Source organism: Carcharodon carcharias, chromosome 9 (genome assembly GCF_017639515.1).
Source record: "Carcharodon carcharias isolate sCarCar2 chromosome 9, sCarCar2.pri, whole genome shotgun sequence".
NCBI classification, from domain to species: domain Eukaryota; kingdom Metazoa; phylum Chordata; class Chondrichthyes; order Lamniformes; family Lamnidae; genus Carcharodon; species Carcharodon carcharias.
In genome coordinates, this window is record NC_054475.1 from 14590674 (window position 1) to 14734852 (window position 144179).

General features: G+C 45.2%; 2 protein-coding genes and 7 non-coding genes across 17 annotated transcripts; 2 read left to right on the forward strand and 7 right to left on the reverse strand.

Moving 5' to 3' along the window:
• Window positions 1-827: 827 nt before the first annotated feature.
• On the forward strand, window positions 828-73310 carry LOC121281880 (putative helicase MOV-10). 5 transcript variants are annotated; one of them, XM_041194986.1, is made up of 22 exons: window positions 828-859; window positions 8306-8405; window positions 13477-13625; window positions 17260-17498; window positions 18024-18264; window positions 20909-21049; window positions 24321-24483; window positions 26531-26682; window positions 28280-28456; window positions 29185-29332; window positions 49550-49711; window positions 50662-50765; window positions 54239-54336; window positions 56998-57117; window positions 58303-58411; window positions 64104-64221; window positions 66006-66197; window positions 67354-67428; window positions 68752-68877; window positions 69386-69474; window positions 70677-70795; window positions 71764-73310. In XM_041194986.1, exons 1-22 carry the CDS (start codon window positions 843-845, stop codon window positions 71826-71828), a joined length of 2904 nt encoding a protein of 967 aa, XP_041050920.1. In that variant the 5' UTR covers window positions 828-842; the 3' UTR covers window positions 71829-73310. The 5 variants fall into 5 exon arrangements, with proteins under 5 accessions (XP_041050920.1, XP_041050918.1, XP_041050921.1 ...); XM_041194984.1 differs by lacking the exon at window positions 828-859 and adding an exon at window positions 1451-1748; XM_041194985.1 differs by lacking the exon at window positions 828-859 and adding an exon at window positions 1452-1748 and having other exon boundaries at window positions 71767-73310.
• Window positions 43397-43515, forward strand: LOC121282677. Its single transcript, XR_005944107.1, has one exon. It is a non-coding gene; the product is annotated as a 5S ribosomal RNA (ribosomal RNA).
• Window positions 73311-78408: 5098 nt separating the features above from the next.
• rhocb (ras homolog family member Cb) lies at window positions 78409-124349 on the reverse strand. Of its 5 annotated transcripts, none has more exons than XM_041194993.1 (6): window positions 124213-124322; window positions 114316-114419; window positions 94099-94256; window positions 93115-93235; window positions 92784-92914; window positions 78409-79653 (listed from the first exon to the last, which is right to left on the reverse strand). In XM_041194993.1, exons 3-6 carry the CDS (start codon window positions 94252-94254, stop codon window positions 79483-79485), a joined length of 579 nt encoding a protein of 192 aa, XP_041050927.1. In that variant the 5' UTR covers window positions 94255-94256; window positions 114316-114419; window positions 124213-124322; the 3' UTR covers window positions 78409-79482. The 5 variants fall into 5 exon arrangements, with proteins under 5 accessions (XP_041050927.1, XP_041050923.1, XP_041050925.1 ...); XM_041194989.1 differs by having other exon boundaries at window positions 94099-94272; XM_041194991.1 differs by lacking the exon at window positions 114316-114419 and having other exon boundaries at window positions 124213-124349.
• Window positions 124350-132594: 8245 nt separating this feature from the next.
• On the reverse strand, window positions 132595-132676 carry trnas-aga. The gene has a single exon. It is a non-coding gene; the product is annotated as a tRNA-Ser (tRNA).
• A 6328-nt stretch (window positions 132677-139004) lies between these two features.
• Window positions 139005-139077, reverse strand: trnaf-gaa. Its single transcript has one exon. It is a non-coding gene; the product is annotated as a tRNA-Phe (tRNA).
• Window positions 139078-139387: 310 nt separating this feature from the next.
• Window positions 139388-139460, reverse strand: trnaf-gaa. Its single transcript has one exon. It is a non-coding gene; the product is annotated as a tRNA-Phe (tRNA).
• A 2412-nt stretch (window positions 139461-141872) lies between these two features.
• Window positions 141873-141954, reverse strand: trnas-aga. Its single transcript has one exon. It is a non-coding gene; the product is annotated as a tRNA-Ser (tRNA).
• A 77-nt stretch (window positions 141955-142031) lies between these two features.
• Window positions 142032-142104, reverse strand: trnaf-gaa. Its single transcript has one exon. It is a non-coding gene; the product is annotated as a tRNA-Phe (tRNA).
• Window positions 142105-142121: 17 nt separating this feature from the next.
• Window positions 142122-142203, reverse strand: trnas-aga. The gene has a single exon. It is a non-coding gene; the product is annotated as a tRNA-Ser (tRNA).
• Between the last annotated feature and the right edge of the window lie 1976 nt (window positions 142204-144179).

Sequence of the window (144179 nt, forward strand, 5' to 3'; positions counted from 1 at the left end):
GGACCAAATGCTGGAAAGTGGGATTAGGTTGGGTGCACTAAACATTCTATGATTCTATGATACTCTATCTAAACCCCATATATTTTGGAATACCCTATGAAATCTCCCCTCAACCTTCTTTGCTCTAAGAAAAACAATCCCAGCTTCTTTATTTTTAACTGACCTCCATCAACTGAGGCAGTTCAGGAAATTCTACTGATGTCTTGGTCAACTTTCCTCCTACAATTTAACCTCATTATAGTTTGTGGGATTCGCCTGCATAAATGGCTGCCTTTATAGCTAAAATCACCGCACATCAGGGTAACATGTGAAGCATTTCACAATGTTTCTATGAGATGGGATAAGGTGTTATAGAAATTCAGAAAATACATAAGAATTTTAATGATGGGGCAAGAGGAAGAGGGGACAAGAATTGGAGTTATTGGTCACATGTGGTTACTACACATTTCGATTCTTTAATACTGCAGTTGTCATCCAAGACTTTAAGAATCAAAATATGACTTTGCCTAAATTTGGACCTTTATTAAAGCACTAAGTATTTAAAAGCTATGTCGTCCATAGCCCAGCAAACTGTGGCTCACAAAAGATATCCTAATGTTGTCATTGATGTAAACACTTTGAAAAGACTAAATTGGACTCTAATGGGTGCAGTTTTTGTAATTCTGGTTCCCTGGGAATGTAATGAGCATACTCTCAGTCCCAGCACCAGGCATGAGGTGAGTTCTCTATTGCTGGATTGGCTGAATCCCAGGTGTGTATCAGACCTCTTCACTCGTGTTGTCTTTAGGATGGGGACGGGGTGAGAAAGACAATTGTTGACTTGTACAATTTTCTTCGGTACAATGGCAGTTCAAGCAGGGTAATTTTATTGATGGGCTATTTTGCTATTGAGTATATTTTGTGCCTAGGAGCAGGGGGGTATTGAATTTTATCTAAAACTGAGAGCAAAATTCTGCTGACTTGGTGCATAATTTATTAAAATTGGACAAAACATTTCCGCAGATACTTTCACCCTGTGATTAGGGCTTGTCGCTAAAATAGAAACTTGAGTTTTCAAGTCACGCTTAGAAGTGGGACAACGTTGTAAATTTGCTGAACTCGGGTTTGCACGGTCTATCTCGGATTCGCATTGCAATGTATCTCGGGTTTGCACGGTCTATCTCGGATTCGCATTGCAATGTATCCGGGGTTGGCACGGTCTATCTCGGATTCGCATTGCAATGTATCCCGGGTTTGCACGGTCTATCTCGAATTCGCATTGCAACGTATCCCGGGTTTGCACGGTCTATCTCGGATTTGCATTGGAGTTTATCCCAGGTTATTTGCACCATGATCTGATATTTTAGGGCGAGTACTTTTTTTTAATTTCCCAAGTGTAACTGCGATGAGAGCAAGTTTCACTTTCGTTTCCTGTGTCTATTTAAATTTTTTTCAGAAACTCTTGAAACCAAACGAGTTGATTAACTTGTTTTCCCCCACCCCCTTCCTGTGAAACAGCAATTTTCACTAACACTTCAAGCCCGCCCCTTTCATTTTGTTATTTTCGGTTGAAGCCCGGTGTTGTTCATTTTCATTTGGTGCAGTAGTAGTTAAAAAAAAACCCAAATCGAAATGGCCAAGAAGCTTAGAATGAAAGAGAAGCGTGAAGTGGGACTGAAGTTTATAAATTTCCTGAAGGATGGGGAGCGGCTAGATGAAACCTGTAAGGAGACGCTTAAAAGAATTTACAATTACGAATTCAGGGGCAGGTAATATTTCTATTTATTCCGTATCAATTAGTCCCAGTTCCCATTGTGCGGTGTAATTGTTACTTTCCAGTGGCTGTGGTTCCAAAATGTTACGAAATGCTTTTGAGACATTCGTAGGGTTTCTTAATGTGATTGTACAAGTGATTCGCTCCCGGAGTGCCTTGACTGTTACATTTGAGTGAGTACCTTTGGGGCTCGGTGCTGGGTTGGAGAGTAGCATTATGAACTCTAGAAAGGTTCCAAGGAGCCAGTTTCAATTAATATTCCCCCCAAACAAGATGGGTCGGTGGAGCTTTATTGGGCGTTACTTGAGAGGTTTGTGCTGCGTTAGTATGGGGAGTTGAGCTATTTTTCTGGGCTGTTCTGTGGAGGATTGATGTAATTGGGTTGTTAATTGAGTCATAAATGTAACAATGAAAATGGCCGCCTTGTTCAAGCAAGGAGTGTAGAGAAGCCCTGTTGCCCATTCAGATTAATTCTCCCATAAATGTTCGCATTGCCTACCCCTCCACACCCCCTTTTTCCTCCCCCTACTGTAGGCAGCCCACTCCCACACTATCCTCTCTCTAATCTTCATTTAACTGTCCCCCTGCTAAACAATGTTCTCTGGATACAAAAATCAAAGGCAAATTCTTGCCCTTTACATGGAGCATGGACTTAGTGGGCTGAATGGCCTCCTTCTTGTGACGACCATATATAACCTGGATGGGTTTACGGGGAAGCTGGATAAATAGAAGGGCAGAAAGGAATAGAATGATCAGGTTCGGATGAAGAGGGGTGGGAGGAGGCTCATGTGGTGTGTAAACACCGGATGGAGCAGCTGGGCTGAATGGCCTACTTCTGTGCTGCAGAAATTAGGTAGGAGGGTGGAAATCTACTAGGGTTAACTCATCCAATAAACCCCACAGCTCGCCTCGCCTTTTCTCTATGATGTGTTAGTGGCAAAGATTCACTAATTATAACATCTGAGCAGAAAATTTGGTGAACCCCCTTTGTTTTATAACTGCTTGTGTTTTGGTTAGGAGGATATATTCAGGTTTTCCACCCATGGTGGTTGACAGGGCCCTCAACCGTGTCCGGCCCATCTCCCACGCATCAGCCCTCACACCTTCCCCTCCCTCCCAGAACCATGATAGGGTCCCCCTTGTCCTCACTTATCACCCCACCAGCTTCTGCATTCAAAGGATCATCCTCCGCCATTTCCACCAACTCCAGCATGATGCCACCACCAAACATCTTCCCTTCACCGCCTCTGGCGGCATTCCGTAGGGATCGTTCCCTCTGGGACATCCTGGTCTACTCCTCCGTCACCCCCTACACCTCAACCCCCTCCCACGGCACCTTCCCATGCTACTGCAGAAGGTGCAACACCTGCCCCTTCCTCCCCTTCTCACCGTTCAAGGGCCCAAACACACCTTTGAAGTGAAGCAACGCTTCACTTGCACCTCCCTCAATTTGGTCTACTGCATTTGCTGCTCCCAATGCGGTCTCCTCTACATTGGAGAGACCAGATGCAGACTGGGTGACCGCTTTGCAGAACACCTTCGGTCTGTCCGCAAGCATGACCCAAACCTCCCTGTCACTTGCCATTTCAACACTCCACCCTGCTCTCATGCCCACATGTCCGTCCTTGGCTTGCTGCAACGTTCCAGTGAAGCTCAACGCAAACTGGAGGAACAGCACCTCATCTTCCGATTAGGCACTTTACAGCCTTCCGGACTGAATATTGAGTTCAACAACTTCAGATCATGAACTTTCCCCTCCTTCCCCACCCCATTCCGATCTCCCTTTTTCCAATAATTTATATTTTTAAAATATATTTTTCTTTTCCCAGCTATTTCCATTATTTTTAAATGTATTTCCATCCATTATTTCATCTCCACCTTTTAGCTTATTTCCATCCCTTCCCCCCACCCCACCCCCACTAGGGCTATCTGTTACTTGCTTGTCCTGCTTTCTACCCTTAATGTCACCATTAGCACATTTCTTAGCTAATATCACCACCGTTAACACCCTTTTGTCCTTTTGTCTATGACATCTTTTGCAATCTCTCTTTTGCCTCCACCTATCACTAGCCCTCTACCCAGCTCCACCTGTCCCACCTCCCCTCAACCAGCTTATATTTCACCTCATTTCTACATTCCCTCAGCTCTGATGAAGAGTCAACCAGACTCGAAACGTTAGTTGTATTCCTCTCTGCAGATGCTGTCAGACTTGCTGAGTTTTCCCGGCTATTTTTATTTTTGTTTCAGTTATATTCTAATGTTTTGCTGAGCTGTTCTCACTTTTCACTAATGAGGCTTGCTCTGCGTTAATGAACATCTTCCCTTTGGAAGAGAGTAGGCAAATTGACACAGTTACATTTTTATTACATCATTACAGATGCAACCGGTCTGTGTTGATGATTAATGTCCATGTCAGCAAGCAGTCCAAATTCCATGTAACCTTTCGTTTCCTATCTCCCTTTTCTGTGCAGCCCATTAAATATTGATATGGTTACTGCTCCAGTCATTAATTCAGCAACAGCAGTTTACGCTGAAGGTGTGTCTAATTGCATTAAAGTGTTCCAAGTGGCCTCTGGAGCATTATAAAGCAAAACGTTCCTTAAATGCATGATGTGGTGTTAGGGCAGATAGCAAACTTGGTCAGTGAGGTAGGTTTTAAGGGGCATCTTAAAGGAGGTGAGAGAGATAGGGAGGGCATTCCAGAACTCCAGTCAAAGAAATGAAAGGTTTGAATTTCTATAGCACCCCTTGTGACCACAGAACATCCCAAAGCAAGTTACAGCCAACTAAGTACTTTTGAAGTGAGGTAATGTAAGAAAGGGGGCAGCCAATTAGCGCACAGCAAGCTCCCACAAATAGCAATGTGCCAATGACTAAATAACCTGTTTTGTCATTTTTTTTGATTTGTGGGATAAATATTGGTCAGGGCACCAGGGAGACCTCCCCTACTCTGCTTCAAAAAAGTGGCCGTAGAATCTTTGCCATTCATTTGAGAGGATAGACAGGGCCTCAGACATCTCATCAGCAATATAGCATTTCTGACCGTGCAGCACTGGAGCGCATTCCTCAGCATAGCTGCCTGTGTAGAAAGGGTTATCTCTATTAAACCTCTTACATTTAGACTTGTATCTTTGCCCCATACAGCATGCTAACTTAGCATAGAATTGGACCAAGCGTGCAAAGGCAACTAGGGATGGGCAATAAATGCTGGCCCAGCATCCCATGAATGAATAAAAAAAAAAAGCTCAGTACCAAAGTTAGGGTTCCCTTATGATTGAGCTGTGTCTTGGGTGATTGGATAAAAGCTCTGAAGAGTCATATGGACTCAAAACGTTAACTCGGTTTCTCTTTCCACTGATGCTGCCAGACCTGTTGAGTTTTTGCAGCATTTTCTGTTTTTATTTCCGGTGATTTGGAATTGGATCAGTATCTTGTTCCTGGCAAGTGACCCCTTGGGCTAGGTGAGTCCGAGCATGCCATGGGCCTGCTTGATAACTGATCAGTTAATTTGGCTCATTAAGGCCACAAAGGGATGGACCTCTCTCTCGGGGTTGGCCTTTGAACAGTGTCCAAATCAACTCCACTGTTTCATTTTGGGGGCACTATTTCTTGATCAAAATGGTTGGACAGGAGAATCATGACTGAGTTTCACACATGGAACCAATAAACCGAAAAGCTTCCATTGGAACAGGAGAAGGCCATTCAGCCCCTCTATCCTTTACCACCATTCAATCAGGCCATGGCTAAACTGCACCTCAGCTCCATCTTCCTGACTTTTGTTCCACGGCTGTCAATCCCCTTGCTCAACAAATTCCATAATGAGGAGGAACTGGAGATATTGGAGCAGAGCGATTAAGAGATTTTAATGGAGGCTTTTGAGAGTCAATTGAGTGTTTTTGTAGAGGAAGCAGGATTTTCGTTTTCATCCTGTTATTGATGAGGTGTCATCAATTTCCAAAAGCCACTGAATTGAGGGAGAAGGTTAGCAGAGATTTGTTCAGGTTGGGAATGGCTAGATGAGTCTCTGGTCCTTTCATCTCTGGTTACATCTCATTTGGAATAATCTGATGAGAATATAACCAAAGAAGTAGGTGGAGGAGTTGACCACATGGCCCATTGTGCCTGCTTTGCTTTTCGATAAGATCATAGCTGATCTCGGGCTTCAACTCCCCTTTCCTGCCTGCTCCCCATATCCCTTGATTACCTGAGACACCAAAAATATGTTTATTTCAGCCTTAAATATATTCCACAACCCTCCAGGGTAGAGAATTGCAAAGGCTCACAACCCTCTGTGAAGAAATTTCTCACCTCAGTCCTAAACGATCGACCCTTATCTTAGAACTATGTCCCCGTCATTTAGATCCCTGAGCAGGGCAAACGATCCCTCTGCCTACCCTAACAAGCCCCTTCAGATTCTTTTATGTTTCAATGAGATTGCCTTCCATTCTTCTAAACTCCAGAGAATATCGGCCCACTTTACTCAGCCTCTCATCATAGAACAACCCCCTCATTCCAGGGACCAAACTAGTGAACCTTCACTGTACCACCTCCAATGCAAGTATATCCTTCCTTTAAATATGGAGACCAAAACTGTACACAGTATTCCAGATGTGGCCTCAACAAAACCCTGTAAAATTGTAGAAAGACATTTATTCCTGTCCTTTAATCCCCTTGTAATGAAGGCCGACATTCAGTTTGCCTTCCTAATTGCTTGCTATCCTGACATGCTAACTTTCTGCATTCTTTGTACGTGCAAACTCGAGTGTCTCTGACCATCAACACTTACAAGTTTTTCACCTTTTAAGGAGTACTCTGCTTCTCTATGCTTATGACTAAAGTGAATAACCTCATATTTCCCTACATTACATGGCCTTGTTATCCACTCACTTAACGACTCACTTAACTTGTCTATATCTCTCTGCAGCCTCTTTGTGTCTTCCTCAAAGCTTGCGATTTCGTCCCCCCCACCCCCAGCTTTGTAAGGCTGTCAATCTCTGTCTTCCATTTTAGTTAGCCTCCAGCATCCATTGCCTTTTGGGAGGGACAGAAAGTCCCAGATTCTCACTACCCTTTGAGTCGGAGTGGGGGGTCCATGATGACAGGGTGGGAAGTGTTCTGCCCCAGGTAACCCTGAGGAACTAATCCTGGCTGGATGGGCACCAGCATTGTCTGCTAGTAAACTGGTTAAACTCCAGCAATTGCCCTGTTCACACTGGCGTCAATGGGCTGTGGCCCTACGAAAAGAGGAGTGTCCACTCTATCGAGCCAAGAGGTAGTCCCTGTGGATTTCTCAGTTGGAGAATCTGGTGCAAGGTGATGTGTTCCTGGCACATGTCTGACCTCTGGTTGACTGAGACTGAGGGCATGTGCTGCCTGTTCTCCATGATCAGCCTGTCTGAGGTGGCCTTCAATCTGTCACTGGGCAAGCTGCTTGGCAGAAGCACTGTTCTCTACCTGGTGATTCCGTGCAGCATCGTGGTTGGGTTGGGGAGGTGGGTAGACAGAGAAATTGATCTCTCTCCTTCCTTGTGATTCCTTGTCCCTGAGATACAACATCACATTGACTCCTTAAGGTGCTCCTGCTTTATAAAGGCTTGGGATGGGAGAGATGAGTGTCAATGAAGAATAAACTCTACTAACGTTGAATGAGGTGTTAAACTGAGGCTATATCTGCCCTCTCAGTTGAACAAAAAAGATCCCATGGCCACCATTTTGCAGAAGAGCAAAGGGTTCTCCCCAGTGTCCTGGTCAATATCTATTTCTCAGCCAGCGTCACTAAAACAGATATCTGGTCATTATTACATTGCTGTTTGTGGGAGCTTGCTGTGTGCAAATTGGCTGCTGTTCCCTCATTACAACAGTGACTATACTTCAAAAATACTTAATTGGCTGTAAAGTGCTTTGGAATGCCCTGAGTTTGTGAATGGCGCTATATAAATGCAAGTTCTTTTCACAAGGTAAGGAGTCTGTACTTTTGCATATACAGCCAGAATGTGGCTTTCAGACAAGCCGAAAATGTACACAAGGGGCCTGACTTACCAAAGATGTCAGAATCTATCTGATTGCCACCTAATGGGCAGGTGCCCCACCTGATGTGACATTGAGCCATACAGATCAGAGGGGTTTCAACCTCATACTCTGGTCAGTGGCAAATTATTCTGGATGAATTTTTGTGCAACGACAGAATGAGAGGCATGTCCCTAACAAAGGGAGAGAAAATCAGCAGTGCTCCTGCTGTTGGTGCACAGATCCATGTGTGGACATTGAGGACAGAATTGAGCTAGGCTGTACTGCCTGATCTTGGCTGTGCAGAAGTGGGCATTGGGGGGGAATGAGCAGGAGCCTCCGGAGCCCATGGAACTGTACCACAATTTTAAACTAACCCACCCATTGGAGAACTGACAATCGGGTGCACCTCTGGTTTTGAAGTCAGTGGAGAGGTTTTCATCCTGCTTTCCACTCAATTGCTTAAATGTCTTAGCCGGTGAGTTTAAATTGCCCCCTCCTTGCCTTTGTAACCAGTTTTGATTACTTTGTATCTTTTTCTTTCAGGGATGGCGTCACAAGTGTCAATTTCTCAAGTGTACTTTTTGCTCTAAGTAGAGTGGGGAAGGCTCGAGTAACTGGTGATGAGATCTTCTTTGATTCTCAGGTATTGTACTGCTAGTTTCACTCTGTCCCCTGTCCAGCTTTCAAAGCAGGGTCTCTAAGACCTCTCTAAGATGTCCACGAGTCCCCAGGAGTGATAGATTAATTTCCTCGACGTGGCTGTCACCAAACCTGGGGAGAAAAGTCATAGTGGGGGTGGTGTTATTCTCACCTCAGAGCACTTCTGTTTAGCCTGCTTTCGCATGCTCCGAGCAAACACAGTCGCGGGCCGGATAAACAGAACTGTCGAAAGATGAGAAAAACACGAAAACAAAAACAGAAATACCTTGAAAAAACTCAGCAGGTCTGGCAGCATCGGCGGAGAAGAGCAAAGTTGAAGTTTCGCCTCCTCATGACCCTTCAACAGAACTAAACAGAACTCTTCTCCGCCGATGCTGCCAGACCTGCTGAATTTTTCCAGGTATTTCTGTTTTTGTTTTGGATTTCCAGCATCCGCAGTTTTTTGTTTTTATCTTTGAGAAAAACACGCTTGTGTTTATCCTACCTCTTGCTATTTTTGTAATTGATAAGCAGTTGTTTGGCAGCCAGGAGTCATCTGATTGGGTAACAAAGAGTTTGCTCGCTTTCTAATTAGTCGTGGGGAGGGCACACTGATGGGATGGACAAGTCAGGGAACCATTGTGGGGCAGCGGGGGTGGGGCAATTGGAGGTGAGGGAACATGACATGAAACCTTCGGTAATGCTCCCAGCTCAGACAGCAACCCCACACCAAAGGCCTGCAGGATGATGCATTGTTGATGGGGTGCAGTCTAAAAAAAAAACATAAACACATCTCCCCTTCCACACTCTTGTCAGCCTGACTCTGAGCTCCCTGTCTCGAAAGCATTACTGTGTTTTTTAAATTCGTTCTCAGGATGTGGGCATCACTGGCAAGCCCTTCATTATTGCCTGTCACTGGTTTCCTCACGAAATGGACTATCTTGATCTAGTTTGCAACTGAGCTAATGCCTTCAGTGGGCAGAGCCAACTGCAGAGGTGAAGGACTGGTATCTCTCACAGGCAGGACTGGGTAAGGACAGTACCCCTCTGTTGAGAGTTTGAGTGAGAAGGTGTCGATGGAGGGAGGAAATCATCTGAAGTTAGCCCTCCAAACCTGTTTTGAGTGGTGCAGGGAAGTCCTGGGGACAGAGTCCTGACACTGAAGGGAATTGGGAGAAACTAGTTAAAACAGGAGTTTTTTTCCCACCCCATCCTCTCCAGATCTGGTTTAATTAAACTTAATCTGCAGCATGTTTGTGTGGGCTGAATCCTTTGGGGGAAATGCAAATCTGTTGTTGGAACCATTGCTACTCCCTGTTCAGTGTAACATGAAGGTCTAATTTATGTCTTGGTTCACTAAATAAATGAAAATGTTGAGATAAGGTATACTCTGAATCAAGGACACAGTTGTGTTCCCAGACAGCTTTCATTTTACTCTGGGTATAGATACTGTATTCCTGCACAGCGTCTCCAAGCATTAAAGAGTGAAAAATACATTTTCAAACACTGCTCCCTCCTTTCATCTCTAACACACATTACTACACAAAAAGATGTGATACATCTAAAGTATCCCAAGGTGCTTCCCAGGAATGTTAGCAAAAAAAGTTTTGCACTGACATGAGTATATTAGGACAGGTGACAGTTTTAGGGCCCCTTACAAGAGGAGAAAGAGTTTTAGGGAGCAAATTCCAGAACTTACGGCCTGAGCAACTGAAGGCACAGCCACCAGTGGTGGAGTTATTAAAATCGAGAATGCTCAAGAGACCAGAAATGGAGAAGCGCAGAGGTCTCTTGCGCATTGTATGGGCAGGAGGAGATTACAGAAAAAGAGATGGAAGGGGACGGAGTGGTGGGTGAGGGCATTGAGTGATATGAAAATAAGAATGAGGCCTCTAAAGTCAAGGTATTACTGGACAAGGAGTCGATGGAGGTGAACAAGCACAGGGGTGATGATGAGCACTTGTTGTGAGCTAGATTACAGCAGCAGAGTTCACAGCTCAGGTTAATTGTTGTCATCTCCCTCAGAAGATTGTTAGTTCCAAAGGCCTCTGTCAGTGAAGAGAATGTTATTCGTGTAAAACGTGGCCATCAGCACAAATATATCAGTCACTGAAACTACTCATCAAATTAGATTATTTATGGTGATTAAGGTCCTTGGAGTATTAATATCAAACATTTATGGGTTTATTTAGATATATTTTTCAAATTCACTCTCCGGTTATGGTGTTACTGATAAGGTCGTGAGCTGCCTTGTCAAAATGTTGTATTCAGTGTGACAAATATACCCCAACAATGCAATTAGTTATGAGATCTCGGTGATGATGAAGGGAACAGTGATGTGTGGCCAAGTCAAGGTGGAAAGGAAACTTGTAGGTGATTGATGCTCCCAAGCACCTGCTGCCCTTCTAGGTGGCAGAGGTCATGGGTTTGGAAGGTGCTGTCAAGAAAGCGCTGGCAACTTGCTGTAGTGCATCTTGAACATGGTACGCACTGCAGCCACTGGGCACTGGTAATGGAGTGACTGAATGTTTAAGGTAGCGTATGAGGTGACAGTTGAGTTCCCTGACTATTGTTTTGACAGCCAGCAGGCAAGTGGGGTGTATTCCATCACTGACTTGTGCCCTACAGGAGGTGGAGGTGCTTTTGGGAGCCAGGAGGTGAGCCACTCATTGCAGAGTATTCAGTACCTGACTTTCTTTAGTGGCTTCTCTAGCACTTATGTGGCTGGTTGAGCTCAGTCTGGCCATAGTGACACCCAGGGGATTTGATGATGCCGTTGAACTTCAAGGAGGGGATGTGGATAGATCCTTTCTCTTTGGTGATTGTTATTACCCGCCATTTGTGACAAGTAACATTCATGCCACACTTAGCAGCGCAAGGTTGAAAGTTGGCCAGGTCTAGTTGTGTTTCGTGCTGGCAATCACATCAGGTGATTTGGGGGTGAAACGCATTCCAGCCTGAGCAGTTGATCAGTCCCTTGCACTGAAATCTGTTACTTTTCACCTCCTCGCTAAGCTACTGTGTGCACCATCGGCTCCTTGTCCGGTCATCATTTCGATGTGGTTGGAATGAGTGACTCATTCGTCAGTTGTCCTCTTTTTCATGTTAGTGCAGTTAAATTGGGCGTCCCCCTCTTATCTTTACATTTCGAGGTCACCTGCCCAACTCCCCCACCTCACCCCGCCCAACTCCCCCATTACTTAATTCAATTTTAAGGAGGTTAATAACAAGATGTGCCTTGTGAGAATGTTCTCATGGTCCAAAGATTGATTAAAAACAAAACAGCTTGGATCTGCCTTTTCGTGCAGAATAATGTTTGAGACAAGGAAATGAATTCTCTTGCCTGCCTCTGTCTGTGTTTCCTGTGTTCATTTTCAGTTCTCAGTTTTCTGTAGTTTACCCTTTTCACACCTTAGTAATGGCACAGTCATTGTGTAAATCGTTACTCCCCCTGCATCAGTCTCTCCCGTACTCTGACTAAATAATGCAGCAGGCTAACAAATAAAATGTAAGCTCAAAAGATGCTGAATTGGATGAGCATTTAGATTTTGATAATCTTTTTAAACTGTTTGAATGTTGTGCTTTGAGTATTTAAACTATTCAATTATTCTTGTAGCTCAGTGTCAGCTGTTCCACTGTCATGAGGGTGTGCCAAATTTTTGAGTCTCCTCTATCCTCTCTGCCTCATCTTCATTTTCTCTCCTCTGCTGATTTGCTGAGATAATGTTCTATAGCAAGGTGTCCAGCTCCTCCTCCTCCTCCTCTCCCCCCCACCGCCCCCCCCAACCCTCCCAGGTGGGATTATCAAATGTGTGGCAGTTGAAGTCAGTGTTTTCCTCCAGTGTGGTCGCCCTTTCCAACAGGAATTGCGACGTGAGGAAGAAGAACAGGAGCCTGAGCAAACGTCCATCCTGCCCCGTTCCCCTTTGCCCAGCCTTCCCTCTCTCTAGTCCAAGGACACGGAGGCTCACAACAGCACAGAGTAGGGCTGGAGCCTGGAGCTCGCTATTCTCTGCAGCTCAGTGTCTTAAGGTGAAGCCAAGCATAAATGGAGTGTGTGGATGATGAGCTTCCGATCCCTCACTCCTTGCTGAGTGAGCCGATTTGGCCTAGGGATCTGGGCCTTCAGAATTGGCTGAAAAGCTCCTCTAACAAGGAAGGGAAAAATCCTTGAGGTTCCCAGTTCTTAATCCAATGACCTCTGCTGGAAAATGTACATCAGTATAGGCTGAAGACATGATCGAGTTGGTTGTGAGGTCCCCTTTTAGCCAAGTTTGAGTCAGACTGTTGTGGGTTTGTGTCCTACTGCAAAGGCTTGAGTCCAGCCGGACACTCCCAGTGCAGGACTGAGGGAGTGCTGCACTATCAGAAGTGCTGTCTTTTGGATGAGATGTAAAACTAAATCTATTCTATCGAATTATTTGACTATTTGTAACCCCTAGGCTTGGGTTGCCACATTGTAACCTGTATTCTTCCTGCCAAAGTAGTGTTGCTGCTTTGCTGGGATTTTTACACTGAATTTTGGAATATGTATCCTGTAGCTCAGGGAGGATGTAAATACTTTGGAGGAGGTTCAACACAAGTTTATCAGAATGATATCAGGGCTTAAAAGACTAAGTTACATAGACTTGGAATGTATTCCCTTGAGCATTCACCATTTTTATGCCCAGGTCAGCAACCAGTCTAACTCCCAGTGAAGGTGTAGAGTGTCAGTACCTTCTACCACAAGAACTAGGAGCAGGAGTAGGCTATTCGGCCCCTCAAGCCTTTGAATTTTGAAACTGTATCCCCTAATTCTAGATTCCCCCTACAAGGAGAAACGTCCTCTCAGCATCTAGCCAGTGCAGACACGATAGGCTGAATGGCCTCTCTGCACCATAACTATTCTATGGTATCTACCCTGTCATGTCCCCTCAGAATCTTATATGTTTTGATATGATCGCCACTCAATCTTCTAAACTCTAATGAGTATTGGTCCTATTTGCTCAACCTTTCCTCATAAGATAATCAGCTGCATAAAGATGCTCTGTGTGAAGAGGAACCACCTAACTTCCAGTGTCCTGTCTCTTTCCTAGCGGAGAAAAGTGGTGTATGCCAACCAGTATCCTAAACGATGGTTTGACCCTGCAGACAATCTGGGGACAACGTCGCCTCCGGCCCTTGTCCAGGAGCCTGGGAAGAAGGGCCGTGCCAAAGCCATTATCCAACAGCTGAAACGGAACAGGTAAAGTGTGGCCCCTTCCAAGCAGAGAAATCTCACTGAGGGCTGTGTTTCCCATCTGTCTTCTGAAGGTGCTGACTCCTGCTTGAGTTCAAATCTTCCCCACTTCTGGTGCCTCACCTCAAGGGGCTGTAATCCAGAGTGATTGTTGGTGAGCTGTTTAACCCTGGGGAGCATCCCGGATGAATCGACCCTGTCCCAACTTGACACAGAGAGTGCTCCCAGCAGGAGTCATTTGACAGTGATTGGGAAGAGGGGTGTCCGATTGATCTTCCTATTACTAAGCCGGGGCAAGAGAGCAGTTTTAGCACTTCTACATTATCCTTGGGTAACATTATCCGAGCAGGGACTGGGGCTGAAACCAAAGTCTTTGTGTGGTTCAGAGCGACTGCACCCACCAACCTTTAATTTCATTACATCATGGGATAAAAACAAGCCAGGGTCCGCCCAAGTTTGTCTTTTATTATCCTGTTAGTCACATGGAACAGCATTAATGGGGTTTGTTGACTAATCACAGAATCGTTACAGCACAGAGGAGGCCATTTGGCCCATTGCGCTTGCACGGGCCCTCCACATGAGCAATTCACCGAGTTTTCCCAATTTCTGCGCATCTCCCCATAACCCTGCACGTTCTTCATTTTCAGATCAGTCAAATCCCTTTTGAATGCCTTGATCGAGCCTCAGGCAGCGCATTCTAGACCTTAACCACTCGCTGCGTGAAAAAGTTTCTCCTCCTGTCTCCATTGCTTTTTTTGCCAATTACCATTAAATTTGTGCCCTCTTGTCCTTGATCCCTCCATGAGTGGGAATAGTTTCTCCTCATCTACTCTGTCCAGACCCCGCATAATTTTGAATACCTCACCTATGAGTCAGTGACAGAGCCAGACATGAGGTGAGGAAAACCCCCAGTGTGGGGGGAGCTTTAGGAACATAGATCCAAACCCACCCCTTGCTCCTGAGCATGTTACTACACGTAATGCCTCAAATTACTCACACAGGAGCCCAAAATCTTACTTTCTGAAAGATTTCTATCAGATTTGAATTTGAATGAATCAGTACTAACTGCTCCTGCCATCTCCCGAGGGAGCCCAATCCATCCATTCACCAATGTCAGTGCCTGGTGCACTGACCTCTACCTCATAGAGGTTGAGTGTTAACTTGCAGCACCCCCCCCATCAAGCCATTGTTTCACTGACCTCATCTCCTCTGGAGATCTTCCCTCCGCAGCTTCCAACCTCATAGTCGCCCAACCTCGGATGGCCCGCTTCTACCTCCTGCCCAAATCCACAAACACCGACTGTCCCGGCAGACTGATCGTGTCAGCCTGTTCCTGCCCCATGGAACTCATTTCTTGCTATCTTGACTCCATTCTCTCTCCCCTTGTCCAGTCTCATCCCCAATTCCTTTCATTCCCTACCTCATATCAACAATTTCCAGTTCCCTGGCCCTAACCACCTCCTCTTCACCATGGACGTCCAATCCCTCTACACCTCCATCCCCCACCGGGATGGTCTGAGGGCTCTCCGCTTCTTCCTCGAACAGAGGCCAGAACAATCCCCGTCCACCACCACTCTCCTCCGTCTGGCTGAACTTGTTCTCACACTGAACAATTTCTCCTTAAACTCGTCTCACTTCCTCCAAATAAAAGGTGTGGCTATGGGTACCCTCATGGGCCTCAGCGATGTCTGTCTCTTTATGGGGTATGTGGAACATTCCTTGTTCCAGTCCTACTCAGGCCCCCTCCTACAACTTTCTCTGGTACATCGATGACTGCTTCGGTGCCACTTCATGCTCTCTTCTGGATCTGGAAAAATTTATTAATTTTGCTTCCAATTTCCACCCCTCCATCATTTTCATGTGGTCCATCACTGACACTTCCCTTCCCTTCCTTGATCTCTCTGTCTCAATCTCTGGTGATAGACTGTCCACCAGTATTCATTATAAGCCTACCGACTCCCACAGCTACCTCAACTACAGCTCCTCACACCCCGCTTCCTGTAAGGACTCCATCCCATTCTCTCAGTTCCTTCGCCTCTGTCGCATCTGTTCTGATGATGCCACTTCCCAAAACAGTGCTTCTGACATGTCTTCCTTCTTCCTTAACCAAGGTTTTCCACCCATGGTGGTTGACAGGGCCCTCAACCGTGTCCGGCCCATCTCCCGCGCATCTGCCCTCACACCTTCCTTTCCCTCCCAGAACCATGATAGGGTCCCCCTTGTCCTCACTTATCACCCCACCAGCCTCCGCATTCAAAGGATCCATCCTCCGCCAACTCCAGCATGATGCCACCACCAAACACATCTTCCCTTCACCCCGCCTCTGGCGGCTTTCCGCGGGGATCGTTCGCTCCGGGACACCGTGGTCCACTCCTCCACCACCCCCTACACCTCAACCCCCTCCCACGGCACCTTCCCATGCAACCACAGAAGGTGCAACACCTGCCCCTTTACTTCCCCCCTCCTCAACGTCCAAGGCCCAAACACTCCTTTCAAGTGAAGCAACATTTCACTTGTACTTCCCTCAATTTAGTCTACTGCATTCGCTGCTCTTCTCTACATTGGAGAGACCAAACGTAGACTGGGTGACCCTTTGCGGAACACCTTCAGTCTGTCTGCAAGCATGACCCAGACCTCCCTGTTGCTTGCCATTTCAACACACCACCCTGCTCTTATGCCCACATGTCCGTCCTTGGCCTGCTGCAATGTTCCAGTGAAGCTCAACGCAACTGGAGGAACAGCACCTCATCTTCCAATTAGGCACTTTAAAACCTTCCAGACTGAATATTGAGTTCAACAATTTCAGATTACGAACTCTCTCTTCCATTCCCACCCCCTATCTGATCCCCCTTTTCCAATAATTTATAAATTTAAAAAAAACACTTTTTTCTTTTCCCACCCATTTTTAAATTTATTGCGATCTATTGTTTTATCTCTACCTTTTAGCCCATTTCGATCCCTTCCTCACCATCCCACCCCCACTAGGGCCATCTGCCACTAGCTTGTCTTGCTTTCTACCCTTAATGTCCCCATTAGTCCATTCCTGAGATAATATCACCACCATCAACATCCCTTTGTCATTTTTGTCTATGACATCTTTGGCAATCTCTTCTTTGCCTCCGCTTATCACTGGCCCCCTATCCAGCTCTACCTGTCCCACCTCTCTCTCTTTACTAGCTTATATTTCACCTTGTTTCTCTATTTCCTTAGTTCTGCTGAAGAGTCATATGGACTCGAAACGTCAACTGTATTCCTCTCCGCAGATGCTGTCAAACCTGCTGAGTTTTTCCAGGTATTTTTGTTTTTGTTCTATCCACTCACTGACTGACTGAAATATTGGTTCCACAGAGTAGTTTAAAATTTTCCCCATCACCAACAAATTTCAGTTCAGAGCATTGTTCTATATTTTCAATCCTGTTAAGGATCTGTGGCCTGTGCTGGTCTCCAACCGAATGGAACCTCTGAGGTTTCTGGTTGGGCTCATTGTCCCAATCGTTGGAGTAGACCCCTGGCTGTGATGTTAACTCTCGATTGATATGATGAGTCCAGCTCACAGTGGAGTGGGAGCCTGAGTCCAGATACTCTACATCATGAGGACATGTGGGTTGCTGTGGTAACTCATTGTGATTATGTCTTTCAGTCATCAGATGATCCAGAATAAAGGTGGTGTAAAGATATGGTCGGACTTCGATATTGATAACGGAAAGATCCGAGTTCCCCTCGCCCTCAACGATCAGAAACCAGTCCCCATCTACATCAAGAATGAAGGGGTGGAGGCGGTGACCTTTGTCCGATGTGAGATGCTTCGCAGGTTACATGTGTTCACCCTGAGGGATGAAAAGAATGTGACTAATTCCCAGCAACTAGTGCTGAGTGCAGGTGAGGTGCACGATTCCTTCTCCTGACCTGCTCCTGGTAGCTTCCTGAAAATTCACTCTCCGGGTGTCGGTGCTGCTGGCAAGGATGGCATTGACTGCCCTCCCTGGTTGCTCCTTGAAGGTGGTGGTGAGCCCCCCCCCCCCCCCCCCCCCCCCACCAACCCGTGGGGAGAGTCCAAAAACGAGGGGCCATAAATAAGAGTGAGACACTAATAAATCCAGTGAGAAATTTAGGAGAAACATCTTTACCCAGAGGGCGGCGAGAATGTGCAACTGACTGTCACAGGGATCAGTTGAGGTGAATAGCAGGGATACATTTATGGGGAATCTGGATAAACACCTGAGGGAGAGGATATGTTGATAGTGGCAAGGAGGACTGTGTTGAGTAGGTGTGGCAGCATGGATTAGTTGGGCTGAATGTGAGTGACTTGGCAGGCCACTTCAGAACACAGTTTGAGCCAACCAGCTTTAAGTAAGGGAAGATCCTGCTTTAGCCAGATCAGTAACGTGTTCTTTACTTGTGCAGGAGAAAGCTATCAGATTGAAATTATTTGCTCGATGGCAGACTCTGGTTATTTCCCGGTTACGCTCGTCTTTCAGTTCCAAGATGGCAGCTCCAGTCCTTTCCACATCATTCGCTTCTTCTCAGCGCGGGTAAACAACAGGTTGATTGAAGAGCTGATGCCGATTGCTCCCTACAAGCCGTACCAACTTTGCATTAAACGTCTGAAGGAAGAGATTGTGGAACAAGGGGTAAAGCCGGCTGGGTGAGCTCAAGCTTGTATTGCGCGGTCCGTCAAAACTTATGGCGATCTGAGACCTCTTCGTCCCCTTGATGCTGACTTCTGCAGGGTCACCTGTGGCACAGTGGGTAGCACTCTTGCCCCTGAGTCAGGAAGTTTTGGGTTCAAGGCCCCAGATTTGAGCATAAGAATCAAGGCTGACCCTCCTATGCAGTGCAGTGCTGAGGGATGAGGGTTAAACCGACTCCGTCTGCCCACTCAGCTGGATGTAAAAGATCCCATAGCACTATTTCAAAGAAGCACATGGGAGTTCTTCCTGGCCATTATATATCCCTCAGTCAACATCACTAAAGCCACATGGTTAGTTATTATGTTACTTTTGTGGGTGTGCAAGTTGGCTGCCATGCTTCCTATATTATAACGCTGACTACACGCCAAAAAGTATTTTACTGGCTGTAAAGTGCTTTAGGATGTGCTGCGTTTGTGAAAGGTGCTATATAAATACAAGTCTCTGTCTTGGACTGTCTTCACTTCACCATTGGCAGCTGTGCATACAGCCTCTTTGAAAATCCCTCTCTAAACCCCTCTGCTCCTCTCTCCTCCTTTAAAATGCTCATTAAAACCTAACTCTTTGACCGAATGTTTTGTCACCTGCCCTAACGTTGCTTTCTGTGGCTTGCTGTCAAATTATGTCTGATAAAACTCCTGTGAAATGCCTTTCAGATGCTTACTATGTTCAAGATGCTGTTTGAATGCAAATTGTTGTTGAATTGTTCAGTAGAACATCTATCATCTTGAGAATGCAATTGGGATAAAGCATTCAGTAAAATAAATCACCCGCCTGTCCTTGTTTATACATATGCACCCATATAAAATGTGTGTTTGTATGTGTGTGATATGTTTGTGCATATTATGTACATTTTTAATATATTAATTATAAATAAAAATGTAACCTCAGGATGTCCCAAAGAGTTCTGCAGCCAGTTAAGATGTTTTTGTGAAATATGGTCACTTTTGTTATGTTTGAAGGATTTAGATGTCAATTAAGTGGCACATTAAATTTAATACAGATGAATACAAAGTATTGTAAATGAGGAAGACATAAAAATGGAGATGTATATGGTTATAGAATTGGGATAGTAAATGAGGCTGGAGGCTTAGTAGATTTGGCTGCTTCAATATTGAGACACCGAGGAGAAGTAATTTTTTTAATATAAGAATCAAATGTTAGAATACATGAGCGGAACAGTGCAGTTGAATTCTGCTGAAGTTTACGCTGGTCAGACCTCACCTGAGGTATTCATCACAATTTAAAGGGGACGTATGTGCTTTTGGGGTAGTCAGCCCTGGAATTGAAAATTAATGCCCTGGATGTTCTAGTGAGTCACCCGTAGGAGAGCTCGCATGCACTTTTTATTCATCGTGAGATGTGGGCGTCGCTGGCTGGGCCAGCATTTATTGCCCATCCCTAATTGCCGGTTGAGAAGGTGGTGGTGAGCCGCCGCCTTGAACCGCTGCGGTCCCTGTGGTGTAGGTACACCCACTGTGCTGTTAGGGAAGGAGTTCCATTCTCGTCCTGGCAAGAAACAACAGTGCTGCTACACTCCCAACACGTAGCGTGGCCCTGGCTGAATGGCCGCAAGATGGATGCATTAGTTTTTGGGACTTGGTGGATTGTGGCATCATGGCTATCTTTATTGATTGACTGCTGGGCAGATTGGCACATGGGACCAATGCCAGGAAGTTGGTGCCAGACTGTGCTTGGAGACTGGAGCCCCTCTGTTTGGGGAGAAGCTCAGTCATTGAGTATGTTCAACACAGATCGATGGTTTTTCAGATATGAATGACTTCAAGGGATATGGGGATAGTGCAGGAAAATGTTGTTGAATTAGACAATCGGCCATGATTGAGTTGAATGGTGGAGTAGGCTCGAAAGGCTGAATGGTCTACTCCTCCTCCTATGTTCCTAAAAGTTCAACCAAAGGTGGCCTCCTTATTTGAGGAGGATGTGGAGAAGCATTGAGACTAATTCCAAGGGGACATGTTGTGAGGAAATACTGGAGAACCTCCAGTTCTACAGTGTTGAAGACCAAAGACGCTGGTGATGGGGGTGGGGGGGATGGCGCTCACTGAGGATTACAAAGGACAGATAAGATTGAGGAGTCATTGTTTCACCCAGAGGATGGTGGGGACCTGGAACTCACTCTCTTAAAGGATGGTAGAGACAGAAACCCTCCTCAGGTTTAAAAGACACTTGGATTTATACTTCATGTGCTGTAACCTATAGGGCTGTGGATGAGCTGTGAAGTGAGATTAGATTGGATTGCTCTTTATTGGTCGGCACAGGCAGAATGGCTGCCTTCTATGCTGTAAATTTTCCTGTGTTTCTGTAAGGGAGTGGTGAATGTTATTGTGTTGATGAGGTGATTGGAACAAAAGGGTGAGGATTTAAACTAGGGAGAAATTAATTTTGAACAGCCCTTCTTTGAAGGGAGACAAAGGTTTGGAGTGATTTGAGGTGAGAGGTCTAAATGCATTGTGAATGAGAGAAGAGTGAGTGCTTGGTCCTCCCCCACCTCCTGCATTGTGCAGTGTTGTTGCTTGATCTGTTGTCTCCAAGTTCTGGCTGTGCATTTACTGACCCTGTGTCTGCTTTAAATCTTTGCAGCTTTTCTGACTACAAGTTGGAAATGGACATCCCTCTGGGGAATTATAAGTATCCTCCAATATTGTTGAATGCTGTAAAGAGCGGATTGAAGGAGAGCCGCACTCTTAACCTCAATGTGAGCCAGGAGGTGCAAAGGATTAAGTAAGTGCTGCTTTCAGCTCCTAAATGGGGTGTGGATTGCGAGTTGAACCAGAGAATGAAGTGGGTGGTTTTTTTGCCTTCTTGTAAACAAAATAAAATGGTAATTTTGACTCTTTGAAGGCGCTGGCTCTCTCTGGGTGATGTTGGGGCTAGTCCTGGTGAGGGTGGGATGGGGGGTGAAGGAATCAAAAAAGGCTAAAAGGTGGAGATGAAACAATGGATGGAAATACATTTAAAAATAATGGAAGTAGGTGGGAAAAGATTTCTTTTCTTCAACACCTCTTTGTCCTTTTTGTCTGTGACATCTTTTGGTTATCTTCACCTATCACTGGCCCTCTATCCAGCTCTCCCTGTCCCACTCCCCCTTAAACCAGTTTATATTTCACCTTTCTTCTATTTTTACTTAGGTCTGTGATAGATTGGCAGGCTGGAGAGATTAAATAATGATAGGGATGATGGTGCAAGACAAAAGGGGGAGACAATGGGACAAGTAAAGGAACAAAAGATGTGTCTAGAGGAGATGCAAATAGAAACAGCTGACTCATCAATGGCTGCTGTCCTTTGAAATTGTTGAACTCCATGTTGAGTCTGGAAGGTTGTGAAATGCCTAATTGAAAAATGAAATGCTGTTCCTAGAGTTTACTTTGAGCTTCATTGGAACAGTGTAGGAGGCCGAGAGCAGAGAGATCAGAGTGGGAGCAGGGTGGGGAATTAAAATGATAGGTGACTGGAAGCTCAGAGTCACTTGTAGATTAATTTTCTTCTCTATGATTGGATTGGATTGGATGGGAAAAGTCAGGTTATTTGGTGACAGAGGTGTAGTGGTGGAGGAGTGGGGTGTGGATGTGGGGTCCTCAGCTGGGTGTGAATCTGTTCCACCCATTTTTTTTATCTTTCTCCCCCCCCCCCAACACACACACACACACACACACACACACAGTCTCCCGACTCTCTGAGTATAGAAGTTTCTCATGGATTCCCTATTAGAATAACTAGTGATTATTGTATATTTATGGGCCCTGATTTGGGACTCCTCCACAAGCAAAACATCTCTACTTTTGCCCTACCAAATCCCTTCATATTTTTGAGGTCACTGCTTATCCATTTCTTTTCTGAAGGAAAGAGCTCTAGCCTGTTCAGTCCTTCCTGTTAACTCTTCGGTACTGGTGTCAACCTTGTAAATCTTTTTTGGCAGTATCTCTATACCTTTTTTGTAATATAGTGAGTGGAATTGTGCAGAGTGCTCCCACGAATGGTTACAACGTGGATGTCTATTTCAGTACAACTCACTCTGTCTGGGTTGACTGGGAATCCTGGGTGTGAGTGGAGTCAATTGTTAATATCTCTATGTATCGCAGCAAAAAGAGATATGCTATCAAAGCTTTTCTTCATGCACTTATCAGGCTGGCTTGCAAGAATTTTCCAACAGTAATGGGGGGGGGGAGGGAAAGAGAACAACAATTTATACTGCATGAGAAGAGACTGCTGATTGGTTGGCAAGCGGACTCTGGTGAAGGCGCTGCCATGGAGAATGCAGCATGGAACAGTTAACTGCCCGGCTGTGTTTGCTGCCAACGCCAGCCATGCACAGTCGATTATGTTGCTCACGTCATAGCGAGCAACAGTGTCTGCAGTCTGCAGTGGCCAGGACCAAAAATGGTGCCGCTTAAATAATCTCAGCTGTTTTCTCCCCTGTTTCGGCAACAGTCGAAGCCACACACACACACACACACACACACACACACACTCACAGCCCCCCCGCCCCCGCCGCCTTTTTTAAAGATGTTTCAATTTTCAGTTCGGAACTTGAATTCATTACCTTTGTGAATAATAACTCCACCAATATCTTTTTAAGGACAAGAGCAGAAATTTTTAACCATATCCCTGGCATCAGTATTAAATGTACCGCACAAACATGTCCAATGCAACATGCTTTGTATAGACACATTAAACTGCTGTTTTTAGTGTCTTTTAATGCCAGCCTACACATTCTAATTCTGGGGACTATTAGATGTGTACACAAACCTAAATATGCTAACTAATTTGCATAACTGTAGCCCATGCAAGCTGCAACTGAATATCGGTACAGTACTGTGATGCTATTTTCCAAACTCGCCTATTAAAGTCGTCTAACACAATATTCATTGAGCTTTGGGGCAGAACGTTTCGGTTCAATGGCTACTCTGACAAAGACTCGACAACTGGAACTTGGTCTTCTCTTTTCTGACACTAACAGACTTACTGTGTGTTCTCAATATTTTGGCTTTATTTCAGATTTCTCATATTTGTAATTTTTCATACTTGAGTTAGCAGCAGACCAATAAGATGGTTGGGGGAAAAAAAAGTATTTTTGTTTTAGTCTTTTATTTTTAAACTAGGCATATCATTTCATTTAAGTGTAATTTAAGCACAAAATTTAACAGCAGGCTTGAAGTCCAGCCATGAAATAAGGGCTGTTTCACACACACTATTTTAATGGTTCTTGATCAGCCAAACAATCTTCAAAGTCCTCTGCATTATTATTGCTTGATTTGGGCTCTTGTGATCTCATGTAACTTCTGTGTAAGCAAGGTCTCCTGAAGGATGACTTTTAACCAGGGGAGATTGGGGCTCAGCCTATCTTCTCTGGCAGACTCAACAATATGATACATGAGTCAGAGATGTGCTCAGTATGCCAGGGCACACTAGGATTACTGAGTTTGGCTGGCTCAACATTGGAATTTGGGAAGATAATAGTCCTTGTCCCCCACTAATTAATAAATAGCTTTCTTGTTCTTCAGGCTAAACTTAAACTTCCAACCATATTCAATGCAAGCAGTGTGTCCGTACAGGTATAAAAGCTTTTCACATATGTGCAGGATTGTACTGGCAGGCTGGATGCAATGGAATGACGTCATTGGTGTTCTGTGCATGTGCAGACCGGCCATCTTGCATTGGCAGGAGTTACAGTGTAACTGTTTAGCTTTGTTCGAATTCAAACTGGGCAAGTTGACCTCGAGTAGTATAAATTGTTCCCCCATTACTGTTGGAAAATTCTTGCACATCTGTCCTGATGAGTGCAAGATGAAAAGCTTTGACAGCATGTCTCTTTTTGCAGCAGAACTCAAGTTCTGAACTACCAAACAGCTATTAATATCTCTTACTGATGATGTAGCTCGGTACAGAGCAGAGATCAGAGGAATCTCTGACACTTGCTCTTTTTGTGACTCTGTACCTCACTGTCTGCTGCACTCGTCTCGCTAAGGGCATTTTCATGGTTTTTTTTGTGCAGTTCGTTACTGGCCTCGAAGTTAGAGTTTGACAACTATGATGAGAGATTCCGTCTGCTGCTGCATCTTGAGGAGATTCAGATGGAAGTCGACATTACCAGGTACAACATGGATAAAGTTACCATGGTCAGAGATCAGCAGATGAAGGATCTTCTCGTTCTCCAGGTTAGTACTGATCTTTCAAAGGTTTTCAAAGTTGACGGAGATCTTGGGAGATAGGAACAGGCTTAGGCCATTCAGCCCCTTGACCCTTGGTCATTCCGTTACAAAGTATTTACAGTGCAGATATAGGCCATTTGGCCCAACTTGCCCATGCTGGTCCACATTTCTACTCCACATGAGCTTCCACGCACCCTTTCTTTACCTTAATCTATCCGCATATTCTTTTTTGTTCTTGCTTAGCCAGATTCCCATTAAATGCATCTATCATGACTGACCTGTATTTCTACACTATCAATTCAGCTTGGTTCCATAGCCATCAATGCCCTTGGCTAATGAAACACACTCGATCTCCATTTCAAAATTTTCAATTGACTTGAATTTTCCTGGGTGCGGGGGTGGGTGTGATGCAGGCAGAGGGAAGAGTTCCAGATGTCTACTGCCCTTGTGTGAAGAAGTGCTTCCTGACATCACCCCTGAATGGCTTGGTTCCAATTTTGAGGTGATGTCCCCTTATTCTGGTGTCCCTCACCAGAGGAAATAGTTTCTCTCTATCTACCCTCTCTACTACTGTCTACCGCGAGCTTATCTTCATTGGTCAGTATATGTGTTGGGATTTCTACGATGCTGTGCAAGATTGGCCTTGTTAGCAACCTTGTAAATAGGGCCCGAGCCATTTGCTCACCGTGCAAGCTTGATGCTGAAATAGGTGCATAAAAGCCATCCTGCGGGATAATGAATACCCTGATCAGATCATTTCATGCTGTATATCACACACATTCCTAAATGGGCATAAGGCCACCCCTTTCAGCCCCGAAAAGTGCCCTGGAAGGGTAAGGTGTCTCAAGAATTTGAGCAACAGGTGATGCTAGCTGTTTCATGCTGCTACTGTGCAGTAGCAATATGAGTGGTATTCATCACTCTCAGGATGCTGCCGTCAAGCCAAAAAGACGTTCTGGCTATCACACAACCGAGTAATGTGGTATATGAATTTCAGTGTCAGTGTGATGCTAGGGGGATGTAGGCCGTACATCCCAATGACTGGTGGATTGTATCAAACAGCATTTCCCAGCTGCTGTTTGCAAAGTACTGACCATACCTAACCAGCCTGTGCTTGCAAAACTCAAAACATAGTGTGCAACATTAGAGCCAGTCCTCGATTGGACACTATTTGCTAAACAATCCTGATTGTCTTAAGGATTACACTTGAGAGCCAATTTAAGATTGTCAGTCGGGCTCGTAGTGTGGCTCACTTATGCGTGCTAGAAGCTGCATATATTAATACACTGGGCCCTGTTCTTTGCAGACTGAATATGTGCACACGTTGTGCCTGTTTCAACTAAACAAAATAGGTGACAGCCATTCTCTGGTTCATTCCCCAGGGCAATGTCTTGACCAATCAGTGTCAAACTGCCTGGTGTAAATTTAAACAAGCTTGGCAGTTAGCAGTCGTTCATCAGTTAATTAGTTCATTCTCCATGACAACGCCTCCACTTGCAAACCAATCAGTGCTCTCATGAAGCATAAATTGTTGTTCCCTTTACATTTGTGTATTCTTGTGAATTGTCCTGATGAGTTCTAGACAAAAAGCTTTGACAACGTCTTTTTTCAGCAATACTTAATTAGATCATCCCTGAATATTCCATACTCAAGTGAATACAAGCCTAGTTTATGAAACCTGTCCTCATATTTTAATCCTAACCTCCTGTGATTGGTAGCGTCTACAAAAAAATACACATCAGGTGACTTCTGGCACTGAGCCGAGCAGTCACTATGGCTTTGAGCTTCACCAGCCAGGAGATAGACCAGTTACTGTGGTGGGCTGACCTGCACTGGCCAGGAGCTACACCGCTCAGTGTGGCACTGAGTCACAGCAGCCAGGAGCTAGGCAGCTCGGTGTGGGAACAAGTCCTAGTGGCCTAGAAGGTTGCAGGTTTAGACTTATTCCGTGTAGGTTGATTTCAGCCAATAGGACAAGCTCTAGAATTTGCTGGACTCTGGTTGGATTTGTGACCATGGGATCTTTCCGATTCCTCCCTCCTGACCTTGGCAGGTTCCTGGTGTTGCTGAGAACAGGCCGTCTGTGCTCCGAGGGGACCACTTGTTCGTGTCGAAGAGTGATGATCCGGGGGAACCAATCACACGTTACAAGGGCTATGTCCACGCAGTGGAGCTGGAGAAAGTGAAGCTGGGCTTTTCCAAAAAGTAAGTATTGAAAGATTTCCCCGACGAGTTGTGTCCAGGGATCCCTGTCACCCACATCTCTAGTGGGGGAAGGGTTAGTCGAGCAGCCACAAGCTGCAGACGACAGGACATAACTGCCTTCTGAAATGGCCTCGCATTCCTCTCAGTTCCAGGGCATTGGGGATGGGCAACAAATGCTGGCTTTGCTGGCAACATCCAGGTCCCATGAAAGAAAAAAATTTTTAAAACATGGGCCTGACCAGGCTAGTGACTTTGGCAGGTTCCCTTCCATCAAGGATGTCGGTGACCCGGTTGGGATTTCTGGCACCAGCTCTCACACACGATCAGATTAATCACGAAACTAGGGAGTGTAATTAATCCAAAGGAAGTGTGACAAAATATAGAAAGACATTAATAAACTTTCCGAATGGCTGTGTAAATGACAAGTTAATTTCAGTATGTTCAAGTGTTGAGCACATTTTGGCAAGAAGAGGAGGCCAGAAACATTTGGAAAACCAAGTTTCTAACTGGGGTAGAGGAACCAAGGGACCTGCAGGCACACTTACACAAATCCATATGAATGCAGTTTAATAAGATCATTTTTAAAAAAATCATATAAAGCACTGAGGTTAATTTTTAGAAGGATAAAACTGAAAAGCAGAGAAGCTATGTTAATCTTGTAATGAACCTTGGTTAGACCATACTTGGTGTAAATTTGTGAACTGCCCTGATCCCCATGTTATCAAAAGGATATAGAGGCACTGGAAAAAGTGTGCAGAAGATTTACTAGAATTTACTCAAACTGAGAGGTTATAACAATCGGGAAAGATTGAACAGGCTGGTCCTCTAGAGAGGAGACCTGAGAGAGAGGTCCTTAACAGTATGAAAGGATTTGAGGGGGTAGAGGTGGAGAAGATGTTTCCACTTGTGGGAGAGTCCATAAGTATCGGATAGTTGCTAATAAATCCAATAGTGATTTCAGGAGAAACTTACTGAAAAAATGGTGAGAATTTGGAACATGGAGTGGCTGAGATGAATAGCATAGATGCATTCAATGGGAAGCTGAATAAACGCATGAGGGAGAAAGTAATAGAGGGATGTGCTGGTAGGGTGAGAGGATAAACAGCACAGACCGGCTGGTCTGAATGACTTGTTTCTGAGCTGAAGGTAGGATGCACTTTGTGGTGTTTTCAATTTCATAATTTGCCATGTAGTGATTTGAACCGGGGATCTCGCACCTTAAACATTGAACCCATCAGCCAGAGTCATGGGTGATCCCACCTTATCCACTGATTCCCAATTGACAGGTTTCAAAGCAGTGCCTTGGCCGAGTTTTATTCTCCCGCATCCAGGATTTCTGAGCTGAAACTGTTTGTCTGAGATCATCAAACTCGACCAAGGTTGGAATGTCTGTACCCTGCTCGCTGGTTTGTGTTATTCCCACACTGACTGGCATCCTTAGTGACTGACTGCAGGTTGGGAACATGATTTAAAAAAAAAAAATGATATTTCACGAGGGAGCCCCTTCCCAGTTGAAGAAGGTGGGGAAAGTTGATAAAATAATAAGCTGACAGGACCTCAGAGTAACCCTGATAACTTAACGTTTTTATTCCTCCAGGCTGGTGGCTGCTTTTATAAATAAGCTGAAATTTAACGTCTCATTCACATTTAACCGAACACCGTTGCGGTTACAACACCGAGCTGCACAATTAGCGAAGGACACCAACCTGAAGGATATGCTCTTCCCCGTTTCTTCAGCCAAAAAATGCATTCACTCTTTTGAGAAAAACTTGACGTGAGTAAACCAAGCAAAATCCATCGGCTTTAACTTGGGAGGTTAGTGGGGGATGAGGTGGGCAAGGACAGCCTCGAGCTTTATTTCGGCTCATCGAGGCCTGGTTAGTGCTCGCTCATTTGGAAGTTGATGCCTCAAGTGAGAGGTTCTGACTTTCGGGAAAGATTGACCAGGCTGACGATCTCCTCTGGAAAAGAGGAGACTGAAGGGTGATCTGATAGAGGTCATTAAAATTATGGAAGGGTTTGGACTGGTAGATGTAGAGAAGATGTTTCCACTTGTGCAGGAGGCCAAAAAATAGGATCATCACGTGAAGATGGTCACTAATTAAATGCAGTGAGAAATTCGGGAGAAATTTCTTTACCCAGAGAATGGTGAGAATGAGAACTCTACTACAGAGTGGTTCGGGCGAATGGTATTTAAGGGGAAGTTAGATGAACATGAGAGAGAAAGGAACGGAAGGAGATGCTAGCTGGGTGGGAAGAGGCTGGTGTGAATTATAAACCATTCTATAAGTCAGTTGGGCTGAATGGCCTGTTTTTGTGTCTGAGAGAATTTGCCTTCCAGAATAGAACTATTTTTTAAATTAAACTTTTTTTTTTGCTAAAGGATTGAAGAATTGAGTGGAGACATTGCAGTTGAGTTTAGCTCCGTTAGGTATATGAATGTTGAACCTGATGGCCATTTATTTCTGCATGAATGTTCTGTTTTTAAATTTTTTTAAAAAGGTTTTACGATCGGTCCCTCGAGAACAATCCGGAACAGGCCACTGCTGTCAATTGCATTGTGTCTGGGCTCTCCAGACCTGCACCATACCTGGTTTTTGGCCCCCCAGGAACCGGGAAAACAGTCACTATCGTGGAAGCTATTAAACAGGTACCAAGTGTCATTTCCAAAACCTGACATGTTTCAGCTACTTAGAATTTTCTGCCTGGAAATCAAGGAAGGTGGGAAGTGAATGGTGGTGACTCTGAGACCACTGCACACCCCCCTATTGGCCTAGTCAAGTTTCACCCTGTTCTCTGTTTATCTCATTTTTATTTCCTTTCCCCACCTGCCCCCTCCCTTTCCCCAAAACATATCACCGATGGATCATGATCTGTCTAATTTTAAAAGTGACGTTCTAGCTTTGAGTAGTTATTGGGAAATGGCTGGACATCAGTCATCTTTTCCTCCAGCACTTCCTTTCTATCAATGATATTGTCGACACCTCAGCTGTCCAGATTTGATGCAAAAGATTAGCGTTCTAGGTTCAGGAACTATTCTTGCTGTGAGCAGGCTACACTAGACCTGATATTGTGCAACAAGATGGGATTAATTAGTGACCTCCTAGTGAATGTGCCTCTAGGTAGCAGCGATCATAATATGGTTGAATTTTACATTCAGTTTGAGGGAGAGAAGAGTGGATAAGGACAATTATGAGGGCATGACAGTAGAGCTAGCTAAAGTTAACTGTCCAATTAGGTTAGGGCATAGGTCAATAGAGATGCATTGGCAGACAATTAATGGGATATTTTAGAATAGATACATTCCAGTGAGGGAGAAAAAACTCCAAGGGAAGGACCCACCATCTGTGGTCAACGAGAAAAATTAAAGATTATATCAAATTTAAAGAAAAAGCATATAATTGTGCAAAGACAGGTGGCAGGCCAGAAGATTGGACAGAATATAAAAAACAGCAAAGAATGACTAAAAGATTAATAAAGAGGGAAAAATTAGAGTATGAGAGATAGCTAGCTAGATATATAAAAACAGGTAGTAAGAGTTGTTATTGATATCTTGAAGTAGTTAACAAAGTAAGCATTGGTCCCATAGAAAGTGAGTCTGGGGAATTAATAATGGAAAATCAGGAGATGGAAGATAATTGAATATGTATCTTGTATCGGTTTTCTCTATAGTGGGTACAAATATTATCCCAGAAGTAACTGTAAATCAGGAAATGGAAGGGAGGGAAGAACGCAGGGAAAATTACAACCACTAGGTAAGTGGTACTAAACTGAGCAAATTGTTGGAGCTGCAGGCTGACAAGTCCCTGGGACATGATGGACTTCATCCCAGGGCCTTAAAAGAAGTTGCTCATGAGATAGTTGATGCATTGGTTTTAATTTTCCAAAATTCCCTAGGCTCGGGGAAGGTTCCATTAGATTGGAAAATAGCAAATGTAACTCCTTATTCAAAAAGGGAGGGAGACAGAAAGCAGGAAACTACAGACCAGTTAGCTTAATATCTATCATAAGGAAAATGTTAGAAGCTATTATTAAAGATGTCATAGCAGGGCACTTAGATAAATGCAAGGTAATCGTGCAGAGTCAACATGGTTTTATGAAAATAAATCATGTTTAACCAATTTATTGGAGTTCTTTGAAGAAGTGACATGTGCTGTGGATAAAGGGGAACTGGTGGATGTACTGTACTTGCATTTCCAGAAGGCATTTGATAAGGCGCCATATCAAAGGTTATTCTAGAAAATAAAAACTCATGGTGTAATGGGTAATATATTGGCATGGGTAAGAGATTGGCTAGCTAACAGGAAATGGGGTAGCCATTAATAGGTCATTTTCTGTTTGGCAAGATGAGCGAGTGGCGTACCACAGTGCTGGGGCCTCAACTTGTTACAATTTATATAAATGACTTGGATGAAGGGACTTGAGTATGGTCGCTAAATTTGCTGATGGCACAAAGGAAAGAAAGTAAGTTGATTAGAGGGCATAAGGAGGCTACAAGGGATATTGGTAGGTTAATTGAGTGGGCAAGGATCTGGAAAACAGTATTATGTGGGGAAAATGTGAAATTGTCTATTTTGGCAGGAAAAATAAAAAAAAAAGCATATTATCTAAATGGTGAGAGATTGCAGAGCTCTGAAATTCAGAGGGACCTGGGTGTCCTAGTGCATGAATCACAAAAGGTTAGTATGCTGCTACAGCAAGTGATTAGGAAAGCTAATAGAATGTTATCATTTATTGCGAGAGGAATTGATTTCAAAAGTAGAGAGGTTATGCTCAAGTCGTACAGGTGAGACCACATCTGAAGTACTGTGTACAGTATTGGTCTCCTTATTTAAGGGAAGTTGTAAATGTGTTGGAAGCAGTTCAGAGAAGGTTTACTAGAGTAATAAATAACAATAACAAAAGCAGAAAATGCTGGAAAAACTCAGGAGGTCTGACAGCATCTGTGGAGAGAGAAACAGAGTTAATGTTTCGAGTCTGTATGACCCTTCAGAGCTCTGGAGGGTCATACAGACTCGAAACCTAAACTCTGTTTCTCTCTCCACAGATGCTGTCAGACCTCCTGAGTTTTTCCAGCATTTTCTGCTTTGATTTCAGATTTTCAGCATTGCAGTATTTTGCTTTTATTAGATTAATACCTGAAATGGGGTGGGTTCTCTTAGGAGGAAAGGGTGGACAGGCTAGGCTTGTATCTGTTGGAGTTTAGGAGAGTAAAAGGTGACTTGATTGAAACCCTTAAGATCCTGAGGGGTCTTGAGAAGGTGGATGTGGAGAGGATGTTTCCTCTTGTGGGGGAATCTAGAAATAGGGGTCACTGTTTAAAAATAATCGATTGCCTGTCCATATATAAATAATCACACTGCATGGCAATCACCTTGTTAAAGACAATTGCTAGCTAAACAGGTGATGGGCATTGATTATCCCATCTAAACAGAATAAAAAGGTACAGCTGGAGCACTTTGTGTGGAAGCTACTTGGAAGTCGTAGCACTGAGGAGTTGTCTTGAAAAAAAGACCAGCCTGGATTAATTCTTCCACTACAACCTCTTATTTTGAGCTTGGCCTAAATAGCCAAGTGGTTATGGTACTGGGCTTGTAACCCCAAGATCAAGAGTTCAAATCTCACAATGGCAAACTATGGAACAATGTGACTTCATCTGAAACAGATGGAAACAGGTTTGTACTCGAAAGAGTATCAAGAGTTCAAATCTCACAATGGCAAACTATGAAACAATGTAACTTCATCTGAATAGGAACAGATGGAAACGTGTTTGTACTCGAAAGAGTTACATCTTCTTAACGGCTTGGCCTAAATAGCCAAGTGGTTATGGTACTGGTCTTGTAACCCCCAGATCAAGAGTTCAAATCTCACAATGGCAAACTATGAAACAATGTAACTTCATCTGAAACAGATGGAAACATGTTTACTCAAAAAAGAGTATCAAGAGTTCAAATCTCACAGTGGCAAACTATGGAACAATGTGACTTCATCTGAAACAGATGGAAACAGGTTTGTACTCGAAAGAGTATCAAGAGTTCAAATCTCACAATGGCAAACTATGAAACAATGTAACTTCATCTGAATAGGAACAGATGGAAACGTGTTTGTACTCGAAAGAGTTACATCTTCTTAACGGCTTGGCCTAAATAGCCAAGTGGTTATGGTACTGGTCTTGTAACCCCAAGATCAAGAGTTCAAATCTCACAATGGTAAACTATGAAACAATGTAACTTCATCTGAAACAGATGGAAACAGGTTTACTCAAAAGAGTATCAAGAATTCTAATCTCACATTGGCGAACTATGAAACAATGTAACTTCATCTGAATAGGAACAGATGGAAACGTGTTTGTACTCGAAAGAGTTACATCTTCTTAACGGCTTGGCCTAAATAGCCAAGTGGTTATGGTACTGGGCTTGTAACCCCAAGATCAAGAGTTCAAATCTCACAATGGCAAACTATGAAACAATGTAACTTCATCTGAATAGGAACAGATGGAAACATGTTTGTACTCGAAAGAGTTACAACCTCTTATTGTGATTAACGTAGTAGCAGAGAATGAACTTTAAGCTTTGCTGATTGATTGCTGTATATGAAGATTTCCGTCTCAGTCCTCTGAGGGAAAAGAAATGTACTATTGCTGACAATTTAAGTTTACAGAATGGCGGAAGGATGGCGCAAAATCATAAGCTTTGACTATCCAGCAATTTTTTTCTGACTCTGAACCTTATCAGCAATGGAAGGCTGAAGTTGAAATGTGGACCGGGGTTACTTCCATACCCCGGAAGAAGCAAGGTATGGCTTTGGTGTTATCATTACCAGCCAAAAGTAAGATAAGGAGTAAAGTATTGTCAGATTGGAAAGTGGATGATTTGGATTGTGAAGAGGGATTGAACCTTCTGCTACAATTTTTGGATAAGTTTTACAAAAAGGATCAGTTATTGGACGTGTATGAAGCTTGGACCGTTGATAGGTTTAGGAAATCAGATGATCAGCCCATGGAAGAATATATCATGGATTTTGATAAATGGTACCAGAGATTTGAACTTGAAATTCCGGAATCAGCATTGGCATTTAAATTACTGGACCGTGCTTGCATTTCCCATGTTGATAGCCTTTTAGAACTATAAGGGGTTCAATTCCGGGGGAAAGAATCTCTTCTAGATCAAATGGCTGCTGCCCTAAAAAAAATTTCTGGGGAATAGTTGTTCCCTGCCACTTTCTTAGCAAATGTGAACAACTCTGCTGTAAAACAGAGTATAGAGGATTCAACGGTGACCGAATTTCACAGTCGACCAAATATTAGACGAAGATTCCAATACAAAGATGGGGTTAATGAAAAGAGGTCTGGAAATAGTCATAACCCTAGCCAATTTAAGAGTCGGGACAAAAATCGTGTCTGGGATGGTGACCATAGGTGTTTAATCACAAAAAATGCATGGGGAATGGTTAATTGGTGTTTTTGATGTGATTCCCAGTATCGTTGTGTGATGATCTGCCCACAGTGAAGGAATCGTGTTTTTGAAGTGACCCAGGAGACTGATTCATCTGAAACTGAAAATGATGACGGTGACTGCCGTGATGGAATTGTATCGAGTACTGAGTTTGAATCCGGTGATGAGTATCTTGATGGTAGAGTCTTTCAACTGTGCAGCTCTGGACAGTGGCACTCCTAGCACTTGCACGGTGTGCGACATGGACAGGCTAGACTGCTATCTGGAGTGTCTCAATGAGACAGACCAGCGGAAGGTCAAGGAATATGAACGCTCTACCTGCTTCAGGTTCAGAGATGACAATACATTAACGTCCTCCAAACGGGCAGTCCTCCCTTGTAAGATAGCAGGGGTCAATCTGTTTATCAGTACTGATGTGGTTTCTAGCGAGATACTGCTATTGTTAAGTCGATCTGTGATGAAGGAGACTCAGATGACTCTAGATATGAAGAATGATAGAGCAGTCGTGTTTGGGAAAAAATATGGATCTACATTTTACTTGGTCGAGCCATTCCTGCTTGCCACTAAGGAAGCTAGAGATTTCTCCTCATTAAGTTCATGAAGTTTTGTTGACTGCTGAGAATGAGAATTTGGTGGACAAAAAGATCATTTGGAAATTACATAAAGACAGGTTGCACATCCGGCACCACAGAAACTGAAGACTCTTCTTCGAGATGCGGGGGTGATTGATAAAGGATATGATGACCTTTATTGAGCAAATCACTGTTCAGTGTGAACTTTGCCTTAAATATCTTAAGACACCACTGCATCCTGTTGTGAGTTGCCACTAGCCAGGGAGTTTAACGATGCAGTGACAATGGACTTGAAAGTTTGGGACAAGGATTGGGGTATTTTTTTACTACACTTCATAGATATGGCAATCAGATTTAGCCTATCCACTGTGATGCATAGTAAAGCCAAAAGGACCGTTGTTGCTAAGGTCATGGAGGAATGGGTAGGAACAGGATTAGACAAACCAACAAATTACAAAGTCCCTCACAGATAATGGTGGGGAATTTGCCATTGAGGAATTTCGAGATATATGTGTGAAAATTTAAATATCGTAGTTATGCGCACTGCAGCTGAGAACCTGTTTAGTAATGGTCTTTGTAAAAGAAACCATATGGTAATAGATGACATATTACATAAAATATTGGCTGATGAACCAGATTGCAAAGGCGCTAGCATAGGCGGTGCACATGAAGAACTCTGCAAATGGTTGGGGGGGAGGTACAGTCACCCCAGCCCCCCAGCTTGTGTACGGAAGAAATCCGAAGTTACCTTCAGTGTTGTCAGATGCTATCCCCTGCTCTAGAAGGGACTAGCATTAGCTCCACCTTTTTCTGTTCATCTGAATGCTTTGCATGTGGGCTGAAAAGCGTTAATTAAGCTGAGGTTTCGGAGAAAATTTGGCGGACCCTACGGCACCACATAAGACCATCGGAAATGCAGTTTAGACAAGGGGACATGGTATATTATGAAAGGGAAGGCCAGAAAGAATGGAAAGAACCTGGCAAGGTAATAGGGAGTGATGGGAAGGTAGTAATTGTGCAACACGGCAATCAAACTGTTAGGGTACATTCTTCACGGTTAATTGGCAATGACTATACCTTTACAGGTTCTGAACAGGACATAGAACGTGAGGAAGCACCATGCACTTCACGTACACACACACTGGATAGTTATGAGGAGCAGACGATGGCAGATACAGGGTTGACTGACTATGAACAAAGTAACACCCAGGCACAGGACAATGCTATTCGTCCAAAAGGGCAACTACTCAAAGTAGGAACAAAATACATGCCAGAAGGGACCAGTGTGTGGAGGGATGCCAGCATTATGTGGAGAGCAGGAAAGGCCACTGGTTAATACAAACATTGGCTAAACGTGCAGGGTGAAGGACAGCAGACCAGATCTATCGATTGGCAAACCGAGGTAAAGATGTGGAAACTCAGGAAGTGTAGTATGAGTTCTGATAGTGGATCTGAAAGTGGTCGTGATCCTAGAAAAAAAAAGTCATGGACATGCAAACAGGGTTCTGCTTACATGGGACAAAGATCATATAGTAGCAATCCAGAAAGGGAGAGGAATGTGAGTAGAGTCCGTAGCTTAACAAGAACGATGACTAGATAGCAAGCTAAAGAATCTCAATAAGAGTAGAAGTTCTTAAGACAGAGATTCTAGTAGTTGCTAATAAATTGGAAAATAAGCTGATAAAGGAACCAAATGGAAAGAGTTAGAAAGTTGGAGGGAATTTGGGGTACATTCTGAAATACCTGAGAGGACAACCAGCTTTATCTCTCAGATGATTCTGTATAGAACAGATACTCCCAGATGGCACGTAAAAGGCTAAAGCGAGACTAGTAGCCTGAGGCTTCGAAGAGCTACTCTGAGATTAGGATGTCAGAGTGGACTCGCCTACTGCGGGGTAAGTGAGTTTGAAGATTTTTTTTTAGCTATTTTGGCATCCTATGCTGGGAGTGCAAATCAATTGATATAAAGGCTGTGTTTTTACAGCGGGGAGAAGTTTCATAAGGAAGTTCTTTTTGAAACCACCCAAAGAAGCCGGGGATATAGAAGGAAAGCTATGGAAGTTGAACAAGTGTGTTTATGGATTGAATGATGCATGAAGAGCTTGGTATTTTTACATGAGGTCTGTCCTGTTGAAAACAGGTTGCATTCAGTTAAAGGCAGATCCCACGGTGTTCTACTGGTGCCATAAGGAGAAACTAGCAGGAATCTTTATCATGTATGTTGATGATTTCCTGTGGGGAGAATGTGTAGAATCGAGGGTAACTGAGAAGATAAAGAAGGAATTCAAGGTCAGAATTCAGGCTTCAGGAGCCTTTAAATAGATAGGTTTAGACATTAACAGAGCAAGTTAGGAGTGACATTGAATCAATAATCTTATCTAGAAAATGTTAATCATATCCCAATAACTCTGATTAGATCCTCCTCCAGTGAAGGAAGAAATGGAACAGTTGAGAAGTCTGGGCAGTTGAACTGGTTGTGCGATCAAACCAGGCCTGATGCTCATGATGATGTGCTGGAGCTGAGTACCATGATGAAACATGCTACAGTTGAGGAAGTGCTGAGAGCAAATAAAACACGAGCAATATTAAATTCTGAGAGATGTGTGCTCAAGTTTCCAGCCTTAGGTGATCCAGAAGATGTGAGTTTGGTCATTTTTAGCGATGTTCCACATGCCAATCTTCCAGATAGGTACTCTAGCACAGCAGGATTTATCATATTCTTGGTGGGAAAGAATGATAAATGTTGCCCACTGACTTGGGAGGCCAAAAAAATAAAAAGGGTGGTGAAAAGCACCTTCGCTGCTGAAACACTGGCCTTAGTAGAAGTATTAGATACGGGGGTTTACTTACACAATATACTGACAGGTATATCATATATAATGGGCAATGCGAGAAAAGTTTACCCATGGAATGTTATGTGAATAACCGGTCTCTGTGGGATAACGTTCATTCCATGAAAAGTGTCACTGAAAAAAGGCTAAGAATAGACCTGGCCAGCATAAAAGAAATGTTAGAGAGAAGAGAGACCTCTAAGATATAATGGATTGACACAAGTCAACAACTTTCAGACTGTTTTACAAAAAAGTGCCTGCTCTAAGAAATTATTAAATGTATTGGAAGAGGGGTGTCTTCTGTTATAATGTTATAACAAAATGTTTTGTTTTATAATTGTTTACATATATATATAGGTAAAGGAAATAGGGGAACTAATGATGTGGAAATACATGACATTATTTCCTTCTGTTTGTTTCAAAAATATTCTTTAATGTTTTTCAAAGTTTTAATTTAGAAAAGAGGGGAATATGTCAATGTATAAATAATCACACTGAATGGAAGTCACCTTGTTAAAAATGACAATTACTAGTTAAGCAGGTGATGGGCATTAAGATAAAAGCAAAAAACTGCAGATGCTGGAAATCCAAAACAAAAATAAAAATACCTGGAAAAACTCAGCAGGTCTGGCAGTATCTGCGGAAGGGAACACAGTTAACGTTTCGAGTCCGAATGACTCTTCAACAGAACTAAGTAAAAATAGAAAAGAGGTGAAATATAAGCTGGTTTAAGGGAGGGGAGGGTAGAGCTGGATAGAGGGCCAGTGATAGGTGGAGATAGACAAAAGGACAAAGAGGTGTTGAAGGTGGTGATATTATCTAAGGAATGTGCTAATTAAGAGAAAGCAGGACAAGCAAGGTACAGATAGCCCTGGTGGGGGTGGGGTGGGGGGAATCAAAATAGACTAAAAGGTAGAGATAAAACAATGGATGGAAATGTATTTAAAAATAATGGAAATAGGTAGGAAAAGAAAAATCTATATAAATTATTGAAAAAAAAAGAGGGGGATTGGAAAGGGGGTGGGGATGGAGCAGAGAGTTCATGACCTAAAATTGTTGAACTCAATATTCAGTCCGGAAGGCTGTAAAGTGCCTAGTCGGAAGATGAGGTGCTGTTCCTCCAGTTTGCGTTGAGCTTCACTGGAGCAATGCAGCAGGCCAAGGACAGACATGTGGACATGAGAGCAAGGTGGAGTGTTGAAATGGCAAGCGACAGGGGGGTCTGGGTCATGCTTGTGGACAGGTGATGGGCATTGACTATCCCATATAAACAGAATAAAAAGATACAGCTGGAACTCTGTGCAGAACCTACTGGGAAGTCAGTAGCACTTGAAAATAAACCAGCTTGAACCAAAAGACCAGCCTGGATTAATTCTTCCACCACAACCTCTTATTATGATTGACATTGCCGATTTAAGACAGAGATGAGGAGAAATCTTTTCTGAGGGTTGAGAGCCTTTAGATAAAGGGAAATTTGGAGCTGAGGTTACAATCAAATCAGCCATAGTCTTATTGAATGTTTGCGTGAATATCTTTCGCTGTTAGTTCCTTTAATCATTAGGTTTTGAATTGGTTCATCAGCTGTCCTGAAAACAAGTCATGTGGCAATTTGTTATTCAGAGAAGCACTTTGTTAAAAAGGGATCTTCATGTGCCTACTTCTGGGGAAATAAAATTTCAACATGATTTCCATCAAGTGATCTTAATTCACCTTTGATCCTCTAAGCTGTTGTACTGTTGAACATCTTGCTGTTATTTTCTACATCAACATCATACCAGCTCTCTCTTCTTGCTCTGACCACTATTTTGACATTTTAAGAGTTCAGAACACCTTATCTAACAGAAATTCAGGAGACCCTTCAACCTCTTGAGCTGCCTGTGTCCTAAATCTCCCGTGTTTCACTAACCAGTTAGATCATGGCTGATATGTATCTTAACTCCACCTGCTTGCCTTCATTCCATAACATTTAATACCCTTAATGATCAAAAAATCTATCAATCTCCATTTTGAAATTATAAACTGAACCCCAACATCCACAGCATTTTTGTGGGAGAGAGTTCCAGGTTTGCCCTATACTGAAGAAGCGCTTCCTGCTATACCCCCTTATTCTGGACACCCACACAAAAGGAAATCATTTCTCACTATCTACCCTATTGAATCCCTTAATCTTATTTTCTCCCCTGCCCTCCCGCTTAATCACTAGAAACAAGTGAACCAACCTGTTTTCATAATTTAACTGTTTTTAGCCCCAGTAACTTTCTGGTGAACCTGTTCTACACCGCCTCCAGGGCCTGAGGTGCCCAGAGCTGGCCGAGAGTTACTGAAAATCATGATAACAGACACAATGGCAATCTCAGCCACGTCGACCCTCAAATCCTCCTTAACCAACTTCTGGGGCTAGTGCCAAAATTGGGAGAGCTGTCTCACAGACTGGTCAAGTACCAGCCTGACATTGTCACCCTTACGGAATCATACCTTACAGATAATGTCCCAGACATCACCATCCCTGGTTATGTCCTGTCCCACTGGCGGGACAGACCCAGCAGAGGTGGCAGCACAGTGGTATACAGTCGGGAGGGATTTGCCCTTGGGGTCCTCAACATCGACTCCGGACCCCATGAAGTCTCATGACATCAGGTCAAAAATGTGCAAGGAAACCCCCTTCTGATTACCATGTTTCACCCTCCCTCAGCTGATGAATCAGTGCTCCTCCATCTTGAACAACATTTGGAGGAAGCACTGAGGGTGACAAGGGTGTAGAACGTACTCTGTGGGGGGGACTTCAATGTCCATCACCAAAAGTGGCTCAGTAGCACCAATACTAACTGAGCTGGCCAAGTCCTAAAGGGCATAGCTGCTAGACTGGGTCTGCAGCAGGTGGTGAGGGAACCAACGAGGGGGAAAAACATACTTGACCTCATCCTCACCAACCTGCCTGCCACAGATGCAGCTGTCCATGACAGGATCAGTAGGAGTGACCACCGCACCTTCGTGTGTAGACAAAGTCCTACCTTCACATTGAGGATACCCTCTATTGTGCTGTGTGGCATTATCATCATGATAAATGGGATAAATTTCAAACAAATTTAACAACTCAGAACTAGGCATCCATGAGGCACTGTGGGCCAGTATCAGCAGCAGAATTGTACTCAAACACAATCTGTAACCTCATGGCCCAGCATATCCTCCACTCTACCATTACCATTAAGCCAGGGAAGCAACACTGAAGAGTGCAGGAGGATATGCCAGGAGCAGCACCAGGCATACCTAAAAATGAGGTGTCAACCTGGTGAAGCTACAACACAAGGATTACTTATGTGCCAATTAGCATAGGCAGCACGTGATAGACAGAGCTAAGTGATTCCACAACGCTCTGCAGTCCTGCCACATCCAATCTTGAATGACGGTGGACTATTAAACAACTCAATGGAGGAGGGGGCTCCACAAATATCCCCATCCTCAATGATGGAGGAGCCCAGCACATCAGTGCAAAAAATAAGGCTGAAGCATTTGCTACAATCCTCAGCCAGTCGAGTAGATGATCCATCTACTATAACTGCTGAGTGGATGACCCATCTCCAGCATCACAGATGCCAGTCTTCAGCCAATTCAATTCACTCCATGTGACATCAAGAAATGGCTGAAGGCACTGGATACTGCAAAGGCTATGGGCCCTGACAAGATTCCGGCAATTGTACTGAAGACTTGTGCTCCAGAACCTGCCGCGCCCCTAGCCAAGCTGTTCCAGTACAGCTACATCACTGGCATCCACCCGGCTATGTGGAAAATTGCCCAAGCATATCCTGTACACACAAAGCAGAACAAATCCAACCCGGCCAATTACAGTCCCATCAATCTACTTTCGATCATCAGTAAAGTAATGGAAGGGGTCATCAACAGTGCTATCAAATCGCACTTGCTTAGCAATAATCTGCTCTCTGATGCCCAGTTTGGGTTTCTGCCAGGGGCCACTCAGCTCCTGACCTCATTACAGCCTTGGTTTAAACATGGACAAAAGAGCTGAACTCCCAAGGTGAGGTGAGATTTACTGCCCTTGACATCCAAGGCCGCATTTGACCGAGTGTGGCATCAAGGAGCCCTAGCAAAACTGGAATCGATGGGAATCAGGGGGAATACTCTCTACTGGTTGGAGTCATACCTAGCACAAAGGAAGATGGTTGCGGTTGTTGAGGTCAGTCATCTCAGCTCCAGGACATCACTGCAGGAGTTCCTCAGGGTAGTGTCCTCAGCCCAAACATCTTCAGCTGCTTCATCAATGACCTTCTTTCCATCATAAGGTCAGAAGTGGGGATGTTCGCTGATGATTGCCCAATGTTCAGCACCATTTGTAACTCCTCAGGTTCTGAAACAGTCCATGTCCAAATGCAGCAAGACCTGGACAATATCCAGGCTTGGGCTGACAAATGGCAAGTAACGTTCGCACCGCACAACTGTCAGGCAATGACCATCTCCAACAAGAGGGAATCTAACCATCGCCCCATGACATTCAATGGCATTACCACCACTGAATCCCCCACTATCAACATCCTGGGGGGTTACCATTGACCAGAGACTGAACTGGACTAGCCATATAAGTAAGCACTGCCTACAAGAGCAAGCCACAGGTAGGAATCCTGTTGACGAGGAACTCAGCACCTGACTTCTCAAAGCCTGTCCACTATCTACAAGGCACAAGTCAGGAGTGTGATGGAATACTTTCCACTCGCCTGGATGAGTGCAGCCCCAACTACACTCAAGAAGCTCGACACCATTCAGGACAAAGCAGCCCTGCTTGATTGGCACCACATCCACAAACATTCACTCCCTGCACCACCGACGCAGAGTAGCAGCAGTGTGTACCATCTACAAGATGCACTGCAGGAATTCACCAAGGCTCCTTAAACAGCACCTGTCAAACCCACAACCACTACTATCTAGAAGGACAAGGGCAGCAGATAGATGGGAACACCACCACCTGGAAGTTCCCCTCCAAGTCACTCATCATCCTGACTTGGAAATATATCGCCGTTCCTTAACTGTCGCTGGGTCAAAATCCTCGAACTACCCCCCCCAACCCCCAAGTAGTGCCGTGGGTGTACCTACAGCACATGGACTGCAGTGTTTACGGAGGCACTACCACCTTCTCAAAGGCAACTAGGGATAGGTGACAAATGATGGCCTGGCCAGCGAAGTCCACATCCTAAGAGCAAAGAAAAAAAAATTTGTTCAAAATAGTACACACAGCTACTTAACATCTGGTTGAGAGGGCAAACATGGTTTAACACCATGTATGAAAGATGGCTCCTCTGACAGTGCAGCTCTCCAGCACCACACACGGAGTGTCAGCCTGAATTTGGTATTCAAGTCTCTAGTGGGGCTTGAACCCATGACTGAGGTGAGAGTGTTACCTGAGGCCTGTTTAACATCTCTGATGTTAACCGTGAATTTTTGTGGGGATGGGGGGGTGGTGGGCAGGGGGCAGTGGTGGTGCGACTTGTGTTGAATAGTTGAGTGAAATGACCCCTCCTCCCCATTCTGTGATTTATTCCTTTAGCATTCACATACCCTTCAGAAAATTTGGCGCTAAACCCTTCAGCGCAAGTGCTAACAAAGCTCTAGGAAAAAACTTTTGCAGAGAACTATTTAGAATTTTGCCTCAGTGACCTAAATGACTCCTTGATGTTCAAAAACAAAACACGATTCAGCTTATTCTTGGTTTAAGAATGGACACTGGGCCCACTTGTATTTTGAAAAGTAAACACAAATAAAATTTATTTATAAAAAAACTTATTTGTAAACATAAAAGATGTAAGTAATTGCTCATCCAAGGTTGAAGGGACAGGTACATGCTTGCCAAGCCTACGGCCATACTAGTCTGAAAACGCCCGATCTCGTCTGATCTCGGAAGCTAAGCAGCCTCAGGCCTGGTTAGTACTTGGATGGGAGACTGCCTGGGAATACCAGGTGCAGTAGGCTTTAAGCTTGGCCTAAATAGCCAAGTGGTTATGGTACTGGGCTTGTAACCCCATGATCAAGAGTTCAAATCTCACAATGGCAAACTATGAAACAATGTAACTTCATCTGAAACAGATGGAAACGTGTTTGTACTCGAAAGAGTTACATGCTTGCCAATCCCCATCTAACCAACCCCTAGCTGGACCACAGCTGTCGATCAGTTTAATCGGCCTGTACAACACTCGCTGATTCAGCTGCAACCTGCCTTGTGACATCAGCCCCATTATCAAAGGAGCGATTAGGCTTTGAAGCTCACTGCTCACCTTCACAGTCTCTCCTGTTTTTGTGATTTCAGCTGAAGCTTTCATTTCAGGCTAGGTGACCCAGATGGCACAAGGTATTTTTAGAAAATTGAGCTTTTCTGTCACGACCTTGATCCTTCTTCACTTGCTCAAGGCAATGGAGAAGGTACAAAGAAAAATTACAAGGATGGTACTAGAATGGAGAGGTTATAATTAGTTATCAGGAGAGTGAGCCGGCAGAAACTCTGTTCTCTAAGAAGCGGAGCTGAGGGATGACCTGACGGAGGATTTCACTATTTTGACTCCTGGCCAGCCCCTACATTCTACCCTGTGTAACTTTGAGGTCATCCAAAAGCATCAAGTCTTGTTTACCCATCATCCCCATGCTTGCTGACCTACATTGGCTCCTGCTTGAGCAATGCTTCGATTTCTAAATTCTCATCCTTGTTTTCAAATCCCTCCATGGCCCATTCCCCCACCTCCCCCTTCCCTATCTGTCTTCTCCAGCCCTCTAACCCTCAGACATCTGTGCTCCTCTAATTCTGGCTTCTTGAATACTCCCGATTTTAATCTTTCCACCATGGGCAGCTGTGCATTCAGCTAGGCCCTAACTCTGAAATTACCTCCCTAAATCTCACGCTTCTTCACCTCTCCTCATTCCTTAAAATGTTCCTTAAAGTGACAACTTTGACCAAGCTCTTGGTCATCTTCCTTAATCTTCTCGGTGTCATATTTGGTTTGAAAGTGTTCCTATGAAGCACTTGGGTTGTTTTGTTAAAGGTGCTATACAAATATAAGTTTTTGTTGCCTTCAATGAGATGTTTTATAGGATGGATGTATAGAAGATATTTCCACTTGTGGGCTAGGGGCCATAAAAATAAGATAGTCACTAATAAATCCAAAGAGGAATTCGGGAGAAATTTGTTTACCCAGAGAGTGATGAAACATGGAACCCTCTATCGGATGAATGATGCAGTTGCATTTGTGAGGAAGCTAGATAAATGCATGAGCAAAAAAGAAATAGAAAGTTGTCCTGACAGGATAAGGTGATGCAGGGTGGGAGGAAGCTGATGTGGAGTATAAACACCAGCATGGACCAGTTGGGCTGAATGGCCTGTTTCTGTGCTGTAAAATCCAGTGCTTTAGAATGCTTTGCAGGTCATGTGTTACATTATTAAACCAGATTTTCTAAGTGGCTACAGTGGCATATTGGAAATAAGCTTAGTTTATGAAAATGATGAGGTTTTATTTCCTTGTTGGGGGCTATTTCGGAGCTGTCAACCTCTTCATTTAAAGTATTTTCGCTTGCCAAGTATGAAAGACAGGTTTTGTATTCAAATTGATTCTTCTTAAAAAAGCAACCAGCAAAATGCTCTAAGATCATAAAGGACTTTAATGGAAAAGAGAGAGACTCTGGTTTATCCAGCCTGTTCCTCACTGTATGTGCGCTCGCTCTGTTATACTCATAGCCAGTTGAAGAGAGGAACCAGAGCCAGTCTTTACTTTGGGCAGATTTATTCACAAAGTGAAACATTACAGTTATATATCTTCTGACCCCAGTCTATTTCTGTGTCACTGTGTCTCTTCATATCTGTGCTCAAGTAACCATCCAATCAATGCCCTCCACCTGTATGTACTTAACCTCAATTTTTCTAATTCTTTCACTGGAAGTGAGTGTCACTGGCAAGGTCAGGATTTGTTACCCATCCCTAATTGCCCTTGAGAAGGTGGTGGTGAGCTGCTACCTTGAACTGCTGCAGTCCATGTGGTGCAGGTAAATCCACAGTGTTGTTAGGCAGGGAGTTCCAGGATTTTGATACAGTTAACACTCTCCGTGTCTTCGATGGAATGGCACCCAATCTCTTACCCCTTGCATGTTTCCGATATGTGGATGATATGTTTGCTAAATTTAAATCTACAGCTGCATATAATCATTTCCTTATATCTTAATGGGCTCCATCCTTCACACAAACTCACCTTTGAAAAGGGGCAGTCAAATTAACTCCATTTCCTTGATGTAGTCTTTGAGAAATCTGCCAGTGGGTTCTCTACCACCATCTATCGCAAGCCTACATTCACTGGTCGATATACACGTTGGGGGAATCTTACATTTCCATGTGCTAGAAGATTGATCTTATCAGCAACTTGCAAATAGGGTCCGAGCTATTTGCTCACCATGCAAGCTTGATGCTGAAATAGGGGCATCAAAGACATCCTGCGGGATAATGGCAACCCTGATCAGATCATTTCGCGCTGTATGTTGCACAATCTCATGAACGGGCCTAAGGCTGTCACTTTTGGCCCTGAAAGGTGCCCAGTCTACCTCAGATTGCCCTGGAAGGTCACCTCAAAGTATCTCAAATTTGAGCAGCAGGTGAAGCTAGCTGTTTCACGCTGCTGCTATACAGTAGCGACACATTTGCCACTAACAGGATGCTGCCATCAAGCCAAAGAAACCTTCTGCCTCTCCCACAAATGAGTAATGTGGTGTATGAATTGCAGTGCCAGTGTGAGGCTAGGTATGTAGGCTATATCGTATCAAACAGCATGTCCTAGCCGCTGCTCACTATGGACAAGACACAGACCGTACCCAACTAACCCGTGCTTGCAAAACTCAAAACAGTGTCTGACATTGGATGTGATTCTGCGATTGGATAACGTTTGCTCAATAATCCTCCGTGTACTAAGAATTATGCTGATGACCAATTTAAGGTCGTCTGTCGAGCTCACAGTGTGACTTAAAGCTACATATATTAATATAAGGGCTTTGTTCTTTGCAGACAGAGTGTATACGCCTATTGTGCCTGTTTCAGCTAAATGAAATGGGTGACAGCCATTTGCAGGGCAATGCCTTGACCAATCGGGGTCAAGCTGCCTGGTTTAAATTTCAAACAATGCTTGACAGTTAACTGTCAGTCATCATCACCAGTGCATTCTCCATGGCAATGTGTCTACAAGTCCATTTGCCACCCAATCAGCACACACTTCTCATTCAGTATAAATTGTTGTTTTCCCCTTGTCAAGTGTCCTGATGAGTGCATGACGAAAAGCTTCGACCTGTCTCTTTTTTCACCAATGCTCACCAGTCCCATCAAAATCATGTGGTGATCTGGGAAAGGGGAAACATCAGGTAACGACCTGGGTTTGGTGGGGGTGGGTGGGAAGACATGGAGGGAGGGAAAGAAATCTGGGAAATTGCGTTCTGATTCCACTAGCCACGAAACTAGCCCAGGAGACAACAACCTGTAGAGTGAACTCAATTCCATGCAGAAATGGATCCAGCTCTCATATGACTAACAAACGTTCAGTTCAATATCCCTGTTTAAAAAAAGTATACAGGATCCTTGAGTAAAGAAGATTAAGGGTGATCTAATTGCTTTGTTTAATATAATAGAATTGCGAGGGTAAATAGAAACTGTTTCTTCTGGTGGGTAATTCAGAATAATGTGGTAACAGCACGTTACCAACAACAACAATAACTTGCATTTATATATACAGTTTGGCCTCCTTACCTAAGGAAGGATGTACTTGCCATCGAGGGAGTGCAATGGACGCTTACCAGACTGATCCTTGGGATGGTGGGATTGTCTTAGGAGAGACTGAGGAAACTAGGCCTGTATTCTCTAGAGTTGTGAAAAATGAGAGGCGACCTCATTGAAACTTGCAAAATTCTTATAGGGCTCAACAGGATAGATGTGGATAGGCTGGTAAGTCTAGGACCAGGGGGCACAGTCTCAGAAAAAGGGCCAGGCCATTTAGGACCGAGATAAGGATGAAGCTCTTTACTCAGAGGGTGGTGAATCTTTGGAATTCTCTACCCTAGAGGGCTGTTGAAGCTCAATCATTCAGCATGTTCAAGGCAGAAATTGCTAGATTTCTGGAAACTAATGACGTCAAGGGATACGAGTATGTGAATTCGGAGGAGGAGGTCATTTGGCCCTTCAAGCCTGCTCCACTATTCAACAAGATCATGGCTGATATTATGGCATGGCCGATGGTAAATGCTGAGTTGTTCAAATCCCAAATGGAAACTTGAAATAACTGCCGCAACTTGTTTTGCAGTTTGTATAAATTTTGAGATTTGTGCCTTGAATTCAGTACTATTAAAATCACCAAGTCTTATAGGTTTTTTACAGAACGAGATTAAAACATTTATTAATCGAATAAATGACTGTAAATACATACATAGATTTACAAGTTACTACTATGATAACTTCTAAATCTCCTACTTAATCTGACTCTCAGTTACACCTCCATTAAGGCAACAGTAAATCACACCGATTCTAAAAGACCCAGGCAAAGTGACACAATACCCTGAACCAGTCGAGTTCAAAGTGAATTTTCTTAATTTCAGTTCTTTGAAAACAGCTTGAGGCATAGATGCTGACACTTGTTAGATCTTAATGCCTCCCTTTATACACAGCCTTCGTTCCTCTATACGTATTTTCCCCTTTGAATGCAAATTCCCATTGTTTCACTATGTCTTTGAACTTTAGCTTTTCAATAAAAATCTCTCATAGCACTAAGTTTTACCAGTAATCTTTAAGAAAAATAAACACACTGTTTCTAAACTTCACCTGGCTGGGTGACACATTTCACCCCTCCTTTGAAAACAATCCAGCCTGGTTTATTTAAAAATGCAAATGTCCTTTTACACCTTGCATTCTAAACTTCCCCCATGTTTACCAGGTTTACATCAAAGCCTTCAGACCATCTGCCTTTAATCCAATTAAGTCTTAGTCTTACACACGCGCACACACACCACTATTATACAATTGTGTTGAGAATTATTATATCTTCTGGATACTGATTTGAATGTGACCACATTCCTGCCTACCCCGATAACCTTTCACGCTGTTGCTTGTCAAGAATCTATCTACCTCTGCTTTAAAAATGTTTAAAGACTGTTTCCACTGCCTTTTGAGGAAGAGTATTCCAAAGATACACAACCCTCAGAGAGAAAACAAATTCCTTCACCTCTGTCTGACCTCTTATTTTTAAACAGTGGCACTTAGTACTAGATCCAGAGGGAACACCCTCTCCACATGATCTTGTATGTTTCAATCAAGTTATGGGGATATAGGGACAGTGGGGGAAAATAGTATAGAGATAGATGATCAGCCATGTTCTTGTTGAATGGTGGAGCAGGCTTAATGGGCTGATTGGTCTACTGCTGCTCCTATGTTCCTATGTCAGAAGGGTGCCGAGGAGAGTTCCTAGAATGACTCTAGGGATGGGGGAATTCAGTTACCTGGAGAGATTGCAGAAGCTGGGATTGTTCTCCTTCAAACATAAAAGTTGAGGAGATTTAAGAAGAGGTGAGGGATTTTGGTGAGATTAAATAAGCAGAAACTGTTTCCACTGCCAGGTGAGTCGGTAACCAGAGGAGACAGATTTAGGATAATGAGCAAAAGAAGCAGAGGGAGGAAATTTGAATTTTTTTTATGTAGCTTGTTATGATCAGGAATGCGCTGCCTCAAATAGGTTTCAGAGTAACATTTAAAAAGGAATTGACTAAATACTTAATCAAAGAGAAAACATTTTTGTGTTTGAGGGGAAAACCGTAGGAGAATGAGAATAAACTGGATAATTGCACAGAGCTGGCATAGGTACAATGAGTCAAATGGCCTCCTCCATCTGTTGTGCGATTCCACAATTACAGATTTCGTTGAGGACCTTTCAACTACTTTGGTAATTGTAACGCTCCACAACTCTCACCTGTTTTTTTTTAATATATTGAATTTGACTCTCAGGTGCTGAAATGCATTCCGAAGGCCAACATCCTTGCTTGTGCTCCATCCAACAGTGCCACAGACCTGCTGTGTCAGAGAATCCAGAACCATATAGAGAAAAGGTACATTTACCGTCTTAATGCCGTGAGCCGGACCTGGGACACCATCCCCCAGGATGTACAGGTAACTCTCCCCTTCTACGTGTCACTCCTCGGCCTGAGTTTCCACTTGTGGAAAAAATCCAAAACTTGGGTCTAAAGTATAAGATAGTTACTAATAAATCCAATCAGGAATTCAGGAGAAACTTCTTTACCCAGACAGTGGTTAGAATGTGGGACTCACTACCACAGTGAGGTGAACAGATATATTTATGAATTATGAACACAGGACTTAGGACCAGGAGTAGGCCACTCAGCTCCTCAAACCTGATCTGCCATTCATTAAGATCATGGCTTATCTGATTGTAACTAGCTTTACTCCATACATAACCCCGTGCTGTACCTGTCCTGGGAGTGTTTGATGGAGGCAGTGTAGAGGGAGCTTTACTCCATACATAACCCCATGCTGTACCTGTCCTGGGAGCATTTGATGGGGGCAGCGTAGAGGGAGCTTTACTCTGTATCTAACCCCGTGCTGTACCTGTCCTGGGAGCATATGATGGGGGCAGTGTAGAGGGAGCTTTACTCTGTATCTAACCCTGTGCTGTACCTGCCCTGGGAGTGTTTGATGGGGGCAGTGTAGGGAGAGTTTTTTTTCTGTGTCTAAGCTGTCTGAAGTTTTGAGGTAATTTGTCATTATCTCCCTTGCTCTGCTGCCTCTCATTTCTCACCATCATCCTCCAGCCAGGAGGGGATCTTCAGGCCTCTGCAACATTGCAGGAAATCCTTAGCTTGTGTATTGTGGGTATTGGTCCATTTTCAGCCTCTCTTTCTACCACGTTGTAAAGAAAGACCTGCATTTCTAAAGCACCTTTCATGACTTCAGGATGTCCCAAGCGCTTTACAGCCAATGAAGTGCTTTTGATGTGTGATCACTGTTGTAAGGAAATTTGACCCAGGTCAGAAGTGAGAAAGGTGGCATCTTGGCGGCTGTATCACTGCTCTGAGCTAATAGCTGACTCTTCTCTCTGTCAGGAGTGCTCCAGCTGGAATGAGTCTGAGAGAAGATTTGAGTTCCCATCAAAAGAGACGCTGAAACAATATCGTGTTATCACCACCACGCTGACAACAGCTGGAAGGTGGGTACTTTCAACAGTGTGACCTGCAGTGACCTTTTATATAATCTTATAGGACAGAATGAGACCATTCGGCCCATTGCCCATGTCACTTTGAAAGAGCTATCCAATTGTCCCACTCTCTTGTTTTTGCCCCATATCCCTGCATAATGAACCCTTTAAAATGTTTACCCAGTCCCCTTTTGAAAGATTATTGTGTTTGCTTCCACCTCCCTTCCAGACAACTATATCATCATAACCTGTGCAAAAAAAAATTCCCTCTAGCTCTGGATGTTCAGCCAATTATTTTAACAATGACAGGAGAGTCAGTAACCAGAGGGACAGTGTAAACAGTTTCTCCTTGTTTACTCTAACAGAACCCCTCATAATTTTGAACCCTCTGTTAAATCTCCCCTTAAGGGTCTCTGCTCCAGGGAGGATTTTATTTTTTAATGCCTTTGTAATCTCAGTTGCATGAGCTGAATACCAGGCAACATAGAACAACAAAACTCTGGCAGTGACTGCATCACTATCATTGTTTGGTCTATTGTCAGCCGATGTCCTGGGAGTCAGTGCAGTGAGTTTATCTGTCATGCTTCTGTGTGGACTGAAGCAAGACCTGGCACTGAATCCACTTCCCCCCTGACTATCTGAACTGCACAGAGTGTTAGTGCTGGAAAACTGGCAGTGTTTGCACCTCGAGCTGGTGTTTCTCTCCACAAAAACCCTTTTAATATTGCACCTAGTCCAAGCCTAATTTCATACTCATTCTTCGTACACTTCATTATCCAACCCAGTCTAAACCTTCTCCTTCACGTGTCAGCAACAACCACTCGTATTTATATAGTACCTTCAACATAAAACACCCCGAATCCTTCATGGGAGCTTTATCAAACAAAATTTGACACTGAGACACAAGATATTTGGCAGATTATTTGTCATTACCGTCTAGAAGATGCACTGCAGCAACTTTGTCAAGGCTCCTTTGACAGCACCTTCCAAACCCACGACCTCTACCACCTAGAAGGACAAGGGCAGCAGATAGATAGGAACATCAGCACCTGGACGTTCCCCTCCAAGCCACACACCATCCTGACTTGGAAATATATCGCCATTCCTTCACTGTTGCTGGGTCAAAATCCTGGAAGTCCCTCCCTAACAGCACTGTGGGTGTACCTACAACACATGGACTGCAGAGGTTCAAGGTGGTGGCTCACCACCACCTTCTTGAGGGCAATTAGGGATGGGCAATAAATACTGGTCGACCCAACGACGCCCACATCCCGCAAAAGAATTTTTAAAAAGACCAAAAGCTTGGTCAAGGAGGTCGGTTTTCAGGAGTGTCTTGAAGGAGGAGGGAGGCAGAGAGGTTTAGGGAGGGAGTTTCAGAGTTTAGGGCCCAGGTAGCTGAAAGTATGGCTGCCAACAAATCAGGTATGTGCAAGAGACCAAAATTGGAGGAGTGAAGAGATCTCGGAAGGGTGTAAAGCTAGAGGAGGTTACAGAGGCAGGGAGGGGTGAGGCCATGGGACAGGTTTGGCAGTGATGAAAATTTTAACATTGGGATGTGGTCAGATCGGGAGCCAGTGTTGGTTAGTGAGCACAGGGCTTAATACGAGTTAGGAAATGGGCAGCAAAGTTTTGAACAAGTACAAGTTTATGGAAGGTGGAAGATGAGAGGTCTGCCAGGAGAGCTGTAATAGTCGAGTCTAGATGTAACTAAGGCTTGAATGAGGGGTTCATCAGCAGTTAAGTTGGGCAGTGTTGGTGTGAATATGTGCTTGGAATCTGAACGCTGGGTCAGTTACGACACTGAGATTGTGAACAGTCTGGTTCAGCTTGGTGTTGCTGGGGTAATGATCCCAGCTGATGGTAACTACCAGATAAGCCAGATCCAAGGGTGATCTTAACTTTTATTCTTTGTTTAGATACGTGGAGAGTGGCTACTGAACAGAGTCACAGGAGTCAGCTGATGAAGGTTTAACAAAAAAAAAATTATTATACAAAAAAGATTAACTATATTGCGATACTCCTTCACCTATAGCCATACCTTTATAGATAAATACAGATTTGTAAGGATAACACAAGATAAAAAAGCTATCTTATACGCTAATGTTCCCAGTAAGTACTCAGTCCTTGTAAGCCAATAGGCGACCTGTGGTCAAACAGCACACTCTGAAACCAAGTGACAGATGCCACTCCAAACAGTTGCTACGCATGCCTCACCAACCCCCCCCCCCCCCCCCCCCCCCCCCCCCCCTCCAGCTCCCTCAACCATCAGACACCCCTCTCACTGTGAGTCAGCTGGTCTCTCTGAACTCTGTTTTTCACACGATGATTTCCAATCTCCACTCTTGAAGAACTGGCTTTGGAATCTTCTCCCAAGCAGTGCTTTCTCTTGGACGCATTCTACAAGGGTCCACCTCCAGGGTTTTGAACTCTCCTTCCGATGTTCCTGTCCCCTGTATCGCCACGTGCCTTCCACACTCATGCTCAGCCATGCCAACAGAACACCACTGCTTCACCTGCCCATAGTAAAGAATTACAGACCTTCGGCTGTATGCTTGGATCTTCTGGCTTCACCAAGTCTATTTTGCTTTAAGTCTGCTTCCTGCAGCTTTCTTCCTTTAACCCTGCAGCCTTTCTCTGATCCTCACTCTTAACATCATGTAACACGGCCTTTTCCAGACTGCTGTTCTTCCTTTGACTGGAAGGTTGTCTTGGGACCCTTCCTTTCTGTCTCACTTTTGGCTTTGGGACCTTTTGGTTCTTTTGGGAAATCCACTCTCTCTGCCGTTCCCTCTGCTGTGTCCCACCTCTCCTGGCTCCTGGTTGGAATTGAACTGAAACTACTTTTCTGTTTTTCTCTGTCTCTGTGGGTCCCCCTCGCTGGACCTCTGTTGCTAGGCAACAGCACAGTTTTTCTACTTCGTGTTTGTTTTAACTTTTTTTTTGAAGAGTAATAAAACCTCATTAGAATGCAGGCATTTTAAGTGAAAGCAAAACTCATGTTAGCCCTTTTCTTGATACACACACATACAGAAGTACAAATTAAACTTGAACTTAAAGCTAAAACTCATTCCTAACACCCACAAATATAAATATAACATACTTAAACTATCTCTAGTCCCTAACGCTAGGGAGAGCAGTGGAGCCAGTGGCTAGGTAATGGCACTTATTGTTCAGACCAAAGACAATGGCTTTAGTCCTCCCAATGATCAGTTGGAGGAAATACCTCACCCCGTACTGGGTATCGGACTGATAGAGCATCGAACCAAGAACAGACCCTGAATAATTCCTGGCTCCCTAAGTCGCATTGAAGGCATTTTGTCCAACTGATGTGCCAACCATTTGGGGAAGCTTTGTGCCTGGCACATGGGGTTTGCCCAGAAGTGATTTGGTGATGAGCTACAGTTGTAAAGATGGAGTATGTGGGAGAGGGGTAGGAGAAGGACTTTGTTACATTTCATTGTTATTTATTTTATATTTTAAAATAGGTTAGCCTCTGCAAAATTCCCACATGGCCATTTTTCCCATGTGTTCATTGACGAGGCTGGGCACGCTGTTGAACCTGAAAGTGTCATTGCCATAGCAGGTAAGAATATGCTGCTAATGTATGTATCTACTGCTTTCACTATAGTGTTCCAAATTACTTGAGATTTTGATAGCATAGGTAGGGAGAAACTGTTTCCACTGACACATGTTGACTGGGGTGACAGATTTATAATAATGGGGCAAAAAAACCAGGGGAGATGAGAATTATTATTTTTTTAAACACAGAATCGTGATCTGGAATGCACTTCCTGCAAGGGGCAGTGCGAGCAGATTCTGTAGGGCTATGGGGAAAGAGAAGCTCTCTGCGGTTAATTGGATAGCTGTTTCAAAGAGCCAACACAAGCACGATGGATCGAACGGACTCCTACTGTAGGCTGCATGATTGTACTAGGTTGCAGTTTTTTTTTGTTGTTGGCAGTTTGCTGTAAGCAGAAAAAGCTAATTAAATGCACTTGGTGACCCAGCTAATTTCAACATTTTGATTATGGGCACCACACAGGACAATGAAGACTTTGGAAATGGTGCAGAAGAAAGTCAACGGAATGATTCCAGGGATAAGGGAATCACAGTTCTGTGGATAGACTGGCAAACTGGGATTTTTCGAGCAGTTGTCCAGTTCTCCTTTTTAAAGTTCCTACTGAATCTGCTTCCACTGCCCTTTCGGGCAGCTCGTTCCAGATCGCGATAACTCGCTGTGGAAAAGAAATGAAATCTCCACCCAGAAGGGACAAAACAGATCAGACCAGTATTCTCATTTCCTAGTTTTTACTGTTTTTCTGCTCTGGGTATCTTGCTCTGTTCCTTAACCAACCCTCCAGGCAGTGAAAGAGTTTCTCCTTTTTTCTTTATTAAAATCACTCATGATTTTAAAGGGCTCTATTACATCTCCTCATAACCTTCTGTGCTCTAAGGTGAATAATTGCAGATTCTCCAGTCATGATTCACTTCTGTATCGTGTGATGTAACCATTTGTTTCAGTTACCACACCCACCCCTCCTTGGCCCTTATCTTACTCAGGATATATAAAACTCTTGGCAAGATGAATGCGCTGAGGGATACTTATGAGATGTAACCAAAAAGTAGATGGAGGGGAAGTAAGGAGTCTACTTTCTTCTCTGTGTCCTGGGTTCCATTTTAGCCCAAGTGGCTAAGATCACCGTCTCCTTCTCCGGCGGGTGATTTGGAAGGATCCAATGAAACATGAACTTTGGCATGCTCAGTCTATTTTCGATCGCTGTAACCTCCTCCAGCCCTACAACCCACGGCAAAGAAATCTTTCTTCCTCGAGCCCTTAGGTTTCCCTCGCCGAGTTCTGGAGTGGGTCTTGAACCCGGAGTGTCTGGCTCAGAAGCAGGGACGCCACCCACTGTGCCACAAGACCTCTAACTCGGTCTGATTTTCATGCAAGCGCAGCAATAATTGTCCCTAATTCAACATTAAACTGCAATCTTGCTTAGAATTGCCGATGTTATGAATAGCATACCGTGCAAATGGAATGTTGGCCTTTATTGCAAGGGGATTAGAGTACAAGAGTAAGGAAGTTTTGCTGAAGTGATACAGGGCTTTGGTGAGACTGTACCAAGAGCACTGTCAGAACAGATTTGGTCCTCTTACTTAAATAAAGGAGGAAATAATTGCCTTTGACAGGGTACGATGAAGTTTCACTAGATTGATTCCAGTAATAAGAATTGTTCATTGGGATTGAGTACAATAGGTCGATACCCTCTGGAGTTTAGATGATCTCTTTGAAGAATACTGAGAGGGTTTGACAGGGTAGATGATGAGATGTAATTTGCCCTGACTGGAGAGTCCCAAACTAGGGGTTCAGTTTCTGGCCGGCCATTTAGCATTGAGCTGAGGAGAAATTTCTTCTTTTGGAGAGTTGTGAATCTTCAGAATTCTCGACTCCAGGGAGCTGTGGATGCTCAGTTGAGTATATTCAAGATGAGAACAATAGATATTTGGACGCTAAGGGAATTGAGGGAAATGGGGATGATGCAAGTAGATGGAATTGAGCCAGTGCATCAGCAATGATCTTATTAAATGGTAGAGCAAGCTCGAGGAGTTGAATGGACCACCACGCGCCCATTTCTCAGGTGTCATTGGTATAGTGGAGAGCTATTCTGAGATTGTGGCTAAGACAAATTGATGGGATGGTGTGGAATGAGTTTTTCGGTTTAATCTGTGCTGTACCTGCCCAGGGGGTGTTTGGGACAATGTAGTGGGACCATTACTCTGTATCTAACCCCGTGCTGTACCTGTCCTGGGGGCGTTTGGGACAATGTAGTGGGAGCTTTACTCTGTATCTAACCCCGTGCTGTACCTGCCCTTGGAGTGTTTGATGGGGACAGTGTAAAGGGACCTTTACTCTGTATCTAACTCTGTGCCGTACCTGTCCTGGGAATGTTTGATGGGGACAGTGTAGAGGGAGCTTTACTCTTTCTAACCCCGTGCTGTACCTGCCCTGGGAGTGTTTGATGGGGACAGTATAAAGGGAGCTTTACTCTGTATCTAACCCCGTGCTCTATCTGTCCTGGGGGTGTTTGATGGGGACAGTATAAAGGGAGCTTTACTCTGTATCTAACCCCGTGCTCTATCTGTCCTGGGGGTGTTTGATGGGGTCAGTGTGGAGGACCTTTACTCCGTATCTAACCCGTGCTGTACCTTCCCGGTGTATTGATGCCTTTGTTCTTGGTTGAAGGACTGCTGGATGTGATGGATTCAGTAAGCAACGAGCATGGTGGACAGCTGGTCCTAGCTGGAGATCCAAAGCAGTTGGGTCCAGTACTGAGGTCCCCTATCGCCATCAAACATGGACTGGGTAAGTGGGAATTGGTGCTTGTTATGTTTCTGTCTCTTTTTTTATTGCTCCTCAATAGGTGTGACTCCTAACTGGGGTGAGCTGATAGAAACTTGTAAGGTTATGAAAGGGTTTGATAGAGTAGAGATAGGGAGGATGTTTCCACTTGTGCGTGGGACCTTAACTGAAGGCCACTAAAATAAGACACTAACCCATTTGGGAATTCAGGAGAAACATATTTACCCAGATAGTGATGAGAATGTAGAACTGGCCAGTTGAGATGAATGAACATAAATTAAGAGCTAGATAACCAAATGAGGGAGAAAGGAATAGAAGGATATGTCAGTGGGCTGAGATGGAGATGCATGGGAGATGACATGTGGGCCTGATGGGCTGAATGGCCTGTTTCTGTGCTGTAATTACATTGTACCTTTTGAAATATTGGACATGTTGCACAAACACAAGTTCAGCTCCAGATCCTGTCAATACTGTATTTGCAAGTGTGAATGTTTAAGCACTGAATGTTTTGAGGCGTTAAGTGTAGAGGGTCCATTGAGTAGCACAGTGCTAATGTGTGCCTGTGGCTGTTTCAGAGCTGCATTGACTTACTAACCTTTATTTGATCCATGTATTTGAGACTCTCTGCTGTGTGATGACTGCACTCATGAGGGACTTTGAACCAGCTCACTGGCACCTCCTGGTGGCCAGTCACGAGCAGATGTTCTCTGCCATTTATGCAGTGCCTTTTAGTTTGTAAAATGTCGCAAGAGGCTACACGAGAGTGTAATTGGGCAAAAAATTGACACCTGAGCCAAAGGAGGCAGTTGAGCAGGAGACCATAAGCTTGGCCAGACTGGTAGATTTTAAGCAGCATCTTGAAGGAGAAGGGGGATGTAGAGAGGCAGACAGGTTTAGGGAGAGAATTCCAGAGCTTAGGGCCAAGGCAGCCAGAGGTGGAGTGATTAAAATTGAGGATGATCAAGAGGCAAGAATAAGAGAAGCGCAGATATCTCGGAGAGTGGTTGGGGTAGAGAGAGGTGAGGATGACAATTCCAAAATAGGTGCACAAAACATGGGATTAAACTGAAGCCAGTTTTAAACTCAAATTGTAAATTGGATTTACATTCAAACACACTTCAGTTTGGAGAGAAGTTTGCTTGTACTGTGTAGGTGACAGGTTATACAGTAATTCATGGTGTGTTTCAGACTTGTCTTTACTGGAACGGTTAATGAGTGAGAACACCCTATACCAGAAGAGCCTAGCTACTGACTCATACAACAACCATTTCGTAACAAAGCTTCTATGCAATTACAGGTGAGTTCTGCGAGTCCAACAAAAAGGGAGTTTGGATCTGACGGTCCATTTCCCTTCCTACCTGGGTTAGGCACTTCTGACCAACTCATTCTCTCTTGGGTTTAATTCCAGCAGGCATCAGTCATCCTCTGATGCTTCACATAGTGATCAGCACCAGTGATGAGCTTTGCTAATGAGTTTTTCTGTAAACTATTTGACTACTGTATGCATTTCAGTCAAGGTTGATTCGGTTTCTTTCTCCCTTCCTAAACCCTCGTCTTCCTTACTCTTGTTATGTTTGTGTTTAATGTTTATGCTTTTTTTTTGTAAAAGGATATTTCAGTTAAAAAGAAGTGTTATGTAAAACCTGACAGTAGGGTGTGCTTAGTCCTGGATGTGTTGCCCTGTGGTGGGGAGAAAGGAATAAAGGAACCTTTTTCACACAGGAAGTTGGGGGTTCAAAAGTAGATAGGTGTGTGTGTGTGAGTGTATTCTTAATTGTTAAGAAATGACAACACACTTCAAATTATTGGGAGTTTTAGAAGCTTTTGATCCAGCTACAATAGACTTTGTCGTTTATGTGAAGCAAATGGAACAGTTTTTCATTGCGAATGAGATTGAAGAGAAAAAGCAAGCCTCAGCGTCTCTTGCAGTCATCGGAATGAAAAATTTCACTTTACTGAGAAATCTCATTGCTCCTGACAAGCCAACAGATAAAAGCTGTAAAGAGCCTGTGGACATTTTGAAAAAGCACTTTTGATCCCAGGCCAGCAATTATTGCCGAGAGATTTAAGTTTCACCGAAGAGAACAGCATGAAAATGGATCTGTTATCCAGTTCCTGGCTGAGTTGAGAAAATTAGTGGATCATTGTGACTTTAAAGGTTACCTGGAAGGAGCGTTGCATGGTCGCTTGGTTTGTGGACTAAGAAGTGAAAGAATTCAGCATAGATTGTTAGCGGAGCAAGAGTTGACACTGAAGAAAGCATTCGAGATTGCGCAAAGCATAGAAATAGCAGAGAAACAAGCTGGAGATTTGAAAGCGCATTCTAACAGTGCTGAAGTTAAAATAGTAAAGTCAGGGCATACTTGTTTTCAAACATGTTACCGCTGTAATGGAACAGGGCATAATGCAGAAGCCTGAAAGTGGAAAACCGCTGATTGTCGCTACTGTGGAAAAAAAGGATACATACAGCAGCGTGCATGTAGATCAAAAGCTGATCACAGTAAAGCAGTACCACCAAGAAAAGGGCATCATGAGGAGCACACAGACAAGTCGCGCTTGAAAATAGACAGGCAGTTTAAAAACAGAACACAAAAGTAATGCAAGCCCAGACAAGACAGAAAGTGAAACTAACAGCAGCAATGCAGAAGAACAAATGTATTGCATTCTGTCTGATCTGAAACTAGATAAGGACTAAAAGTTGGCATTGCCTTGAATGGTAAAATGGTTGAAATGAAGGTTGACCCTGGAGCATCTGTTTCTATTGCTTCAGAGAAGACATGGGAGAAAATTTTCAAGAAATGCCCATTGGAGAAAACCGTCCTCCAGCTTAGCAGCTACACTGGTGAACATACTTGGAAAAATAAAAACAAAGATAAAAACAGATAAAAACAAAAATAAAAACAAAGATAAAAACAAGGTCCAACCCTGACATTGTCATCAAACCCGCTGACAAAGGTGGTGCTGTTGTTGTATGGCGCACTGACCTCTACCTCGTGGAGGCTGAGCGTCAACTTGCAGACACTTCCTCCTACCTCTCCCTGGACCATGATCCCACCACTGAACATCAAGCCATTGTTTCCAGGACTGTCACTGACCTCATCTCCTCTGGGGATCTTCCTCCCACAGCTTCCAACCTGATAGTCGCCCAACCTCGGATGGCCCGCTTCTATCTCCTACCCAAAATCCATAAACAGAACTGCCCTGGTAGACTGATCGTCTCAGCTTGCTCCTGCTCATTTCTCGTTATCTTGACTCCCTTCTCTCTCACCTTGTCCAGTCCCTTCCCACCTACATCCGTGATTCCTCTGACACCTTACGTCACATCAACAATTTCCAGTTCCCTGGCCCCAACCGCTTCCTCTTCACCATGGACGTCCAATCCCTCTACACCTCCATCCCCCACCAGGATGGTCTGAGGGCCCTTAGCTTCTTCCTCGAACAGAGGCCCGAACAATCCCCATCCACCACTACTCTCCTCTGTCTGGCTGAACTTGTTCTCACGCTGAACAATTTCTCCTTCAACTCCTCTCACTTCCTCCAAATAAAAGGTGTGGCTATGGGTATCCGCATGGGCCCCAGCTATGCCTGTCTCTTTATGGGGTATGTGGAACATTCCTTGTTCCAGTCCTACTCCGGCCCCCTTCCACAACTCTTTCTCCGGTACATCGATGATTACTTCGGTGCTGCTTCATGCTCTCATCAGGACTTGGAAAAATTTATTAATTTTGCTTCTAATCTCCACCCCTCCATCATTTTCACGTGGTCCATCTCTGACACTTCCCTTCCCTTCCTTGACCTCTCTGTCTCAATCTCTGGTGATAGACTGTCCACCAATATCCATTACAAACCCACCGACTCCCACAGCTACCTCGACTACAGCTCCTCACACCCCGCTTCCTGTAAGGACTCCATCCCATTCTCTTAGTTCCTTCGCCTCCGTCGCATCTGTTCCGATGATGCTACCTTCAAAAACAGTTCCTCTGACATGTCCTCCTTCTTCCTTAACTGAGGTTTTCCACCCACGGTCGTTGACAGGGCCCTCAACCGTGTCCGGCCCATCTCCCGCGCATCCGCCCTTACGCCTTCTCCTTCCTCCCAGAAACATGATAGGGTCCCCCTTGTCCTCACTTATCACCCCACCAGCCTCCGCATTCAAAGGATCATCCTCCGCCATTTCCGCCAACTCCAGCATGATGGCACCACCAAACACATCTTCCCTTCACCCCCACTATCCGCATTCCGTAGGGATCGCTCCCTCCGGACACCCTGGTCCACTCCTCCATCACCCCCTACTCCTCAACCCCCTCCTATGGCACCACCCCATGCCCACGCAAAAGATGCAACACCTGCCCCTTCACTTCCTCTCTCCTCACCATCCAAGGGCCCAAACACTCCTTTCAAGTGAAGCAGCATTTCACTTGCATTTCCCCCAACTTAGTCTACAGCATTCGTTGCTCCCAATGTGGTCTCCTCTACATTGGAGAGACCAAACTTAAACTGGGCGACCGCTTTGCAGAACACCTGCGGTCTGTCCGCAAGAATGACCCAAACCTCCCTGTCGCTTGCCATTTTAACACTCCACCCTGCTCTCTTGCCCACATGTCTGTCCTTGGCTTGCTGCATTGTTCCAGTGAAGCCCAACGCAAACTGGAGGAACAACACCTCATCTTCCGACTAGGCACTTTACAGCCTTCCGGACTGAATATTGAATTCAACAACTTTAGGTCTTGAGCTCCCTCCTCCATCCCCACCCCCTTTCTGTTTCCCCCTTCCTTTTGTTTTTTTTCCAATAAATTATATAGATTTTTCTTTTCCCACCTATTTCCATTACTTTTAAGTATTTTAAAATATTTTATGCTCTCCCCACCCCCACTAGAGCTATACCTTGAGTGCCCTACCATCCATTCTTAATCAGCACATTCGTTTAGATAATATCACCAACTTTAACACCTATGTGTTCTTTTGTTCTATTGTTGGTGACATCTTTTGATGATCTGCTTCTATCACTGCTTGTTTGTCCCTACAACCACACCACCCCCCCCTCCACTTCTCTCTCTCTCTCTCTCTCTCTCTTTCTCCTCTCCCCCCCCCCCCCCCCCCCCCCCCCCCCCCACCCACACACCTGAAACCTGCTTATATTTCAACTCTTTCTTGGACTCGAACTCAAGTTCTGTCTAAGGGTCATGAGGACTCAAAACGTCAACTCTTTTCTTCTCCGCCGATGCTGCCAGACCTGCTGAGTTTTTCCAGGTAATTCTGTTTTTATACTTGGAAAAATGTCCGCTCAAGCTAAAAATTCTTGCAGCAGGGGTGGGGGGTCTTGACTGATTTTTTTTTTCAATCCATCCTCTGCTCTCTAGCCTAGAGACACTGAGGTCAGTTTACTCAGGAGTTATACCTTTCTTGGTTTGTATGGCCCAGTGACTCACTGGATACAGTTTCTCCATTGTTGGAGAAATGATTTTGTCAATTGTCAAGATCCTTGGGAAGTAATTGGTCATGTGATGGACTTTCAAAACCTTTCAAAGAATGCTATTTCCTTTGCATCTGGAATTAAATAATTTACTTCCACTGTTTGACTAAATACTTATAAGAAAGTTAACAATTTTTTTTACTAATATTGCATACAAACAAAAAAATCCTCAAGTTTACAGTAACACAAGGTCAAAGTTGATATATCATCTGAATGGACCGACAGGGCTTTTTTTTCTCAACTCCATTCACTTTGACCAATTGTGTGGCGTTTTTTGAGATTTATACGTACAAAAGCCCAGCTAACAACTCCTGTTGGCTTTTAGAGTGTGAGGGTGGGGGTAGGATGGTTTAAGAAGATTTAGCGTTGAGTGGAGGGGTGCATGGTTTAAGTCCTCTCTGGGAGAGTAGGTGAGGGTCCAATGGCCAGAAAGAACAGTGGATTTATAAGTGGGAGATGATCTGTTTATTGGGCCTGAGCTTCCTTGAGGGGAAATAGATCTGTGGCAGAAGATTCCTTTTATTTGGGGCAAGAGGGACACAAGTTTCGGGTGCAGCCTAGTCGCAAAGTTAGAGGAGCCTGAGCAACATGATGAAGCTGTTGACTCACTGACTACCTCCTTCCTTTGGTTATCCATGGCTCTGTTGTAGATTTGGAATTGGGAGGCTCCTTTACATGGGGATAGTTGCTCCTTTTGAGTTTGAGGTGGGGTAGGAAGCTGAGTTGGAGCGACTCCCCCAAATCCCTGCATATCTGGGATGGCACTTGTGGGTCGATATTGTAATCCACTTGCTCTCCGGAGGGGAAAGTGAAACCTCCTTGAATAAATGTTGCCTCCTTCAACTATGGGACTTGGCTGACAACAGTGTTATATCCTAGAGTTATTCATAGTACACATGCTCGTGATGCGTATCGGTCAATGGTGAGTGTCATTAAGTAGCATTCAAGGGGGGAGCTAGATAAACATATGACCTGGAAGGAAATAGGAGAACGTGTTGATGGGGGTGAGATGCAGAAGAATGGAGTAGGCTTATATAGAGCTGAGATACCAGCACAGCCCGGTTGGGCTTGAATGCCTGTTTCTGTGCTGTAAGTCATGAGAGGTCTGGAGAGAGTAGGTGGGGGGGGAAAACTGGTCCCACATGAGAAAGGATCCAGAATGTGAGGGCACAGATTTAAAATAATTGGCAAAAGAAGCAAAAGTGATGCGAGGAGAAACTTTTTTACGCAGCAAGTGGTTAGGGTTTGGAATGCGCCTGAGGGTGTGGTGGAGGCAGGTTCAACTGAAGCATTCAAAGGGAATCAGACTGTTATCGGAAAAGGAAGAATGGGCAGGGTTATGGGGAGAAGGCAGGAGAATGGCACTAACGGAGCCGATGCACATGCGATGGGCTGAGTGGTCTCCTTTGTGCTGTAATAATTCTGAGATTCTGTGAAATACTTTATTTAAATGGGGAACTCTAATTGACCATAAATTTGGCTGTTTGAAGTTGTCTAAAGTTGCTGTGTTTGCTAGGTCACATCCCGATATCCTGAAGATTCCCAATGAATTATTCTACGATAACGAGCTTAAAATGTGCGCGAATGAGCTAATCAGGCAGTCTTACTGCGAGTGGCAACATTTGCCGAAGATGGTAAGTTTGACTGGTGGAAGCATTTTCCTGATGTTTGGTTGCCAATAACTCTTAACACACACTGTGAAAGTCTGGAGCTTCTCTCCACACACCGGTTCCATAGGGTGTCCCTGGGGTTGTTGCTGTCGATATTTGAATTCCACCTCTGTATCTCGAGTGGGTCCTCTCATGCTCTTTGTTCTCTGCAGTAGGACACGAAAGAGACTTTCCTGGATGAATATTGTCTGTTCTCTGGTCCTGAGGGTGCATTCTTTTTCTGCAAGGCCCTCGCTCGCTCGATCTCTCTCTCTCTCTCTCATATGATCTTGTGCGTTCTCACATGCTCCCTATGGATCTTGCTTTATATCAGTGTCTTTCTCACATTCTGTTTTCTGCATCCTGGTATTAAAACCTGGACTCAAGCTTTTATGGGACATTCCTTACCCTCCATTTTGCCTCCCCCCACCCCCCGTAACTTCCAAGCTTTTGAAATGTCAGCCTTGGTGTCTCTTATTCAATGATTCCTTCTTTTAATTACTCTTTATTTCTGCTTTTTTTTTCAAACTTGGCATTCTGGACCGTGGTGTCTCTTTCTCTGCAGTCTCCGTAATTATTTTTACATTACGGCAGAGAAATGGGCCATTCTGCCAGTGTTTATGCTGCACATGGGCACCTCTCAACCCTCTTCATCTCACTAAATCAGTTTATCTTTCTATTCCTTTCTTGCTCATTTTAATCTGGCTTCCCCTTCAGTATAACTGTACTATTCACCTCAAATTACGGTGGTAGATGGTTCAACATTCTCACCACTCTGAGTAAAGATGTTTTTCTCCTGAATTCCCTAATGGATTTATTTGTGACTATCGTATATTTATGGTCCCTAGTTTTTGGTCTCCCCTATAAGTGAAAACATCTTCTCTACACCTACCCCTATCCAAACCTTTGTATAATTTTTGCCCCTTATCCTTCTCTCTCATGAAAAGAGTCTCAGCCTGTTCAATCTTTATAATTTCTCCATTCCGGTTTTAAACCTGTTTCATTGAAGCAACTTTCTTCAGTCAGTAGCTGCCTCCGACTGATTTCAGATGCTGCCACACTGGGAGCTCCTCTCTCAGCTGAAAGAGTGAGAGGATAATTGAACAAAAGATGCTGCTCCTGGTCACTCGGCTATTGTTAAAGTGGGCACTGAGCTGCGATGATTGGCTGTGACGTGTGTGTTTCTTTTGTCCTTTTCTTCCCACCTTCTCCCAAACTGTCTAAATTCTTGCTGACTGTCATTGGACAGCCCTTTCAAAGAACTGGCACAGGCACGATGTGCCGAATTGCCCCCTCGTTATCATTCAGATAGTTTTGAAGGATAGCCGCTTGATGAGGTGCTGCAGGGCATCTGACGCCTAAGAAGCTTCCCCTCCAAGTCACTCTCACCATCCTGACTTGGAAATATATCACTGTTCCTTCACTGTCGCTGGGTCAAAATCCTGGAACTCCCTTCCTAACTGCACTGTGGGTGTACCTACACCGCATGGGCCGCAGGGGTTCAGGAAGGCAGCTCACCGCCACCTTCTCAAGGGCAACTAGGGATGGGCAATAAATGCTGGCCCAGCCAGCGACAACCATACTCTGTGAATGAATAAAAAAGCTGTTCTTCCCGCCAGTCAGTGCCTTCAGGAGAAAGCTGGTCATGATTGGTGGTGAAAAAGTGGGAACTGGTCACTGTGTGGGGAATACTGACTGACCTCGATCTGTGTGCATTGTACTGGCTCTGGGGATCAGGAATGCTGACGTTACATATTTTGGAATTCTAGGGTTTTCCAGTAATCTTCCATGGAGTTCTAGGAGAAGATCAGAGGGAGGAAAAGAGCCCATCTTTCTTCAATGCTGATGAGATCGATAAAGTGTTGTTCTACCTCAAGAAGCTGCTGACCAATCAGGGGAAAAAGGGTGTCGCCATGATTTCACCCAAGGAAATTGGCGTGATTTCTCCTTACAGGAAACAGGTTTGGAATTTCCACCCTTGCAGGTGTGAGGTGGGGGAGGTAGTGGGGAATGTTTACAAATAACCTCTCAAATTTCCAAGAAAAGGCTTCCCTGGTCCCTTCCCACCACCTCCTGCACCTTCAATTTACCTCTAGCACAACCTTCTTCAAGTCTGCCTCGTCCTTGTACCATCCTCTGTAAAATCGCTGGATTGAAGTTGAGAATCACCGCGTACGCTCCTAATCCTAACTTGTTTTCAACTTCAGAACTATCACCTTTCTCTGCTTTCTCCTATCCCCTGTAATCCCCACCGGCATTTGGTGTGTCTGTATTAGTCTCATTTCTCCTGACCCCTGTAACTTTTTTCCTTTTCAAGTCCTTATCCAATTCGCTTTTGAAAGTTTTTGTGGAAGCAGATTCAACTGCCCTTTCAGGCAGCGCATTCCAGACCACGACAATTTGCTGAATTTTTTTTTTTAAGTGTCCTTGTCTTCCCACTGGCTCTTTGCTAATCACCTTAAAGCACTTGTAACGTCAAAAACAAAATTGCAAAGCACTTCAGAAATGTAATCACAAAATGGAGGCCAAATCAAGTGAGGAGATGAGAGAAGGGTGGGTGATGAGCTCGGTCAAAGAGGCGGGTCTTAAGTGGATGGAGGTTTGGGGCTGGAGGGGTTTCGGGGGAGACCTCCATAGTGTGGAGCCTTGATAGTTAAAGGCACAGGAAGAAGTGGTAGGGTGAAGTGAGGGAGAGTGGGGCCAAGATCGCAGGAGCCCAGAGTTGAAGCAATGACCCGGGGCCCGTGGGTGGGGAAGAGGGGGCACAAGTAGACAAACACATGACTGCACAGCAATCGGAAGAGAGAAGCCTGGCTGACAGCAACCCTTTGGCAGAGAAGAACTGAAACCAGTTGTGCCATTGCCATATGCTAGCCAGAATCTGCTCACTCATCACTGTGGGCTCCTTTGATAAGTATTTGGTCGCCAAGAGTATTAAGTGCCGTGGACCTCAGGTGGGAAAATGGCATTAAGATACAGGTCAGTCACAACCTAATTGAATAGCAGACCAGGCTTGAGGGACTGAATGGCCTCCTCTGAGTTTCAGCTGTTAGCTGCAGGGACACCAAAGGGAACATTGACTGGTTTCTGCTGTTTAATCAGGATTTCCCTCTGCAGGTGGAAAAGATCAGAAAAGCGATAAACAAAATAGACAAGGAGCTGATGGCCATGGCTGACATCAGAGAATTGAAGGTATGCAACGTGTTCCTAAAAAGACTGGTAATGTTGTTTTCTTTATTATCTGAAGCCTGCAGGTTATTTTATTCTTTCATGGGGCATGGGTGTTGCTGGCAAGGCCAGCATTTGTTGCCTATCCCTAATTACCCTTGCTAGGCCATTTCAGAGGACAGTTAAGAGTCAACCACATTGCCGTGGATCTGGAGTCACATGACAGCAGATTTCCTCTCCTAAAGGGCGTTAGTGAACAAGCTGGGTTTTTACAACAATGGTGTCATATCATCATGATTACTGAGACACTCCAGATATATTAATTTGAATTTAAATTCCACTAGCTGCTGTGATTTGAGCCCATGTCCCCAGAGCATTGGCCTGGGTCCCTGGATTACTAGTCCAGTGACATTACCACTATGCCACCATCTCACCTCTAATTATCTCTCGATATTAATCACTTTATCCAAGGAACAAGCAGACATTGAAGGAACCCTATTTCTTTTTGTCTGGCTCGCCACACCAACTGAAGAATTTCAGGGTCAGTTAGTCTATGTACAACCTCCGGACATCCCAAACACTTGACACTAATGAAGTGTTTTGGAGTGCATTCACTGTTGTAATGTAGGAAACACAGCAGCCACTTTCTGCACAACATGATACACAAGCAGCGAAATAAAATACTCCAGATGCTGGAAATCTGAAATAAAAACAACATTTTGAGTTGGATATAAGCGTTCTGGAGAAGTCATAATCGACTTGAAATGTTAATTCTGTGTTCTCTTCACAGACACTGCCAGACCTGTTGAGTATTTCCAGCACTTTGTTTTTCTTTAATCCCACAGACAGTAATCTGTCTTTGTGATGTTGATGGAGAGAAAAATATTGGCCAGGACATTGGGGAGAACTCCCCTGCTCTCCTCCAAACTAGTGCCATGTCCTCCTGAGAAGGAAGGTGGGGCCTCAGTTTAGCAAGTCATCCAGAAGATGACACTTCTAACTCTGCAGTACTGGGAGTGTCAGCCTGGATAATGTGCTCATGTCTCTGGAACTCTCATCTGGTGATGGCCTTTCCTAATTGGTAGCAGTTGCATATAGAATCTCAACCCTTGTACTTTAACAAGCCAATTGAAGATTTCGACTTTGGTCTGAAACCAGCAGAGACTTTGTAAACTTTATTGAACAGCCCGATTGATTTAATATGGGTTTTGTGACTCTTTCGTAATTGGTGCCTATGGTGATGGCAGATGGTTAATGCCACTTGCCTGATATAGCCAGCTGGGAGCGATGAGCCCAGAGGGCATGAGTGGTGGGCACTGTGACTTTGAGTGTTTTAAATTTCTTTAGGTGGGGTCAGTTGAGGAGTTCCAGGGTCAGGAACGGAAGGTGATCATCATCTCCACAGTTCGCAGCAGCTCTAATTATCTACAGATGGACGAGGATTTCAACCTGGGCTTCCTTAATAATCCAAAGGTACTTTTTCACATCTCATTTCCAAAACTCTCCCCACTCCCCCACCCCTGGTGCTTTTCTCACCCCCTCCCCTAGTTTTGAAGTGTAGTCACTATTGTAGGAAGTTCCCACAAATAATGACCAAATCACCTATTTCTGTGATTTCGACTGAGGGATAAATAATGGCCAGGACACAGGTGGTTCTTGGGTCCACCTGAGAGGGTAAAACAGGGCCTCTGTTTAATGTCTCATCCAAAAGGCGGTCTCTGTGACTGTGCAGCACTCCCTCTGCATCGCTGGGAACGTCTGTCTAAAATATGGGCTTGAGATTTCAGATTGGGGCTTGATCTTCTGAATCATCAGTTATAGAGTGAGCTACGGCTGGAGGTAATGTGTTTCTCTTTTGGGTACCGATTGCATTCTCATTCTCCCTCTCGCACTCTACCAGTCTGGATTACCAGGAATGCTCTGTACAGTACAGATATATTTGTGATGAATCTTGAGTAATAACCTTCTCTCTTCTCAATAGCGCTTTAATGTTGCACTAACCAGAGCCAAGGCCCTGCTAATAGTGGTGGGAAACCCCATAATCCTCCGCAAGGACCCAAACTGGAAGAGGTAGGTGTACACTCCTCTCTATTGCTCTGTATCATGTAGCTGGTACTAGTTGGATTTCCCAGCTATGGTACAGGTGCCAGCTACTGCCTGACACCTGACCTTTAACTAAAGCTTGAACACTCTGAAATAGTGCTGTTGCTCGAGTTGCCAACCCTCCAGGATACTGCTGTGGACCAAATTAATAATTAAAAAAAACATGTTCATGTATTCTTTCAACATTTCACTAAAAATATATTGGATGTGAGGAAAATTGTCTGTTTGACTGAGAGTCAAGAATCATCCAATCTACTAACACAGTCGTGTCTAGTTTACACTTGGTGTGGGAAAATGAAGCCTCATGAATATGGACGGGCCAAGTGGCCAATGATGGGAGCGTAGGGTCGGAGCTTTGGAAGCAGAAGGCCCTGCGGTGAAACCTCCAGAATTATGTTCGACCAGAGCTGGCATCTCAAATTATTGAATTGAAAAAGTTCAAGTGCCTGCTGGATCCGATTGGAGAAATCATGAGTTCAGTGCTGGTCTGGGTTTAATTAGTGGGTCTTGGTTGAGGCAGTGAGCAATGGAATCGTTAGCCTTCGGGTCATGGAGTGAAACCTCCAGTTTCTGTCCTGCTGAACAGTGTGTGAATGGAGGAGCGGATTGAGCAGAGCTGTGTGACCCGCCTTCTTCCTGCTGATTTTTTGTGGTATACTTGCAGCGAGAGCCTTAAGAGGGCAGCTACCAGCTGGTGAATGTTACTCCCAGCCGCAACAACTTGCATTTATATAGCATCTTTAACATAGTAAAATGTCCCAACATCGAGCCAAAGGAGCGCGCACAGGAGCATAAATCAAATTAAACTTGACATCGAGCCAAAGGAGCAGACAGTAGGAGAGGTGATTGAAAGCTCAAAGAGAGAGGATTTTAAGGAGTTTCTTAAAGGAGGCAAGAGAGGCATAGAGGTTTGGGGAAGGAATTTTGTAGCTTGGGCCCAGGCAGCTGAAGGCATGGCCACCAGTGATGGAGTGAAGGAAACTGGGGAAACTCGAGATGCTGGAATTTGAGTTTGTGAGAGGTGTAATACAGAGGTTACAGACAAGGGAAGGGCGAGACCATGAAGGGTTTTGGACATGTGGATGAGAATTTCAAAGAATCACCACTTATGAGCCATTGTACCTGTCCTGCTGTTTGGATGTCCACCTTTGATTGTGTTTCACCTGCAGGTTCCTGAATTACTGTGTCACAAATAGGGCCTACACTGGCTATGAGTATGACAGTGATGACCTGGAAAGTGACTTTTTAGATCGCCTTGGACAGCTCAGCCTGGATACTGAACCAACAGGTAACATTCAGAGACGCCATGAAGTGGCTGTGATTAAATGAATTCTGCAGGTATTTCCCCCCCCCATATCACATTGACTTAATTTGAATCACACACAATGTGGTTCTCGAGAGCAGCTTGTTTATATAAGGGATTTTGATTCAATTTGTTTGGGGCTTTTGGTGGTTGTGTCTGTCGCTGAGAAAAGGCTCAATTCCTAGTCTTTGGGTGAATCAGCTGTGGTTTTTGGTCACTGACTCCTGATGGGACTTTCCACTCTTCAGAGGTCAGGGTAGAGCTTGGCTCCCATGTTCCCTCCCAAAGATAACCTGCTGCCACTTACTGTCAGGCTCCTTTCTGACCACTTGAACGAGCTACCAGTGCTTGTGGCAAGAGTCAGTGCCTGTGGAGGTGAACATGAAAAGATTAATCAAAAACTTGATCCAGTGTCGTCTTTCGATTGCTGGAAGGTTACGTCTGTGAATTTTGCTTGAGCACCTTCAGCAGAGTAGTTCTTGAGGATATAATTAAGTGTTGACGGGGCTGAATTAAACAAGCTAATTAGAAGATGAGTGGAGTACAAAATCCACAAGCCTCAAGTGAGACTGGGGAGAACAAGGTTGAAAACATTTGCCATTGAGTCATAAGGAGCAAACTGTTCTGGAATGGAATGGATTTCACCTTTAACATACTATTTGATACTTGTAGGGAAATGGGATGGAAGGTTAGAAAGGGTAACACCATTGCTTTATTTTTTTGGGGGGGGCGGTGGTGTGGGAAATAATTAAGGGATCAATCGATGGTGTGGGCAGTGAATAGTTAGACTCTGGGTGGGTGTTGTAGATAGGAGCAGGATTGATGGGGCAAAGTGGCATTTTCTGTTCCATCTTAAATATCGTTCTTCATGCTTTGAGAATATAATTGTGGGAGGTTGAGACTCACAATTGGTGAAACATTGTCCAATGAACTGACTATTTGATTTTTTTTAGCAGATCCTGATGTTGTCAGCGTTATCCAGCAGCAGCTGGAGCCAGAATGGAGAAGTGAAGTTTGATCAAACAGAATCTTAAAGAGGAAAAAAAAACCACAGGAAAGCAGAAATGTTGAAACAATGAATGTTTAAAATTTAAGTGGAGAAAAAAATTCAGCTGCTTTTGTCAAATGTTTAAATATATTTAAAAAAATTGGAAAGGAAAATTCAATTCTCTTAAATGAATCGTGCTTTCTATAAATGGTGTAATTTCAGAATTGTGAATTTTTAACTGTTTTCTACAGATGAAACCTTTTGTTGTTTTTTGGTACTGCTGCATTTCTGAACTGTTTTCTCTCCAAGTTCTTGATGTTTTTTATGTATGAAGCAGAGTTCAGGTATGAAATATGTGTCTTCAAACCACTTGTGTATCAGGATGAAGGCTTCTGTAAATCCACACTCGATGGCTCGGGTTGTGTGATGGAGCCACACTGACTAAGAAGATCCCATGTGCTACTCCAGATCCATTTGAGTTGGCTTATTCTCACCAGGCGAAAGGCAGCAGGGTTTGCCCTAAGTGAGCTCAGTGGTGGGGAACATCGATCTGAACGCAATCAAACAGGCCCAGTGTGGACTTCAGGACAGGGTAAAATGTGAGCCCCCCCCCCACCCCCACCATGGCCAATTAGGTATGAGGCGGGGCATGGTCCCTATGGAGCAGTACACCAGCCAAGTCATGAGGAAGATGAATATTTAATTTGAAACCATGCTGCTGCCTGAGCCTTGCTGACAATGAAGCATTTGTGGATTAATTGATGCAGTGAATCTTAAACAGTGGGTAGTTGTGGGTAAGCATCAAGGTTTAACTACATGTTACTCTGCTGAAGCTGTAGTAATGGACTTAACTTGTGCTCCTTTAAGGAGGCAACTCCTTTTACTGGATTCACTATTGCTGATCTTCTTGGTTAGCAACAATATATTAAGTTCCTTTATTGATTGTGTGTATTATCAGGAGCTCCTTGTAATCTGCATGCATTTGTCAGAATGCAGAGATTCCTGTAATGCCCCTCCTGTGTTCTGTTTTTGACTGTGTCCCATTTCAGACTCGGTAATTTTGATCTTGGTCCGTATTATAAAATGGCAGGGGTGGGAATACTGGATTGGTCACCTGTTATACATCTCTGGAATGGAAAACAGGGAGAAAAACATAACAGACGGCTGATCTGGAACCGCCCAAAGTCAGAATGACCATGTGGGTGTGTGGTTTATTTAGTCAACAGCTGCTTCCTCCTTTACAGCCAACTTCAAAAACAGGACAAGAAGTTAATACAGAGGGAAGAAAGTAATGAGAGGCTTGATTCCAGCTGTGAATGTGTTCCTTGTTAAGTTTCAAATACTCAGCCCCGCATTGTGGCTTTGATGTAATTGTGAACTATGATATCTGGTAGAAGTCCTCTTCACTGGTGTATTTTCTAGATGAATAATCAGTTTATTTTGTATGCAGCAGACCATTTGGAAAAGATGCAATATTAGGATATCTCAAATAAATTATATATAAAGAACAAACAGTTGTGTTTATCAAGAACTGACTTGAGTCTTGGCAAATATGGCATATGTGCCACATACTGCACGAGCCCCAGCGCTTGGTTAATCTGTCTTTGGTGCTGCTGGTTGAGGGAGGAACATTGGTTGGAACACCAAACAAATTTCCAGATCCTCCTCCTCCAATCCATCTCACAATCTTTAAAGTCCACTTCATTGGGCAGTTGGTAATCAGCCTGGATTGTATTCCCAATGGCTGCCGAGACCACATGCTACTACTAGGGTGGGACAAACCTGATCAAGTTTTAAATTCAAAAACTGAATTGATAAAAATTTAATTTGCCATTCCGGCCATTCCAACAGTGGACATCATAGTGAGTTCATCCAGCTAGATAGCAGTGAAAAGCTGGCTCTTTCAGATCTAACATGTTTAATTGCTTATTGGAATTATCTTCCTAAATCTCTGACCCACTCTTTTCCTGAATCTGTCTTTGATAAAACTTCTGGGCACCTGTCCTAATCAAGGAACATGGGGATGTGGGAGGGTGGAGTTGAATTAGAAGATAATTCTTATTGAATGGCAGACCAGGTTGGATGGACCAAATGGCCAACTTCCATTTCTTACACTCTTGTAAGTTTATACGTGGCTCTGCGTGGAATTTTGTCTGATAATGTTTCCTTTGAAGCGCCTACATTCAAGGTGCTATATAAATGCAAGTTTTTATTCAAAAAGCCAGTCATACATAATTTTTTGACAATTCACTGACAAACCCCATGGTTGATCTGTTACTAAAGCTGTGCGGTGCCAATATTCTGCTCTTGCTACTTGGTAATTTCTGCTGCTTTGCAATGGGAAAACAGGAGAGAGATTGGGGTGAGGTTGCTTTTCAAGTGTGGCTGTGTTCTAACAGTGACTACCACTTTTCTCCCTCTCTAAGCACATTTTTAATCTCTGATCGTGGCTGCCGCTTGTCCAGTGACAACTGCTGGGAAGTGCAAGAGGGGGTGCGTAGGGTTTGCGTGCATTTCTAGAAAAAAGCAAGAGTGAAGGGTGACCCCTTTCACATGTTGCTAGACCTGGGACTGGGTTTTATGGATCCCTGTCATGCTGGGGGTGGGGAGAAACGTATAAAATATGTTGTGTCCATCCCAATTCCACACTAGTGCACATGGCAGGAAACCAGTATACATGCCCTGGATTTTGCAGCCACCACAGGTGCAGATACTGTTTCCTGCTCCCATGCTGCCCTCAAGTCTGTACAACTATCTATATCCATCTGGCCCTAGCTCTGAAAATAAAAGTCACTGGTGGGGTGGGGGTGGGGGGGCGGTGGGGAGGAGAAGAGAGAGGAGAGAGAGAGAGAAGAGAAATAGGGAGAAAGATTAAAAAGTAAAGATCATACATCTAGTTTTAACTGTCTTACACACACACACAATGTGTGAAAGGCCCTACAAGGCCAATGTTAGAACTGGGTTGTTTTTGATGAAACAAGGGCTAATGGTAATACAACATTCTTTTACCTCATGGAATTGTAGAAAGTTTACAACACAGAAGGCCACTTGGCCTATTGTGTGTGCTGCTGAAACAGCCTCCCAGTCTAACCCCACATTCCAGCATTTGGCCCATAGCCCTGCAGTGCACATTCAGGAACCGTTTAAACGAGGTGAGGTTTTCTGCCTCTCACTTCCAGACCCCTATCACCCTCTGGGTGAAAAAAACCTTTCATCTCATCCTTGTACCATCCAGGCCCTTCACAATTTTGTACATCTCAATCAAATCTCCCCTCAGCCTCCTCTATTCCAAGAACAACAACCCTAGCCTTTCCAATCTTTCCTCATAGCTGCAATTTTCTAGTCCTGGCAACATCTTTGTAAATCTCTTCTGTACTCTCCCTAGAGCAATTATATCCTTTCTGTAATGAAGGGAACCAGAATGGCAGAGTTACTCATGTTGTGGCCTAATGTTTTATATTGTTCCAGCATAACCTCCCTGCTCTTTTATTCTATACCTCAGCTAATTAATAAGGCATCATGGAATCCTTTCATTTATCGGTTCTGCTCCCTTTAGGGACATGTGGACATTCATTCCAAGGTTCCTCACTTCCTCTACACCTCGGTATTTATTGTGTGCCTATTGTACATTCCCAAGTTCTGTTTTCTGCCCACACTATTGGGGAGTAAGGGAATCTTAAGTAGTCTGTATAGTCTGCACACAGCGTATGGCAATAACCAACCAGCAACAACTGGTGGTATCAGGAGATAAGAACAGAGAAAGATTTAAGAGGTGATCAAGATCATGAAGTGTTTTGATAGGTATAGAAACGGTTTCCTCTGCCAGGAGGGTGAGTAACAAGACAGTTTTAGGATTAAATTGGCAAAAATCCTAAAAATTACTCTGGCAATCTGGGAAGGCTCTGCATGACCAGGCTGGTGGATGCAGAGACATTCTTAACTATTTAACTTTCATGAATGTAAGTAAACCATACATCCCAGTGATTGATCAAATCAAACAGCATAAAAGCAAAAAACTGCAGATGCTGGAAATCCAAAACAAAAATAAAAATATCTGGAAAAAGCCAGCAGGTCTGGCAGCATCTGCCGAGAGGAACACAGTTAACGCTTCAAGTCTGTATGACTCAACAGAATTAAGTAAAAATAGAAGAGAGGTGAAATATAATCACCCCACAAGGAATTCAGTCCTAGCTTTTAGGGGCACCCCCTCAGGCCTGTACAGGTTCCATTTCCTCCACAACTGGTACCAACAGGCCAAGAATCTTTTCTATTCTTCCTGCCTAAGTTGACAACCTCACTTTCACATATTATAATCCATCTGCCAATTTTTTGTTCATTCACTTAACCCATCTATAATTGCTTTGCAGGCTCTTCATGTCCATGTCCTCAATATAAAACTTCCAATCACATTCCTACCTACCTTTGTATCAGCAGCATATTTAGCTACAATAGTTTTCCCTTCAACTGAATCATGAATATAGATCATAAATATTTGACCCCAGCAATGAACCCTCCAGCACATTACTAGTTTGCCAGCCTGAAAATGACCCATTTACCCCAATTGTTTTGTTAGTCAATCTATCCACACCAGTATATCATCCAACACCACAATCTCTCATCTTGTGCAGTAACTTGAGAGCTATCAAATGTCATTCAGAAATTACATCTACTGTCTCCCCCATATCCACTGTTACATCAAGAACTCTAAATTTGTCAAACACCATTTCCCTCTCACAATCACATCAACTCTGCCTGATTATATAATAATTTAAATAATGTTCTGCTTCTAGCTCCTCCTGGATTTTAGCATTTTCCTTATTACACTAACTGGCCTAGTTTCCTGCCTTCCTTTCTGGAATGTGTTACGTTTGTGCTTTTCCAATGCATTGGGATCTTTCCAAAATCTTGAGAATTTAGGAATATTACAATCAATATATCCACTATTGCTGCAGTCACTTCCTTTAAGACCCTAGGATGAAAGACATCAGGTCCAGGGAATTTTAACCTTTAGTCCCATTAGTATTCCCCATAGGAATGTCTTGGGTTACAGTGGGTAGCGTAACTGCCTCTGTCAGAAGTTCCAGGTGCAAATCCCACTCCAGGACTTGATGACCAAGGTTCATAACATGGCACATCCCCAACCAACAAACCCTTGCAACATACACCAATAGGTGGTAAAAGGAGATTCCTGATCAGTTATGCAGTGGAAAGAAAGTTGGAACCTCTACCATTGCTATTCATAGCTCCAGGCACTTTTACATGCATGTTGTAGCATGTTCCCACAGCAACTGACTCAATGAAGTGGCAAAGAGCAGTTGACTGGACCACCTGCATGGGGTTTGATCCATGTTCCAGGCTGGGGTGCAGTCAGGACCTGCTTCTTTACCCCTACCAGTGGTAGAGGTTGTGACACTTTGGATCGGACCTACCTTTGGGGAGAGATCCAAAGAACTTTCTCTAGTGATCTTCCCCCACTTTTGCCTCTCGATTTTCTATTCTTTGGATGTTCCATTTGTCTTTACAGTAGAAGACGAAGTACTGGTTCAAAGTCACTACCATTTCTTTGTTTCCAATCTCACCCTCCAAGAGACCAACACTTTAGCTACTCTCCTGTTTGTATACATGCTTGCTAGTTTTCTAATTTCACCCTTTTAGTCACCCATTGCTGGTTTTAAAATGTGATCTTCTGGGCTACCACTGCTCTTTGAGGAATTGTACATCCTAGTTTTCAATTTGATGCCATCCACAATTTCTTTAGTTAGCCACAGATACTGAATCCTTCTCATATCATCTCTTATCAATTAAATATTTATCAAACTCTGAAATCTCTAAAATATCTGCTACTGTTTCTCTATCATATTACTTTTACTCTAAAATCAGTCCACTTTGGCTGTCTTCCCACCAGCACAGTTCCTTAAATGGAATATGAAATCACATTAAATGATCACTTTTACCTGGGGGGTCCTTTACTTCACCTCATTCCACAGCTGGGAGTTGCATCAGCTTTGTGGTCATCTTCAGGACAGGTGGAATGGGAAAGGTGCTCCCAACCTTGTTCTTTTTCAACCTCAAATGATGGCATTCTGGGTCACAATACGCCAAGCAATTTCAAGGATGGGTAAAAACATGAAACAGGAGCAGGCTATTCATCATGGTTTGATCTACTTCCCACCCTATCCATAGAATTGTTAGATTGAGACCTGTCTTGAAGACACTGACTTGAGCATTCAGTTGTCTGGGGGTTTCAAAAATGAATACCAAAAATTCATAATCTTTTGAGTGAAGAAATTTCTCATCTTAGCCTTAACTGGCTGACCCTTATCCCAAGGATAAGAACCCTATTTCTAAACTCTCCAGCTAAGGGAGAGCAGCCTCTCACCAACTACCCCATTAAGCCCCAACAGACACATGCTATGTTTAATTCAAGTTTGAGCATACATAATCAGCAAGGTAGTATGCATGAGCAAACCTTGCTCAGTGTATCAAGCCCCAAAAACAATTATTCTGCATCTCAAGCTGGGTTTAGTTTAAACCACTGAAGATGCTAGTGCAGGATATTTCTCTGCATTCCAAAGTATAACATTAAAAGCTTTGCTGATTACTGGCACAGTTTAAAGTGTTCCATTAAATTTATTATTTTTTTTACATTTAAGTGCCAACTGTCTGAAATGTTTAACCCAGGATGAAAGCAAAATGATTTTACATTTAAGCCACAGTATTGGTTATTGCATACAAGATTGAAATCAACAGATCAAGAGGGGGGATAGATGCACATGCTGGCTGTGCAGGTTGCAGACCAAAGTGAATTTAAACAATTGTGGAATGTTCTTTGGGAAAACTGCTTCAGCCTCTAGTTAAGCAGCAGCAAATACAAGTGTGTGCAGAGGAAGCAGAGCTTCACAGCAAGTGCTGTAAACTGGCTGAGTCATTTCTGCACAACTATTACAAAATTCAGAAGACAGGATTATGTTAATATAAACCCTCAGATAGGATAGGGGCTTACAAATCACTAAGTGTTGACAGTTAGCATTTTATACAAAGAGGTTCAATACAAACTTGAATCTCAATACAATAAATCTACAAAAAGAAAGAAAATCAAGTTGAACAGAATGCAATTATACAAAAGCTAGTTAACTATCATTCACAGGAGTCTGCAGCACTACTCCCAGATTGGCCTGCAATGCTTAGATAACAGAAAAAAAAACAGCAGCACAGACTTAGAATGTAGAGAAATAGTTCATTTCAGCAAATAAAGTGATCAGGTTACAGAAGATGATTATACAAACTATTTCATGCTCTGTACCAAATGTTCAAGTTAAATGGAACTATGCAGAAAAGTTGTTTTGACACTATATAATTATCTGGTTTTATAATGAGTTTTTTTTATAACAATGTAGATACCCAAATGGTACTAAATCCCCACTCGCCCCCTGAACTTACAGTGCTTAAACCCACTGTCATGAGGTGCTGGTGTTCGTGATCTCAGATCAACACTAGGCTCCTCCCATCACTATTCAAATACTAAGCATTACACAGCAAGTCAAAAAAGGCTCAGACTAAAGTGTTTGAAAAATAGCCATTTGAAAACCGGGGGAAGAAAGAGGAAAATCTCCATATACTGTGTAAAAAGTTTGATAAATGTTATTACAGCTGATACAGTACATGCGACAGTATGCATCAGATCCTACAACAGTACACACTTGCGTCTCTTCTTGTGTTTGACTTGTAATGCAGCCCGCGTGGCCATCTCAAAGACTTCCCGAACTCCTTCCTTTGTTTTGGCAGAGCACTCCATGTAGCCAAAAGCACTAATTTTGTTGGTCATGTCTCGTCCCTCCTCTGGCTTCACAGGTTCCTACAGTACAAACCACAACATTAGCATGAGCAAACATCACATGATTAGAGATTAGTAGAGCAAGACCATTTGACTCACTGGTCTGTGCTGGCTCTATTGAATTTCTATTTAAGCCTTCATGATTTTAAACAGCATCCAATCCTCCTCTTGGCCATCTGTTCCAAGGAGAACCACCTCAGCTTCTCTAGTTTATTCACTTAAAAATCCCCCATCCCTGAAACATTGGCTGTAGCCTTTCCATAGTGTTCCCTAAAGTGCACACTCAAAAATCAGAATACTCCAGCTGGTCTGTATGTCATATAGTTTTAGTACAACTTTCTCAATTGTATGTGATAAAACCCCAGGATCATATACTTGGTTTGTAGGTCTCTGTTCTTATATCGTTTTAAAACAGCAACTGTTTGGTGTGTATCCTTTCATTCTACCTAAATGAGCCACACTCGTGAATTTAATATGCCATGTGTCTACTCTTTCCACCAGCCTATGTCCAAATCTACCAATGTCTTGCTCACTGTTTACTACATTTCCATTTCCAAGTTTCATTCATTTGTAAATTCAAATTGTGCCCAAATCCAGTGCACCTCAAAAATAGTGGTCTTAGTACTAAACAGAATTAAACACCACTGTATATCCTCTCCAGTCCAAAAGAAAAACCTGCCATTCAGTTTCTCACTCAGCTAGTTTTGTATCCATGCTGTTCCTGTCCTTCCATCCCATGGACTTCAAATTCTGCCAACGAGATTAACATGGCACTTGTATCCAACTCCATCTCAGTCATAGGCACTGACTGCACTACCTTAACCCACCCTCTTTTACATCAGAGCTAAATATGCCCTGATCAAATCTGTGCCAACTTTTGGGTCCATACTTTCCCAAGTGGCTGTTAATTTTTTCCTTTAAAAGTGTATAGAGTCAGGTCAGCTTTCAACCAAACTAGGTTTGATCCAGAACTTGTGGCACAACTGCTGGTACTGTATTAGAAACAGAATGGCTGGTGGTAGGAATTGAAATATTAGATACAGTAGGGGCACAGGTGAGGCCTGAAACAGATTGGAGTAGTGTACAGGAACTTTAACCCCAAGCTAGTCTTGGAGATCTTGTTTCAGACATACCAAAGTATTGCTGGAGTGGGAGCCAATGTAAGTCAGTAAACACAGGGGCAGAGGAATTGGTGCTAGTTAGGACAGAGGACAACTTTGGATGAGCTTGTTTATGGAGGGTGCAGGGTTGGTTGAGGGCATTGGAATGGTTGAGAGTAGGAAATAAAACCACAGCTGAATGTGTTTGAGCAGCATTGAAAGGGTAGTCTCAAGATACTCCAATTAAAGTATGGAGGTACTGTCCTTCAAAAAGGAGTTAAGTACTTGCCCAACTGACACAATGGATATTAGCAATCCCATGGCATTAAGAAAAAAATTACCTTGGTGCTTTAGGAAACACCCCTCTTCAGGCAAAAGCAAATACATTGCCACAATTCCACAAACATCACGCAATACTCATCAGGCTACCTGTATCCTCCTTAAGCCAATTTACATTTCCACTGAACCAAAGTGACTCTTAATAGGGAAGTAAGCCACTGTGTGAACAATGAACTATTCTACCAATGACATATGTGAAGACCAATCTGCTAGGAAAATAAAGTGATTAGAGTACACAATTTGAAAGTCAAATTATACAGAATAGATCAGATTAAGTAGAAAGCAACACCTTCAATGTTTTCAGTCAAACGCAAGAGAGAAAGCTGCTTTGAGTTTCCCAAGCTGCGCCCCTCCCCAGAACCCTCCAACTATGCCTAAGCTAGAGGGAATTCCAGGTCCCTACACTATGGAGCCAAATGCTTGATTCACAAAATGGACTGAAACAGTATGTGTTAACTGTTATTCTTTGCCTCAGATACACAGTAACTGAAGTCAGATTTAAAAAAGGCTGCCCCACCAAAGGCTGGACAATTCTGGCACTTTAATCTGATATGCTAGCAACTCAGAGGACAAAATGGAAATGCTTCCTCAAAAGGAGGAAACAAGTCCTTTTAAGTATGAATCTGGGGGTGGGTGCATCTGAGAAAAATCAATATGAACCAGAGGGTGGAGTAAACATCCTGTTGGAAATAAAGTCCACTCAAAATAGCTTGACCTAGTTCAGTTGCTGACCTAAAAAGCTGCTGCTTAGATTTTTAATCTTAGCCAGCTTCTGTTGGACTGAAATATGTACAATTTCACTCATCTGAAACAAATACTAGATGCTGCTTCCCACAAAAGTACTCGTCACAGTAATTATATGCAAAGAAATTAGGGAGGCATAGAAATGCAAGTATCCACTGTTCCATTCCAAACCTTCAAGTCACTCAAATGTGAAGGTATGTTCTGGATTGGAACTGGAAAACAGGAGCCAAAAGTCAAAAGTTGGTGCATAAAGAGTCAAGAGCAAAAGGGTATTGAACCAGAGTCAAAAGTTCAGCAGTGCAGTTGGGCCCAAAAAAAATCAAGACAGTTAGATTAGTGGTGGAAATAATCAGTAAACCATATCAGTCAGTACAGGAGGCCCTGTATCAGCTTCCAACGAGCTATCAATTAGTCCCTAGTCTCACTCACCCCTGTTCTTTTCTTATAGCCCCACACAAAAAAAAAAGTACTTCCATGAGACCAAAAAAGTGGTGCAAAAGTCCTCTAGAGAAATTAAAGGCAGATAACTAGAGGCCAACACTGAAGAGCATGCATATGTAGTTGGAAGAAAGGTTGAAAGGAGGCTAGCAAATTATAGCAAGGGCAATTGAAGTGCAAGTTAGAAGGTAGGCTCACAAGAATTAGAAAGATAATTCAATATTTAAATTTAGCCAATGACAGTGAAAATGCAGATGGAGTAATAATTGTTTTAGCAATTACTATAAAAGAACTTAAACTCAAAGTGGACATCAGATATTGGACCCTGATAACATCAGCCCAAAGCTGCTGAAAGTCAAAGATAGCAGAGTTGCTCACCATAAATTTCACAATTCTCTATGCAAGTTGTGCTGCAGTAATGGAGAATAACAAATATAACTCCTTTATTCAATAAGTTAAAGGATAAACCAGTTAACTGCAGATAATTCCAAGGCCAAACTTGAGGCATAATGAATCAAGTGTTAGAAATGGATGCTTGATTTTAAACTCAGGATAACTGAAAACTGAAGGGCATGGCAGATTTGAAAGATCTTTTCTGAAGAAAGGACTGCTGGGACATTTAATGTATATAAAGATAGTCTGATTGTGCAATTTAGCATGAACCTATTTTGAAAGAAAAAGCAGTGGATGGATGCTAACAAGATTCAAAGGCTCAAATGTACAAACTGTCAAAAAGAAAAAAAAGTAGATAAAGCCAGGCAACAAGCAGTTTTATAGAACCATGAGTATAAAAGTAATAAATTCGCACAAAATGTAGGTTAGATCAGATTAGTATATTCTGTATAAGCAGATGAAAACAATCGAGAAGCGTAGACTCACACTAACACCAGGGACAGGTGAGATGAGATACTGGAACAGGAAGAATCAGAGGGCAAGTTGACGAGTTGAGCTTTTACAAAAGGGTTTGTTGGAATGTGGAGATTTTGCCAGAGACCATTGTAACTTGGTTGGTCTATCCACCCAAGCCCATTAGAACAGAATCAGTAGAGATTTTGGCACTGCTCTAAAGAATTTCTAACTGATGTTAACCTGTATGAATGGTGCATCTCCTCTTCATAAACTAATATGCCTATGCTCTTATTTTTTCATAGGCAGGGGGCATTGCTGGCTAGGCCAGCATTTTATTGCCCATCAATTGGGTGAGCTGCCTTTGAATCACTGCACTTCATGTGACGTGGGTACATTCAGTGCTGTTAGGAAGAGCGTTCCAGGGTTTTGATCCAGGGATGGTGATTCCAAGTCAGGATGGTGTGGGGCTTGAAGGTGGTGTTCCCATGTGTCTGATGCCCTTGTCCTTCTAGGTGGTAGAGGTCATGGGTTTGGAAGATGCTGCCCAAAGGAACATTAGTGAGTTACTGCAGTGCATCTTGTAGATGGTACACAGCTGCTACTGTGCAGTGGTGGAGAGTGAACGTTGAAGGTGGTGGATGGGGTGCCAATCAAGCATGCTGCTTTGTCCTGGTTGGCACTGAGCTTCAAATGTTGTTGGAGCCACACTCATCAAGGCAAGTGGACAGTATTCCATCATTCTTCCAACTTGTATCTTGTAAACGGTAGACAGGAGTGTCAGCAGGTGAGTTATTCGCTGCAAAATTCCCAGTCTATGGCCTGTTCTTGTAGCAACAGTATTTATATGTCTGGTCCACTTCAGTTTCTGGTCAAATGGTTAAACCCCCCCCCAGGAGGCTGATAATGAGAATATTCAGCGAAGGCAATGCTATTGAATAACAGGGGGAGATGGTTAGTCTCTTGGAGATGGTCATGGCCTAGCATTAGGGCTACAAATGTTACTTGCCCCTTTTCAGCCCAAGCCTGAATGTTGAACAGGTCTTGCTGCATATGGACAAGGACTGCTTCAGTATCTGAAGAGCCATGAATGGAGCTGAACATTGTGAGATTCCCCATTTAGGGCCAGTGATGGAGGGAAGATCATTGATGAAGCAGCTGTAGATGGTTGGGTCTAGGACACAACCTTGAGGAATTCCAGCAATGTTCTAGGACAATGATTAACCAACAACCATAAACATCTGTGCTAGAAATGACTAGCCAGTGGAGTCTCTACCCTGCACTCCCCAATCCCACTGACTCCAGTTTTGTTAGGGTTCCTTGATGCCACTGACCTACCTCTGGAGTTAAGCTCTTTTGTCTATGCTTGGAACAAGACTGTAATGAAGGCCAGGAACCAAGTGGCAAAAGTAGAACCCAAAGTGAGCACCAGGGAACAGGTTGTGACAACTATCACTTTGATGACTGAGTGTAGGCTGATGGGGCTGTTAACTGGCAGAGTTGGATTTGTCCTTTGTGAACAGGAAATAACTGGACAAAATTTTCCACATTGAGGGTGTGGCCGTTCTGGAGCACAAGTCTTCAGTACTATTGCTGGAATGTTATCAGGGTCCATAGCCTTTGCAGTATCCAGTGCCTTCAGCTATTTCTTGATATCACATGGAGCAAATTGAATTAGCTGAAGCCTGGCATCAAGAGGTAGAGATGGATCATTCACTCAGCTCTTCTGCCTGAAGTTGGTTGCAAATGCTTCAAACTTGACTTTTGCATTGATGTGCTGGGGTCCCTCATCATTGAGTGGGGCTATTTGTAGAACCTTCTCCTGTTAGTTGTTTAATTGTCCACCATTCATGATTGGATGTGGCAGGTCTGCAGAGCTTTGATTCCACAGCCAATGAATCAGGTCTTTATTATCTTTTGCATGCTGCTTACATGGTTTGGTGTGTTAGTCCTGCACTGTAGCTTCACCAGGTTGACATTTTTAGGTCTGCCTGTTGCTGTTCCTGGCACACCCTCCTGCATCTCTTCATTGAACCAGGATTGGTCCCCAACTTAATGGTAGGATGGGGAATGCCAGGCCATAATGTTAGATTGTGTTGAATACAACTCTGCTGATGGCCTAGATTGCCCAGTCTCAAGTTGCTAGATTGTTTCAAAATCTATCCCATTTAGCAGTGGTGGTGCCACACACACAACGGAGGGTGTCCTCAAATGTGAAGATAGGACTTATCGTTATAAAAAGACTAGAGTGGTTACTCCTACGACTGTACAGATGCATCGGCAACAGGTAGATTGGGTGAAGACAAGGTCAAATAGGTCTTTCACTCATTGTCAACCTGAAGATAGTCTAGCAGCTTTAGGACTTTACCAGCTTGGTCAGTTGTGGTACTACCAACCCACTCTTGGTGATGGGCATTTAAGTTCCCCACCCAGAATACACTGTGCCCTAGCCACCTTCAGTCCTCCCAAGTGATGCACAACATGGAGTACTGATTAATCAGCTGAGGGGGTCAGGGGTGGTAATCAGGAGGTTTCCTTGCCCATGTTTGACATGATGCCATAAAGCTTCATGGGGTGCAGTATCAATGTTGAGGACTGCCAGGGCAACTCCCTCCTTACTGTGTAATACTGCATCACCACCTCTGGTAGTCTGTTCTGCCATTGGGACAGGACACACCCAGGGATGGTGATGGTAGTGTAAGGCATGCTACAAATATGACTGTCAGTCTGTTGCGCCACTAGTCGGTGGGGCAGTTCTCCCAATTTTGACACAAGCCCCTAGATGATAGGAAGCAGGACTTTGCAAGGTTGACAGGGCTGGGTGTGCTGTTGTCATTGCCAGTGCCTAGGTTGATGCCAGGTGGTTTGTCCTGTTTCATTCCTTACTGACTTTTCTGTAGCAGTCTGATACAGCTGAGTGGCTTGCAAGGCCATTTCAGAGTCAACCACATTGCTGTGGATCTGGAGGAGTAAACATAAGCTGGACCAGGGAAAGGGCAGCAGATTTCCTTCCCTAAAGGGCATTAGCTTGGTTCCATTAATCCTTCAGCAGAATTCAAAATCATTTTAAATGTTGACCACAAATGCTGGAATTTAATATTTAGGTGGCAAACCATTAGATGGAGACCTACATCCAGCTTCGATAAATCCCTAACTTCACAGTTAGAGAGAGTTAAGTGACAGTAATTATCCAAGATTGCAGATCAAGTCAATTTGAACAGTTCCTCTAAATTCATCTGTTATGTGATTTCTCATTAGCTTTATTGCTAAAAACTACAAATGCTACAGTTGTCAAGCCTACTTGCCACAAGATCTGTGCACTGTGGAGTAGACAGAAGGAAATTTGTAACTACCCCTCCCCACCAAGGTCACATCCTTAAGGGACTTAATTTTCAGCTGCTATAAATTAAATTTGCTTAAGTGTTATCCAAATTACCACCATCTGGATATTCAGATAGTCCCTGAATGAGGAGCACTGGCTCCAAGCCACTTATACAGCTCAGTTTCAGTGGCAGGTTGGATGAGCTGTGTTTTCAATTATCACTAATTGAATACACTTATAGAATTTAAAAATTGGAAGAAAGTGCAGTAGGCATGTCAAACAAGCACAAACTCTTGTTCAAACAGTGTAGGCCAAGAGTAAGCAATTCTACTGGAGACGCCTCTATTCACAGACAAGGCAGCTGGAAGGAATTAGGAAACAAAATGGGGGAGGCAGTGGTATAGTGATATTGTTGCTGGGCCAGTAATCCAGAAACCCAGGGTAATGCTCTGGGGACCTGGGTTCAAATCCCACCGCAGCAGATGGTGGAATTTGAATTAGAGTCCAATGATGGCCACAGAACCATTGTCGATTGTTGTAAAAACCCATCTGGTTTACTAATGCCCTTTAGGGAAAGAAATCTGCCATTGTTAGCTGGTCTGTGACTCCAGACCCACAGCAACGTGGTTGACTCTTAAATGCCGTCCAAATAAGGGCAATTAAGGATGGGCAATAAAAGCTGTCCTGACCAATGTCCACATCATGAGTGAATAAAAAAATTAATCCTTTAATTTGCAATTTAACAATGGGTTCCTGGACAGGCAATGCCTCAAATTTAAAATTCTCATCCTTGTTTTCAAATCCCTTCATGGCCTGACCCCTCCCCATCTCTAATAGTCCCATAACTAAATACTTGCACTCATCTAACTGAAGTCTCAAACACCTTGATTTTATTTGCTCCACCCTAGTGGCTGCATCTTTAGCTGCTTTGGGTAGCAAGTTTTAAAATTCCCTCCTTAAACCTCAAGACACTACCATGCTCACTTTTCCTTTAAAACCTACCTCCAACCAAGCTTTGGTCATCTGTATAATAATATCTCCATGTGATTTTTTTTTATCTTATTTTGCTGTATATGATCTATGTTCAACTGTTATATAAATTAGTTAACATTTGGAATAGTCAATTTAAAAATTTAACTATTAAAAAATTTAAAAACATTGTTCACTTTAGCAGAGAAAGTTGTAGGGAGATGAGGTACTGCAAGTAAAAAGAGAAAAACTGTTTCCATTGGCAGGAGGGTCAGTAACTAGCTACAGATTAAAGATAACTGGCAAAAGAACTAGCAGAGAGAGGGGGGAAAGTTTTAGTATAAAATAGCAAGTTATGATGACCTGGAATCCACTGCCTGACAGGATGGTGGAAGATTCAAGCTCAATTTGTTCAATTGAGGCATTCAAAAGGGCAACAGATGATTATTTGAATAGAAACAATGTGCAGAGTCAGAGAAAAAATGAAAAATAGCACTAAGTCATCTTGCTTATTTGGAGAGCTGTTGCAGACACAATGGGCTGAATGGCCTCTTTCTGCACCATAATTCAGATTGTGAACTTTCAAAAGGGAATGTTTGCAGGGCTATGGGGAGTGCAAAAGAACAGGATAGCTCCTTCCAAGAGCTGGCATGGCACAGTGAGCTGAAAGGCTCCTTCTGTTTTCTGAAATAATTTAAGTGAATGAGTGAGACTGGTAAATGCGAGGTTATTCATTAGGGATCTAAAAACATAGCTCAGTTTTAAAATGGTAAAAAGTTAGCAATGGCAGTCCAGAGACATGATGTATGTACACAGATTGTATTAAGTACAATAATCAAAAAAGGATTAAAGGCCAATCTGAAACATTAACTCTACAGATACTGCTGGAAATGTTCAGATCTGGCATAATTTTAATTTCAGATTTCCAGAATCTGATGTATTCCGTTCAAAAACAGCTAATGAAATGTTGGCTTTTACATCTAAAAAGGAACTAAGCTTCAGCAATACAAAGCACTGGTTAAACCACACCTAGAGTACTGTGAGCAATTCTGAGCAACACCTCACTTCCACAGCCAATAAAAATTCAACAGAATACCACCTGGACTCCCAAGAGTTAAACTGAGGAGACATTACACAAACCAAGGTTGCATTCCCTGGAATGGTGTGATTTGACTGAAGTTTAATATTTTAAAAAGGGAACAGTTTATCACGCTACATCATATCTTATTTTTGCTGGTTGAGAATCCAAGACCTAGGGACATCTTAAAATTAGAACCAGGAGCTAACATCTTCAGATGAAAAGGGTGTTAGATGTTTGAAAACAAAAGTCAACTTTAAAATCCAACTGGACAAATGAAGTTATATGGGGTTAGGTCACAAAATCAGCCATGGCCTCAATGAATGGCAAAATAAGCTGGAGGGCTAAATGGTCTACAGTTTCTATAATTCTAATTAACTGTATTGGAGACAATGCTATTCCTTTAATTCAAGTCACATTGCTCTTGGCCTCAACTGGGAGTAGAAACACCAAGACAGGACTTACTGATCAAACAAAATGATAGCATTACCTCCTCTACCTCAGGTGCTATTCAGATAAAGTGCCAGTAATTTGTCTTATACTCTACCAAGGCTGCCAGCTTCACTTATAAAAGGATCTACCAATTGCTGTATGCAGCCACATAGGCAATAGAATTAAGGATGCCAATCCTCATTGAGCAGATCACCAGCTTTGAGTGAAGCAAGGACACATGAAACAAAACTAAACACCCTAAAACTAATTAGGAAAATGCATTTTATATTTAACACTGACTTGCTGACAAAAAGCAATAATTGGAACTACTTCTCAAAACTGGACCCAAAAAGAACTTAATTCAGTCAAGTGTTGCATTGAAGTGTACCAAATTCTTTTCTTCACCCCTCCTTAAAGAGTGGGAAGCCAGTGCTCAAGCATCCCAGAGAAAGTGGCAGTGCCAACCACTGCAATGTGAATACCAAGATAGAGCTGCAGTGGTGGTGGCAGAGAATAGGGATCAGCTCATTATATAGTGAACTTCATAAATGGGCCTCTGCATTATCGCACAAAGCTGTCCTATATTCAGAATGGCATAATCACACAAGTCTGATCAGATTTCCAAACAGAGTGGAGTTGGGCAAGAAAGTAGTTTTGTGGTATGTCACTTAACGCCAGTGCTAATTAGCCATATGTGGGTTGAGAGCTTAGAATGTGAACTGAAAACCTTAAATTTCTCCAAAAGAAATTAGCTTTGGTAATCATAATAAGCTGCTCTGAAGGCTCAATTTCCATGTGTCCTAGATTTTCCAGCTTTTCAATGGATCTCCTGGTAATAATGGGGCTATTAAAACTAGCCTCTGGCTCCTGATAGGAACAAGGACAAAATGAAAGGAAAGAGAAAAAAAGTGAAACGCAGGCAATCCAATTTGCCTACTAGCATGCATTGCTATTTATAACGTGATTCAGATCAGGCTGATACTCCCAAAGCACCAATGGCTACGGGATGAGGAAGCAATGAGGATTTGACTATGCGGATTTAACTGCACTCCAGCAAGGAGTCTTGGTCTCTATTGTAATAGGGCATTTAGTTAGGATGGGAGGGGGAAGGGGGGAGGAGGTAGAGCAGGGAGAAGTAGACAGCAAGGTGGAGAAAAGGATAAATTCAGAAAAGGAGGCAGCTTGTTAACAGAGAGCTTGTTCTGCCATGCAATTAGATCACAAATGATCTGTACTCGTGTTAGTTGTATGCTCTGGCAATGCCACTGTTGATGACATCCATGCATGCACCAAGTTCCACCTCCAGCTGGCTCCATGAAAGGCTGGAAGCAGCATGGCATAGAGCTGAAGACCAATATTAAACTTTATCAAGTTATTATCCATGCCATCCTGCTGTATAGTTAAAACATTGGGTCTGATGTAGGTGCCACAAAGCTCTGGAATGCTTAACCAAAAGACACTTGAAATCAGAATTAGATGGCAGGACAAAAATCATACAAGGTCATGCATTGTGCTGGGTTTAAAAGCATTGAGACCACCCTCCAGAAAGTTCAGCTGAGGCAGACAGGTCATGTCTCCTGCATGGATGATTATAGAATCCAATCAGATCTTCCATAAGGAACTAACAGCTGGTCAGTGCAAGGACACCTTTTGCAATGCAGACCACCACTCTCAAAAGTACTGCAGTTGATTGACTCACATGGAGTCTAACACTAAAATTTGGTTCAACGTGCTGAGGACCAAACTTAACATCTGACATATCAGAAAGCCAAAGGTGGAGCAGTTGCAGAAGTTCTCCTGAGCACCATGACAATACTAGTTCTGCTGATCCTGCATCAGACTCTTCAGTCATAAGAACCCACTGGAGACAATGAAATCATTTACAACATGGACATAGTTGAACAATGAGTTGTCTGCTATGACCTATATCCTAACTATTTAGCTGCCTTCTGGTCTTACATAATTGAAAATTACAAAACAAATTGAAGTTTTACTAACTCCCTTCCCTCCCCAGCCTCAGCTTTTGAGGGGGATGGGGGAAGAGGAGTGTTACAGATTTCCACTACTCATGAAAAAGTTATCACCCTCGAACGGCCTCTTAAGATTTTGCCCCTCCGTTGGAGTCCCAGAGTAATTATTTTCTCTCCATCTATTTTACCCAATCCTTCAAATATCTCCAACACTTAGATCAGGTCATTTTCTATCCTCAAGTGAATGCTAGTGTATGCAACTTGTCCTAATGCTGCCCTAAAGATTTACCTGGAAAAACTCAGCAGGTCAGCAGCATCGGCGGAGAAAAGAGTTGATGTTTTGAGTCCTCATCAGTTCTGTTGAAGGGTCATGAGGACTCGAAACGTCAACTCTTCTTCTCCGCTGATGCTGCCAGACCTGCTGAGTTTTTCCAGGTAGTTCTGTTTATGTTTTGGATTTCCAGCATCCGCGGTTTTTTGTTTTTAGCTGCCCTAAAGATGATCGACAATGGAAGGGCAGTGGATGTTATATACATGGATTTCAGTAAGGCCTTTGACAAGGTCCCTCATGGCAGACTGGTACAGAAGGTAAAGTCGCACGGGATCAGAGGTGAGCTGGCAAGATGGATACAGAATTGGCTTGGTCATAGAAGACAGAGGGTAGCAGTGGAAGGGTGCTTTTCTGAATGGAGAGCTGTGACTAGTGGAGTTCTGCAGGGATCAGTGCTGGGACCTTTGCTGTTTGTAGTATACATAAGTGATTTGGAGGAAAATGTAACTGGGCTAATTGGTAAGTTTGCAGACGATACTAAGATTGGAGGAGTTGCAGATAGTGAAGAGGATTGTCAAAGGAAACAACGGGGTATAGATCAGTTGGAGACTTGGGCGCAGAAATGGCAGATGGAGTTTAATCCGGACAAATGCGAGCTAATGCATTTTGGAAGGTCTAATACAGGCAGGAATTATACAGTAAATGGCAGAACCCTTGAGTGCATTGACTGGCAGAGGGATCTGGGTGTACAGGTCCACAGGTCACTGAAAGTGGCAGCGCAGGTGGATATGGTGGTCAGGAATGCATATGACACGCTTGCCTTCATTGGCAAGGGTATCGAGTATAAAAGCTGGGAAGTCATGCTGCAGCTGTATAGAGCGTTGGTTAGGCCAAACTTGGAATATTGCGTGCAATTCTGGTCACCACATTACCAGAAGGATATGGAAGCATTGGAGAGGGTGCAGAGGTGGTTTACCAGGATGCTGCCTGGTCAGGAGGTTATTAGCTATGAGGAGAGGTTGAAGAAACTGATCGTTCTCACTGAAGTGACGGAGATTGAGGGGCGACTTGATAGAAGATTACAAAATTATGAGTGGCATGGACAGAGTAGATAGTCAGAAGCTTTTTCCCAGGGTGCAAGAGTCAATTACTAGGGGACATAGATTTAAGGTGAGAGAAGAAAACTATAAAAGGAGATGTGCGGGGCAAGTTTTTTTTTTTTTACGCAGAGGGTAGCGAGTGTCTAGAATTCGCTGCCAGAGGTGGTGGTGGAAGCAGGTACGATAGTGGTGTTTAAGAGGCAGCTTGACAAATACATGAATAAGATGGAAAGAGAGGGATACGGACCCCGGAAGTGCAAAATGTTTTAGTTGATGGGCAATGTGATTGGCGCAGGCTTGGAGGGCCGAAGGGCCTGTTCATGTGCTGTAATTTTCTTTGTTCTAATAACCCCCCCCCACCCTTTTTAAAAATGGCTGTTTAAATGTTAGATGAAGACATGTTAGTACAATACTGAATTTAAGTCAAATAGGAAGAAAATGGCTTGGGAAAGTTTAAAGAAATCCAAAACAGGTCAGTTAATTTCATTCCATATTTAAATGGAATTATTCAATGCAAATCAGGAGAGGCAGTGACCACTCACCTGCTTCATTTTTGCAAGCTCTTTTCGTGTGTTCTCATCATTTCTCAAGTCCTTCTTGTTTCCAACTAGAATTATAGGCACACTGGGACAAAAATGCTTCACTTCAGGTGTCCATTTCTCAGGGATATTTTCTGCAGGAGAGTTATTTATCAGTGACTTTCAGATATTAGGTAAAGTTCAGAAGATTTAAGTTTCCCTGCAGTAAAAATGACTAATCCTGGAAATTTGCTGGCATAACCACTGAACTTGTTGCATTATGATAGATTTGTAAAATGTTACAAACAAACTTAAGAATCAGCACCATACATAAAACACTATAAGCTGAACCTACCCAAGCTGTCTGGGCTATCAATTGAGAAGCACATTAAAATAACATCAGTGTCAGGGTAGGAGAGTGGTCGGAGTCGATCATAGTCTTCTTGCCCAGCTGTATCCCAGAGTGCAAGTTCAACCTGCAACAATGAAGTGCAACTTACCATTGGGAGCAAAAACAATCCATCCGAGATTTTAAACATACTTAGGAGGGAACTTGACCAACTTATAACAAGCAACAGCAGTTTTATAATTCTCTAGTCCCCAAATTTTACACCCCATTCCATCACTAGAATGGCATGGTGACCTGCCCATAAGTGTGCTGGCAATGGTGCCAACTAGCTAAGTGATAATATTTAACTCTGCCTCCAAATGAGCTATCTAGCAGGCACATTGGACAGAGTATTACAGGGGCAAGTTTTGGGGCTGTAGCTGTAACACCCTTGAGATCACTGTGCAGCAATCTGCTAAGGCTGAACTAGTGGCTTTGACTGAACCACTGAATGGGACCACAAAAACAGTAGGCCTCACCAGTCCCACAACCTGCAGAGATATCTGAGATCATCTAATTCTGGCTTTGCACATCAGATTTTTAAAAATTATTTCACCTTTTTGGTGGCCAGGCCTTCAGCTGCCTAGATCTAAAGCTCTAGAAGTCCCTTTCTAGGCACTCCTTAAAACTAATTGACCAAGCTTTTGGCCATCTGCCTTAATATCACTTGTAGGTGATTGAATCTAATTTTGCATCACTCTTGTGAAGCACAGATGTAATTATAGCACCTCAAACCTAAGTATGTAGTAGAGATTAATAGCTGGAATTTAATTCACATTTCATCAGTTCCAGAATGGGGACACAGGAAAAATAGGTCACACTTTACCTGCAATGACTACCCAAGGTTTGGTTCACTCAATTAAGGGCACAGCTATGTAAAATCTTATACACCAGTCTTATACTGGCAAAGACATCTGTCTTTAGTGTTCAATCTTGACCAAACCAACTCACCTGTTTGCCATCCACTTCAATGTCTGCAATGTAGTTTTCAAAGACAGTTGGTACATAAACCTCAGGGAACTGATCCTTACTGAACACAATCAGAAGGCATGTCTTGCCACAAGCACCATCTCCAACAATAACCAACTTTTTCCGAATGGCTGCCATCTCTGGGGGTGGGGAAAGCTGAAATTAATAATAAAGACCCAGGGATGCAAAAACAACCTGGAATGTCAAAAATCAAATGATAATCAAAGCAAGCAGTTACGTAAAGTACAGGACTGGAGAAACAGACCAACTACTTCAAAGTAAAGCTCACTAACTTAAGTGGATAATCAGCAACGTCACTGAACCCAGTGTTTCTATACATTAGGGAATAGGTTACAAAAACTTTTAGCATTAGTAATAGCATAGTTCAAATCCTAATCTGCCTGAAGTCAAAGACATCAAGAGGCAGGAGAGCAGAAAGAGGACAATTCTCTCTAAACTCTGTTTGATCATGACTAAGTTATGTCTGACTGTTATGCCTATCAGTTTACTAATAATTTAAGTTATATTTAGATAGCACCTTTCATAATATCTCCCAAATACTTGGGTGTCAGTCTTAGGAGTTTAAAATAAACTCAAGAGCTAACACTGAAATGTTTGTTGAGTTACAGCTGTGAGTCAGAAACACCATTACTTATGGGTTTAGGAACAAATGTTGGATTTCAGTCAGGAGACAGACGCCAGCTACAGTGGAAGAGGGAGGATCACCTGATCAAAGCAGCAACAGGAATAAGAAACCTTCATAGCCTAGAAGCCAAGGCAAGCTAAGCTTCCAGTAATCAATTTATTTCCACTGTTCCATCACTAACTCCAGTGCAAAGATGGTCATAAGAAACAGACTTGTGCTGCCAACTGTCAAACAAAAAAACTCTGCTACTCCCTTGACAATTTTGATGGTCTGGTAGTGTAGTATGAGGGGTACTGTAATTCAGTTCACAATGCAGTCCCAATCAGATCAGGAGAGAAGAAACATTGGCAGTCTATTGAAGACTGAGCCACATGCCTGCCAGTTAGAGTAAAAAGCAGTACTGCAAATTGTCTACGAGACAAGTTGGTTTGCCAATGTGATCCAAAGAGATAGGAGGGAAATTAGGACATGGTCTTCTCTCAGACAGTCCAGAGTCTGCAAGATAGCTCCCAGCAATTGTATACTGCTACAACTAAACAATTAAACTCAAATGGCCCAAGCCTGAAGGAGCAGTAAAGAAATAAAGGCAAAAACAAAAATACCTGGAAAAACTCAGCACATTTGACAGCATCTGCTGAGAGGAACACAGTTAACATTGAGTACGTTTGACTCTTCATCAGAACTAAGGAAAAATAGAAAAAAAGAGGTAAAATATAAGCTGGTTTATGGGGGTAGGACAAGTAGGGCTGGATAGAGGGCCAGTGATAGGTGGAGATAACCACAAGATGTCAGACAAAAGGACAAAGGTGATATTATCTAAGGAATGTGATAATAAAGGCACAGATAGCCCTAGTGGGGGTGGGGTGGGGTGAAGGAATCGAAATAGGCTAAAAGGTAGAGATAAAACAATGGATGGAAATACATTGAAAAATAATGGAAATAGGCAGGAAAAGAAAAATCTATATAAATTATTGGAAAAAAAAGGGGGTGGGGATGGAGGAAAGAGTTCATGATCTAATATTGTTGAACTCAATATTCAGTCCAGAAGGCTGTAAAGTGCCTAGTCAGAAGATGAGGTCTGTTCCTCCAGTTTGCATTGAACTTCACTGGAACAATGCAGCAGGCCAAGGACAGACATGTGGGCATGAGAGCAAGGTGGAGTGTTGAAATGGCAAGCGACAGGGAGGTCTGGGACACCCTGGTCCACTCCCCCATCACCCCCTACACCTCAACCCACTCCCATGCAACCACAGAAGGTGCAACACCTGCCCCTTTACTTCCCCTCTCCTCACCGTCCAAGGGCCCAAACACTCATTTCAAGTGAAGCAGCATTTCACTTGCACTTCACTCAATTTAGTCTACTGCATTCGCTGCTCCCAATCAATTTCCTCTGGAGAGACCAAACGCAGACTGGGTGACTGCTTTGCGGAACACCTTCGGTCTGTCTGCAAGCATGACCCAGACCACCCTGTCGCTTGCCATTTCAACACTCCACCCTGCTCTCATGCTCACATGTCTGTCCTTGGCCTGCAGCATTGTTCCAGTGAAGCTCAACGCAAACTGGAGGAACAGCACCTCATCTTCCGACTAGGCACTTTACAGCCTTCTGGACCGAATATTGAGTTCAACAATTTTAGATCATGAACTCTCTCCTCCATCCCCACCCACTTTTTTCCCAATAATTTATATAGATTTTTTTCCCCACCTATTTCCATTATTTTTAAATGTATTTCCATCCATTGTTTTATCTTTGCCGTTTACCTATTTCGATCCCTTGCCCCCCACCCCCACTAGGGCTATCTGTACCTTTATTATCACATTCCTTAGATAATATCACCAGCTTCAACACCTCTTTGTCTTTTTGTCTATGACATCTTTTGGTTATCTCCACCTATCACTGGCCCTCTATCCAGCTCTACTTGTCCCACCCCCATAAACCAGCTTATATTTTACCTCTTTTCTATTTTTCCTTAGTTCTGTTGAAGAGTCATACGGACTCAAAACTTTAACAGTGTTCCTCTCCGCTGATGCTGTCAGACCTGCTGAGTTTCTCCAGGTATTTTTGTTTGTTTTGGATTTCCAGCATCTGCAGTTTTTTTGCTTTTAAAAGAAATAAAGGCTCCTGTTTCTTACTCAGCAGCCAGTGTTCACTGGTCAAGTGCAAACATGTAGATAGGATCCAGCTCAAAAACGTTTTCAGTCAGTCAAATAGCCAAGCAATGTTCACCATTTAAAATAAAAATAACAAAGAAAAGTACATCTCAGGAACAGGCCCTTCGGCCCTCCAAATCTGCGCCAATCATATTGCCCATCAATTAAAACATTTTGCACTTCCGGGGTCCGTATCCCTCTATTCCCATCCTATTCATGTATTTGTCAAGCTGCCTCTTAAACACCACTATCGTACCTGCTTCCACCACCACCTCTGGCGACGAACTCCAGACACTCACTACCCTCTGCGTAAAAGAACTTGTCCCGCACATCTCCTTCTATAGTTTTCTTCTCTCACCTTAAATCTATGTCCCCTAGTAATTGACTCTTCCACCCTGGGAAAAAGCTTCTGACTATCTACTCTGTCCATGCCACTCAATTTTGTAAACTTCTATCAAGTCGCCCCTCAATCTCCGTCACTAGTGAGAACGATCCGAGTTTCTCCAACCTCTCCTCATAGCTAATAACCTCCTGACCAGGCAGCATCCTGGTAAACCTCCTCTGCACCCTCTGCAATGCCTCCATATCCTTCTGGTAATGTGGTGACCAGAATTGCACACAATATTCCAAGTGTGGCCTCACCCAGGTTCTATACAGCTGCAGCATGACTTCCCAGCTTTTATACTCAATACCCCTGCCACTGAAGGCAAGCATGCCATATGCTTTCCTGACTACCTTATCCACCTGCGTTGCCACTTTGTGACCTGTGGACCTGTACACCCAGATCCCTCTGCCAGTCAATGCACTCAAGGGTTCTGCCATTTACTGTATAACTCCTGCATTAGACCTTCCAAAATGCATTAGCTTGCATTTGTCCAGATTAAACTACATCTGCCATTTCTCCGCCCAAGTCTCCAACCGATCTATATCCCATTGTATCCTTTGACAATCCTCCACTATCTGCAACTCCTCCAACATTACTGTCGTCTGCAAACTTACTAATTAGCCCAGTTACAACCTGAGATAATTCACTGTATGGGAAACTCAAGTACAGGTTCCCCTCCTGAAAAGGCAATAAATGCTGGCCTAGCAACCCATGAAAGAATTTTTTTTTAAAAAGTGTTTAAGAAAAGCAGAGGTGGTAGCAATAGCTAGCAACTCATCACATTTTTTCACCAACCAGCACAGAACAGTTTCATCACTCGTGCAAGAAGGTCCTCCTTTCCAAGTTAAAAAGGATCAAAATTTCTGGTTTCAGTTACCACATCTAAGCTTCAACACAAGCACCCAACAACTGCTTTAGATAACAAATGACTATTGAGTTAAGTCCTATCACATATTGCAAGATTAACAGATAATGGCTGCTCAAATGCAGGCAACTTGCTGAATTGGGTGTAGATCAGAATTTAGTTATGCCAAAGAACAAGGTTTTTGTACACCACAATCATCCAACTTCAGTTAAAAGCACAGCATAGGTAAAGTAAACTTAATCAGCCACAACCAAAATCTGATGTAGATTACTGACCCATACTAAAGAGGATAGAAAAAAAACAAAATAAGACAAACGCAAAACAAAAGGTATGGCAGTCCTGGGAGTAGCACATACATCAGCAACCTTCAGTTAACAAGCAGTGCTACTGGGGAGATGCTAGATTGAAACCAGCCCTATTTGCTGGCACAGGAAAACCCTGGGAAGAAATGGATTTAAAATTGGACATAAACTGCATGGAACTTTATAGCCAAAATGCTTCCTGAATAACCTGCAGATAACCCAACAACTCCAATGTTTCCCCAACATTCACCTAGCCAAGTCAGTTGCCTGCTTCAATGGAGACAAGGTTTTAATTATGTAGTCATGAAACTGGCCAGGCCACTGCAAAGTTTTTCCAGTCTTAACAGTAAATTCTTCTGAGGATTTCAAGTTTGTTTTGGATTGCAGCCTTGCAACAATTTCAATTCTGCACTTTAAAAAAGGTGCACTCATTGCCAGCCACATCTTGTGTAGATCAACCCTCAAAGTTTTCCTCCACTCTTGGCATAAAGGAATTAAATGCAAAAAAGGGCCTTCCACACTGCATTGTGCTAAACTGGTCATTAGTAATTTCCCCCTCAGCACAATGCTTCATTCCAAAAGGGCTGGAGGTGACACTGGCAGATCTGAAAAGCTTCTCTTTCTCCCTCCCTCCAGACCTTAGTCACATTTAATGCCACTGCAAGGTGTGTCTTAACACAGTCACATTTAAATAAACAATGGGATTATTGTAGTTAGGGAAGCACAAGTCTGAGTTCAGGTGAGGCAGGGGGACAAGAGGAAAAGTAGGGTAAAGCATTCAAAATGGAAAACTGAAGGGCAAAAGGGCAAGGGGGAGGAAATAAATACAGCTAGAGAAAAAGTACCAGGGAAACTAATGAGGTTCAAGGCCGATAAGTCCCCTGGATCTGATGGGTTGCATTCTAGGACATTAAAGGAAGTAACTAGAGAGATAGTTGATATATTGGTGACAATCTTCCAAGGATCCTTAGATTCTAGAAAATCCCAGAGGATTGGAGAACAGCCAATGTAACACCCAAAAGACAGGTAACCTATAGACCAGTTAGCTTAACATCTGTCATTGGGAAAATGTTAGAGTCTATTATAAAAAGGATGTAATAGCAGAACATTTAGAAATACATAATCTAATCAAGCAAATTAGATTCATGGCTTCATGAATAGGAAATCATGCCTGAAATTTATTAGAATCCTTTGTAGATCAGGATAGACAAAGAGGAACTCAGACAATATATTTGGATTTCCAAAAGGTGTTCGATAAGGTAATGTACATAAAGCTACTTAATAAGATAAGAGCCCATGGTGTTGGGATAATGTGAGGCAGACATTTTCAAGGTTGGCAACCTGTAACTTGTGGGAGTGCCACAGTGATCAGTGTTGGGGCCTGAATTATTTACAATATATATTAATGACTTGGATGAGGGAAGTGAATACACCATCACCAAGCTAGTGGATGACAAAAATAGTTGAGAAGGCAAGTGGTGAGGATGACATGGAGTCTACAGAGGGTTATAGACAGGTTGAGTGAGCAAAGACTTGGCAGATAGAATATAGTGTGGGAAAATGTGAGGTTATGCACTTTGGCAGGAAGAATAAAGGAGGTGAATATTATTAAATGGAGAAAGACTGCAGAAGACTGCAGCAGAAGGATTTTGAAGTCCTTGTGCATGAATCTCAAAAAACTAACATAAAACTTCAACAGATAATAGGGAAGGCAAATGGAATGTTGGCCTTTATTTCAAAAGGGAATGGAGTATAAAAATAAGGAAGTCTTGCTAAAACAAGAATACAGTGAACAATTTTGGTCCCATTATCCAGGGAAAGATATGCTGGCATTGGAGACAGTCCAGAGAAGGCTCACTAGGTTGGTTGATTCCAGGTATGGAGGAATTTTATGAGAGAGGTTGAGCCTGTACTCATTGGAATTAAGAAAAATGAGAGGCGACCATATTGAAACATAAGATTCTTAGGGGGCTTGACAGGGTAGATGCTGAGAGGTTGTTTCTCCTTCTGGGAGAATCTAGGAAGAAAGGGCATAATCTCAGAGTAAGGAGTCATCCATTTAAAACAGATGAGGAGGAATTTCTTGAGGATAGTCAATCTGTGGGGTCCCATGTACCCCTTTGTCTATGCAGTTGTTTAGAACAGGACCGGGATATGGCCCCTCAGCATGATGTAAACTATAAAAGCTGATCAAACAGGATGAACGGGGGGTGGGGGGGGGGTGTGTGTGTGCGTGTGTGTGTGCGCGTGTGTGTGTGCGCGTGTGCGCGCGTGCGTGTGTGTGTGCGCGTGCGTGTGTGTGTGCGCGTGCGTGTGCGCGTGCGCGCGTGCGTGTGTGTGTGCGCGCGTGCGCGTGTGTGCGCGTGTGCGTGCGTGCGTGTGTGTGCGCGCGTGTGTGTGTGTGTGTGCGTGTGCGTACGCACGTGTGTATGCGCGTGTGTACGTGCGTGTGTATATGTGTGTGTATGTGTGTGGGGTACCACTCTGATGTTTGGAGTACTGTTTTGCATCCACTAGTCAGGATAGTTACGATAGATGATTGACACTGGGTAAGCTACCAGCCCCCACACAAAGGGTATATATATTGGTGTTATACAGTCCTGGTGAGGTGGCAATGCCTGTTGGCAGCAACTTTTTCAGATGGAAGAGGGGATCAGAGGAAGCCTTCCCCAACACCTTGACCAGAAAGCAGAATGCTTTCAGTGCCAACTGTCTTACTGTCCTCTGGGATGAGTAAACTACTCAATGGTCACAGGTTGTATACTCTAATTAGAGAATGCATCATATCTAAACTGTTGCTTCTTAAAATAATTACTTAAAATAGTCGACTGCCTGTCTTAGTTACTTGGCCCCACAGAACCCCCAACATCTTGGTTAAGTTGCAGCAATTAAGTTAATGCATCATTAAATTACTTTGCACATAACAGCAATATAAAAACTTGAGATGTCCCAGTCTATTTCCAATCTCTGCCGGATTAGTTGATCGCAACAGCAGTGGCAGGGTTGCAGCAAGTAGCCTCAGCACCTTTTAAAGTAGTAACAGAATAATGTCTGATCACTGTTAGTAATCTTTGCTGAAAAGGGTACCTGTGAATGTTTGGGCAAGGGCAACACTGGGTTCACCTGATGTTCAAGTCAGCCTACCAAAACTCACCGTTAGGAACAACTGGCCATTTGGGCCAACAGAAGGGACTCAATGTATAAGATTGAACCACAAAATGGATTAACTTGGGGAAGCTGGCATAAAATTCCAGATGGGCATAGCACATGAGAATTACTTTAGTGCCAAGTCTAGAGGCTCAGCATCTGGTCCCCTGGCTCAAATCTCCCATGTGATGTGGCTGCTTGTTCACTCTTCCCCCATGACCCCAGGCATCGTTGGGGAAAATCACACGTTAAGGGCATTAGTCAGTAATTCTACTCCTGTGACCATTGAAAGCAGAGCCAGTATATCAAACACCATTAAATTATATAACAAATAGCATAAAATCTACAGCTTTGTTCACCATTTTCCCCCCAGGAGTATTTAATTACTTGTGTAAAGCAAGTGCCTATTAAATTTATCTACATGGAAACATGGTCAAGTTCATCAAGTAGCCAAGCCAGAAAGGAAGCTCTAATGTGTGCTAAGACCAACTTGGCTAGGACAATGTTTGCTACAAACAGCCTCTGTACACTCAGGTTCCCCTATCACTGTACGAGCACTCCAAGTGCAAGTAAATGCTGTGTGGGGAAGCTCAGACTGTGCTGTGACAAGCCCCACAAGCAAACTGCTGGCACTAATTGTCAAGTAGTCTTTGTGAGCCTTAAGTACCAGCACCCACAGAACTGTATATAATAAATTAACTTCGCAAGTTGGCAAGATCAATCTTTTGTTGCCAATTCATCCAGTATTTACACGGTCCTTTTATTATTCCAGCAAGCTGCTTAAGATGCCACTGAACTAAAACTCAACTGGCCTATAACTTCGAGTTCACATCAAGAATAAGCAGCCTAGAATTCAAATTGGCAAGATCAGGGAACAGTCACATGTACAATGTCAACTGACCTTGCCTCATAACATTCATCCATGGTCACCATGGATATCTAATCCTTTTCACCATTGGTCTGACTTGAAACTAAACACTAAAGCTGGTCAAATGACAACTTCCAATTGGTCTGCAAACTGTTGCCTGGGTAATGAGGTTCTGGTTTCCAAGCTAAGTGATAAATCCTGGGTCATTACTGCTGACAATTCAACAGTGACAGGGACATGGTGAAAGAGCATAGATAAGAGAAATAAAATTAAATTTATATAATGCCTTTTAGAACATAACTGGCATAAACCAAAGTGCAGCACAGGCATGAATACTTGCATAGTTACCTGTGTTTAATGTGGCTGCTGTGTCCAAAATTCAGTTTTTGGTAATATTGGTCAAAGGATGAAAGTTGGGCAGGCCACTAGAACCGCTGTTTTGAAAGTGCCTGGTCACATTTAACATCCATATGAAATGGCAGAGTGCTGTACTACTTTTCACAGTTCTTATGCATCAATGTGCTCAGTCCTGTGCGGAGCACTTGAATCCAATTCTGACCAGGGGGTAACAGTGCCAGAGCTCTGTTCTCACATGCTCCCAACTTCCATCAATTCAGGGACTGGAGTTGGTCACTAGCCTAGGAATACAAGTATGGTTGCAGCAATTCACAAGCTTTAGTCCCTCATCCTCCCACAAATCAGCCATCTCTTATAATACTACATAGATGCATCTATCCATGACATTGTTAGAAGTGATCAGTCTTGAGATGAAGTCCTGTCTTCAGAGTTTGTCTATTGTGTTGTGTGCCAATAGCGCCATGCTAGATAGGTGTGTTCTAAATCTATCCTAACAGCTCAAAACTAAGCATCCATGTGCTGCTGTGGGCATGAGCAGAATTATATTCAGCCACAATCTAACCTCATGGCCCAGCATATCCCTTACTACCATCAAACCAGGGGAATTAATCCTGGTTCAATGGCGAGTACAGGAGTATACCAGGAGCAGCACCAAGCACACTTAATAGTGAGGGAACAACCTGGCAAAGGTACAAGAGGGCTACATCCATGCTAAACAGAAGCAGCATGTTAACAGAGCCAAGCAATCCCACAACTAGTGGATCTCAAAGCCCCACCAGTCATGAATGCAGAGCTCAGTATGTCAGTGCAAAAGACAAGGTTGAAACATTTGGATGATCCATCTCTGCCTCCTGAGGTAGTCTGCATCACATGTCAGTCTTCAGCAAATTCAATTCAAGCCATGTCATGTAACAAATGGCTCAAGGCACTGGCTACAAAGGCTACAGGCCTAGACAACATCCCAGCTGAAACAGACTCAAAATTCAGAACTAGCTGTACTTCTAGCCAAGCTGTTCCAGCAAAGCAAAACATTAGCATCTACTAGAATGTGGAAAATTGCCCAGGTTATATCCAGCTCACAAAAAGACTAATTCAATTCAGCAAAGACACACAAGGTGTCTTTGACACTTCTATCAAGCAGCACTTAGCAACATGCTCACTGATACCCAGCTGGGGTTTCACCAGGGCCACTTGGTTCCTGACCACATTACAGCCTTGGTCCATACATTGCCAAGAGTGCCAAATTAAAGACAAGGTGAGATGAGTGATTGCCTGACATCTAGGTAGCATTTGACAAGTGTGGCATTGATCCCTAGCAAGGCTGAAGTCAATGGAAATCTGGGGGAAACCTCACTAGTTTGAGGCATGCCTAACAAAAGAAAGATGGTTGAGGTTGGAGGACAAATCTCTGTCCCAGGACATAACTGCACAAGTTCCTCAGGGTAGAGCCTGAGGCCCAGCCATCGTCAGTTGCTTCAACACCAGGCTGCAGTATTTCATACCATTTAACTCCTCACCTACCAGAGGTCAGCACCCACATGCAGCAATAGCTGGACAACATTCAGGCTTGGGCTGATGTATGGCACAAAAGTTACCTGAAGTGCCAGGCAATGACCATCTCCAACAAGATAATTTACCCAAGATAAAAGCAAAATACTGCAGATGCTGGAAAAACTCAGTAGGTCCAGCAGCATCTGAGGAGAGAAACATTAACATTTGAAATCCATATGACCCTTCTTCAGAGCTCTGAAGAGTCATGTGGACGTGAAACATTAACTCAGTTTCTCTCTCTCCCACAGATGCTGCTAGACTAGAGTTTTTCCAGCATTTTCTTTTTTTGTTTGAGAATTTACCTATCACCTTGACACCGAATGGCATTACCAGTGACCATAAACTGAATAAATCAAAAACTGCAGCAACTAAAGTAGGTTAGGGGCTGGGAATGCTATGGCAAGTAATTCACCTCCTGACTCCCCAAAGCCTGCTCAGCATCTATACGGCATAGGATTGAGATAGAATACACACCACTTGCCTGGATGAGTGCAGCTCCAAAACTCAGGAAGCACAACATTATCCAGAACAAGTCCACTTGAATAATCATCCCACCCACCACCTTAAACATTTACTCCCTCTACCACCAGCACAGTACCAGCAGTATGCACAATTTACAAGAGCGACTAAAGGTTCCTTTGACAGCACCTTCCAACCCCCCAATCTTTTACCACCTAGAAGGACAAAGACAGCAGATGCATGGAACCACCACCGCCTTCAAATTTCTCTCAAAGCCACACACTCTTAAATTGAACTATATTACTATTCCTCCACTGCTGATAGGCTAAAAACCCTGGACCCACCCCCCCCCCGCCCCCCAACAGCATAATGCATGTACCTGCATTAGATGGATTGTAGTAGTTGAAGTGGCTCACCATCTTCAAAGGCAATGGTGGTAGTATAGTGAAGGTTCACTAGATTGTTACATGGCTAAGGGGGTTTTCCTATGAGGCTGAGTAAATTTTGCTTCCCCTTGAGTTAAGGAATGAGACAATATCATTGAAATCAAAAATTCTGAAGGGGTTTGTAGGATGGATGCTAAGTTTGTTTCCAGTGGCCAGGGAACTTATCCCGAGACTGGTCCCTGAAAACACAGGCAATCTTAGGACTGAGTGAAGAAATTTCTCCATCTCAAAAGGGTTGTGAATCTCTGGAATTCTTTACCCCAGAGGGTTGTGGATGCTCCAACATTAAATATATTTAAAGCTGGGATAAATTTTTGGGGGTTTGAGGGCTGGACAATAAATGCAGACCTCCTTGAATTCAAAAACTGCCCAACAGGTTGAAGGATCCATCATGTAAAATTAGGAACACAATGGATTATCCCACAGCACATTGGTAAGGAACTGTATGGGCCCATTTAAAGGGCCATGGTCTAATTGGTATGCCAACCTGAGGTCAGTTAGATGTCACCTGCTCTTGGGATAGACCTGAAGGTCAATTAAAATTAAAAGCACAGCAAATGGTCAATGTTCCTTTATTGAAAGGTGACAAAGCTGCATGCTGAAGAGACTTGTGACTATATATAAACACACATCCAGATGCAAAGGGCTCAGCCCAGCAATCTCTTGATCTTTCATCTTAGAGAAAAAATATAGCTATATTCCAACTCCTTATATTCTGCCAAGATAGATTTGTGGATTCACCCAAGTTTATTTTCAGCCCAGTTCAATGTTGAATCATTCAGAATCCACAATTAATCCAATGATGGATATTCAGGTGTTTTAACATGTGCCTTTTTAATTGTTGGGAGTGTTTCACAAGAACATAAACAGGAGCAGCACCTCACACAGCCCATCAAGCCTGCTCAGCCATTCAACACCATCATGGCTGGTCTTGGGCTTCAACTCCATTTTCCCCACTCATGCCTCATATCCCTCAACTCAAACCCCCAAAAATTTATCCCAGCTTTAAATATATTTAATGTTGGAGCATCCACAACCCTCTGGGGTAAAGAATTCCAGAGATTCACAACCCTTTTGAGATGGAGAAATTTCTTCACTCAGTCCTAAGATTGCCTGTGTTTTCAGGGACCAGTCTCAGGATAAGTTCCCTGGCCACTGGAAACAAACTCAGCATCCATCCTACAAACCCCTTCAGAATTTTTGATTTTAATGACATTGTCTCATTCCTTAACTCAAGGGGAAGCAAAATTTACTCAGCCTCATAGGAAAACCCCCTTAGCCATGTAACAATCTAGTGAACCTTCACTGTACTACCACCATTGCAAGTATATCCTTTCTTAAATGAGACAACCAAAACTGCAAAGTACTCCAGATCAGTCACCAAAACTCTGTACGGTCGCAAGACTTTTCTTGTCCTCTAATCCCCTCACAATAAAGGCCAATATGCCATTTGCCTTCCTAATTGCTTGCTGCACCTGCATACTAACTTTCTATTCCTTGTAGAAGCACAAGTCTCTGAACATCACTTAGAAGTTTCTCATCTTTTAAAAGATATTCTGCTTACTTACAACCAAAATGAATAACTTGACACTTCCCTATATTATACTCCATCTTGTTGCCCTCTCTCCTAGCCTGTCTATATCTTTGCTACCTGGGTCCTCCCTGCAGCTTACCATTCCACCTAGCTTGCTATCACTATATTAATGACTTGTAAATAGCCATGGTCCCAGCCCAGATCCTTGTAGCACTCCACTATTCACTGCCCACCAATTTGAAAAATTCCTGCTTATGCCCACTGTTTTCTCTTCATTAGAATGGACAGGGGATTGGTTAATGTGTTACCCATGAGCCCCTCACCTTACCTATTAACCTTATGTAGCACCTTATTGAATGTCTTTTGGGTAAACAGATGTATCATGTCTACTGGTTCTCCTCTATCTATCCTGCTAGTTACATCAAAAAAAGGCTAATAAATTTGTCAAACAGGATTCCCCTTTAGAAAAAGCATGTTGACTAGTTCTAATCATACTGTGCTTTAAGTGTATTAAGTCTTAAGAGTCCAGCATTTTCCCCAAACTGATGTTAGACTAACAGGCCTGTAGTTCGATTTCTCTGCTTCCTTTCTTGAAAAAGCAGTAACATTTGCCAACTAGTGGGACTGTTTCCAAATCCAAGGAATTTTGGAAAATCATAGCTAGCACATAGCTAGGCAGCATACAAGAGCAGTAAATGCCATAGCCAGTGGAAAATACATGCAAGTTCTTCAAGGCTGCATGGAAAGGAGTCACTTCTTTCTGCAACAAATAGCTAGCCTGGGACTTCAAAATGATAGCACTAATTGAGGGGTACATGTTGAGTTACAGTGGTAGTTAAGACCATACATAGACATTAATAGCACTGAAACCATTTGGACAATTTTTTATTCTTGCACAAGTCAAAATTTTATTGAACAAGTCAACTGATCAGCACAGGATTTTAAAATTAAAAGGCGAATGATGTTAGGAACAATATTACTAGCAAATCTTAATGCAGAAGAACTGAAAAAAATTTAACACTTTCAAATATCACCCACTTTGTATGGGTGTCAGGTAAGACAGAAGCAAATTACTGCAGTGTCAAATCAATAAGTACAAATTAGATACACTGCAATCACTGCCCCAGAGCAAATAATCAAAACTGAAGTTTACACAGATGAAAATATAGAATGAAGCAGTAATGTGCAGCTGTAATTCAATTCAGACATACAGCACGTGCAATTCACCAGTTTTGATAAGCCAACAGGATAAACTTAATGCAGCATTCCAGAAAGTGGGAGGTCTTTTGAAGTGGAAGCAAGTGATTAAAATTCCTGACTATTCCTCCTCCCTCACCTTCCCCAACATTCACTGATTCCACAAGTGCCAGCAGCCTCCACTATCTCAGCAGATTGCAAGGTTGGTAAAATGAAAACTAAGTCATGCCCTCAATGATGGGCCTTTTTAATTATTCGCTTATGGCACATGGGCATCACTGGCTAGACAAGCATTTATTGCCCATCCCTAACTATCCGAGGTGGTGGTGAGCTGCCTTCTTGAACCACTGCAGTCCCTATGTAGGTACACCCATAGTGCTGTTATGCTGGTTGAGATCAGCTAACTCAGCACACTGGGGATTAAACCTATGACCTATTGGTTTGTGTGGCTCTATGTAATACAACAGTGCTTTTACCCATTAATCCAGAGGATTGCCATCAAGAACATTTATAGCTACTGAAGAGGTATCTTATTTTCAGTTATGCGCTACAACATTCAAAACAGATTAGTGATTCAATAAGCTAGTCACCAAGTACAGCCACTGGTCCTCCTACAACTGGTTTCCATTACAAGTGCACAACCCCATCTTCAACATCAGCTAGGCAGTCTGAGCATGTTGGGGGATTGATCAGAATTTCTTCCCACTTCCTTGTTCTTTCCCTTTACCAAGGAATTTTCTCTTTGATAAGTATATATCCAATTCCCTTTTGAAAGTTGCTAGTGAATCTGCTCCATCATCCCTTTCAGGCAGTACAAACAATTTACTGTGTTTAGAAACACATCTCTCCCTCTCGTTCTTTTGGCAACTAACTCAAATCTACCTCCAGGTTACTGACCCTCATCAGTGGCAAGTTTCTTTACAACCTGCACCCCCCAATATACTCTTATCAAAACCCCGATTTTGAATACCCGTTAAATCTTTCTTTAACCATCTTTGTTCTGATAAAACTCTGCACCCTTGTTAAACTCCCCTCTTGGCTGTTTACAACTTGAATAGTTTCAACATTGTGCAACTCAATTGATTTTCAAAACCCATATTGTATCCAGTGATCTTACTCATTTCCACATCCCCACCCATCACCATTCCTTCTGGATCCTGTAATCCTTATGCACATCCAGAATATCCTTGCTAAGGTTTCAATAATTTTACTAAACCCAACTCAACTCAGTCTTTAATGTTGGGTCCCTGCTTCCAGATGGAGCTCAAATGCTTATTCATAAATGCCACCACAGCCTCATTGTAACTCATCTCTACAACCTGGCCTGGTGCTTACTCCATCTCCCTGACCTCATGCACCTTTGAACCTTCACCTCCTACCCCGTTTAATTTTTCCAAGATCCTTCAGCTAGCATCATTAGCTTGAACTAACATTAAAAGCTTTCAATCACCTTCCATAAGTTTTCACAATAGCTTGCCACCTGTTCCTGTTAAATTCCTTCAACCAGTTGTGTTAAGGCATTACATAAATGCAAGCTGTTACCCAGTAGTTTCAACTTCTTCACATTTATAACCAGATACTCAAACTTAGTTTGTGGATGGCAAATAAGCCAAACTAATAAGCTGGAACAGTGAATCCTAATGGATCTCCCGTTTAAGACAGAGGTAGGTAATTAGAACTTAAAAATGTAAGAATTAGGTTACTCAGCACCTCAAGCCTGCTCTGTCATTCAATAAGATCATGGTTGATCCAATTGTGGTCTCAACTCCACTTTCCTGCCTGCCCCCATAACCCTCAACATCTCAATATTAGCCAGAATCCATAGACATCTGTTAGAGAAAGACATATGGTCAGATAGCTTGAAGGGTACTACTCTACATCCAAGCATGGGGAAGGCAAACAGCAAGCCTTCATGAATTACCATCTCTAGAAGAGGGATTGAATCCACTTCATGCTGCACCACACTCTAGTCAACTGAACTAACCACAATTAGATCTCAAACTCTTGGCAAATGCGCTTTTATTCCTAGTTCTAAATTTTCAGACCACCATTTGTTTTTATTACGATAGCTAATGATAGGCAGGCCACAATAAACATGTCCTGTTTAATGGGTTAAAAACAAACATTAACCAGAGTAAACTTCTAAATTAGATTTTCAGATAAACTGCTTTACCCCACAGTAGAGCCCTTTTATTAGAGAACCTGTTTAGTTATTTCACTGCAGCAGGAACTGACTAATCAGGTTTAAGCCTCTGCTGGCACAAAGCATCCATTTGCCTTCCTGCAACATTTCTCAAGCTGGCTTTAGAAGCTTAAATTGGATAATTTTTAAAAAAAGTTTGTAGAAAGAGGGGTTGACTTTCACATTACAATTTTTCTCTCCACAAAACAAATCAAATATGGTTTCTGAAGCACTGACAGCACTCAACACAACTTGCCATTATTCACATGTGAATGGGGCAGTGTCAGCAGCCTTTCATTACTGTCCAACCCAAACCTGCCAACTGACATATTAAGTCATTGGTTGGAATCGAGAACAAGAGCCCTGACTGATTCCTTTCCTCCCTACTCAGAGGCACAGGTTCATATGGCTGGCTATCACTGTAGATGGGATCAAAACCTTCCACTTTTAAAAAAAAATATATCCTCTGATGCATATAGTTTTAGAAAATTCTTGCATCTGAACTGTACTGTTGTGTTAATCAGAAACTGAGACCACTAAAGTAGGACTGGAAATCCTTAGCAACTTTCCAGGATGGTAAAAGCTTTAAGAAATGGTCAGACAGCCCATTTCCTCCAACAAAGCTGGGGAATTCCACAGCAACAGCACACTAACCCCACCCAGCTATATTTGTAACTGTGCACTCACTGATGCAGTTACTGGACTTCTGCCATTTCTGTTCCACAAAGCAAACTCCTGCAAGGAGTACACCCACTACAAAATTTGAAAAGAAAGACAATCTGCAGGACAGATATATTCTCAAGGGACAATTTACAAGACTGTTCAGACGGTTATTTTTTTCCCTTTTCTGCTCACTGCAACTTTGGAAAGACAACTCCCAGTTCTCTTGATGGCGCTGGCCAGGAGAGCTTGCAGGGCAAACAGCCCTCGTTTCTGTAAAGGATAGGGGAGGAATTAGAGGCCCCCCTTCCCTAATCATGTCATATGGTGGGTTCCTAACCATCTGTGCAAACAGACATGCAACCCTTCCACAAAGCAATGCACTGGGAGCCATGAAGCCATATTTTAACCATAGACTCATTAAACAAGGCAGAGAAAATAGATAAATAATTGAGAGAAAGCTGGAAGATTCAAAGCTTAGTCAAAAAGGCAGGTTTTTTAAAAAAATGAAAAGGACCTCAGGGAAAAAAAATACCAGGTATAGGAGCCGAGTAGATACAGAGCAATCCAGAAGAGAGTTTGAAACTTCAGAAGAATTCACCTGCCTGCCACCCAATATCCTGTTTGGCCTAGATAACTCCAGTTCCACTTGGCACAACTGACTTGGCTCCAAGGGCATCTAGAAATGGTATGAGCAATGCACTACCTGCTGTCTCACTCACCCCAAACCAACTGCAGCAAAGGCAGTTCAATTGAGGCAAGGAGATTCAAGAGGCCAAAATGAAAGTATGTGGAAGGGGATTTAACCTAGGTCAGAGATATGATGGTTTGAGGTTCCGCAGAGATCAAGACAAAATTTAAGTCTGCACAGGGGAACTGGCAATATGGGGAAGGAGATTGGGAGGCTAGCAAAGAGTATGCAGAAGTAGTGAAGATAAGAGGCAACTAAATCATATGAGTTTCAGAATTTGAGGACTGAGTCAGGCAATGATTTGAGATAGAAACAAGCAATTTTAGAAAGGATGCAAAGTTTGAAGGTCAACTTCTCAGTAAAGATGGCTACTAGAATTACTCCACATAAAGGAATCAAACACTCTTCCAAAGTTTCCCAATGTTATATTGCCCTGTAGGGAGACTAAAGTTACTAAGATGGAATCCAAATCCATTGTTTAATAATATGCTTGAGAGATCCCAAATTACTGTAACTAGGAACGGTTAAGTGTCAAATTGGTGACCCCATTGTTATAATTTGCTGCAGAAAACTAGTCACACCAATGACGTCCATTTTAAAATCCAAAATGAAAGTAAAGCATTAAATATATTTGCATCCAACAACCTTGTTACTGGCTTACATAGAATTAGAAACTAAAAGTAGGACAAACACTGTTTGCTGATGGGAGACAGGGTCAGACTGGTAAAATTAGCCAGATTATGCAGAGTATTGCAACCTGGAGGATAAAAGCATCACCTGCAATGCAAAGCGGAATGCAAAACAATGAAATGCAAATATAGCAGTAGGCAAAAGGGAAACTCATGCTGCACAGCACAATGTTAACTTGTAAAACTTCTGCATCTGTGCTAATGATATTTGAAGTTAAAAAATGTCAACTACTCCAGGCTTCCAATTACTCTGAACTCTACAAATCCCTCCATGGCCTCACCTCACCCTCCATCTCTAACCCTTTAAAGTCTCTGCACTCTTCCAATTCTGGCCTTTTGCACAAATGTGTTGATAGCTCCTGTGAAGAATCCAGGGAAGTTGTTAAAAGATGCTACATGAATACAGGTGTTCTCAGACCAGTAAAATCAATCCTGAACATGCCAATTGCTACACAAGGGGAAGTGGTATTGTCACTGAACTAGCATTTCAGAGACCCAGGGTATTGCTCTGAGGACCTGAGTTTAAACTCCATCACAGCAAATGGTGAAATTTGAAATCACTAAAAATCTGAAATTAAAAAAAAGTCTGATGACAACCACAAAACCATTGCCGATTGTCGTAAAAACCTCTCTAGTTTGCAAAGTCCTTTACGGAAGGAAACCTACCATGGCCTACATGTGACTCCAGACCCACAGCAACATGGTTGACTCTTAACTGCCCTCTGAACAAGGACAATTAGGGACGGGCAATAAATGCTGGCCTAGCCAGCCATGCCCACATCCCATGAATGAATAAAAGTGATTTGTACTGGAAATGCACATGAGCAGTAGGTGGCATTATCTGACGTGAACACAGGTATGGGCAGATGGGAAAAGACAAGAATTTTGCAGGCAAGGAGCAAAAAAGCTAGTAGACTCCCTACCCCAAGTTCCTCACCTACCTTCCCAGTTACCTTCAACAAGATGTCAATCAGGAATTTCTAGCCCTCTTGCTAGTCCGCTTTCTCCCTAATCCAACTAAACTGGGAACGACAATGCCCTTATCCAAATGATTAGCTGCTCTGAACAAGCCCAGACTAAGTCTCCATGGCCTATTCAAGCATGCAGGAAAGTCTAATCCTTTGATTTAGTGGTCTCTCTAAGTAAGGTTCAGACATGCAGCCTGGCTGGCCACAGATTTAGCAAAGGTCCCGGAATAAACTCAAAACCAGCTCTGATTTGCAAAGTGGACAGATTTTATATGTTCAATACTTACCACAATGGAATTTTTATAGCTACATTCTAAGTTTTGTGGTACTGAAGTGGATTGCATTGAAATTACAGTACACAGGTCCTTCATAAAACAATTTACATCACAGAAGCTCAATATGATCCCATTGCATTACGTCAATTCTGAGAAGTACCCCAAAACACTTAGAGGCAGTATAATGAGACAAAGGCTACATTAGGAGTGGCTAAAAGGTGGTTTTTAAAGGAGGCTGCAGACAGGAAGAGAAACAAGTAGAAGGCCACAAAATAGAAGTCAAATATCTGAGGTCAGGGATTACAGATAGACAGGGCAAAGCCATGAAGTACTAGAACAGCATTTACGGCTGTAGAAACATAGGTCTAGATAGAGTAAATAAAGACAACCAATTTTAGGTTAAGGGGTCAAAAACCAAGGGGCATAGGTTTACAGTAACTGGTAAGAAAATTAGAGGGACAATGAGGAAACTTTCCACACAGTGGGCATTAGGGAACTGGAACACCACCTGAAAGGGAGGGGCAGAAACTGAAAAGTACTTGGAATGTTTCTTTAAGAACCGTGACCTGCAGGACTACAGGCCTAGTAGAAAAAAGTGGCATTTGGCTGGATAGCTCGTCAACGAGCATGGACACAGTGGGCCAAATGGCCTCCTATAAAGATGGCGAGTGGTATACTTTGTATTTTTAAAAGCATTCTCTCCCTCCCCCCCACAGTAAGGGATCTTCTCCCAATTTATTGCAGAATGGAATTGTCTTTGAGAAGGGAATAAATTGAGGGGGGACTACTATCCAAGCCTTTACACTGTTCTGAGATCCAAACTTACCTTCATCAAGAGCAGAGGCCAGGAACTACAGCTCACAGCATGCCTCAGGAGTTCCCATGCATGTGCCACCTGGCGATTTTGTAGTTCAGGCCAAGGACACACACCTGCACAAGAAAAAAGCACGAAAACCCCCAATCACATGACTAGGAGCAGAGCACCACAAAAATCGAGAAGAACCCTAGGTAGGGGACATGTAGACATCCCAGTTAAGAGCACAAAAAAAAGAGGCTCCAAGCAGTAAAAGGCTGTAGTTGGGAGACCTTAAGTGGCAACCAAGGAGGCAGCGGAAGATTCCTGGTGATTCCCGCAGGCCACTGGGACAAAGGTACCCCTTTAGAGCAGTAGTAGTCTGCACAGCAAAAGAAACTGAGCTCAAGTGTTGGTGCTGGAGTGCAGACTCAGGAATCCAAGGGAACAGATTCTCAGGAGACGAGACCAAAACACTGCAAGGCAGGCTGTCCTAGTTGGAGCGACTCAGGAGAACTCCAAGGCAGGATCTTCAAAGGTGAAGACTGGAATCCTTGGTAAGAAAGTGTTTCAACGATTCTCATTGAAACAATGCTTACCGTCCTCAAGTGTTGAGAAATTTTTGGAATCTGTCTTGGTCACATCTACCATTTATAGTGCAGTGTGATGTTCAACCACAGTTTTGTCTGTTAATTCACATGTATTCTTAACATTCAGGATTCATGAGGTACAAGCTAGATATTGTAGATTGTTCTATCTTTCTGACCATGTAAAGTTTACTTTAATTTGTTCAAATTCTGAAATCTGTGACTTTATTCTCTTAGCAAGTGTCTTCAATGTCAAATTTGGTCTACTTTACAAAATAAAACATAATCTGCCCCTAAACAGGTTGTACAATCAACTTGAGGGCCTGGTCCAGAATCATAACGGGCAGCAAGTTGCTTCAAAGATAGTACATCAGCCAAGCTTCATGCTGTCCAGACAATCTCACCTCAACAATGACCAGGGGCCCTGGCTGATTATTTCCAACTTGGTTCAAAGCATCATTTCACAGGAAATTATTAAGCAGCAAGTTTAACCATTTCACCAGCTCAGGTTTCAAAACAGTTCATAATAAGCACAACATGAGCCAGGACCACAAGTACATCCTAAACACCCGTAACTCCTGATACATCCATTCCTCTCCAGATACAGTCAGCTCCAGCACCCCTACTCCAGCTTTCAATCCTTATCCCAATATCTCTTCCCTCCCCACTACCCGCACTTCCCCATTAACCAGCAACTGCCCCCTACTCTTTCCCATTAAACGGCGGCAGCAGAACCCCCCCCTACTTTCCCCATTAAACACCGGCAGCAGAACCCCCCCCCTACTTTCCCCATTAAACAACGGCAGCAGAACCCCCCCCTACTTTCCCCATTAAACAACGGCAGCAGAACCCCCCCCTACTTTCCCCATTAAACAACGGCAGCAGAACCCCCCCCTACTTTCCCCATTAAACAACGGCAGCAGAACCCCCCCCTACTTCCCCATTAAACAACGGCAGCAGAACCCCCCCCTACTTCCCCCATTAAACAACGGCAGCAGAACCCCCCCCCTACTTCCCCCATTAAACAACGGCAGCAGAACCCCCCCCCTACTTCCCCCATTAAACAACGGCAGCAGAACCCCCCCCTACTTCCCCCATTAAACAACGGCAGCAGAACCCCCCCCTACTTCCCCCATTAAACAACGGCAGCAGAACCCCCCCCCTACTTCCCCCATTAAACAACGGCAGCAGAACCCCCCCCTACTTCCCCCATTAAACAACGGCAGCAGAACCCCCCCCTACTTCCCCCATTAAACAACGGCAGCAGAACCCCCCCCTACTTCCCCCATTAAACAACGGCAGCAGAACCCCCCCCTACTTCCCCCATTAAACAACGGCAGCAGAACCCCCCCCTACTTCCCCCATTAAACAACGGCAGCAGAACCCCCCCCTACTTCCCCCATTAAACAACGGCAGCAGAACCCCCCCCTACTTCCCCCATTAAACAACGGCAGCAGAACCCCCCCCTACTTCCCCCATTAAACAACGGCAGCAGAACCCCCCCCTACTTCCCCCATTAAACAACGGCAGCAGAACCCCCCCCTACTTCCCCCATTAAACAACGGCAGCAGAACCCCCCCCTACTTCCCCCATTAAACAACGGCAGCAGAACCCCCCCCTACTTCCCCCATTAAACAACGGCAGCAGAACCCCCCCCTACTTCCCCCATTAAACAACGGCAGCAGAACCCCCCCCTACTTCCCCCATTAAACAACGGCAGCAGAACCCCCCCCTACTTCCCCCATTAAACAACGGCAGCAGAACCCCCCCCTACTTCCCCCATTAAACAACGGCAGCAGAACCCCCCCCTACTTCCCCCATTAAACAACGGCAGCAGAACCCCCCCCTACTTCCCCCATTAAACAACGGCAGCAGAACCCCCCCCTACTTCCCCCATTAAACAACGGCAGCAGAACCCCCCCCTACTTCCCCCATTAAACAACGGCAGCAGAACCCCCCCTACTTCCCCCATTAAACAACGGCAGCAGAACCCCCCCCTACTTCCCCCATTAAACAACGGCAGCAGAACCCCCCCCTACTTCCCCCATTAAACAACGGCAGCAGAACCCCCCCCTACTTCCCCCATTAAACAACGGCAGCAGAACCCCCCCTACTTCCCCCATTAAACAACGGCAGCAGAACCCCCCCCTCTTCCCCCATTAAACAACGGCAGCAGAACCCCCCCTCTTCCCCCATTAAACAACGGCAGCAGAACCCCCCACTTCCCCCATTAAACAACGGCAGCAGAACCCCCCCACTTCCCCCATTAAACAACGGCAGCAGAACCCCCTCTTCCCCCATTAAACAACGGCAGCAGAACCCCCCTCTTCCCCCATTAAACAACGGCAGCAGAACCCCCTCTTCCCCCATTAAACAACGGCAGCAGAACCCCCTCTTCCCCCATTAAACAACGGCAGCAGAACCCCCTCTTCCCCCATTAAACAACGGCAGCAGAACCCCCTCTTCCCCCATTAAACAACGGCAGCAGAACCCCCTCTTCCCCCATTAAACAACGGCAGCAGAACCCCCTCTTCCCCCATTAAACAACGGCAGCAGAACCCCCTCTTCCCCCATTAAACAACGGCAGCAGAACCCCCTCTTCCCCCATTAAACAACGGCAGCAGAACCCCCTCTTCCCCCATTAAACAACGGCAGCAGAACCCCCTCTTCCCCCATTAAACAACGGCAGCAGAACCCCCTCTTCCCCCATTAAACAACGGCAGCAGAACCCCCTCTTCCCCCATTAAACAACGGCAGCAGAACCCCCTCTTCCCCCATTAAACAACGGCAGCAGAACCCCCTCTTCCCCCATTAAACAACGGCAGCAGAACCCCCTCTTCCCCCATTAAACAACGGCAGCAGAACCCCCTCTTCCCCCATTAAACAACGGCAGCAGAACCCCCTCTTCCCCCATTAAACAACGGCAGCAGAACCCCCTCTTCCCCCATTAAACAACGGCAGCAGAACCCCCTCTTCCCCCATTAAACAACGGCAGCAGAACCCCCTCTTCCCCCATTAAACAACGGCAGCAGAACCCCCTCTTCCCCCATTAAACAACGGCAGCAGAACCCCCTCTTCCCCCATTAAACAACGGCAGCAGAACCCCCTCTTCCCCCATTAAACAACGGCAGCAGAACCCCCTCTTCCCCCATTAAACAACGGCAGCAGAACCCCCTCTTCCCCCATTAAACAACGGCAGCAGAACCCCCTCTTCCCCCATTAAACAACGGCAGCAGAACCCCCTCTTCCCCCATTAAACAACGGCAGCAGAACCCCCTCTTCCCCCATTAAACAACGGCAGCAGAACCCCCTCTTCCCCCATTAAACAACGGCAGCAGAACCCCCTCTTCCCCCATTAAACAACGGCAGCAGAACCCCCTCTTCCCCCATTAAACAACGGCAGCAGAACCCCCTCTTCCCCCATTAAACAACGGCAGCAGAACCCCCTCTTCCCCCATTAAACAACGGCAGCAGAACCCCCTCTTCCCCCATTAAACAACGGCAGCAGAACCCCCTCTTCCCCCATTAAACAACGGCAGCAGAACCCCCTCTTCCCCCATTAAACAACGGCAGCAGAACCCCCTCTTCCCCCATTAAACAACGGCAGCAGAACCCCCTCTTCCCCCATTAAACAACGGCAGCAGAACCCCCTCTTCCCCCATTAAACAACGGCAGCAGAACCCCCTCTTCCCCCATTAAACAACGGCAGCAGAACCCCCTCTTCCCCCATTAAACAACGGCAGCAGAACCCCCTCTTCCCCCATTAAACAACGGCAGCAGAACCCCCTCTTCCCCCATTAAACAACGGCAGCAGAACCCCCTCTTCCCCCATTAAACAACGGCAGCAGAACCCCCTCTTCCCCCATTAAACAACGGCAGCAGAACCCCCTCTTCCCCCATTAAACAACGGCAGCAGAACCCCCTCTTCCCCCATTAAACAACGGCAGCAGAACCCCCTCTTCCCCCATTAAACAACGGCAGCAGAACCCCCTCTTCCCCCATTAAACAACGGCAGCAGAACCCCCTCTTCCCCCATTAAACAACGGCAGCAGAACCCCCTCTTCCCCCATTAAACAACGGCAGCAGAACCCCCTCTTCCCCCATTAAACAACGGCAGCAGAACCCCCTCTTCCCCCATTAAACAACGGCAGCAGAACCCCCTCTTCCCCCATTAAACAACGGCAGCAGAACCCCCTCTTCCCCCATTAAACAACGGCAGCAGAACCCCCTCTTCCCCCATTAAACAACGGCAGCAGAACCCCCTCTTCCCCCATTAAACAACGGCAGCAGAACCCCCTCTTCCCCCATTAAACAACGGCAGCAGAACCCCCTCTTCCCCCATTAAACAACGGCAGCAGAACCCCCTCTTCCCCCATTAAACAACGGCAGCAGAACCCCCTCTTCCCCCATTAAACAACGGCAGCAGAACCCCCTCTTCCCCCATTAAACAACGGCAGCAGAACCCCCTCTTCCCCCATTAAACAACGGCAGCAGAACCCCCTCTTCCCCCATTAAACAACGGCAGCAGAACCCCCTCTTCCCCCATTAAACAACGGCAGCAGAACCCCCTCTTCCCCCATTAAACAACGGCAGCAGAACCCCCTCTTCCCCCATTAAACAACGGCAGCAGAACCCCCTCTTCCCCCATTAAACAACGGCAGCAGAACCCCCTCTTCCCCCATTAAACAACGGCAGCAGAACCCCCTCTTCCCCCATTAAACAACGGCAGCAGAACCCCCTCTTCCCCCATTAAACAACGGCAGCAGAACCCCCTCTTCCCCCATTAAACAACGGCAGCAGAACCCCCTCTTCCCCCATTAAACAACGGCAGCAGAACCCCCTCTTCCCCCATTAAACAACGGCAGCAGAACCCCCTCTTCCCCCATTAAACAACGGCAGCAGAACCCCCTCTTCCCCCATTAAACAACGGCAGCAGAACCCCCTCTTCCCCCATTAAACAACGGCAGCAGAACCCCCTCTTCCCCCATTAAACAACGGCAGCAGAACCCCCTCTTCCCCCATTAAACAACGGCAGCAGAACCCCCTCTTCCCCCATTAAACAACGGCAGCAGAACCCCCTCTTCCCCCATTAAACAACGGCAGCAGAACCCCCTCTTCCCCCATTAAACAACGGCAGCAGAACCCCCTCTTCCCCCATTAAACAACGGCAGCAGAACCCCCTCTTCCCCCATTAAACAACGGCAGCAGAACCCCCTCTTCCCCATTAAACAACGGCAGCAGAACCCCCTCTTCCCCCATTAAACAACGGCAGCAGAACCCCCTCTTCCCCCATTAAACAACGGCAGCAGAACCCCCTCTTCCCCCATTAAACAACGGCAGCAGAACCCCCTCTTCCCCCATTAAACAACGGCAGCAGAACCCCCTCTTCCCCCATTAAACAACGGCAGCAGAACCCCCTCTTCCCCCATTAAACAACGGCAGCAGAACCCCCTCTTCCCCCATTAAACAACGGCAGCAGAACCCCCTCTTCCCCCATTAAACAACGGCAGCAGAACCCCCTCTTCCCCATTAAACAACGGCAGCAGAACCCCCTCTTCCCCCATTAAACAACGGCAGCAGAACCCCCTCTTCCCCCATTAAACAACGGCAGCAGAACCCCCTCTTCCCCATTAAACAACGGCAGCAGAACCCCCTCTTCCCCATTAAACAACGGCAGCAGAACCCCCTCTTCCCCATTAAACAACGGCAGCAGAACCCCCTCTTCCCCATTAAACAACGGCAGCAGAACCCCCTCTTCCCCATTAAACAACGGCAGCAGAACCCCCTCTTCCCCATTAAACAACGGCAGCAGAACCCCCTCTTCCCCATTAAACAACGGCAGCAGAACCCCCTCTTCCCCATTAAACAACGGCAGCAGAACCCCCTCTTCCCCATTAAACAACGGCAGCAGAACCCCCTCTTCCCCATTAAACAACGGCAGCAGAACCCCCTCTTCCCCATTAAACAACGGCAGCAGAACCCCCTCTTCCCCATTAAACAACGGCAGCAGAACCCCCTCTTCCCCATTAAACAACGGCAGCAGAACCCCCTCTTCCCCATTAAACAACGGCAGCAGAACCCCCTCTTCCCCATTAAACAACGGCAGCAGAACCCCCTCTTCCCCATTAAACAACGGCAGCAGAACCCCCTCTTCCCCATTAAACAACGGCAGCAGAACCCCCTCTTCCCCATTAAACAACGGCAGCAGAACCCCCTCTTCCCCATTAAACAACGGCAGCAGAACCCCCTCTTCCCCATTAAACAACGGCAGCAGAACCCCCTCTTCCCCATTAAACAACGGCAGCAGAACCCCCTCTTCCCCATTAAACAACGGCAGCAGAACCCCCTCTTCCCCATTAAACAACGGCAGCAGAACCCCCTCTTCCCCATTAAACAACGGCAGCAGAACCCCCTCTTCCCCATTAAACAACGGCAGCAGAACCCCCTCTTCCCCATTAAACAACGGCAGCAGAACCCCCTCTTCCCCATTAAACAACGGCAGCAGAACCCCTCTTCCCCATTAAACAACGGCAGCAGAACCCCCCTTCCCCATTAAACGGCAGCAGAACCCCCCTTCCCCATTAAACACCAGCAGACCCCCAGCCCCCTCCCTTCCCCGTTAAACACCAGCAGACCCCCAGCCCCCTCCCTTCCCCGTTAAACACCAGCAGACCCCCAGCCCCCTCCCTTCCCCGTTAAACACCAGCAGACCCCCAGCCCCCTCCCTTCCCCGTTAAACACCAGCAGACCCCCAGCCCCCTCCCTTCCCCGTTAAACACCAGCAGACCCCCAGCCCCCTCCCTTCCCCGTTAAACACCAGAAGTCCACCCCCTCCCTTCCCCGTTAAACACCAGAACCCCACCCCCTCCCTTCCCCGTTAAACACCAGCAGAACCCCACCCCCTCCCTTCCCCGTTAAACACCAGCAGAACCCCACCCCCTCCCTTCCCCGTTAAACACCAGCAGAACCCCACCCCCTCCCTTCCCCGTTAAACACCAGCAGAACCCCACCCCCTCCCTTCCCCGTTAAACACCAGCAGAACCCCACCCCCTCCCTTCCCCGTTAAACACCAGCAGAACCCCACACCCTCCCTTCCCCGTTAAACACCAGCAGAACCCCATACCCTCCCTTCCCCGTTAAACACCAGCAGAACCCCACACCCTCCCTTCCCCGTTAAACACCAGCAGAACCCCACACCCTCCCTTCCCCGTTAAACACCAGCAGAACCCCACACCCTCCCTTCCCCGTTAAACAGCAGAACCCCACACCGTCCCTTCCCCGTTAAACAGCAGAACCCCACACCGTCCCTTCCCCGTTAAACAGCAACAGAACCCCACCCCCTTCCCCGTTAAACAGCAACAGAACCCCACCCCCTTCCCCATTAAACAGCAACAGAACCCCACCCCCTTCCCCATTAAACAGCAACAGAACCCCACCCCCTTCCCCATTAAACAGCAACAGAACCCCACCCCCTTCCCCATTAAACAGCAACAGAACCCCACCCCCTTCCCCATTAAACAGCAACAGAACCCCACCCCCTTCCCCATTAAACAGCAACAGAACCCCACCCCCTTCCCCATTAAACAGCAACAGAACCCCACCCCCTTCCCCATTAAACAGCAACAGAACCCCACCCCCTTCCCCATTAAACAGCAACAGAACCCCACCCCCTTCCCCATTAAACAGCAACAGAACCCCACCCCCTTCCCCATTAAACAGCAACAGAACCCCACCCCCTTCCCCATTAAACAGCAACAGAACCCCACCCCCTTCCCCATTAAACAGCAACAGAACCCCACCCCCTTCCCCATTAAACAGCAACAGAACCCCACCCCCTTCCCCATTAAACAGCAACAGAACCCCACCCCCTTCCCATTAAACAGCAACAGAACCCCACCCCCTTCCCCATTAAACAGCAACAGAACCCCACCCCCTTCCCCATTAAACAGCAACAGAACCCCACCCCCTTCCCCATTAAACAGCAACAGAACCCCACCCCCTTCCCCATTAAACAGCAACAGAACCCCACCCCCTTCCCCATTAAACAGCAACAGAACCCCACCCCCTTCCCCATTAAACAGCAACAGAACCCCACCCCCTTCCCCATTAAACAGCAACAGAACCCCACCCCCTTCCCCATTAAACAGCAACAGAACCCCACCCCCTTCCCCATTAAACAGCAACAGAACCCCACCCCCTTCCCCATTAAACAGCAACAGAACCCACCCCCTTCCCCATTAAACAGCAACAGAACCCCACCCCCCTCCCCCATTAAACAGCAACAGAACCCCACCCCTTCCCCCATTAAACAGCAACAGAACCCCACCCCCTTCCCCATTAAACAGCAACAGAACCCCACCCCCTTCCCCATTAAACAGCAACAGAACCCCACCCCCTTCCCCATTAAACAGCAACAGAACCCCACCCCCTTCCCCATTAAACAGCAACAGAACCCCACCCCCTTCCCCATTAAACAGCAACAGAACCCCACCCCCTTCCCCATTAAACAGCAACAGAACCCCACCCCCTTCCCCATTAAACAGCAACAGAACCCCACCCCCTTCCCCATTAAACAGCAACAGAACCCCACCCCCTTCCCCATTAAACAGCAACAGAACCCCACCCCCTTCCCCATTAAACAGCAACAGAACCCCACCCCCTTCCCCATTAAACAGCAACAGAACCCCACCCCCTTCCCCATTAAACAGCAACAGAACCCCACCCCCCCATCCCCATTAAATAGCAACAGAACCCCACCCCCCCATCCCCATTAAACAGCAACAGAACCCCACCCCCCCCATTAAACAGCAACAGAACCCCACCCCCCCATCCCCATTAAACAGCAACAGAACCCCACCCCCCATCCCCATTAAACAGCAACAGAACCCCACCCCCCATCCCCATTAAACAGCAGAACCACACCCCCCCTTCCCCATTAAACGACGACGACGGCAGCGCCCCCCCCTATTAACCGGCAGCAGCAACAGCCGCTCCCCGCCCCCCCCCCACTTTCCCCCCTTCCCCGCCCGCCCCCACTAACCGGCATCTGCCCCACCCGCCCCCACTAACCGGCCTCCGCTCCTCTCCAGCCGCCGCCCCCGCTCTCCCTTTGATCCCTTCGCTCGGCCCGGGCCGCTCCCTCCTCTCAGAGGCCGAGGCTGCGGCTCTGGGTGTGGCGGCGAAGCGGGCAGCCGGCGAAAAGCCTCGACTCTCGGTGCCTCTGTGTCTCCGAGAGCAGCTCCGCTCCCTCCCGGTGTCTCTCTCTCTCTCTCTCTCTCTCTCTCCCCCCCATCCCCACCAACCCCACGGCGCAACGCGCCGCCCGCCCGGGCCCAACCCTCACCTGCCGCCTCTCACTCGATGCCGGTTAGATCGTGGCCACCGCCTCAGCTCGAGATCTGGAGGAGGAGTGGGGGGAGGGGGGGGAGGTGGTTAATGAGCAATTCCCCACACCCCTCCCCCACGTGACATCAGCGCCACGTGACCGCGCCCCCGCCAGGCATCACGGGACCGTCCATTCAAACTGGTCAGCTCCCGCCTTGCTTCTTAAAGGCACAGTCCACCCCCACCCATGAAACCATGAAGCCCCTCTGGAACCTTTCTTTCTAGTACTGGTGAGCTGGGGTCAGTCCTGCCTGACATCGTCCCTAGAGTGCAGTGTCCAGAAGTGGAATGATTGACCCAGGTTGCTGATACCTATAGTAGATTACCAACTGTGTTGTTTCAATGATAAAAACAAAAAACTGCGGATGCTGGAAATCCAAAACAAAAACAGAAATACCTGGCAAAACTCAGCAGTCTGGCAGCATCAGCGGAGAAGAGCAAAGTTGACGTTTCGAGTCCTCATGATCCTTCAAGACAGCACCTCATCTTCCGACGAGGCACTTTACAGCCTTCCGGACTGAATATTGAGTTCAAAAACGTTAGATCTTAAACTCCCTCCGCCATCCCCACCCACTTTCCGTTTCTTTCCCTTCTTTTTTGTTTTTTCCAATAATTTATATAGATTTTTCTTTTCCTATTTCCATTATTTTTAAATGTATTCCACCCATCGTTTATTTCACCCCACCCCCACTAGAGCTACCTTGCTTGTTCTGCTAAAACAAAACAGAATTACCTGGAAAAACTCAGCAGGTCTGGCAGCATCGGTGGAGAAGAAAAGAGTTGATGTTTCAAGTCCTCATGACCCTTCAACAGAACTAGGTGAATCCAAGGAAGGGGTGAAATATAAGCTGGTTTAAGGTGGGGGGTGGGGGGGGTGGTGTTTGGGTGGGGGGAGAGAAGTGGAGGGGGATGGTGTGGTTGTAGGGACAAACAAGTAGTGATAGAAGCAGATCATCAAAAGATGTCGCAGACAACAGAACAAAAGAACACATAGGTGTTAAAGTTGGTGATGTTATCTAAACGAATGTGCTAATTAAGAATGGATGGTAGGGCACTCAAGGTATAGCTCTAGGAGGGGTGGGGGGAGCATAAAAGATTTAAAGATATTTAAAAATAATGGAAATAGGTGGGAAAAGAAAAATCTATATAATTTATTGGAAAAAAAGGAAAGGAAGGGGGAAGAAACAGAAAGGGGGTGGGGCTGGAGGAGGGAGCTCAAGACCTAAAGTTGTTGAATTCAATATTCAGTCCGAAAGGCTGTAAAGTGCCTAGTCGGAAGATGAGGTGTTGTTCCTCCAGTTTGCGTTGGGCCTCACTGGAACAATGCAGCAAGCCAAGGACGGACATGTGGGCAAGAGAGCAGGGTGGAGTGTTAAAATGGCAAGCGACAGGGAGGTTTGGGTCATTCTTGCGGACAGACCGCAGGTGTTCTGCAAAGCGGTCGCCCAGTTTACGTTTGGTCTCTCCAATGTAGAGGAGACCACATTGGGAGCAACGAATGCAGTAGACTAAGTTGGGGGAAATTCAAATGAAATGCTGCTTCACTTGAAACGAGTGTTTGGGCCCTTGGACGGTGAGGAGAGAGGAGGTGAAGGGGCAGGTGTCACATCTTTTGCGTGGGCATGGGGTGGTGCCATAGGAGGGGGTTGAGGAGTAGGGGGTGATGGAGGAGTGGACCAGGGTGTCCCGGAGGGAACGATCCCTATGGAATGCCGACGGGGGGGTGAAGGGAAGATATGTTTGGTGGTGGCATCATGCTGGAGTTGGCGGAAATGGCAGAGGATGATCCTTTGAATGCGGAGGCTGGTGGAGTGATAAGTGAGGACAAGGGGGACCCTATCATGTTTCTGGGAGGGAGGAGAAGGCGTGAGGGTGGATGCGCAGGAGATGGGCCAGACACGGTTGAGGGCCCTGTCAACGACCGTGGGTGGAAAACCTTGCTTAAGGAAGAAGGAGGACATGTCAGAGGAACTGTTTTTGAAGGTAGCATCATCAGAACACATGCGACGGAGGCGAAGGAACTGAGAGAATGGGATGGAGTCCTTACAGGAAGCGGGGTGTGAAGAGCTGTAGTCAAGGTAGCTGTGGGAGTCGGTGGGTTTGTAATGGATATTGGTGGACAGTCTATCACCAGAGATTGAGACAGAGAGGTCAAGGAAGGGAAGGGAAGTGTCAGAGATGGACCATGTGAAAATGATGGAGGGGTGGAGATTAGAAGCAAAATTAATAAATTTTTCCAAGTCCCGGCGAGAGCATGAAGCAGCACTGAAGTAATCATCGATGTACCGGAGAAAGAGTTGTAGGAGGGGGCCGGAGTAGGACTGCAACAAGGAATGTTCCACATACCCCATAAAGAGACAGGCATAGCTGGGGCCCATGCGGGTACCCATAGCCACACCTTTTATTTGGAGGAAGTGAGAGGAATTGAAGGAGAAATTGTTCAGCGTGAGAACAAGTTCAGCCAGATGGAGGAGAGTAGTGGTGGATGGGGATTGTTCGGGCCTCTGTTCGAGGAAGGGCCCTCAGACCATCCTGGTGGGGGATGGAGGTGTAGAGGGATTGGACGTCCATGGTGAAGAGGAAGCGGTTGGGGCCAGGGAACTGGAAATTGTTGATGTGACGTAAGGTGTCAGAGGAATCACGGATGTAGGTGGGAAGGGACTGGACAAGGGGAGAGAGAAGGGAGTCAAGATAACGAGAAAAGCAAAATACCCATTACCCTGTTGGATGATGCTTGACTGTCAGCCAAACAGCCTTTCTTTCCCCATTTTCGATATTTTTTGTATGTGGTGAAGAGAAATATTCAAACAAAACAATCCTTTTTCATGTCCCAATTATTTTTCTCCAGAATTGCACACAGCAGAGTCCTGGAGATTGAGCTTCAGTTCCTGCAGACCCCAGGCAACCCTATTCCCCAGCAGTGTCCGAGTGATGTACGGCAATACCCGATGACTTGTGCGCTCAGGAAAGCAGCAGATTGGCTGTGTGTTTGCTGAATGGCGATGAGAGTGGATAGAGCAAGAAGTAAGAGCATCATACTGAAGGTGGGATGATTTTATCTGGGACACTGTAAGTGGGAGGTCTTGTGGCGCATTTGGGTAGAGTCCCTGCCTCTGAGCCAGTTGCTCTGGACTTAAGTCCCTCCCCAGGACTTGATGGCCATGGTAAAGTGCATACATAACGTGGCTAAACAGGTTGATTATCAACCTGTAAATGCTTCCAACAGACCCCAACAGGGAATAAGAGCAGGTGAGACTCCTGGCCTCTGGCTTATGGCATGCGACCTGTTCTACGAAAAAAAACAAGCTAAAGAAAGCAGATTTAAGATGTGCTTTGTCTGCCTCATATATCTCTAGAAGTGGGAAGTCTGAGTAAGTCTATAGGTATAAAACTGAAAGACTCATGGCTGGTATCTTAGATGCTTTACAGGTTCTTTAATTTTACTCAATATCCTCCCCTCTTTTGTCGAAGGCCTAAATCTCACAGGAGCCTAAGGTCCACAAGAATTGAGCTTTCTTCTAGACTTCAACCAAGTGGCCATTCTACCTGTATGAGCCTGAAATATTGACAGTTTGTCTGATCATAGCGTCAGGAGGGATAAGTGGAAGTCACCACCATTGAAACAAATCTTTGGAACTGAGTGATAATGAGAGGTCAGAACCAAACATTAACCCCATCATTTCATCTCTTAGAAGTTGATTAACTCACTGTGCATAGAAAACAATGTCTATTTTAAACCTTCTTCTCCTCTCCCTTAAGTCCAAGGAACAGACCTCAATGGACAACTGATAAAAAAGCAAAATCTTGCTGGTGCTGGAAATCCAAAATAAAATTAGAAAATGCGGGAAATACTCAGCAGGTCAAGAAATATCGGTGGAGAGGGAGACAGAGTTAATGTTTCAGGTCTGTGACCTTTCATCAGAATAGGGAATAATTAGAAATGTACGAGCAAGCGAAAAGGAGGAAGGTAGGGAAAAAAGAACAAAACAGGAGGTTTGTTATAGGGTGGGCAGGGAATGAAACATTAACTAGCATAAAAAGCCCGTAGTGTAAGGCCAAAGGGAGTGGTAATGGGACAAGATAGGCAGGTAATTAGCTGAACCATTAAATTAGAAGCACCATAGGCATCTCTTTCCATTAGAGAGAGACAATTGGTTATATATAGCTTGAGAGGTGCCACTCCACATCAAGCATGGGGCAAGGTAAGGAGGCAGACCTTCCTGAATACCACAGCTGGTACAGGGATTGAACCTGTGTTGGTGGCATTCTGCAATGCGCTATAGCCATCTAGCCAACTGAGCTAACCAACCAGTGAAGGAACAAAAAGATAGGGTCAGAGGAGGTGTGAATGGCAAGATCCTGAACAGCTGCCATCCAAAAGCAAAGGAAAGGAAAAAAGGGAGAAACCCGAGAGAGAAGGTAAAAAAACCAAACCTGCAGAGAAAAGAGGAATCAAAATGGGGGCAGAGGTTATGACCTAAAATTGTTGAACCCAATGTTGAGTCTAGAAGAAGAGTCAAAGAAGAGAAGAAGCAGAACTCAAAGCATCAACTGTTGCTTTTTCTCTCCGCAGATGCTGTTAGACCTGCTGAGTTTTTCCAGCATGTTCTGTTTTTGTTTGAGCCTAGAAGGTTTTGTTGTGCTGAGCTTCACTGGAACACTGCTGGAGGCCAAGGACAGAGAGGCCAGAGTGGAAGCAAAGTGGAGAATTAAAATGATGGGCGACTGGAAGCTCAGGGTTACGTTTGCGGACTGAATGGAGATATTCCACAAAGCCGTCACTCATTCTGTGTTTGGTTTCCCTGATGTAGGACAGACCACACCATAAGGAGCAAAAAGCGTGTACTAAATTGAAAGAAACACATGACATCGCTGTTTCACCTCAGAGGAGTGTTTAAAGTTTTGGGTGATGAGAAAGGAGGAGGTGAATAGACAGGTGTTACATCTCCTATGCTCGCATAGAAAGGTGCTCTGTGAAGGGGAGGGAGTGTTGGGGTGACAGAGGAGTGGATCAGGCAGGTTATCGCAGAGGGAACAGTCCGTATGGAGTGCCGAAAGGGAAGGGCAGGGGAAGATCTGCTAGGTTGTGACAACACACTGAAGGTGGTAGAAATGGCAGAGGATGATGCACTCAATACAAATGCTGCTGGGCTGGAGGGAGGGACAGGCAAAACCCTATTGTGATTATGGGGGAGAGGAGAAGGAGTGAGAGCAGAACAGCAGGAAATGGGAGGGATAAGTTTGAGGACCATGTCAGCCTTAGTGGAGAGGAATCTTCGGCTGGGGATAAAGGAAGTCAAATCAAAAGTGCTGGTAGGGAAGGAGCCATCATCACAACAGATGTGACAGGGACAGAGAAACTGGAAGAATGGAATCGAATCCCAAAGGAAAAGGGGTGTGAGGAAATGTAGTCAAGGTAATTGTGAGAGGCTCGGGGCTTATAGTGAATTACTCCTACAATTTGAAATGTTGAGGAAAGAAATGGAAAAGTCAGAGTTGGACCATATGAAGGTGAGAGAAGAGTGAAAATTGGAAGCAAGGTTGATGGATGGAATGGTCCCAGATTTGCACCAATACTGGGCAGGACAAATGTTTTACCTGCCGGCCGCAATGACGGCTTTTCACGCTGTATTGTCCCAATCCCACCTCATTAATCATGCATTCCCAGGAAACGCACCATTTCGAGGGTGGGTGGGGTCTCATTCCTCGCCACATCTTCATGCCAGGCGCCATGTTTCAAGTGCAGCTGCATGAACCCTTCTCGGTTCTTCCGGCCTAGGACCTCTGCAAATAAGACATGGCCCCTAAAGGCAAGAAGGCTGCAGCCCCCTCCATTTTAATGAGGCGCCCCGTCAAGCTGCTTTTGGATGCAGTGGAGGCCCGCTGTGATGTCCTCTATCCCGGCTCTGGCCCCAGGATAGGCAGCAGCATCACTAATTCAGCCTGGGAGGAGGTGGCAGCGGAGGTCAGCGCCAATGCCCTGCAAAAGAGGACAGCCCCCCAGTGCCGCAAGAGGATGAATAATCTCCTCCATTCCGCCAGGGTAAGTCACTCTTCTCATCGCTCTCAACTCACACACTCACAAACCCATCACACATCCACAGGGCCCTCACTCACTGTCAGTTCAAGGGACATCAGCATTAACTCTCTCTCACACACAACTTCATTGTCCTCATTCCGCCCATGACACCGCTCAACACCCGCACAGGCCAGGCATAGTTATCATCTGGCCTGGCAGGCATCCTGCTTACACTCTCTACACCTCTATCCATGCAGGACAAGCTGGTACACAACAAGAGGGAGAGGTCGCAGACCGGTGGAGGAATGCCTGAAATCAAGGTCCTCACGGACTTTGAAAACAGAGCCATGTAGCTGGCCGGCGACAATCTGGACCAGTCCTGTGCTGATGGTGAGGTCAGCGATGCTGTACCAAGTGAAGGTCCATCATTGCAACATCCATCAGGCAAACATGCTGTGAGTGATGTGTCCTGTTCCACAGTCCCCTGCATGCCCTAATGATCTCTCCTTGCTGTCACAGGCACGTCTGGGAAACAACCGACAGAGTTTACGACCCAAGTCCTCCATTCAAGCCTGAAGAAACATCTGAAGAGGAATCTGAAGGCATGTTCATTGAAGATCCATCACAGCGCTCACCCCAACCCTCCACCAGCGCAGAGATGCACACCTTGATGGGACAGTAGCCTTGGGATCACAAGCTGATGAGCACATCGCACTGTCTGATCCACTGCAGGCGGGGGCAGGGACTTCCCAGGTGTCCGGCACTCGGAGGGCTGCTGAAGGCCAGAAATCCACTGAATCCGAGGCAGATGATGATCTTCCGGACTCGGTCCTGTCTCAGTTGCTGGAGCTACAAAGGGAATCTCAGGAACATCAGGAAGGGATGTCTGCTGCACTCCTCAGCTGAAGGAGTCCGTCCACCTTCAGTCTGATTTGATAGCACCGGCATGCCAACACATCGAGGTCAACACTGGAAAGATGGAGAACTTGATCCAGGACATTGGTCCAGCACTGCTCCGCGGGGTGAACTCCATTACTGATGCCATAGTTGGCCTCCAACAGTGTATAAGTGAGAGGGATGCGGGGCAGCTTGAACTCATTCCAGCTACCCCTTCTCCTCAAGGAGTCAGCCAGGGGCCCTCGAGCGCTATAGGGAGGAGGATCAGCAGTTGCACATCCCGGGGATATTGGCTCAGGTGACTCCAGAAGTGTCTGCCCCATTCGAATTCTCTCTTCCTATGACCTCAGCAGCTCCAGATCCACAGGCCGAGAAGGGTGTCACTGCCACCCAGCAGGACCTTGAAAGCAGGACAGGGCCCTCCAAGTCTTGGCCCTCCAGAAGATGCCTGCTAAGGTAATCACAGACAGGGCATAGCAGCCAGCAGGCTGCCCTCACCCCCATTGTTGAGGGACCATCAAGACATAGCGGCAGTGATAGTAAGGTTAAGAAGATGTAACTCTTTTGGAGTTAGAACAATTAAACTAAATTAACAAATTAAGGGATAAAACAAGCACAGCCCCTAAGTCAGGTCAGCCGCAAAACAAAGGACAAAGTTTAAAGGAAACTTACAAACATTAAATCAAGATGTGATTAAAGGGGTCAATAAAATACCCCAGTCCCCGTGGTGCCCACCGAGCACAGAAGGTCTCGGGAGGGCCAGCAGACACCGCGTGCTCCCTCTCCAGGGACACCCGGCCGCAAAAGTAGCCGCGGAAGAGGGACAAACAATCGGGCGGGACTCCCCCCTCGATCGCCCGCTGCCTGGACCTGTTAATGGCCAACTTGACCAGGCCCAGGAGCAGGTTCACGAGGAGGTCCTCCTCCTTCCCGACCCCCTTCCGCACCGGGTGTCCATAGATCAGGAGCGTGGGACTGAAATGCAAACAAAATAGTAACAAAAGGTTTTTCAAGTAACTAAAAAGGGAGTGCAACCTACCACACCCTATATATGCATGGTCCACGGACTCCACAAGACCACAAAAAGGGCAGGTGTCCTGGGAGTCCGCGAACCTACACATTCTCCGATTGTGGGGGACTGTTGCATGCAACACCCTCCAACCCAGGTCCTCGATAGAAAGGGGGAGGACATCTCAATAGAGGGCCTCCCATCAGGGCCTCCGCCGCTGGACGGCAACAAGGCACGCCAGGGCGTGTCTGGGCGCCGAAACTGTTGGCACTATCAGCTAGTGAGCAACACAAACCGCAGCTGGAGATTTTTTTTTGGTAGTTTGCTGCTGAAACCCAGGACTGAAGCAGCGACCTTTAGAACTTCAGTCTAACGCTCTCCCAACTGAGCTATTTCGGCTTAGAAATAATGGGAAACGTAGTAGGCAGGATTTGAAACTGCACAAGGTACCCTCAATGGATTTCTAATCCATCGCCTTAACCACTCGGCCACGACTACAGAAATGTTAAGAAGATTTAACTCTTTCGAAGTTAAAATAATTAAACTAAATTAACAAAATAAGGGATAAATCAAACACAGCCCCTCAAGTCAGGTCAGCTGTAAAACCAAGGACAAAGCTTAAAGGAAACTTACAAACATTAAACCAAAATGTGATTAAAGGGGTCAATAAAACACCCCAGTCCCCGCGGTGCCCACCGAGCAAGGAAGGCCTCGAGAGTGCCGGCAGACACCGCGTGCTCCCTCTCCAGGGACACCCGGACATGAACGTAGCCGCGGAAGAGGGACAAACAATCAGGCGGGACTCCCCCCTCGATCGCCCACTGCCTGGACCTGTTAATGGCCAACTTGGCCAGGCCCAGGAGCAGGTTCACGAGGAGGTCCTCCTCCTTCCCCACCCCCTTCCACACTGGGTGTCCATAGATCAGGAGCGTGGGACTGAAGTGCAAACAAAACAGTAACAAAATGTTTTTTAAATAACTAAAAAGGGAGTGCACCCTATCACACCCTATATAAGCGTGGTCCACGGACTCCACAAGACCACAAAAAGGGCAGGTGTCCTGGGAGTCCGCAAATCTACACATTCTCCGATTATAGGGGACTGCTGCGTGCAACACCCTCCAACCCAGGTCCCCCATAGAAAGTGGGAGGACATCTCCATAGAGGGCCTCCCATCAGGGTGTGTCTGGGCGGCGGACAAGGGCGAGAAAATGGAAAGTGTGCAGCAGCAGTCCGTACAGAAAGCTCCTCCGCGACATGACAAATGGCACAGAGTGCATGTCCCCGAGGCGGCTCATATTGTGGGGCACCAGCACCTGAGGAAGGGTTCGGGGCTTGGGGCCAATGTGGAATTCCGTCCCAACAGGGGAACGTTCAGCAGGAAGACCATCACGCACCTGGGCCACCTCGAGAGGTAAAATTACTTTGGGTCCGAGCACGACCATCCTTAGGTCTTGGATGGCATCGGCTGCGACCTGGACACTCACAGACGCGCGATGCGCCAACTCCTGCGGGAGCATCCAGCCCAATCCTCCGCCACCCAGCACGTCCCCGATCCTGGTCACCCTGGCAGCCACAGCCCTGCTCTCCTCCAGCCACTGAAAAGGACTGAGGGGCGGATTCCTGAGCAGCGGCTCTCTGACGATAGCCGCTACTCCTGATGGGGGAGAGCTGCGTCGCGAGGCGACCATGTTCCAGACTTTGATCAGGTCCTGGTAAAAGACGGGCAACGCCTGTAAGGAGCCACCGAGGCCCCTTTGCTCTGTAAACAGGAGCTGCACCTCATAATTCAGGCCGTGCACCTGACGGAAGAAATACATCGTCAGGGCTGCACCATCTAGGAGGAGGCTCGACGTAAAGGTATCGCTGCAGGGTCTGAAGGCGGAAAGTCGCCACCTGTGTGCGTAGGCACACTAGCGCCTGACCGCCCTCCCTAAGCGGGAGACTCAGAACCTCAGCAGCGACCCAGTGCAATCTTTTGTCCCAGAAGAAGTCAACTAACATTCTCTGGATTTTTGTGACAAAGTCCGGGGGAGGGGTCAAAGTGACCAGCCGATATCACAACATGGCAGCGATCAGGAAAGGGCAGGTGTCCTGGGAATCCGTAAACCTAATCATTCTACGATTGTAGGAGACTGCTGCATGCAACACCCTCCAATCGAGGTCACCGATAGAAAGTGGGAGGACACCTCCGTAGATGACCTCCCATCAGGGACAAACTGCAGCTGGAGACACCAAGCGAGAGGCTTTGTAATTTGCAGCCGAAACCCAGGATTGAAGCAGCGACCTTTAGATCTTCAGTCTAACAATCTCCCAACTGAGCTATTTCGGCTTAGAAATAATGGGAAACGTAGTAGGCAGGATTTGAAACTGCGCAAGGAACCCTCAATGGATTTCTAATCCATCGCCTTAAACACTCGGCCACGACTACAGAAGTGTTAAGAAGATGTAACTCTTTTAGAGTTAAAACAATTAAACTAAATTAACAGACCCTACAGGTCAGCTGTAAAACCGAGGAAAAAGTTTGAAGGAAACAAACTGTTGGCACTATCAGCTAGCGAGTAACACAAACTACAGCTGGAGACACCAAGCGAAAGGCTTTGTAATTTGCTGCCGAAACCCAGGATTGAAGCAGCGACCCTTAGCCTAACACTCTCCCAACTGAGCTATTTTGGCTTAGAGATAATGGGAAACATAGTAGGCAGGAATTGAAACTGCGCAAGGTACCCTCAATGGATTTCTAATCCATCGCCTTAACCACTTGGCCACGACTACAGAAGTGTTAAGAAGATGTAATCTTTTTGAGTTAAAACAATTTAGCTAAATTACCAAAATAAGGCATAAATCGAGCACAGCCCCTAAGTCAGGTCAGCTGTAAAACCAAGGACGAAGTTTAAAGGAAACTTACAAACATTAAACCAAAATGTGATTAAGGGGGTTCAATAAAGCATCCCAGTCTCCGCGGTGCCCACCGAGCACGGAAAGCCTCGAGAGTGCCGGCAGACACCGCGTGCTCCCTCTCCAGGGACACCCGGCCGCTAACGTAGCCGCAGAAGAGCGACAAACAATCGGGCGGGACTCCCACCTCGATCGCCCGCTGCCTGGACCTGTTAATGGCCAACTTGGCCAGGCCCAGGAGCAGGTTCACGAGGAGGTCCTCCTCCATCCTGACCCTCTTCCGCACCGGGTGTCCAGAGATCAGGAGCATGGGACTGAAGTGCAAACAAAACATTAATAAAAGGTTTTTTAAATAACTAAAAAGGGAGTGCAACCTACCACACCCTATATAAACATGGTCCACGGACTCCACAAGACCACAAAAAGGGCAGGTGTCCTGGGAGTCCGTGAACCTACACATTCTATGATTATAAGGGACTGCTACGTGCAACACCCTCCAACCCAGGTCCCCGATAGAAAGGGGGAGGACACCTCTGTAGAGGGCCTCCCATCGGGGGCCTCCGCCGCCGGACGGCAACAAGGCACGCCAGGGCATGTCCGGGCGACGGGTGAGGGCAAGAAAATGGAAGGTGTGCAGCAGCAGTCCGTACAAACAGCTCCTCCCCGTCGTGCCAAATGGCACAGAGGGCACATCCCCGAGGCGGCTCATATTGCGGGGCACCAGCACCCGAGGGAGGGTTCGGGGCTTGGGGCCAATATGGAATTCTGTCCGAACAGGGGAACGTTCAGCAGGAAGACCACCGCGCACCTGGGCCACCTCAAGAGCTAAAATTACTTTGGGTCCGAGCACGAACGTCCTTAGGTCTTGGATAGCATTGGCTGCGACCTGGACACTCACAGACGCGCGATGTGCCAACTCAAGCGGGAGCATCCAGCCCAGTCCTCCGCCACCCAGCACGTCCCCGATCCTGGTCACCCCTGCGGCCACAGCCCTCCTCTCCTCCAGCCACTGAAAAGGACGGAGGGGTGGATTCCTGAGCAGCGGCTCTCTGACGATAGCCACTACTCCTGACGGGGGAGAGCTGCGTCGCGAGGCGACCACGTTCCAGACATTGATCAGGTCCTGGTAAAAGATGGGCAACGCCTGCAAGGAGCCACCGAGGCCCCTCTGCTCTATAAACAGGAGCTGCACGTCATAATTCAGGCCATGCACCTCGTCAGGGCACACCATCTAGGAGGAGGCTCGACGTAAAGGTATCGCTGCAGGGTCTGAAGGTGGAAAGTCGCCACCTGTGTGCGTAGGCACACTAGCGCCTGACCGTCCTCCCTAAGCGGGAGACTTAGAACCTCAGCAGCGACCCAGTGCAATCTTTTGTCCCAGAAGAAGTCAACTAACGTTCTCTGGATTTTTGTGACAAAGTCCGGGGGTGGGATCAATGTGACCAGCCGATACCACAACATGGCGGCAATCAGCTGGTTTATGACCAGAACTCGACCCCGATAAGACATCAAAAACTGTTGGCACTGTCAGCTAGTGAGCAACACAAACTGCAGCTGGACATGTCAAGCGAGAGGCTTTGTAATTTGCAGCTGAAACCCAGGATTGAAGCATTGACCTTTAGATCTTCAGTCTAATGCTCTCCCAGCTGAGCTATTTCAGCTTAGAAATAATGGGAAACGTAGTAAGCAGGATTCAAAACTGCGCAAGGTACCCGCAATGGATTTCTAATCCATTGCCTTAACCACTCAGCCACGACTACAAAAGTGTTAAGAAGATGTAACTCTTTTAGAGTTAAAACAATTAAACTAAATTAACAAAATAAGGGATAAAGTAAGCACAGCCCGTAATTCAGGTCAGCTGTATAACTAAGGACAAAGTTTAAAGGAAACTTACAAACATTAAACCAAATTGTGATTAAGGGGGTCAATAAAACACCCCAGTCCCCGCGGTGCCACCGAGCACGGAAGGCCTCGAGAGTGCCCCCAGGCACCGCATGTTCCCTCTCCAGGGACACCTGGCCGCGAACGTAGCCGCGGAAGAGGGACAAACAATCGGGCGGGACTCCCCCCTCGATCACCTTCTGTCTGGACCTGTTAATGGCCAACTTGGCCAGGCCCAGGAGCAGGTTCACGAGGAGGTCCTCCTCCTTCCCGACCCCCTTCCGCACCGGGTGTCCGTAGATCAGGAGCGTGGGGCTGAAGTGCAAACAAAACATTAATAAAAGGTTTTAAATAATTAAAAAGGGAGTGCAGCCTACCACACCCTATATAAGCATGGTCCACGGACTCGACAAGACCACAAAAAGGGCAGGTGTCCTGGGAGTCCGTGAACCTACACATTCTCCGATTATAGGGGACTGCTGCATGCAACACCCTCTAACCCAGGTCCCCGATAGAAAGGGGGAGGACACCTCCGTAGAGGGCCTCCCATCGGGGGCCTCCGCCGCCGGACGGCAACAAGGCACGCCAGGGCGTGTCCGGGCGACAGACAAGGACGAGAAAATGGAAGGTGTGCAGCAGCAGTCCGTACAAAAAGCTCCTCCGTGCCGTGCCAAAAGGCACAGAGGGCATGTCCCCGAGGCGGCTCATATTGCGGGGCATCAGCACCCGAGGGAGTGTTTGGGTCTTGGGGCCAATGTGGAATTCTGTCCGAACAGGGGAACGTTCAGACGGAAGACCGCCGCGCACCTGGGCCACCTCGAGAGGTAAAATTACTTTGGGTCCGAGCACGACCATCCTTAGGTCTTGGATGGCATCGGCTGCGAGCTGGACACTCACAGACGCTCGACGCGCCAACTCCTGCGGGAGCATCCAGCCCAGTCCTCCGCCACCCAGCACGTCCCCGATCCTGGTCACCCCTGCGGCCACAGCCCTCCTCTCCGCCAACCACTGAAAAGGACGGAGGGGCGGATTCCTGAGCAGCGGCTCTCTGACGATAGCCGCTACTCCTGACGGGGGAGAGCTGCGTCGCGAGGCGACCATGTTCCAGCCTTTGATCAGGTCCTGATAAAAGACTGGCAATGCCTGTAAGGAGCCACCGAGGCCCAGCTGTTCTATAAACAGGAGCTGCACGTCATAATTCAGGCAGTGCACCTGACAGAAGAAATACATCGTCAGGGCACACCATCTTGGAGGAGGCTCGATGTAAAGGTATCGCTGCAGGGTCTGAAGGCGGAAAGACACCACCTGTGTGCGTAGGCACACTAGCGCCTGACCGCCCTTCCTAAGCGGGAGACTCAGAACATCAGCAGCGACCCAGTGCAATCTTTTGTCCCAGAAGAGGTTGACTAACATTCTCTGGATTTTTGTGACAAAGTCCGGGGGAGGGGTCAAAGTGACCAGCCGATACCACAACATGGCGGCGATCAGCTGATTTATGACCAGGACTCAACCCCGGTAAGACAGCACTCGGAGCAGTCCTGTCCAGCGCCGCAGGCGAGCGGTGACTTTCGTCTCCAGTTCCTGCCAGTTCGCCGGCCAGGATTCCTCAGCGGGGCAGAGATGGACCCCCAGGTAGAGGAGGCTGGTCCTGCTCCAGGTGAAAGGCCTGAGCTCCTCGGGTAGGGGATCCATCTGCCACTGACCGACCAGGAGTCCAGAACATTTATCCCAGTTAATCCTGGCAGAAGAAGCGGCAGAGTAGACCTCCTGGCACTCGTGCATCCTCCGCAGGTCAGCCGGGTCACTAAACATAAGGAGCACGTCACCGGTGTAAGCCGAAAGGACCACCCCGTTGCCCAGCCCGCGCAGAACCAATCCCGACAACCTCCTCCGCAAGAGGCGCAGGAAAGGCTCCACGCAAATAGAATACAACTGGCCAGACAAGGGGCAGCCCTGACGTACCCCTCTCCCAAAAAACCGTTGGCACTATCAGCTAGCGAGCAACACAAACTGCAGCTGGAGACACCAAGTGAGAGGCTTTGTAATTTGCTGCCGAAAGCTGGGATTGAAGCAACGACCTTTAGATCTTCAGTCTAACACTCTCCCAACTGAGCTATTTCAGCTTATAAATAATGGGAAACGTAGTAGGCAGAATTCAAAACTGCGCAAGGTACCCTCAATGGATTTCTAATCCATCGCCTTAACCACTCGGCCACGACTACAGAAGTGTTAGGAAGATGAAACTCTTTTGGAGAAAAGGGCAGGTGTCCTGGGAGTCCGTGAACCTATATATTCTATGACTATAGGGGACTGCTGCATGCAACACCCTCCAACCCAGGTCACCGATAGAAAGTGGGAGGATGCCCTGTAGAGGGCCTCCCATCAGGGACAAACTGCAGCCGGAGACACCAAGCGAGAGGCTCTGTAATTTGCAGCTGAAACCCAGGATTGAAGCAGTGACCTTTAGATCTTCAGTCTAACACTCTCCCAACTGAGCTATTTCAGCTTGGAAATAATGGGAAATGTAGTCGGCAGGATTTGAAACTGCACAAGGTACCCTCATTTCTAATCCATTGCCTTAACCACTCGGCCACGACTACAGAAGCAAAAGGACCGAGAAAACTATTGGCACTATCAGCTAGCAAGCAACACAAACTACAACTAGAGATGCCAAGCGAGAGGCTTTGTAATATGCTGCCGAAACCCAGGATTGAACAGCAACCTTTAGTCTAACACTCTCCCAAATGAGCTATTTTGGCTTAGAAATAATGGAAAACGTAGTAGGCAGGATTCAAAACTGCGCAATGTACCCTAAATGGATTTCTAATCCATCGCCTTAACCACTCGGCCATGACTACAGAAGTGTTAGGAAGATGTAACTCTTTTTGAGTTAAAACAATTAAACTAAATTAACAAAATGAAGGACAAATCAAACACAGCCCCTAAGTCAGGTCAGCTGTGAAACTAAGGATGAAGTTTACAGGAAACTTACAAACTTTAAACCAAAATGTGATTAAGGAGGTCAATAAAACACCCCAGTCTCCGCGGTGCCCACTGAGCACGGAGAGCCCCAAGAGTCCCCCAGACACCGCGTGCTCCCTCTCCAGGGAAACCCGGCTGCAAAAGTAGCCGCGGAAGAGGGACAAACAATCGGGCGGGACTCCCCTGTCGATCGCCCGCTGCCTGGACCTGTTAATGGCCAACTTGACCAGGCCCAGGAGCAGGTTCACGAGGAGGTCCTCCTCCTTCCCGACCCCCTTCCGCACCGGGTGTCTAAAGATCAGGAGCTTGGGGCTGAAGGGCAAAGAAAACGTTAATAAAAGGTTTTTTAAATAACTGAAAAGGGAGTGCAGCCTACCACACCCTATATAAGCATGGTCCACGGACTCCACAAGACCACAAAAAGGGCAGGTGTCCTGGGAGTCCGCGAACCTACACATTCTCCGATTATAGGGGACTGCTGCATGTAACACCCTCCAACCCAGGTCCCCAATAGAAAGGGGGAGGACACCTCCGTAGAGGGTCTCCCATTGGGGGCCTCCGCCGCCGGACGGCAACAAGGCACGCCAGGGCGTGTCCGGTCGACGGACAAGGGCGAGAAAATGGAAGGTGTGCAGCAGCAGTCCGTACAAAAAGCTTCTCCGCGCCGTGCCAAATGGCACAGAGTGCATGTCCCCGAGGCGGCTCATATTGCGGGGCACCAGCACCCGGGGGAGGGATCGGGGCTTGGGGCCAATGTGGAATCCCGTCCGAACAGGGGAATGTTCAGCAGGAAGACCACCGCACACCTGGGCCACCTCGAGAGCTAAAATAACATCGGGTCTGAGCACGAACGTCCTTAGGTCTGCGGTCTGTCCGCAAGAATGACCCAAACCTTCCTGTCGCTTGCCATTTTAACACTCCACCCTGCTCTCTTGCCCACATGTCTGTCCTTGGCTTGCTGCATTGTTCCAGTGAAGCCCAACGCAAACTGGAGGAACAACACCTCATCTTCCGACTAGGGACTTTACAGCCTTCTGGACTGAATATTGAGTTCAACAATTTTAGGTCTTGAGCTCCCTCCTCCATCCCCACCCCCTTTCTGTTTCTTCCCCCTTCCTTTTGTTTTTTCCAATAAATTATATAGATTTTTCTTTTCCCACCTATTTCTATTATTTTAAAATATTTTTAAATCTTTTATGCTCCCCTCACCCCCACTAGAGCTATACCTTGAGGGCCCTACCATCCATTCTTAACTAGCACATTCGTTTAGATAATATCACCAACTCCAACACCTCTGTGTTCTTTGGTTCTGTTGTCTGTGACATCTTTTGATGATCTGCTTCTATCACTGCTTGTTTGTCCCTACAACAACACCCCCCCCTCCACTTCTCTCCCCCCACCCCCCCCTTCCCCACCCCCCCCCACCCCACACACACACACACACACACACACACACCTTAAACCAGCTTATATTTCACCCCTTCCTTGGATTCACCTAGTTCTGTTGAAGGGTCATGAGGACTCGAAACGTCAACTCTTTTCTTCTCCGCCGATGCTGCCAGACCTGCTGAGTTTTTCCAGGTAATTCTGTTTTTGTTATTAATAAAAGGTTTTTTAAATAACTGAAAAGGGAGTGCAGCCTATCACACCCTATGTAAGCATGGTCCACGGACTCCATAAGAAGGGTCGGTGTCCGTAAACCTATATATTCTACAATCGTAGGGGACTGCTGCATGCACCCTCCAACCCAGGTCCCGATAGAAAGTCGGAGGACGCCTCTGTAGTTGGCCTCCCACTGGGGACAAACTGCAGCTGGAGACACCAAGCCAGAGGCTTTGTAATTTGCTGCCGAAAGCTGGGATTGAAGCAGCGACCTTTCTATCTTCAGTCTAACACTCTCCCAACTGAGCTATTTCAGCTTAGAAATAATGGGAAACGTAGTAGGCAGGATTTGAAACTGCGCAAGGTACCCTCAATGGATTTCTAATCCATCGCCTTAACCACTCAGCCACAACTACAGAAGTGTTAAGAAGATGTAACTTTTTCTGGAACAAACTGCAACTGGAGACACCAAGCAAGAGGGTTGGTAATTTGCTACCGAAAGCTGGGATTGAAGCAACGACCTTTAGATCTTCAGTCTAATGCTCTTCCAACTGAGCTATTTCAGCTTAGAAATAATGGGAAATGTAGTCGGCAGGATTTGAAACTGCGCAAGGTACTCTCTTTGGATTTCTAATCCATTGCCTTAACCACTCGGCCACGACTACAGAAGTGTTAAGAAGATATAAGTCTTTTGGAGTTAAAACAATTAAACTAAATTAACAAAATGAAGGACAAATCAAGCACAGCCCCTAATTCAGGTCAGCTGTAAAACCAAGGACAAAGTTTAAAGGAAACTTACAAACATTAAACCAAAATGTAATTAAAGGGGTCAGTAAAACACCCCAGTCCCCATGGTGCCCACCGAGCACGGAAGGCCTTGAGAGTGCCAGCAGACACCGTGTGCTCCCTCTCCAGGGACATCCGGCCGCGAACGTAGCCGTGGAAGAGGGACAAACAATTGGGCAGGACTCCCCCCTCGATCGCCCGCTGCCTGGACCTGTTAATGGCCAACTTGGCCAGGCCCAGGAGCAGGTTCACGAGGAGGTCCTCCTCCTTTCCGACCCCCTTCCGCACCGGGTGTCCATAGATCAGGAGCGTGGGGCTGAAGTGCAAACAAAATATTAGTAAAAGGTTTTTTAAATAACTAAAAAGGGAGTGCAACCTACCACACCCTATATAAACATGGTCCATGGACTCCACAAGATCACAAAAAGGGCAGGTGTCCTGGGAGGCCAGGAACCTACACATTCTCCGATTATAGGGGACTGCTACATGCAACACCCTCCAACCCAGGTCCCTGATAGAAAGGGGGAGGACACCTCCATAGAGGGCCTCCCATCGGGGGCCTCCGGACGGCAACAAGGCAAGCCAGGGCGTGTCCGGGCGGCGGACAAGGACGAGAAAATGGAAGGTGTGCAGCAGCAGTCCGTACAAACAGCTCCCCCGCGCCGTGCCAAATGGCACAGAGGGCACATCCCCGAGGCGGCTCATTTTGCGGGGCACCGGCACCTGAGGGAAGGTTCGGGTCTTGGGGCCAATGTGGAATTCCGTCCGAACATGGGAACGTTCAGACGGAAGACCACCGCGCACCTGGGCCACCTCGAGACCTGAAATTACATCGGGTCCGAGCACGACCGTCCTTAGGTCTTGGATGGCATCGGCTGCGAGCTGGACACTCACAGACGCGCGACACGCCAACTCCTGCGGGAGCATCCAGCCCAGTCCTCCGCCACCCAGCATGTCCCCGATCCTGGTCACCCCTGCGGCCACAGCCCCCCTCTCCGCCAACCACTGAAAAGGACGGAGGGGCGGATTCCTGAGCAGCGGCTCTCTGACGATAGCCGCTACTCCTGACGGGGGAGAGCTGCGTCGCGAGGCGACCACGTTCCAGACATTGATCAGGTCCTGGTAGCCAGCAAATTTGAATGGCTAGTTCCCTAGACAATTGCAGTCTTCAGCGACACTGGTCATATTCAGGAATGAAAGGCGGCGTCTAAAGACCTTAGGTGTCGCTAGGCGCTGACCAGCGATGGCTCATTGTGGCATTTCAGTGGCGTTTGAGGGAACCTCAGAAGCACCTTCTTCCGGAGGGTGCTGCTCCTGCTGAGTACTTCCAACATCTTCTGCTGTATTTCAGATTTCCAGCATCTGCAGTATTTTGCTTTTGTTCTATTGAGAGAGTGAAGTGATTTTGGCGTTGGGACTGGGAATTCCTATCCAAATATATCCTGAGTGGTCAGTCCACCCCTACAGCCTCTGACATTTTGGGGTGTCTCTCAAGCTGCTCCCCAGGGCTGCTATCCATTGATATGTCAATCCCAGGACAGCAATGCTTTGAGCAGAGGCTCAACTTAATTTAAACATTTGAACTCTGGTCCTTGATGGGGATGTCACTACAGTTTGAATATATTCAACAGTGATCCCACATTCTCCCCTGAAAAAACCTCAACGACGAGGTGGAGAAGATGGATTTTTTTCGATGTCAGTGTGGATTGTACAATGTGTGTGTGTGTGTGTGTGTGTGTGTGTGTCTGTGTGTGTGTCCCTGTTTGTTGAACCCAGGCAACTAGAAAATCCCAGGTCTGAAATTCAGGCTCCAACATTTAACTGGGCTTGATAGCAGCAGCAGCTGGAGCAGACA

Coding starts and splice junctions, on each gene's coding strand:
- rhocb (XM_041194989.1), bottom strand. Junction 92,915..93,114: donor TGATAGCCCAGACAGCTTGG/GTAGGTTCAGCT, acceptor ACTCTCCTGCAG/AAAATATCCCTGAGAAATGG. Junction 79,654..92,783: donor AGCTTGCAAAAATGAAGCAG/GTGAGTGGTCAC, acceptor TTTGTACTGTAG/GAACCTGTGAAGCCAGAGGA.
- LOC121281880 (XM_041194984.1), top strand. CDS start 1,612: ATGGCCAAGAAGCTTAGAATGAAAGAGAAGCGTGAAGTGGGACTGAAG. Junction 66,198..67,353: donor TTTCTCCTTACAGGAAACAG/GTTTGGAATTTC, acceptor TTCCCTCTGCAG/GTGGAAAAGATCAGAAAAGC. Junction 68,878..69,385: donor GCTTCCTTAATAATCCAAAG/GTACTTTTTCAC, acceptor TCTTCTCAATAG/CGCTTTAATGTTGCACTAAC.